This window comes from Lutra lutra, chromosome 2 (assembly GCF_902655055.1).
Source record: "Lutra lutra chromosome 2, mLutLut1.2, whole genome shotgun sequence".
NCBI lineage: Eukaryota > Metazoa > Chordata > Mammalia > Carnivora > Mustelidae > Lutra > Lutra lutra.
This window is the reverse complement of record NC_062279.1, coordinates 58,767,634-58,875,997: the sequence shown is the minus strand read 5'-3', so window position 1 is coordinate 58,875,997 and position 108,364 is coordinate 58,767,634. Positions and strand designations below refer to the sequence as shown.

The 108,364-nt window shown below is 48.5% G+C and overlaps 2 protein-coding genes across 2 annotated transcripts; both read left to right on the top strand.

Moving 5' to 3' along the window:
* Window positions 1-2,335: 2,335 nt before the first annotated feature.
* On the top strand, window positions 2,336-65,052 carry EPHX2 (epoxide hydrolase 2). The gene is given in 20 exon segments (XM_047717509.1): window positions 2,336-2,529; window positions 10,168-10,252; window positions 17,006-17,165; window positions 18,436-18,626; window positions 20,027-20,149; window positions 24,045-24,119; window positions 27,269-27,288; window positions 27,290-27,362; window positions 28,634-28,712; window positions 32,207-32,241; window positions 34,721-34,747; window positions 36,970-37,055; window positions 40,703-40,814; window positions 53,941-54,015; window positions 56,012-56,045; window positions 57,984-58,086; window positions 58,978-59,047; window positions 62,671-62,751; window positions 64,356-64,414; window positions 64,581-65,052. Coding segments are annotated over 20 exon segments (1,665 nt in total). The 5' UTR covers window positions 2,336-2,431; the 3' UTR covers window positions 64,660-65,052.
* A 5,620-nt stretch (window positions 65,053-70,672) lies between these two features.
* LOC125092970 (L-gulonolactone oxidase) lies at window positions 70,673-102,223 on the top strand. Its single transcript, XM_047717508.1, has 12 exons — window positions 70,673-70,825; window positions 71,748-71,849; window positions 74,042-74,167; window positions 76,138-76,232; window positions 79,938-80,028; window positions 82,363-82,548; window positions 91,969-92,076; window positions 93,011-93,087; window positions 97,514-97,663; window positions 98,549-98,713; window positions 100,648-100,738; window positions 101,454-102,223. The coding sequence occupies exons 1-12, from the start codon at window positions 70,823-70,825 to the stop codon at window positions 101,580-101,582; spliced, it is 1,323 nt and encodes a 440-aa protein (XP_047573464.1). The 5' UTR covers window positions 70,673-70,822; the 3' UTR covers window positions 101,583-102,223.
* Window positions 102,224-108,364: the final 6,141 nt, after the last annotated feature.

Here is a 108,364-nt window from a genome sequence, read left to right as displayed (position 1 = left end):
GTAACCAGGGAGACAGTATGCATCCCCCCACTGATCGGATGTCTCTGCCTGGCCTGACCCACCTTTGTATCTGGGCTTTGTTACCTGAAGCTGGTTTCGGGACTTGTCTCCAAGTAAATCCCCTGGGGGGAGGGGAGCAGGGACAGTTTCTAAATAGGTCCTTACAGTTCCCAGTGTAACTGCCATGAATAAACAAAGGGCCACATGAGAGCTTCATAGTTTCCTCTCACAAGCAATGATCTCGATCTTAAGACGGAGTCTCATGTTCTGTGTTTCTTACTTTTCTTCCCGAAAGGGGGATTTCTCCCATCCAGCTCTGTCAATGTGTCCTTTCTCTTTGCTTTGCTACGTTTACAAACACATACATATATGTATTCCTAAGTAGTCCCATATCCGTCAGCCAGCAGAAATCCCTTTAGTTATTAAATAGAAAGAGATTTAATACAGGGTATTAAGAACCTACAAAACCTTTGAAAGCAGTGGAGGAGGGAGCTCCTGGGTGGGCCTTTAAGAAAGATCACCACTGGGCGCCTGGGTGGCTCAGTGGGTTAAGCCGCTGCCTTCGGCTCAGGTCATGATCTCAGGGTCCTGGGATCGAGTCCCGCGTCGGGCTCTCTGCTCAGCAGGGAGCCTGCTTCCCTCCCTCTCTCTCTCTCTCTGCCTGCCTCTCCGTCTACTTGTGATCTCTCTCTGTCAAATAAATAAATAAAATCTTTAAAAAAAAAAAAAAAAAAAAAAAAAGAAAGATCACCACTGAACCAGAAGCTATTACTGCTGCCCTAATCCACCAGACATCCCTGGGATTGAGTTCAAGAACACACAGTTCTTGAACACACAATGGGGAATCCAGGAGTGACTCCAAGTTCTTTGGGCTAAGTTACCGAGTGAATGAGTGCCACTGAGTAAGACTGGGAATGTACTGGAGAGAACGGGCTTGAGAGGTGGGAAACGCAGCAAGAGACCCCTGTCAGACAATCAAGAGGAGATGTGGAGTAGGAGGTTGGATATGCAACTCTGGAGACCAAAGGAAAGTCTAAGTTGGAGATTTAATTTATTTTTTATTTTATTTTTTTAAAAGCTTATTTATTTGACAGAGAGAGACACAATGAGAGAAGGAACACAAGCAGGAGGAGTGGGAGAGGGAGAAACAACCTTCCCACCAAGCAGGGAGCCCGACTTGGGGCTTGATCCCAGGACTCTAACACTGAAAGTGTTCCGAAGGAGGTCGCCCAGTGTCATCCAAGTCCAAAATCGAACTGCTTTTTCCAGTTCCTCTGCTAAATTTGGCTCCATTGACTACATACTTCATGCTTCCCACTTTGTAGGAGTGGATTTCAGAAAGCACCAGTAACAACAGCCTCAGAGAGATCCCAGAAGAGGTTGTGAGGCAAGAGACATAACCATGGTCATAGTTCACCAGAGCAAAACACCCAAAGTAGACTCATTTTCTTCTTCACCAGACTGATGATTGGTAGCGACAAAGAGTTGTAGATGAATACCTCTTGATTTCAGTAAGGTATCTCATGATCTTTCACAACATTCTTCTAGCTAAAGGGGGCAGAATATCCTGCATAAATTCACAGAGGACACATTCAACAGAGAGGTCTCTGGGGTCTGTGTCTCGCGACATGGTCCTGGCAAACTGGGACACTGAGCCCAGATCATGTTTTAATTCACAGAACTACACTGCAGGCATGAGAAGCCTGACAACCCTTTGGCAAATACAGCACAGACACTCCTAAGCAAAGTCCAGAAACAAAGGAGCCAACAGTCTGGAATCCGTGATTTAAAACAAAGCTGGAACATTTTTAGGCAGCATTAATACAAGAAGGTACAAAGGGGTAGTAAGTACTCCAAATTTCCTTCTAAGCCTCATTCCAACAAGAGATTGGAATAGATGTATTCTGAGTAGGCATACGGTATCTGGAACATATTTTACTCTTGAAACACATTTTGCCTTGACAGGTAAGTGTGTGATGAAGGGAGCGTGGACAGGATAGCGTCAGATCTGTAAATATACGCACCAAAAGGAGGGGCAACAAAGCTATTAGTTTAGTGGATATGCCAACCGAAACAAACATGGAAGTATCCAAACACTGAATGAAGCTTTTGGCCACACACACTTTAAAGGGTCAGTGGCCCCTGGTTCTTCCTCAGACCCCTTCTCTGAGGCCCGCCCCCGTACCGGTGACAGTCTGGCAAGTTCTCGGGAAGCGGTCAGGACACTAGCAGGGGGACTGGAAGCCTGGAGGCGGTGGAGACAGGTGGGTCGCCGCCCCCGCGGGACGAGCACAGGGCGCGGGGCGGGACGGGGGCGGGACGGGGGCGGGGCCCGCCTGCACCAGCCCGAGGGAGGCCCCGCGGCCCGCCGCTCCCATCCCGCTCCCGGCCTCGGTGCACTGCCAGGAGCTTTGGGCCTCGGTGGGCCGCCATGGCGTTGCGCGCGGCGGTGCTCGACCTGGACGGGGTCCTGGCGCTGCCCTCGGTGGCCGGCGCGCTGGACCGCACGGAGGAGATGGCGCTGCCCAGGTAAGGGGGTCAGCGCCGGGCCGGAGCAGGGGTGGGGAAGAGGGAGCCGGCGCGCCAGGGGCGGGCCCCCCGCTGAGAAGCGGCCTCTGGGCACCCCCCAGCCCTGGTTTCACGGTGCTGTAGGTCGAGAGCTCTGCAGAGGTTAAGACAATTACCCGGCCCTAAAAATACCCGTGTACGCGACTAGACCCATTGTCTTTGTAAATGCTAAGTGATTAAATCTCTCTAAAGACTCCCAAATTGCCCTCTGTGTTGGGATTCTCGCCGGGCTCACTGCTGCCCTCTAATTCTGTGTGGTGGAATGGGTCCGCAGGCCGCCCTGAAGTTGATAAGGGAACAAAGTCCTGTGCTTTGCGGGCGCACTTGCTCTAGTCGCAAACTAGAGAAACAGCCCCAAAGCCTCGTCGTTGGGAAATGAACTAGGAAGCGTCACCAGGAAACCAAGAAATAGGATGTTCAGAACGAGATTTCAGATCAGAAAAGACCGGTTAATGAGAATTGAAAAAAAGAAGCAAACCCACCAGAAAGTAAAAAATTTTTGCAACATGGTTTCAATTATAGTTGGCTAGCGGGGGAAGCTACCTGCAGAAAAATGTGTGGAGGAAATATCCCAGAATATGTTCGGGATTATTAATCCCAGAGAAGATTATGAATGATTTTCTCATTTTTCTACTTTCTGGCATTTTCAGTTTATCTCTTTATGAACATACGCTTCCCCTATAGTCAAAAGGGAAAGCATATTTGTTTAAAAGTTAAGAAAGAGGGTCGCCCCCATGGCCCAGTTATTCAAGTGTCCACCTTGGGCTCAGGTCATGATCTCGGGGTCCTGGGATGCGATCCTGCACTGGGCTCCCTGCTCAGCGGGGAGTCTGCTTCACCCTCTGCGCCTCCCCCCACTTGCGTACCGGCCCACGCTCTCTTTCTCAAATTAAAATAATTTTTTTTTTTAAAATTAAGAAAGAAAATAAAAGATTTTTGCCGCTTCCAGCCAGCGACGGGAGAAGAATTAGGCACAAACAAGTCAGCTGCAAGAGATTGGGATCAGGGGACAACAGTCGAAAAGGACTGCTGCCAGGAGCAACTCCACAGTCTCACTTTTATTGGATAGAAACAGTAGCCAACAGAAGGACCGATAAAGGTCAAACGTTAGTCATGTCCTGCGGACTAGCAAGGAGAAGGATAAAGTTTATAGTTAACCAAGCACATTCAAAGGACTCATCTAACTAACAAGGGGCGCTTCTGGGAAGAGAAAGGAGCGATAACAGAAAAGGGAAGCAGGCGGTTTTCGTTCCACCCGGAGCTGACCGGGCGTTCCCGGCTGCCTGGGTTCTCTGAAGGGGCGGCCTCCCGCCCTGAGCGAGCCCGACATCCCCAGCTGCCCAGCTTCACGGTGGTATATCGTCCTTCTCCCCAAAGACCTGTTGCCAGTATATGTATTTCTTTTTTTTTTTTTTTAAATTATTCATTTATTTATTTCACAGAGAGAGATTACAAGCAGGCAGAGAGGCAGGCAGAGAGAGGGGGGGGGGAGGCAGGCCTCCCGCTGAGCAGAGAGCCCGAAGTGGGACTCGATCCCAGAACCCTGAGATCATGACCTGAGCTGAAGGCAGAGGCTTAACCCACTGAGCCACCCAGGCGCCCCAGTATATGTATTTCTTTTTTTTTTTTTTTTAAGATTTTATTTATTTATTTGACAGAGAAAGATCACAAGTAGGCAGAGAGGCAGGCAGAGAGAGAGAGCAGAGAGCCCGGTGCGGACTCGATCCCAGGACCTGAGATCATGACCTGAGCCCAAGGCAGCGGCTTAGCCCACTGAGCCACCCAGGTGCCCCCAGTATATGTATTTCTTAAGGCCATATCTAAATGTGCTTGGCAACTAGTAAAATCCTCCAGGGGTTACAGCTTAAGTAACAAATTGTTCCATGTTCCGAGGGGCAGCAGCAAAGATCACCCTGGCAACACCCAAAGAAGACAATTCTAAATTCCTGGCAAGGATAAGGAGCCTGATGGAAGCTTTGAGAGTTCTGTCCGTTTTGTTTCACGGCAAATTAATGCTCAGAGACTTTCTTTTAGCAGCAGCGTCTGTGACCTAGGTTCACTGGGTGTTTCCCAAGCCAGTAGCACACAGACTAACGCTCTTCATAAACCAGTACACTACATACTCCCAAACAATGATAGATGGGTCCATTATTGTTCTAGTCAAGGGGGAATCTGAAATAAGTAAAGCCCAAATTTAGTTGAAGTGTATTTGCCCTTATTTTTTAAAAGATTTTGTTCATTTATTTGAGAGGGACTAAGAGAGAGAGCCTGAGCTAGACTTCGGAGTAGGGAGCGGTGAAGGGCAGTGGGAGAGGGAGAAGCAGACCCCCTGCTTAGCAGGGAACCTGATTGGGGCTCCATTCCCAGACCCTGGGATCATGACCTCAGTTGAAGGCAGATGCTTAACTGACTGAGCCATCCAGGCGCCCCTCTTTGTATGTTCTTGATACAAGTCCTTTGTCATAGGTAGGTATTGCAAGTATATCCATGTATATGGCTTATTCATTCACTTTCTCAGTGGTATCTTTGATAAACACTAGGTACTGATTTTAATGACAACTGATTTATCATTTTTTACTGTTTTATGGTAGCGCTTTTTTGTGTCCTTTTTTTTAAAAAATGGCCATGAACCCACGATCCCAAGATCAAGACCTGAGCTAAGATCAAGAGTTGGACGCTTAAATAAAAATAAAATCTTAAAAAAAAAAAAAATGGGTGGCTCAGTTGTTAAGCGGCTGCCTTCAGCTCAGGTCATGATCCCAGGGTCCTGGGATTGAGCTCTGCATTGGGCTCTCTACTCCGTGGGAAGCCTGCTTCTCCCTTTCCCACTCCCCCAGCTTGTGTTCCTTCTGTCACTGTGTCTCTCTCTGTAAAATAAATAAATAAAAATAAAATCTTTTAAAAAAAAAGTCAGACACTTGGGGCACCTGGGTGGCTCAGTTGGTTAAGTGTCTGCCTTGGTCATGATCCTGGTGTCCTGGGGTCAAGCCATGTGTCAAGCTGCCCGTTCAGCAGGGAGTATGCTGCTCCCTCTGCCCCTCACCCCGCTCTCATGCTCTCTCTCATACTCTCATACACTCTTGAATAATTTAAAAAAAAAAAAAAAGAGAGTCAGATGCTTAACTGACTGAGCTGCCCAGGTACTGCTGCCATTGGTGTCCTTCTAAGAAATTTTTGCATTCTTTTTTTTTTTTTTTAAAGATTTTATTCATTTATTTGACAGAGAGATCACAAGTAGGCAGAGAGGCAGGCAGAGAGAGAGGAGGAAGCAGGCTCCCTGCCGAGCAGAGAGCCCGATGCGGGGCTCGATCCCAGGACTCTGAGATCATGACCTGAGCCGAAGGCAGCGGCTTAACCCACTGAGCCACCCAGGCGCCCCAATTTTTGCATTCTTAAAGATAGTGAAGATATCCCACTTTCTTGGAGAACCTAGATTGTTTTAACTTTCACATTTAAATACATGATCCACCTCAAAACAAATTTTGTATATGGTGTGGAGTCTCCCTGCCCCCTATGGATATCTAGTTGCTCTAATGTCATTTATTAAAAAAAAAACTTTCCCACATTAAATTTCAGTGGTGCCTTGTTGAGAAAATCAAATGGACCATGTATGTAGATGTCTATTTCTGTACTCCCTATTATGCTAAGTTGATCTATAACTCCGTGCAATAATATCACATTGTCTTAATTTATAATAAATTTTAATATCTTGTAATATAAATCCTTCATATTTAATCTTAAAGATTTGTTTGGCTATTCTGTGTCCTTTAGTTTCCAGATAAATTTTGTAATCAGTGTGTCGATTTTCACACACACAAAATCTGCTGGGATTATGATTGGAGCGAATTAAGTCTTTATATCTGTTTGGTGAGAATTTTTGCCCTAACCATATTGTCTCCCAATCCATGAACTTGATATAGAGATCTTTCTTAGTTTTGTAGTTTTCCAGGCAGAAGTCTTAGACCTCTTTCATTAGCTTTATTTCTGTTTTTCCTAATGCTACGGAAGTGGTATTTTAAAAAATTTATTTCCAATTTCTTTTAAACCACATTTGACCTGTTCTCAACTTTTTATTTTCATCTATCTTTAAGTTGACTGGAAATCTTCCTTGAATTTTTTTTCTTTTCCAGGAAAGGCATGTGATGGTAAACATTGGTTTTATATGCTGAGACTTTCTGTTGCCTTCAAAAATGTATAATAAGTTATCTGAGGATACAGTTTTGGGGCCATTGTTTATTTTTTTCTCAATGTCTAGTCCATATTGTTCCACAACCTTTGACATCTAAAGTTGCAGATAGAAGACTAATGTCACTCTGAATTGCTTTTTGTTTGTGTATAACCTGTTTTTCTACTCAAAAGGTTGTTACCCTTTGTTATCCTTGGAATTGGCACAGTTCCCCCACATATGCCTGTTGTGGAGGTTTGTTTGTTTTTTTGTTAATTTTGCTTTGGTAATTGGTGTACTTTTGATCTAAGGTGTCGAATCTTTCTTCAGTACCGAGAAGTATTCTGTTATTCCTACTGCTTCTCTGATCAATCCTGGATGGATTCTTTTTTTTTTTTTAAGATTTATTTATTTAATTTGGAATTACTAATAAATTATTTATTTAAATTAAATTTTAAAACATTTAAACATTTTTTTAAAGATTTATGTATTTAATTTGAGAGAGGCACAGAGCACATGAGTGCACACACATGTGCCTGCACACATGAGTTGGGGGTGGGTAGGGGCAGAGGAAGAGAGAGAATCCTTCAAGCAGATTCCTTGCTGGGCAAGGAACACAATGCAGGGCTCAATCCCATGACCCATGAGATCATGACCTGGGTAGAAGCCAAGAGTCGGACACTCAACCGACTGAGCCACCTGGGTGCCCCAACCCTTTTGGAATTCTTACTGCTTGTTTATTGAAGGAATTTGGCCTCCCTAGGTCTTAATCATTTTGCTCATTACTTTAATTGCTTCCTTGTTCTACTCTTTGTTCTTGAAAACTGTATCGTGTCTTTTGATTCACTAATTTCATTTGTGATAGCCGTTTCACTGCTCACTGCTTTTATTAGCCACCCTTAAAATTTGGAATTCGTGTTTTCCAATCCAACAGTGTTCATATTTCAAATCGCTTCTTTTGTTATTATCATTACTGCCTGATTTGCTTTACAGATACATTGGTATCTCCTTTCTCTGTAGTTCTAGTCTTCCCTCAGTTCCCATTCTGCTAGCAGCCCCCATTCTCCAGGCAGAAAAAATCACTTCCCTTTGCTTTCTCCATACTACTCCTCCAGTGTGTTATAATTACTTATGTGTTGACTCCCTTGTTCCCCTGTGCGCTCCCGGAGAATACAGTCTCATTTTCCTGCTTTTGTATCACAGCACCCAGCGCAATGTCTTGCACACCTCTGGTGCTCAATACAAGACAGTTGAGGTGAGTTGTGTATTGATTCTTAAAGCTGGAGACCAGCTGGGGCACCTGGGTGGCTCAGTGGGTTAAGCCGCTGCCTTCGGCTCAGGTCATGATCTCAGGGTCCTGGGATCGAGTTCTGCATCGGGCTCTCTGTTCGGCGGGGAGCCTGCTTCCCTCTCTCTCTCTCTGCCTGCCTCTGCCTACTTGTGATCTGTCCCTGTCAGATAAATAAATAAAATCTTAAAAAAAAAAAAAGAAAAAAGAAAGCTGGAGACCGAAGGGCATGAGGAACCTTTGGAGGTGATGGAAATGTTCTAAAACGGGAATGTGCTGATGTTTGCATTGATGTCATAGAGTTACACAGTCTGTAAATTTACTACAAATCCTTGAATCATACTCTTAAAATGTGAATTTGATGGTATATAATTACAACATAGTAACCCTGTTTAAAAAAAAGAAGACAACTGGCAGGTCAGTGCCTGCCTGTGATTTGATCTCAGGGTTGCAAGTTTGAGCCCTATGTTGGATGTAGAGATTACTTAAAGATAAAATCTTCCAAGTAAATAAATAAAAGACAATTGATGGCAAAGGTATGGCAAAACCATTGCTTTTACTGGAATGTTGAGCAAGGCTACAATATTCGATATGTATCTTTTTGCATGTTGTGTGAAGTTGATAATCGTTAACCTGCAAGAGCGTTAGTTGGATAGAAGAGAGTTGCCATTTTCAGAAATGGAACTCCCAGAGTAGAGAGATTTGTTGTCTTACTTGGGAATGGTAAATCATTTTAACTGGCCTGCTGATTCCCATCCATTATAAATATTTGCCTGGGGCACTGTATTAAGAAGGATTGCACATCAGTGCCTGGGCTGAGTGGACTCCGTTGTGGGGATGGGTTGTTGGGGTGCGGGGGAGCAGAGGTGTGTGTGTGTGTCACATATATATCATCCTTTATCCGTCTGATGTCTCCTAGCCAGCCATGTGAAGGTAGCTGATCGACCATGGGGGTTGGGAAATTATCAAGAAAGCGGAATGGAAACTTTAATTTTGTAATGTAAGGAAGTGAGAGGGTGATGAGCTGGTCTCTCTCCCTATGTGTGTGCTATTCCTTGGGACGAGTATGAGCTGAGGTCTGTTAGCTGGCTAGGGCTGCCATAACCAAGTACCACAGACTGGATGGCTTCCAAAGTAGTTCTAGAGGCTAGAAGTCCAAGATCAAGATGGCGGCAGGATTGGTTTCTCTGAGGCCTCTCTCCTAGGCTTATAGATGGCTATCTTCTCCCTGTGTCCTCACATGGCCTTCTCCCAGTTCAGGTGTGTGTCCTGATTTCCTCCTCAGTACTCTGCTCATTAGATAGGGCCCACCTTTATGACCTCATTTTAATGTAATCACCTCTTTAAAGGCCCTATCTCCAAATACATACTCTGAAGTACTGGGGATAAGGACTTCAAGATATGAATTGGAGGTGGGGCAGGGGGTTACAATTTAGCTCATAACCTGAGAAAACTTTTTAAAAATTAAATATGGTTAAAATGAAGTAGAAACTATATGTTCAGAATCAAAACCAGGAAAAAATATTTTCTTCCCTCTGGAGAATATGTACTAATAAAGCAGTCCTTTGGAGCAGTGCCTTGTACAAAGGAGCTGAAGATGGGAATGAATGTGTATCCAGTCTTGAGTTTGTCCCTTAAGTGGCAAAGCCAGAAGTACTGGCAGTTGAAGAGGCTCTGCTGGGTGGTCCCCGTGAGCTGCTTCACCTGCTGGCTTATCCATCATTTAATTTGTGGTCTCGGGACGCCTGGGTGGCTCAGTTGGTTAAGCAGCTGCCTTCGGCTCAGGTCATGATCCCAGAGTCCTGGGATCGAGTCCCACATCGGGCTCCTTGCTCGGCAGGGAGCCTGCTTCTCCCTCTGCCTCTGCCTGCCACTCTGTATGCCTGTGCTCGCTCTCTCTTCCTCTCTCTCTCTCTGATAAATAAATAAAATCTTAAAAAAAAAATAAAGTTTAATTTGTGGTCTCAATCCCAGTTCGATTGCTCTTTTAGGCTAAGATCCTGGCTTGAACATTGCCTTTCCCTGTCCATGGCAGAATGCCCTTAGAACAGCAGTTTGTCTGGGGATAGGAATAGTGTCTGTCCCCTACATGCTGCTGTGATGAAGTCCTCCGAACATCCATGCTGTTTTTCTTTGTGTCTTCCAGAGGCTTTCTGAGAGAAGCTTTCCAGAGAGGAGGCCAAGATGGCTCCAGTGCCCGCCTCATGAGGGGAGAGATCACATTTTCCCAGGTAAGGGGACACTTCATAAACCCCCTTAAGAAGGCATTCTATGCCCACATGCCCATCTCCTGCACTGACTAGAAGCTCTGTGAGGGCAGACCCACCATGTTTGCCTCACCTAATACTAGTACTTTCCTCCCAGGACTGGGATGGAGGCTTTGAGACACACAGAGAGATATTTAAGACTGGTTCATTATCTCTTAGGGCCAACCTGCAGGATTCACCTCATGAGTGGGAAATTACCAATTTCTTGCCAGTCTGTGCCAGGCAGAATAGCCTGTTTTTCCTCTTAAATTGTGGTAAAATACACATAATACAAAATTTGTCATTTAGATCACTTTTAAGAATATAATTTTGTAATGTAAAGTATATTCGCATTGTGAAGCCATCACCACCGTCAATCTCCAGAACTCTTTTCATCTTGCTAAAGTCCTATACCCCTTCAACAAAAACTCCCCATCCTTCTTTTCCCCCAGCCGCTGGCAACCATGACACTACTGAATTCCTGTCTCTGTGTATGAGGCTACTATAGCCACAAGAGATAAGTAGGATCCTGCAATATTTGTCCTTTTGTGCCTGGCTTATTTCATGCATGGTGTCTCCAAAGTTCATCCGTGCTGTGGCCTGTGAAAGGAATTTCCGTTTTAAGGATGAATCATTTTCTAGTGTATGGATAGACCACATTCTGTTTATCTGTTCATCTGTCGATGGACCCTGGGTTGCTTCTATCTTTTGCTCATTGTGAATAATGCCACTGTGAACTTGGGTGTACAAATATCTGTGGGACACCTTGCCCTCAGTTCTTCTGGGTATAGACCCAGAGGTGGGATTGCTGGGTCATAGAGTAGTTCTTAATTTTTTTAAGGAGCCTGCATCCTGTTTTCCAGAGCGGCTACCCCAGTTTGCATTCCCCTGGGCAGTGCACAAGATTTCCACTCGATCCATATCCTCGCCATTCCTTGTTAGTCTTTGTTTTGTTGTTTGTTTTGTTGCTTTGATAGTGGTCATCCTTACTAAAGCTGTTTTCAGACAGGACCAGTTGTGGGGAGAGGTTGTTAACTAATAACTGGATAACGGATGGGCTTTGGAGGCAGAGAGCAGGATTTAAAGATTTTTTTTTTTTTTTAAAGATTTTTTTTTTAAATTTATTTATTTTGACAGAGAGAGATCACAAGTAGACGGAGAGGAAGGCAGAGAGAGAGAGAGAGAGGGAAGCAGGCTTCTTGCCGAGCAGAGAGCCCGATGCGGGACTCGATCCCAGGACCCTGAGATCATGACCTGAGCCGAAGGCAGCGGCTTAACCCACTGAGCCACCCAGGCGCCCAGAGAGCAGGATTTAAATCACAGCTCCCACTTACAGACACAGGTTGCTTAACCTCTTAAAGGCTCAGTCTTGCCATCTGTAAAATGAACGTGATCTACGGTCTACTTCATGGGTTGTTAGGAAGCTAGGAAACTGTCTCGCATGGTGCCTGGCACATAGCAAGTGCTCAGTAAATAGCAGTTAACCATTGTGACTACAACCTCCACTGGTTTTTAACAAAGCAGTGATCTGAAACCATTTGGATTCTTAGTCAGTGTCTCCAAGAAGAAAGGCTACTAAGAATCTATTCTACAAGCACACAGAAATCCGCAATTAATATTGTCAGAAGAGAAGGAAAGAAGGGAGTACAATGTACTTTCAATGAACATAGGAATTACAGAGTGAATTTCTAGTAATTGCTGTGAAAACCCTGTACCCATTCTGACTTTCTTCATCTGTGTACCTTCTTGGTAACTTGAATAGTTAGCAGATGGGGTCTGAAAAAGCACATTATAGTTGATCCTTCAACAACATGTGTTTGAACTTATGGGTCGATTTTTTTTTTTTTTCAATAAATACACATACAGTGCTGTAAATGCATTTTCTCTTCCATAAGATTTTCTTTTTTTTTTTTTTAAAGATTTTATTTATTTATTTGACAGAGAGAAATCACAAGTAAGCAGAGAGGCAGGCAGAGAGAGAAGAGGAAGCAGGCTCCCTGCTGAGCAGAAAGCCCGATGTGGGGCTCGAACCCAGGACCTGGGATCATGACCTGAGCCGAAGGCAGCGGCTTAACCCACTGAGCCACCCAGGCGCCCCTCCATAAGATTTTCTTAAGAACATTTTCTTTTCTCTGGCCTACTGTATTGTGAGAATACAGTATATAATACATATAATAATACATGTGATATATAAAATATGTGTTAATTCTATGTGATTGTTAAGGCTTCTGGTCAATAGTAGGTTATTAGTAGTTAAGCTTTGGGGAGTCAAAACTTACATGTGGGTTTCCAACTAACTACATGGGTGGTTAGGGCTCTCAACCCCCACATTATTCAAGGGTCACCTATATATTATGACAAAGGCTACTTAGGTTTAATTTGTCTTTAAAAATTATATCCTGGAAGTGGATGTCGTCTTTTAATTTTTATTTGTGTATTCAAGGCACCTGGATGGCTCAGTTGGTTAAGTCTGACTCTAAAAATTTTTTTTTCTTTTCTGTATACAGTACAAACAGAAAAGTGCACAAAGTATACAGTTTAATGAATTTTTGCACAAACTGAATGCACTCAGGTCACCAGCACCCAGATTAAGAAATAAAACATAATTAGCACTGTAGGTACCCCACCTAACACCCCTTCTGACACTACCCCTCCAAGAGTAACTAACCATCCTGATGTCCAGCCTTAGAGATCACTTTTACATATTTTGTATTTTGAATGGAACTGCATAGATGAATCTTTTCTATCTGGGCATCTTTTCCTCAACACTGTATTTGTGAGAATCATAGATACCCTTGTGTGCAGTCCCAAGTTTTGTTCTCATTGCTGCATGATATTCCATTGTATGAAGATACTCTGATCTCTTTATCCTTTTTTTTTTTTCCCACCCTGAGAAGGAAAGGCATTGGGAGATTTGGAGCAGTGAAGTGACATTAGGTATATATATTTGCAGCAAGGGAAAGGTTTAGAGAGAGAGCAAGCACAAGCAGGGGGACTGTCAGGTAGTGGGGGAAGCAGGCTTCCTGCTGAGCAAGGAGCCTGATGTGAGACTCAATCCCAGGACACTGGGATCATGATGACCTGAGCCGAAGGCAGGGAGGCTTAACCCACTGAGCCACCCAGGCGCCCCAAAGAAAAGTCTTACTCAGAAGGCAGCCAGCCAGATAAGGAGATGGGAAGACAAGCCTCAAATCCAGCGCCTAACTGATACTTTTAAAATCTCCCTCTTGCTGCTGCATAAATAGATGAAAAGGGCAAAGATCTTTATAGACTAATTAAGGAAGCTGTTGGAAGATCAGGTGAGAGATGGTGGTAGCTTGGACTAAGGTAATACTGGGAGAAGTGGTAAAAAGTGATCCAAACCTGGAATATATTGACTGTAGTTTCCGCAGGCTTTCCTGATAGATTGAGTGTGAGTATGAGAGAGGAGTGAAGGGTAACAAATGTTTCTGACCAGAACCAACTGACAGTATCAGTTGCTGTTTGCTGCTGTGGGGCTGGAAAATCATGTGTCCAATTTGGGGTATTTTAATTTGAAATGCTTATTTGTTTTATTAAAGATTTTATTTATTTATTTGAGAGAGAATGAGTGAGAGAGAGCATGAGGGAGGAGAAGGTCAGAGGGAGAAGCAGACTCCCCAAGGAGCTGGAAGCCTGATGCAGGACTTGATCCTGGAAGTCCGGGATCATGACCTGAGCCGAAGGCAGCTGCTCAACCAACTGAGCCACCCAGGCGCCCTTGAAATGCTTATTGATCTCCAAATGGAGTGTGCAGTAGGCAGCCTCATATACAAACCCAGAGTTGACGCAAGATGTCCAGGCCGAACACACACACAGCATATAGATGGCATTTTTAGTGTCACCGGACTCAGTGTGATCACTGGGAAAGGGAGTATAAATGGAGAATCCAGAGTCCTGGGTACTCTAATATTAAAGATGGGGTTGATGAAAGGGACCCAGATTGAGAGATGGAGAATGAATTTCGACTGGTCTGAGAAGAATCAGGACAGTGTGTGGACCCTGGCAGCCAAGGATTTATCAAGTTTCAGATGAAGAGAATGGCCCTCTGTGTTGGTGCCGCGGATGGGTCAGGCAAAACGAGAGTCAGCGAGTGCCCATTAGATGCAGTAACACAGCATGGAGGTCATCGGATAACCTTGACAAGAGAAAGTGCAATGTGGAGATAAAAGCCTGACCAGACTATGTTCACGAAAAAAGGAGAGAAAAGGTTTGAACACTACATGAAGTTTTGATACAAAGTGGGGCAGAAAAATGGGGCAGTAGAAGGAGGAGGGGGATAAGGTCAAGAAAGAGGTTTACTTTCTGGTAACAATGTGCTTGCATCCTGATGGCAATGATCCAGTAGGGAGGGAGACTGCTGATAAAGGAATAAGGAAGGGAGACCCCCTGGAGCTATGTCCTTGAAGCAGAGAGGGATAGAATCTAGATGGAGGGGTTGAGCTTTGGTAAAAGCAATGGACCATTATCTATGGCAACAGAAGGGAAGATGGAGTTCTTGGCCACCAATGCTGGTAGGTGGATAGTGAAGGTGGAACTTGTGAAAATTCTCTTCTAATTATTCTCCCTTCCTCCAATCCTTCTCACTGTTTCTAGGATGACCTCCCTAAAATGCAAATTTACTTATGTAACTCTCCCACTAAACTATATTTATATATTTTTTACTTGTGTAACAGTCTAAGGCTAGAAATGTTTTAATATTTTTATAGAAAGGTAAATACTTCCATTATTTTTCCAATTTCATTAATGGTTTTAGTCTACTCACGTTTTATATTTTATCTTGCATCAATTTTGGCATTTGTATCTTTTGTTTTCTTTTATCTTTTGACCCCCTCTTCACTCATTTCTCTCACCCCATCCCCTACCACCTGCCTCTGGCAACCACTTTCTCCGTATCTATGAGTTTGGGCTTTTTTGTATTTTTTGGTTTTGTTTCTGTTTTGAATTTAATTTCCACATATAAGAGAGATCATACAGTATTTGTCTTTCTCTGTCAGACTTTCGCTTAGCATAATGCCCTCGATGTTCATCTAGATTGTCACAAATGGCAAGATTTTGTTCTTCTTTATGGTCAAATAATATTCCATTAAATTTATATACCATATTTTCTTTATCCGTTCATTCATCCATTGATGGGCACCTTGGTCGTTTCCATATCTTGGCTATTATAAATAATGCTGCAGTGAACATGGGGGGGTGCAGATATCGTTTTGAGTTAGTGTTTTTGTTTGCTTTGGATAAATACTGAAATGGAGTTGCTGGATCATATGGTAGCCCTATTTTTAATTTTTTGAGGAATTTGCATACTGTTTTCCATAGTGGCTGCACCAATTTACATTCCACCAACAATGCACAAGTGTTCTACATCCTCACCAACATTTGTTATTTCTTGTCTTTTTGATAATAGCCAATCTAGTAGCTGCTATGTGGTATCTCACTGTGGTTTTGATTTGTGTTTCCGCTGATGATTAGTCATGTTGAGCATCTTTTCATGTGTCTCTTGGCCACCTGTCTTGTCTTTTCTTTTCTTTCTTTTTTTTTTTTTTTTTGCCATTGGGTTGTATGAGTTCTTTATATATTTTGGAGATCAGCTCCTTATCAGATATCATTTGCAAATATCTTCTCCCATTCAGTAGGTGCCTTTTTGTTTTGTGGATAGTTTCTGTCGCTGTCCAGAAGCTTTTTTGTTTTGATGTAGTCCTAATAGTTTATTTGTGCTTTTGTTGTCAGATTCAAAAAATCATCACCAAAACCTCTGTTGAGGAACTTAACCACCTACATCTTCTTCTAGGGGTTTTACGGTGTTAGGTCTTGTATTGAAGTCTTCCACGCATTTTCAGTTGATTTTTGTGTATGGCGAAGATAGTGGTTAAGTTTCATTGTTTTCCATGTGGCTGTCCAGTTTTCCCAACACCGTTTATCAAAGGGATTGTCCTTTCCCCATTGTATATTCTTGGTTCCTGTGTTGTAAATTTACTGACCATACATGTATGCGTGGGTTTATTTGTGAGCTCTCTATCAGTCTGCTATTGGGGTTGGGTACTTTTCAGTTGGAACTACTCCAAATAGTGCTGCTATGGTAGTATGTAAACATATCACAATCCATTTTGCTGCTATCAGCTAGGGCTGCCATAACAAAATACCACAGACTGTGTGGTTTAAACAATAGAAATTTGTTTCCTCATAGCTCTGGAGCCTAGAAACCCAAGATCAAGGTGTTGACAGGATTGGTTTTTTTTTTTTTGAGGCCTCTCTTCTTGTCTTGCAGTGGCCATTTTCTGTGTCTTCACCGTCTTCCCTCTGTGTGTGTGTGTGTCCTAATCTCCTGCTTTTACAAGGACACCAGTCAGATTAGATTCGGCCCCCCTCATGACCTCATTTTACCTTAATCACCTCTTTAAAGACCCTACCTCCAAGGACAGTTACTTTCTGAGATGCAAGGGCTTAAGACTTTAACGTGAATTTTGGGGGAACAACATTCAGGCCATAAACGGGCATTTGTGTAGCTTGTAGTTTGGGGCTTTTGGAAATAGTGCTGCTGCAAGTGCATAGACGAACATGTCTTTTTGGTGAACATATGTGGACATTTCCGTTGGGTGCAGGTCTAGGAGTGGAATTGCTGGCCCACAGAGAATGCATGTGGTCAGATTTAGCAAATGCTGCCAGAAGCTATTCTGAAGGATTATACCAATTGATATCCTCATCAATTCCCTTTCACAGTGGGTGCCACTTATGGAAGAAGACTGCAGGAAATGTTCTGAGGACTCAGGAATCCGCCTCCCTGAGAATTTCTCTGTAAGTCAGCTCTTTGGCAAGGCGGTTGCAGCAAGAAAGATCAACTATCCCATGCTTCAGGCTGCTCTTGCGCTCAGAAAGAAGGGTAAGGAGCCAGTACTGTCTGTTCTCTCAATCAGCCGCACTAGAACCCTTGGGAGGGTTAGGTCAGAATACATCCAAATGTGTTCTGAGAGCACAGATCTTCTGGACTTTGATGGAAAGCCATTCTTAAAAACAGCCCCAAAGTAAGTTTTATCAAATGGCCAAAAACAGCACTATCAGAATAGTTGGGGAAAAAAATGAAAGTATTTTACTTAATAGAGCAGTTTGTGCCAGAGACTGCCTTGTGAGCAAAATTCTCTCCCTCCAGTGACACTTAGTAATGACCATAAGGACCCAACCTCTTGTCACAGTGATTGAAAATCAAGGCCTTTAAAGCAACTGTGATCGTTTCAACCTCTAAATGTCAAAGCGACTGAGCTGTGAGCTGGCTGACATGTACTCAGAGGGTGTCAAATGGTCTGGGACGTGGGATCAAGTTAATCCAGTAGACATTTACATAGTGTCAGAGCCCAGCTCTTTGTCACAGGCATATTTGAAATCATTCTACCCACTTAACAGTAGACTTACAGGGTCATGGCTGAGCCGTCCCATGTCCGTGTTTCTCACTCACGTTTCATGCAAAGGGTCTCACCATTGACCCATCAGTGCCTTATTTCCAGCATCCCCTGCTTCTTCCCCTTCTTGGGTAGGGAGAGAAAGCCCGGGGGGGCGGGGGGGGGGATAATGCTATCTTTGTCGACATTCCTCTAGTTTTGAAATGGGAATGCAGTCTCCAGAAGCCAAGGCAGGAATTTTGAAAGAGAATGGAGTAGAGTGTTCAGTAACACCGACTTGGCAGGAGCCCTGGAGGGCCAGTCCAAAGGCAGGATTCTGAGCCTGGTCCGGTTCTGCCTTCACTGTGTAGCTCTGGGAAGCTCATGATTGGTCCGAGCTTCTGTTTGCTCATATGTAAAAGTGGATGGTGAGGTCTGTCCTGCTTATTCCCAAGGTGGCCAAGGGCATATGAGCTGATGAAAATCACAATCTCTTGCTCTACAGTTGTAAGGAATATTTAGCAATAGTGTTTCTGTCAGTGTTTCTGGAAGCCCTTCACGTACCCGGTTTGCTTACTCTCCTGTCTCAGTGTCAGGAGGTGCTTATGGGTAAAAATGGTTCTTGTCCCGCATGTCAGTTTAGAAGCTGGGCATCAAGAAGTTGATGCAAAGAAGAACTCTGTGTGGCCCCTTCTTTGGGGTTGCCTGTGGGGGTAACTTGAGCTTCTAGGAGCAAAGTTCTGTATCTGGTCCAGTCACTGGTGACTTCTCATTCAGGCTACACCACCTGCGTCCTCACCAACGACTGGCTGGACGACAGTGCTCAGAGGGGCAGCCTGGCCCAGCTGCTGTGTCAGCTGAGGCCGCACTTTGACTTCCTGATAGAGTCGTGCAGGATCGGAATGACCAAGCCTGATCCTCAGATCTACAAGTTTGTGCTGGAAACCATGAAGGCCAGCCCCAGTGAGGTATGTGGACACTTCTTTTGAGTGAAAGAGAATGTTCTAGAGATAGTGCACATAAGAAAAAGGGAGGAGGGAGCAGGTGGAGGACTTCTGGGGCCTAGTGGTTTGATGCTGGGTCCAGCGGCAGGTTCCCATTCTCCCAGGCCAGGACTTCCATGGGCATGGGCCACTCTCTGTGACTTTTATAGGTCAAAATAGACCAGCTGCCTCAGTTTGCCTATAAAGAAGCATAGACCCTGGGAGATTTTCCCAAGACCACAAGGCTGGTCAGGGTCACCCTACCAAAGGGTGAGTTCCAGTATTAGAGCTGCCTCCTCTAGGCACTCCAAAGTTCTGTCTTCGTACTGTCTCTAATTATCTATTCAAAACTCTGCTTTCCTTGTATGCCCCATCTCCAGTTTTCAAAAAGGCAATTAGACCATCCTTAAATACCTTTCCCCGATGTTTCTAACCCTCTCTTGTTGGCCCTACCCCCTCCACAAGCTGGTGGATGGAACCCTGAACTCCCTCATGGGAATCCTTACAGGAATCCTTACCGGGCTTAATCCTAGAACCCGTCCTCTCTCCTTTTAAACTTTGTTCCTGCTCTTCTCAACCCCTGGATTAAGCCTTGTAACAGTGCTCTGAATTTTAATATGCCTATTAACAAAGATCTTCTCACTTCTGGCTTTTGGGTTGGATGAGCTTCTTAGAAGTCTGGGCCTGCCCTAATCCAAGATGATAATGCACTTATGCTTTTTTCTGTGACTTTAAGGATTTTTTTTAAATTCTAAAATTTAAATATTTGATCAATTCAGAATTTATTTTGGGGGAAGATGATGCGAAGGAAGCGTCTACTGTTTTCCCCCAAGCAGTTAAGATAATTATATAATCTTTTAAGTACCATTTTTCCTTGCTGGGCGGACAACACAAATTGTCATTTATAATTGGGTTCATTCCTCAGCTCTCTTCTATTTCATTGTATGTCTATTTCTTTTCTAGCACCCCACTTTTTAGTTTTACCTTTCGTAGCTTCATAACTTGTTTTAGTATCTGCCCTTATTACAATGCTTTTCCATATTTGGGGGCGGGGGTCTTTTCATACATGTTGATTCCCTAGGTGAATTTTAATGTCACCCTGATAAGTTTATATCCTTCCTTAATTTTTTTACAGTTTCAGAATTTAGGCTGAAACCCACACATGTCTCTGGGAATCTGTACATCTCTCTGTGTTTATGGATATTTTGATGTAATTCAGTATTTGTAAGAGTTAACAAATATATGAAGGAAAAAGTAATTCTTCACCTTGTCATCACAAAAACCCTCTATTCCCATTTTAATGTGTGTCTTTCCGGTGCTGTCCCTCCCGGGTGAGTTTTGCTTTGGATGAGAGTGATGCTAGTGTCCCTGCTATTTGGATTCAGGTTGTGTTCTTGGATGACATCGGGGCTAATCTGAAGCCGGCCCGTGACTTGGGGATGGTCACCATCCTCGTCCGTGACACAGATACAGCCCTGGCAGAACTGGAGAGAGTAACTGGGGTGCAGGTAACTCCTGGGGTTGCGCTGGGTTGGGTTTCCTGCCCCTCCTCTGTGTTGAGGGGTGCAGGAGACACAGCGAGTGAGATGGGGACCGTTTCCAGGAGTTCGATGCTCCTGGTGCAGGATTCCAGCTGCTCACCTCCTGGGTGGGTGGCCGCTCCCCACTGGGCCATCAGCACTGCTGTCCTTGAAGAACTTCTTTCTCTGCAGCCATGAGCAGAAAAGCAATGCTCTGAGAACAACAATCTATACTAGTCAGAGTCAGAGGAACCAAGACCCAAGGGAGGAGCGGAGCCTTTGAAAGCCACCAGACTTCACTGTATTTATTTATTTACTCTTAATTTTTGAATTAAAAAAAAATTTTTTTTTTTAGACTTGACCTCTTAGAGTAAATATTGGGAATTTAGCTATTAGGTCTGCCCCAGCGGGGATAGGGAGCCCAGTCCCCTCCTGGTCTGGCTGGTCATACTGCTGGTACACGCGAGTGGTTGAAACCATCTGTCACAGAGAGGATGGGGCGCCCTTCATGATGCTGCAGGAGGGCTGCCTGGGGATTAGCCCCTTCTGTTATTTTGAGTTTGCCTAAGATCTCCATTCCGCTGGATTGCACTGAGCCCCAGAGTGCTGGTGGCGGTTATACAAGGCTTTGGCAGGAATGCAGTGCTTGGGAGAAGGGGGCATATACCTGGCTGAGCCAGCTGGATGGCCCAGCCTTCCCAACGTGCTCTCAGAGGGCACTGTGTCCACTTTCCTGAGCTGCCATAAAGTACACAGACTGCATGGTGGAGACAGCAGTCTCACCAGGAGGCCAGAAGTCCAAGATCAAGATGTTGGCAAGGGCAGTTCCTTCTGAGACCTCTCTCCTTGGCTTGTGGATGGCCGCATTTTCCCTGCATCTTCACAAGGTCTTCCCCGGTGTGTGTCCAAATGTCTTCTTCTTTTACGAGGACACCAGCCAGGTTGTATTCAGACTCCAATAGGCTTGCTCCAGTGACCTCTTTTTTTTTAACTTTAATGACCTCTTTTAAAACCTTATCTCCAAACATAGTCACATTCTGAGGCCCTGGAAATTTAGACTTCAACAGATGAATTTGGAGGGGACACAGTTGAGCCCCCCCATGGTAGGGACAATTGACTTTTCATCTTCTTTTTTTTTTTTTTTAAGATTTTATTTATTTATTTGACAGAGATCACAAGTAGGCAGAGAGACAGGCAGAGAGAGAGGAGGAAGCAGGTTCCCCGCTGAGCAGAGAGCCCTATGCGGGGCTCCATCCCAGGACCCTGGGATCATGACCTGAGCCGAAGGCAGAGGCTTTAACCCACGGAGCCACCCAGGCACCCCTTCTTTTTTTTTCTAAGATTTTATTTATTTATTTGAGAGGGCAAGCTTGAGTGGGGGAGGGGCAGAAGGAGAGGGAGAAGCAGGCTTCCCACTGAGCAGGGAGCCCAGTGCAGGGCTGGATCCCAGGACCCTGAGATCATGACTTGAGCTGAAGGCAGACACTTAACCAACTAAGTCACCCAGGTGCCCCTGACTTTTCATCTTTAATGAATAAATAAAAATGTCTGTCTAATGACTTCACAGCCGTAAAGTTGTAAATTGTAAAGCCGTAAATTGTCCAAGCTCTATCTGTCCTACAAGCCCAGTGCAGGGCTGGATCCCAGGACCCTGAGATCATGAGCAGGGAGCCCAGTGCAGGGCTGGATCCCAGGACCCTGAGATCATGACTTGAGCTGAAGGCAGACACTTAACTGACTGAGTCACCCAGGTGCCCCTGACTTTTCATCTTTAATGAATAAATAAAAATGTCTGTCTAATGACTTCACAGCCGTAAAGTTGTAAATTGTAAAGCCGTAAATTGTCCAAGCTCGATCTGTCCTACAAGCCTAGAAGTCTCATGCAGCAGAGGAGAAAACGTCCCAGACTTAGAATCCCAGCGTCCACCTGCTTGTCCCACTTACTAGTTGTCCCCTCGTCATACGAGTCACAGATAACTGTCCTGTAATTGGGAAAGTAAGCCATGCCTCACCTGTCCTCTCCAAAGTAGGGAGAAGCTATAAGGAAGGATGAAAATTATTCCTTCTTATTTTTTTAATTAACATATAATGTATTATTTGTTTCAGGGGTACAGTTCTGTGAATCAAAAGTCTTACACAATTCACAGTGCTCACCATAGCACATACCCTCCCCAGTGTCCATCACCTATCCACTCCATCCCTCCCTGCCCCCCAGCAACCCTCAGTTTGTTTCCAGAGATTAAGAGTCTCTTACGGTTCATCTCCCTCTCTGGTTTCATCTTGTTTCATTTTTCCCTCCTTTCCCCTGTGATCCTCTGTCTTGTTTCTCAAATTCCTCACATCAGAGAGTAAGACATCCACTAGGAAGCCAGGGATACCTCAGCAGAAGGGCCCCAAGGACTCTAGCCCTTGGTCCATGTCTTGGCTCCCTCAGGCCAGACAAGGCTCCTTGCCATCAAAGGACACCCAGCTGCCCATCCCTCCTGCCACACCCTGAATCCTCTCCAGGTGCCACGGTCGTAGGGGGCTTGCCTTCTGATTCCCCTACTGAGGACGTCTATGCAAGCTCTTCCATGTTTAAAAAAAGAGGTACATTTCATAGTTTATTTTTCACACCTAAGAAGTTGGAGCTGCTTCCTTAGATCACACCTTTGGGACTAAAGATGAGCCATCTAGCAGTAGGAGTCGCTAATATGTCACTTCCTGTAAATAAGTTCACTTACTGTCCTTTGTCATTTCTATCTGAAGACAGCTCACAGGAATAACGTAAAGAAGCCCCTTAAGGACCTTTTGTTCAGGGATTTTGTTCTTTACCTAGATATCATATAAGATGTTACCTATCCTCCTGGGACTCCAGACAACCCCAGCTGGGGCCTGTGGGCAGAAGGCTCTTACTGGCTGACCTCTGCCTCTTCCCACCCCAAATTTATTTGTGTTAAAGCCTCAGAACCTCAGAATGTATTTGGAGACACAACCTCTAAAAGAGGTGATGAAGATAAAATGAGGTCATTGTAGGTGGGCCCTAATCTAGTACAACTGTCCTCATAAGAAGAGGAGATCAGGACACAGAACAGAAGAAAGACCACGTGAGGACCCAGGTTGGAGGTGCAAAGCCAAACAGAGAGGACTCAGGAGGAACCAAGCCTGAACCAACCAAGGTGTTGGACTCCTGGCTTCCAGAACTAGGAGACGTAAACGTCTGTTGTTTCAGTCACCCAGCCTGTGGCACGTGATTATGGCTGCTGGAGCAGACTAATACAAAGGCCCAGAGCCAGATTTTGGCCAGCGTGAGGGAGGGACGCTTCAGTGGAGCCATTCAGTGATGCTCTGTGAACTTCGCATTACTGATGGTGTCCAGCATGATCCTGGCTGACCACTTGAGGAACTGCCATAGGGAAGAATTATAGTCCTGAAGTACGAAATCTCAGCGTTTTAGAGCAGATGGTGTTTATTTCTTGCTGGTGTAAAAAAGTTTCGGGTGGTGGTGGCCAGGGCCTTTGCTTAAGGCAGCTATTCAAGGACACAGGTTTGATAGAGGACCCACTGTTCTCCCCTTGTGTTTTCCTGAGTCACACCAGGCTCTCAGCCGGAAGCGGGGGGCAGTAGAGTATGTAGAGAATTGCGTGGGGATTTTAACGGGTGAGGCTGACAGGCCACGCTCTTCTGTCCGAAGGACTCGATCATGGGCTGCACTGAACTGAAAGGGAGGTGGAGATGAATACAACTGTGTGCTCGCAGGAGAGGGAGGGGGCTGGGCAGGGAGGACTCAGGAGCCCATGGCACAGGTGCCTGTGCCAGCACTCTGGACTTCTGGAAACCGTCTCTGAGAACGTCTCCCAGAAGGAGGCTGCCGCTTCTCTCACTGTCCCTGTTTTCCTTCCAGCTTCCCCGCGCCACAGCCCCTCTTCTAATCCCATGCAGTCTGAGTGATGTGAGCCATGGGTATGTGCCAATAAAGGTATGTGAGCGCTCCCTCCCAGTCAGCTGAGGCCTCCCTCCATCTACAATGACCTGCAGGGACATTTGTTAAATATCAAGGGTACCTGAATACCCACTGTTCACAGGAAAATAATATTTCTCCATCTACTCATTCCTTAAAAGTCAGAAGACAAGGGTCATGCCTTAGGATATGCAAAGCAGTGTACAGATGTGGTCAGACTCCCGTGGGAAGACAGGTCATGTGAGGCCTTGAGTAGCCCAGAGTGCTAAAGTGCGTGTGTCTGGCCTGTGTTCTCGGGAGAGCTTGTTTTCGTCTAGCAGATACTCATCAAGCACTGCCTTGGTGTCAGGCTTGGGCCAGATACAAGGGATGCAGTGAGGAACAAGACAGACCCATCCTCAAAGAACCCATAGCGAGAATAAAGAGACAGAAGTGGTCATTAAAACATCCAGTGGTCAGGGTTACAGCAAGGCCACGGCCATGTGCAGAGGGGCCCCGACTCCTGATGTAGCCAAGATACAGAGTAGGGTGTTAAAATGTCTTCATGGATTCACCCTGGAATCTTTTCTTCATTCGTCATTGGTCCCATTTAAATGGGAAGCGACCTAGAGCTACAGGTCAGCTCATACACAAAACAAGATGGGATGGTAGCTTGGGGCCAGATAGAACCAGTGTGAATCCTGGCTTTGGCACTAAGTTTACAGATTTAGATACATTTTCGTCACTCTGAATGTTTGCATACAGAGCTTCATAACGAGGTGATGCTGATATGTCCCTTCTGTGTTCTTGTATGGATTACACTTGACCCTTGAACAACATGGGTTTGGATGGCGTGGGTCCACTTATCTGAGGATTTAGTAGAGTGCAGTGCTGTAGATGTGTTTTCTCTTCCTTGTGATTTTCTTTTTTTTTTTTTCCCCTTGTGATTCTCTTAAGAACATTTTCTTTTCTCTAGCTCACTTTACAAGATTATAGTATATAATATACATAACACAAAATAGACGTTCATCACCTGCTATCAGTAACACTGCCAATCAGCAGGAAGCTAGTAGGAATTGAGTTTTTTGGGGGGTCAGAAGTTATGTGCAATTTTCGACTATGCAGATTGGAGGTCAGTGCCCCTTATCCCCACATTGTGCAAGGGTCCACGGTCATGGAAATATTGCATGCGGACCACGGGGCATTGTACCTAGTGACTCCGTGCTCCATCAACTGTAGCTGATGAGGAGAGCTAGTGGCGTGAGCGGGCAGGTCTGCAGACCCAGGGGAAGCCCTGCTGCCTGGAGGACAGCCCCTCAAGGATTTATTGAGTATTTGTTGTTTGTGGGGCACAGAGAGAAATACTGAGATGAGTGGAGGATCTGAGACCTCAGGAATCTTGTAGTCTACATGAGATACACATTCCCAGCTCCTGCAGTTCCAACCCAGGACAGGGTCCTTGTCTGGTAGCAGTGCTCCGGCGCTCTTGGGATGGCCTCCATGAAGGTGGAGGCCGCACCGGGGAATGTTCAGTGGTAATGGTGAAGTGGGCGTGAAAGGATGAGTGGGAACTGGATAGTAAGAAAAGGCTGAAGCTACTGCAAGCATCAGCCCAGCCCCTCCTGTAACCCTGGGTGCTGCTGAAGGGGTGAACGCTTCCTGAGCTCCCTTAAGACCTCGTTTCCAGTATCAATGAGGATCGGGGGCTCTCAGCCTGTGGCCTGGGGTCTGGCCTGTGGCCTTGTGTCTTCAACCCCGTGGACATAATCCTCTTAAGGCTTGTAGGTCTGGTCAGTTTCAATACATTTCTCATTTGACCTTGAAGGAGGGTGGTCAGAACCGCTTTATCACCCCCTCTGTCCTCACCCCAAATTAAAGGCCTGGGGCAGTGACCTCAGGGGAGCCCCAGCCAAGCCCCACTCTCCAGGGTGCTATTCCATCGGTCTCCACTGAATACTAATGCCACCCAAGCTGGGTTAGGTCTTTTCTCGTTTTCTGGCTTTATGGCAATTTTATTAACATATCATTTAAAGGATGGGAAAGTACATGCATTTGCTGAGCTACTCAATGCTGAGCAGCAAAAAGGAGTCTCTTAGTTTAGGATCCATTTAGAGCAGGGGCAGGTTAGGATCATGTCACCAGACATCAGTACTACAACACTTTGCAATATAAGAAATAGAATTAGATCCTTCCTTTGCCAAGTACTAATAGACAATGAAACAGATTCTGATAAGACTGTAGACCACGATAGAGTTTGTGAAATGTCAGCCTCATGTTTTCTCAAGCAGAATAACTCGCTGGGAATCATGAATGAAACTTCCTATTTGGAACACGAGCTTGGAGTAATCTGAGATGCAGCTTTGTAGAATTCTTCCAACTGAATTTCCATATGCAAATCTTATTTCTCCCAGTTATTTCCATTAGAAAGTTGGAAATACATACTTTCAAGGGAAAATAGGGCACTCTGATTGGATACTGCTTTAGTTCGTGTGCTTAGACCACATGGTAATAATTGGAGGAGATTAAGTACTAAACTAAAACAAACCATCCCAAGCTTCCATTGGCTCAACATCAGTTTCATTCCCTGCTTGCCAGACACCCCATTGTAGGGTAGGAGTGGGCTCTCTCCATGCAGTCAACAAGGATCCCGTTTCCTTTCTGTTGGCTCTTCCTTGCCCAAGGCCCAAACTCTTCAGGTACAGATGGGAAAATGCGTGGGAGGTTTATGTGGGCCCAGGTGTAGCACACATTCTTCATTCTCATAGGCCATTGGCCAGAACTCAGTCATATGGCCACACCCATTGCAAGGAAGTGGACGGAGGCCTGGAAAATGTCATGGGCCAGGGAGAGAACACAGACATTGAGCTCTAGTAGGCTAAGACCCACAGCCCAGAGCACTAGAAATGTAGCAAAGCTTGGAAAAGATTTTGCATTCAAGTGAGAAACATTTTTTTAACAAAATAATTCCACATGTTAACATGAATATTGGCCTTCTGTGTTCTTATAAAGGCTTTATTGCAGTTTGGCCAGTGTGTCTTCTTAAACATCTTCTGGCATCGGGGCCTTGAGCTGAGAAATTATGAGGTCCAGCAGTACCCGGAGGTGGCCTAGAGCAGTCTGCGGAAGACGAACTGGTTCTGTCCAGCCTGGCACTGTGGTCACTTACTGTTCACCTCTCTTTGCTGCAGCCTGGGGTACGTCTGCATTTGTGGAGCTAGGTCTGGACCTGCTGTGTGTCTCTGCCATGGATTTCCTGAGAGCTGGTTCTCTTGGCGGTACCAGGTAAAGGAAACTGGGGGAAGGTCTGCTCCAGTCAAGGTGAAGGGAGAGGAAGGTGTAGATGGTGTGGCCCAGTGTAGAATGCCATTAAGAAGCTTAAACCTCAAAAAAAAAAAAAAAAAAAGAAGCTGAAACCTCTGAGGGTTTTGAAGGGACGGGGGGTGGGAGGTTGGGGGAACCAGGTGGTGGGTATTGGGGAGGGCACGTATTGCATGGAGCACTGGGTGTAGTGCAAAAACAATGAATACTGTTACGCTGAAAAGAAATTTGAAAAAAAAATGTTAAAAAAAAAAAAGAAGCTAAAACCTGGGGCACCTGAGAGGCTCAGCGGGTTAAACCCTCTGTCTTTGGCTGTCAAATAAATAAATAAAATCTTTAAAAAAAACCCACAAAACTGAAACCTTGGGGTACCTGGGTGGCTCAGTCGGTTAAACATCTGTCTTTAGGGGTGCCTGGGTGGCTCAGTGGGTTAAAGCCTCTGCCTTCAGCTCAGGTCATGATCCCAGGATTCTGGGATCGAGCCCCGCATCGGGTTCTCTGCTCAGTGGGGAGCCTGCTTCCCTTCCTCTCTCTCTGCCTGCCTCTCTGCCTACTTGTGATCTCTGTCTGTCAAATAAATAAATCTTTAAAAAAAAAAAAATCTGTCTTCAGCTTAGGTCATAATCCCAGGGTCCTGGGATCAAGCCCGGCATCGGACTCCTTGCTCAGTGGCAAAGCTGCTTCTCCTTCACCCTCTGCCCTTTCCCCAGCTCATGCTCACTGTCTCCCATGCTCTCTGTTTCTCTCTCTCAAATAAATAAATAAATAAAGTATTTTTTTTAAAAAAAGAAGAAGCCGAAACCTTACAGTGGAGCGTCATCTCCAACGATGACTGTGATACCTCAGAAATGTTGGAGCCAGAGATGGGTCCAGACCTCAGAGATGTGCTAGACAACATGCCATCTTTGCAGATGAGAAGAAGGCAGATTCTTCAGTACTCTTTATGCCACCTGCTGGGAAGTCTTTGTAATGAATATAGAAATCTCCAAGGTCTTTGCTAGGAAAAGTGCTCTCTTAGATGTAGTATAGATGCAGTACACATACCCTACCACTGTCTATGTCAGCCCTATCCAGGTGGGCTCATTCCAGCCTCATGGCAAGGATCCCAGATAGTGCTACGGGGCACTTTGAGTTGAGCCATTTACAAGACCATGGATAGAAGGAAGCAAAGAAGGAGTGTCTGTAAAAGACTGAGGAGACCACTCTTGGGTGTCCCTGAACTCTTTGTTTTCCAGATGCCTGCTCTGGCTCAGGCGGGTTTCCGGGTACTAGCTCTGGACATGAAAGGCTATGGAGAGTCTTCAGCTCCTCCTGGTAGGTAACTGTCTCACAGCTGCCCCTATGTTGATTATCCCTCTGACTGTCTAAGCTCTCCAGCTGTACTGTCTCCCTCTGGTCCCAGGTCAGAGCAGACAGCTCTTAGAGGGAGTCCGACTTTGCCCTTCCCCTCTCCTGTAGTGACCCTTGTCTGTGCCCTTTGGGCTCAGATGTCTCTGCTCCCGTACTCTGAATGAATACAAGAGACCCAGTTGCCTGTGCTGAGAGAAAATCTCGTGCTGGATGTGGGGTATAGGATGTACCATCCAGCCATAGAACTTTCTATCCAGCAGAACTCTGTACCATTAAGCACTAATTCCCCATTCCCCTTTCCCTAGCCCCCTTGGCAACTACCTTCTGCTCTCTAGGAATTGGACTACTCCAGCCATCTTTAAGTGGATGATAGAAAATTTATCCTTTTGTGACTGGCTGATTTCACTTAGCATAATGTCTTCAAGATTCATCCATCTTGTAGCATATATCACAATTTCCTTCCTTTTTAAGGCCAAATATTTCATAGTATGTGCAGACCACATTTTGTTTATCCACCCATCCACTGATGGACATTTGGGTTTCCTCCACCTTCTGGCTGAAGTGAATTATGCTGCTATGAACATGGATGTGCAAATATCTGCTTGAGTTCCTCCTTTACAATTCTTTGGGCTGTATACCCAGAAGTGGAGTTGCTGGATCTTATGGCAATTGGTAGGCCAGATTCTTAACCCAGTGTTTATGGATCCCTGATGGCGTCTATCCAACAATGGACACTGGGGGCATGTGAACCCGAGTCCATGTGTGGGTTTACAAGCACTTTCCTGGGGCGAGGGAGTCTACTGCTTTTATCGGTTTCAGAGAGAGTCTCAGTCCCAAAATTGTTAAGCTCCCCAGGTGAAGAGAGGAATATGATGCAATCAGACATGCAACAGAATCCTAGTGTCAGCCATGCTGCTGGCAGCGGTGCCCAGTGAGCCAGACCAGCTGCTCACTACCCCTTCTCTGAGCTGCTTCCCCCATGTTTAGGGCAAGCTTGTTGAGTTTGAAGCCAGCTGATGGAAACTGGCACTCGGGTAACCACCAGCCAGACCATTCAGCCTGTCATGACTGGGGAGTGCCGCCATGATTGTTCCCTAATTGTCATGGTTCCTACTCCACGGTTGCTTACTACCTCTTCCATGGTGCATAGGCACTTCAGACAAAAAGAAAGCTTCTCATCCAGATTAGTCGAGAAAGACAATGAAGGTTTTTTTTTTTCCCAATTTAATTACTAAATTGTCTGTTTTCATTCAGCTAGACCATGATTTTCCCTGAATCCCCTAGGGATAACTTATTAATTAATTTATCATTCAAACCAGAACACCATTAAAAGTAAAAGAAACACTATGAGTATAAATACACATAAACAGAACTGTTCTGGATGAAGTTAGATTTATAGTTATCCATACTCTAATTATAACTACTTTTTAAGAAAACAACAATTTACAGGGTACCTGGGTGGCTTAGTCGGTTGAGCAACAGACTCTTGGTTTTAGCTAAGGTGGTGATCTCAGGGTCATGAGATCAAGCCCCATGTCAGGTTCCATGCTCACTGCAGAGTCTGCTTGAGATTCTCGCTCTCCCTCTCCCTCTGACTCTCCCCCCATCCCATGCTTGAGTTCTCTCTCTCTTCCTCTCTAAAATAAATAAAATCTTGGGGCGCCTGGGTGGCTCAGTGGGTTAAAGCCTCTGCCTGCGGCTCAGGTCATGATCCCAGGGTCCTGGATCGAGCCCCGTGTCGGGCTCTCTGCTCAGAGGGAAGCCTGCTTCCTCCCTCTCTCTCTGCCTGTCTCTCTGCCTACTTGTGATCTCTGTCTGTTAAATAAAATCTTTTTTTTTTTTAAAGATTTTATTTATTTGACAGACAGAGATCACAAGTAGGCAAAGAGGCAGGCAGAGAGAGAGAGGAGGAAGCAGGCTCCCTGTGGAGCAGAGAGCCCGATGTGGGGCTCGATCCCCCCAGCACGCTGGGATCATGACCTGAGCCGAAGGCAGAGGCTTTAACCCACTGAGCCACCCAGGCGCCCCAAAATCTTAAAAAATAAAATAAATAAAATCTTGGGATGCTTGGGTAGCTCAGTTGGTTGAGCCGCTGCCTTCGGCTCAGGTCATGATCCCAGGGTCCTGGGATCGAGTCCTGCATTGGGCTCCTTGCTCAGTGGGGAGCCTGCTTCTCTCTCTGCCTCTGCCTGCCGCTCTGCCTGCTTGTGTTCTCTCTCTCACTCTCTGACAAATAAATAAATAAATAAATAAATAAATAAAATCTTTAAAAAAGGAAACAGCAATTTACATGTTAACTATTGCTGAAGGTAACATATAACATGAGTTCTAAAGCCAAGTGTGATGATTTGGAATGCATACATACACACTGCAGATCATTTGTATATAAATTTTTAATCATTTGGCAATACATTTTAAGTAACAAATTGTTTCCCTTTAAAACTGTGAAGCTGTTGTCCCACTATTTTCTATCTTCCCTTGTTGCTATTCAAAGATCCCATGCCATTCAGATCCGTGAGACTTTGTATGTGACTGTTTTTTTTTTCCCCCGTACCCTCAGTACCTTTAGGATCTTTATCTTCTTGTGTTATAAAAGTTTATGATATTGTGCCATGACATGGGTCTCTTTTCATCCACTTCTCTGGGTACATTTATCTTTCAGTTCTTGAAAGTTTTCTTGAATTATTTCTTTGATAATTTTTTTCTTCTGTTTTTTTTGGTTTTTTGGGTTTTTTTTTTTCTCCCTGGAATTGCTGCTGTTGTTAAAATATTCATACTACCGAAAATGATCTACAGATTCTGGGCAATCCCTATCAAAATTCAATAGCATTTTTTACAGAAATAGAAAAAAGCAATTCTACAATTCGTATGGATCCACAAAAGACCCCATATAGTCAAATCAATCTCTAGAAAGAACAAAGCTGGATGGCTCACATTTCCTGATTTCAAAATATATTACAAAGCTACAGTAGTCAAAACAATGTGTTAATTGGTGTAAAGACAGACATATAGCCAATAGAACAGAGTAGAGCCCAGAAATAAATCCACACATGTACAGCCAGCTGATCCTTGACATAGGTGTCTAGGACATACACTATGGAAAGGACAATCTCTTCAATAAATGATGCTAGGAAATTGGATATCCACATGCACAAGGATAAAATCGGACCCTTACCTTACACCATACCCCAAAATCAACTTAAAATGGATTGAAACTTAAATGTAAGACCTGAAACTAAAACTTTTAGAAGAAAACACAGGTGAAAATCTCATGACATTGATTTTGGTGATGATTTCATGGGCATGATACCAAAGCACAGGCAACAGAAACAAAATAAGGAGACATCATCAATCTAATGATTTAATAAGATACCTATTTTTGGACAAAGGGGCCCTTTTAGTTTGTTGATAATTTTCAATCATGTGAATTAACTGTATTTCTTTTATTTTTAATGCAGAAATAGAAGAATATTCCATGGAAGTGTTATGCCAGGTAAGATAGATCTTTGGGTAACATTTGTGACATTTTGTCCGTCCTGGTGTTTTTACCAATGTAAGATAGAAGTGTGGGTATTCATTTACCATCCTAAGAAAGGATTTCACAGCATTTGGGTATAAAAAAGTCTTACTATAAGTTAAGATGGCATTTCAAAATGATAGTCAACATCTACTATCTATCAGTTACTGTTGTAAGCCATTGGATGGAAGAGGAAACTGAGTCATGAGGAGGTAAAGTAATTGCCTGAGGTCAACAGCTAGTAGAGCCAGGTCTGAATCCTGAAAGAGCTCCCGCATCCCTCCTCGTGGCCACTCCACCATCTTGCCTTTCCATCCTGAGACTTGCAAAAATCACCTTATTTTGTTAGAGATGTTGTTGGTCAGAGTTGGGGAGTGTGTGGCTTGGTGGCTGTAATGGCGCTTCCATTCTAAGTGAAGCATGAGCACCATCGGGGAGGGGCCTTCATCTCAGAGCTTATCAAGCCTGAGGTGAGGAGACTGGTAGCCAAGCCTCCATCAGCCAGAGGATAAAAGCCAAGACTGGAGGGGCCAAGGGGAAGGCACAGTGTCTTGGTTGGCCATAAAACTGGCGATGCTGAGGATGCCTGGGTGGCTAAGTCGGTTGGGCACCTTCAGCTCCAGTCATGATCCCAGGAGTTCTGGGATCGAGCCCCACATCGGACTCCCTGCTCCACGGGGAGCCTGCTTCTCCCTTTCCCTCTGCCCCCTCCTACCACCCCCTTGTACTTACTCTCGTTCTCTCTGTGAAATAAATAATCTTTTAAAAAAATCTAAAACCCTAGCGATGCTGCTAATTATGCTAAATTTACAAAAAGTCTCCGTGTAGGAGTTATAGATCTGTTCGGACTGTCCCCCAACCAGGCCCACACGCAGGCTTTGGTGCCTTATAAAAGGAGCCTTGATAAAACCTGACTTTCCAGTTACGGTTGTCCTTCCTTCCTCAGTTTCCAAGTCCTTACCTCTTCTGCTCTGCCACTTCTGATCTTGCTCCTATCTCCCCTGAAATCCTGCCAAGATCTCACCAGCAACCCTGTGGGGGGGTCTCTCCCATCCCCCTAACATTCCTTCACTGGACCCCTGCTTGTTTCTGTCGAAATTGGTTCTGAAGACGGATAAATCAGGTTGCTTCAGGTCACTTGACATAACTTCCCTCCTGAAGAAGGTCCTTATACTAAGACAAGCAAGATAAAACTGTGATGCTCCCGTCCTCTGGCTCCACCCTTGAAAGTGATTGCTATGTCCACTACTAGGTAGGTATTCACCCAAAAGAATTAAAAAAATATGTCCACCAAAAACTTGGACATGAATGTTCATTAAAAAGTGTAAACTGCCTCAATGTTCCATCAGCGGATGAATGGATACAAGTGTGTGGCATATCCATGCAGTGGAACATTATTCACCATAAACAGGTGTGAAATCATGATGCATGCTTCAACACAAATGAACCTCACAAACTTTATGCTAGGATAAGCCAGTCACAAAAGGCCACGTGTTGTATAATTGCATTGTTATGAAGTTTCCAGAAGAGGTCAATCCATGGAGACAGAAATGAAATTAGTGGTTGCCCAGGGCTTGGGGAAATGAGGAACAGGAGTCCCTGTTAATGGGTATAGGGTTTCCTTTTGGCGTGATGAAATGTTCTCTAACTACATAGCAGTGATGACCTCACAGCTCTGACCACAGTAAAATCCGGTGAATTACACATTTTAAAAGGGTGAATTTTATGGTATGTGAATCATATCTCAGTAGCGCTGTCATTTGAAAAATTAGCACAGTATTTCCATGTAAACTTTTATTTAAAATACCCTACATAGGGTACCTGGGTGGCTCAGTTGGTTAAGTGACTGCTTTCGGCTCAGATCATGATCCTAGGGTCCTAGGATCAAGTCCCACATCGGGCTCTGTTTCTCCCTCTGACCCTCCCCCTTCTCATGCTCTCTCTCTCTCTCCCTCTCTCTCATTCTTTTTCTCTCAAATAAATAAATAAAATCTTCTAAAAAATTTTCTAAAAAAATAAATAAAATACCCCGTATAATCTTTTTTTTAATAACCCATGTAATCTTGAAATGGAGGGTTATAGGAAATTGAATGAAGAACCATAATACTGCTTATCCTCAAGCATGCACAAAAACCCTTTTCTCAACTGTTCCCCCAAAGATACTGAACCCTCTTTTTTCTCAACCATAATTCCCTAATGTTGTGTGCCAGTCTATCATACAACTGTTACTTATTTTAGAATAGGCACCTTTAAGGAATCAACCTATTCTCTGTATGTCTCTAGTCTTAGGATTCCAACTTAGGGGTATTGGAATGCAGGGCAGAGGTTAGGGCTTTCACATGTGAGCTTGGGGAAGACACAGTGCAGCCCCTAACAAAGAAGACACAGGAATTCGCCTCGGGAAGCAGCTGAGATGGGTGCGTACAATTTCTGATTGGTCTGTTTTCTTTCTTAGGAAATGGTAACCTTCCTGGATAAGTTGGTGAGTAATTATTTTGAACTGGTCTCTGGAGACTTCTGTTTGGGTGGGCAGTTGAGGATGCAGCCTTTGAAGGTGTCTGCAGGAGAACCCCTGAGGAGAGTGGCGAGGGCAGGAACAAGGACACTCTGGGGCAGTGGGAGGCAGGGTCGTTGGTCAAGAGGAATTACAAGCACAGAGGTGGCAAAGTGTGTGGAGAAGAGTGTATTGCCAAGTTTTTTGCGTTCGTTTGTTTCATGGAAAGCATTTTCCAGGGAACAGGATACCTCTTGTCGGCTTTGAGTCAGGGTAAAGAGCTTTGCTTGTGCCCAGAAGAAACTACCCTATATCCTATAGACTAACATGTCCCAACTTTTTATGATTGATACCCCTTTAGAAATACCTCAGATCAAATGCCTTCAGGTAACCTTGTTTGGAATGACAGTGGTAGACACAAAGCAGGTCAGCTATGGTGATGGGAGACTGTACTTTTGCTTTTTTACTTACAGGAGATGGAGATTGCAATGAGGTAGTCCACTTCTCCCACCCTCAGTTAGGTCACGGTGGTGGGGTGAGGACACAGCAACCTGGAGTGAGGGGGAGAAGGGTTAAGCCAGGATGGTGACAGTGGAGGGACAGCTGAGAGAGAACCTGAAAACAGCAATATGGCACCTGTTCATTGAATGTGAGGGTCAGGAGGAGAATTCCAGGTGACTAAGGGCTTCCATTCAGCAGCTGGGCATGGGGGTAGACACTGTAGGAAATGAGGCAAAGATGTCACGGTCCCTGCCCTCTCCAGATTCTTAGTCCCACAGAATTGGCTTTGGACCCTTTGAGAATGCCAGGGACATCTAGGAGGGCATGGCCTGGTGTGACCACCCCAGTTCTGACTCTAGAGTGACCTCCCATCTAGATTTCCAGCTGGCTGAGACAGTCTCTGACTCTCTTGGAAGAGAGCCATTGGGGTTGCTGGCAGGCTGGGGTAGGTTTTGCTCCATGGCCCAGGCACTCCTGGGATGCAGAGGGAGGAAGCCGGGCCCATGACGGGTGAGGTGGTGGTCCTCCGCCTGGAGGTGGTGGCTGAAGCCATGGGAGTAGATGACAGGACTGAGGGCTGCTGAGCCGTGAAGTGCTCCCATGTGACAGGAGAGGAAGGAGTGGACTCACTGAAGGGAGAAAAGAGTCTAGAAAAAAAAATACTGTCAACAGAAGCCCAGGGAAGAACATTTCAAAGGAAATGTCTGATGCCACAGGATGGTCAGAAAAGTGAGAGCTGAGGCGGGGGGTCTATTCTAAGTGATGAATAGCCTTTATGAGGAAGTTTCAGTGGACTCAGGTCACAGGGAAAAAACCAGGCTGCAAGGACTTAGGAAGATTGCCAGAGAGGCCACTAGAGTAGATCATTGTGAGAAGCTGGGCACGGAGAAGGCAGAAGCATGGCAGGGAGCTGAGCCAGGGAGCCACTTTTCAAGGTTGTGTGGCGAGACTGGCGAGGCCCTGAAAGGCTCTGATGTGGCTGAATGTGGTCAGCAGGGTGGGGTGGTGGTCAGCAGAGCCTGATTTTAAGTTAGAGAGGCCTGGGTCTGGATGACCATCCACGTGGCCTCGGGTAAGTCGCCTAACCACTGCGAGCCTCTTTCCCTACTGGTAAAGTGTGTGTGAGAAGGTTATGGAAGAATTCCAATCAAGAGGTGTAGTCACTAAGCCCAGTGCCTTGGACATAGTAGGGCCTCTGCAAAAGGGAGCTGTGGTTATTCATTGTTGGCAGCAGCATTAGAAAGGAGGCTGCAGGTAGAGAGGGAGGGGTTAAAGATGCCTTGGAGGTGTCAGTGGTTAGTTAAGGGAGGGGAAGATCCCAAAAGAGTGGGGAGTAGAATCATAATCACTCAATGAAAGACGGACATGGAACACAAGGAGGTGAGTCATACCAACTTTAATACAAAAAGTAGAAAAAGAGGTGAAATGAATTTTGATTTGAGGGAAGGTAGAGAAGAGGAGGGAATTTGGAGTCTGTGGCCTTAGGCTTCTGAGAAAATAGAAAAGATGAATCATCTGTAGAGTCTCTGTGGGGCTGGTATGTGTGGGAAGGGAGGCTTGAAGAGGGTGGATGTTGTAGTGTAGGTTGATGGAGGAGGAGGAGTCCTAGGAAGTGAACAAAAGGTTTGCCGACTGAGGGTTTGGGCCTACAGGGAGCACAAGGCTGTGGAGCCTGCCCACATTCATCTCCCGTCTCTTTCCTTCTCTAGGGCATCCCTCAAGCGGTGTTCATTGGCCATGACTGGGGAGGCATGCTGGTGTGGAACATGGCTCTCTTCTACCCTGAGAGAGTGAGGTAATTAGGCCTCAGGCACCAAGAATTTGGATTTGAATTCCTATTAGTATTCTTCCTCAGGTCTTGAACTCCAGTAAACTTCTTGAAAACATACAGGTTATCTGGGAAGGCAACAAACACCTAGCTTCTCACTGCCTGGTGACCCGTTAATAAGGAGGGCTTAAGGAGCTAATGTCTTAGGAAGCAAGGCCTGTCCCAGGTACTTGTATTGGGACAGCTACTCAGGGCCTGGGTCGCCAGTGGGAATGCAGGAGCATGGTGGTAGACTTCGGGGGGAGTGTATGAGGCAGCAGGGGTGGTGGGGTCATAGAGTGGAGTGCCAGAAGAAACTTCGGTCTTGGGCTGGGAGTCAGGAGACATGGCTTTCAATTTTGCCCTGAACTGGCTTTGTGATGCATCACTTCATTCATTAGGCCTTAGTTTCCTCAACCACAGAGCGGTAATGGTAACTCCTTTCAACTGTATGGCCTGCAAAATGCTATGTCATGTTAGGATGGTATTTCATGACCGCCGTGACATCATTCCTAATCATTCTTAGCATGGCATCAGGGCTCTGGCAGTAGCTTTCAGACCCAGAGAGGCAGGTGGTCTTCGTGGCTGGCAACTGTGGTGGAAGCCTGCATCACCTCCCATTTCAGCCTGGGATCTTAGCAAATTAAATAAACACCATGCTTCCCAGCCACCAAACTATTCCAGTCACTTTTTACTTGGTGGCATTTAAAAGAGCAGAAACACTGGGGATCTTGGTCCAGCCCAGCATCAGCTCAAATAGCAGGATGATATCAGAGCCCAAAAAGACTCAAATACCTCCCAAATATTTAAAAGTTTTTAAAACTTTTTTAAAAAGTTGTGGCACTCTTGTGTGTCTGATCTCTTTAGCTTCTCTGTCCTCTCATTCAGAGTTGACATAAGAGCTCAGCTCTTAGGAATCAGGTCACTAGAAAGTTACTGTACAGACTGTATTAGATGCTTCTTTTTTTTTTTAAGATTTTATTTATTTATTTGACAGAGAGAGATCACAAGCAGGCAGAGAGGCAGGCAGAGAGAGAGGAGGAAGCAGGCTCCCTGCTGAGCAGAGAGCCCGACGCGGGGCTCGATCCCAGGACCCTGAGATCATGACCTGAGCCGAAGGCAGTGGCTTAACCCACTGAGCCACCCAGGCGCCCCTAGATGCTTCTTGAAGGAGCAAAGAGAAGTAGAGCAACACGCATATGATCTCTACTTTGAAGGAAGTGAAACACGATCTTGGTGTTTTATGAAACCTAGTCTCTGTCTCTCCCATGAGAATTTGAGAATATTTAACATGAGTCCAGTGAAGTTGTACCCAGAGTCACGTTAGGTCTGAGACAGGCAAGTGTGGTGTGCATTCCTGTTCCTCTTCTCATTGTTCTGTTTCCGTCCCTTCTGCCATTGGGTTGGTAGTAGTTGCTCCTTCTCCATCTGCGCGCATCAAAACGACCCTGTTACTGCCTTCCGGTGGGGGGGGGGGGGGGCAGGAAGAAGCCAGGACTCTATTCCGGGGCTGTCTGTGGTGGGACACAGCATCTCTCTCCTGGGAAAAGCTGATTCTAAGAATATTGTTGACATTGATCTTCACCTTTCTGGCCAGAAAATGAATGAAAGGGGGAAAAAGCCCACCTTTAACGTGGACTATTTCTTTAAATCCTTGGTTTGGCATTCTACTGGAGATTAACTGCAGGGACCTCTTTAATGTAAGGGTCTACTCACGTGTTTGGCCAAGAATACCTTTTTTATATCCTTCTTTGACAGTCATCTGGAGATTCTGTTTCCAAAAAGAGGTTGTGGTTTAGCACTTTTCCAATCTTAATGCTGTTGGCAGCAGCATTATATGCTAACATCTCTGTATGCTAACATGTCGTGATGATATTTTCTTATACATGGAATAAACTGTATGTCAAGCAATCAAAAAGAAAACTTTAGTCTGCTCAGAATATTTAGAAAAAGCTAGAATTTCTTGAGTTGTGATTTAAGTAATGCTTAAATAGGTTCACTCTGGTAACATGAGAAACCTTTAGGTGTTGGTATAACTTACTTATAGCCTAATTTGCACTGTCTAAATGGTGGCTATTGAACATTTGACTGTGGTTGGTTCAAACTGAGATGACTATAAGTGGGAAATACCTTCCAGATTTCCAAGAGTTAATACCAAAAAAAAGTGAAATATCTTATTATACTTGTGAATCGATTACTTGTTCAAATTATTAATATTTTAGAAGTATCCTGTCAAATATTAAATTACTCAAGTAACATTAGACTTTAATATTAACATATAATTGATATTAAATACTCTTTTAGATTTCATCTCACATGTTTCTTTTTACGTGTTTTAATTGGCTAATGGAAAATTTAAGTGATATGTGTGGCTCACATTATGCTTCTGTTGGTTGGCACTGGTTAAATCTCAGCACTTCTTTCCCTGATGATTTCATTTGTCCTTTGTTATCCCATTCCTTCTAGTTTATGTCTCCCCTGGATATTCTCTTCTCTCCATAATTATCTCTTGGGAAGGAGTTTCGCTAGGATCAGAGTGGGCATGGGATCCCTTACTGATGAGCAAGGCTAACCATGGTCCTGGCTGACTTCTGTCAGCCCTGCCCCCTCTCAGATATACCCTTCTCTCGTTTTCCTCTCACTGCCATCCTGTTGCCCTTGGGTGACTAATGCAGTGGTGTGCTGGTCCTCTCCCTGCTTCTGGTGTCCCTCTCTGCCTCCATATCATGTATCACTGCTTGATACATCACTTCCTGACTGCAACTTCAGTCTGCTTCTCCCTTCTTCTCAGAAGCCCTCATGGTTTTCTTGGTTGTTGGTAGCATCTAATCCAGACTCGGGGCCCTTCATGTCTAGGCTCCCACTTGCTTCACTGGCTTTATTTCACAAGATGCCCCATTAAACACTTGACCTCTGGCCACATAGATTCTTTGTGCAAACTTAGCTGCAAGCTTTGCCCCCTTCTAGAATTTGCTTGTACTACTCCATGATGTTTCCCTTATAGTATCATTTCCCCTTCGCTCTACTCTTCCACCCCAAAAGCCAAGTTCAGATGGCCAAGTTCCACCCCTAAAAGCCAAGTTCTCTCTTTTCCATGAGATCTTTCATGATATCCAAATCTAGAAAGTCTTGGTCTCCTTGAACTCCCATGGTGCTTAGGCTATTCTGAATGGCTCATATCACAGTGTGTCTTGTAATATAGTCACAGGCATATTTGTCTAGCTTCTTAAAATTACAATAAGCTCTTCAAGTATTGATTTTATATCTTCTCTCCCCTAGAATATAGCATAGAATTAACTCAACACAGAGTTAAGTGAGGGAGGGAGGGAAGGAAGGAAGGAAGGAAGGAGTGAATACATTTTTAGAAACTATAATCTAATGAAGGTTGATATACTGCACATAATGTATATGTTTGTGTCTGTGTGTCTTTGTCTCAGACAAGAAGGTGAGAAATGCTGCAGTTTATTGTGAAAAAACCACTGGGCTAGGAGTCAAGAAATCAGAGTGTTGACCCCCTTCTCACACACGGCTGGTGTGAGACCTTGTGCACATCTCCTTCCTGCTCTGAGCTTCCTTTATGATTCTTACAGACTGTCTTCTTACAGGGTCTGTGTCTTGGTGTCTTTTTTCCACAGGGCAGTGGCCAGTTTGAATACTCCCTTCATACCGGCAAATCCCAATGTATCCCCAATGGAGAGAATCAAAGCCAATCCTGTTTTTGATTACCAGCTCTACTTCCAAGAACCAGTAAGTTTGGGACTGAGCACAACGATCCCAGCAAGGTTTTTGTTCTTCTTTCCACTTTGTCTTTCTTTCTCCCTATTGGCTTGATTTTCTCCATGCCGTTTAATTTTCCATGGCATTAGTCAGAGATCTTACACATGGGCTCAGGTGAAAGGCACTTCATAGCTCAGCCTGTCCTTCCCAGGTGATGAAACGTTTCTGTGTGTGCATATTTGGGGTGGTGAGGGGAAGGGAGTCGGGGTGACAGTGCGGTGCATTCTCCTGTTTCTCTGAAATTATGGAGTGGGAGGCTGAGTGGGACAGCTGGTTTGAAGCTGTCCTCCCTCAATTCTGTGGCTGAGAGGCTGGTGAAGCCCACCTCTGGTTGGGGACAGCTCCTGGACTCTTGCTGGAGGCCTGGTCCCTCACTTGCTGAGGAGTGTGGTTTGTGATTACAGGAGCACCAGAGCCTAAACGCCCTACTCCAGGCCCCATGTGTGCTTTGAGATATGTGGGAGGTTTCTGGGTATCACCTCATGTGACACAAAGCCCAAGGTGCCCTTAAAAGATTCCCCCTGGACCTTAGGTTGACACCGTGATGGGTTGTCACTGTCACCATCAGGGGGGTTTGCTGAGAGCAGTACTGGGGTCAGCATCATCTGTCCTCATCTGGCGGGGACACCTGCCCCTCATCCACTTGTGAACTCTGGACCCTAATGGCCAGCTACATCTGCATAATTCCAGAAAGGATAAGAGATGCTTCCTTCACACACCCAAGAGAGAAGGATGGATTGAGTTAATAAAAAAACACAAGAGCATCCCCCCACTTCTCTCACCCAGACCATACCCTTGCTGCTCACAGGAGGTACCATCCCCAGCAAGAGCCATCCCAGTTACAATTTAGGAAGTAACTGTTCTCTAAGAATGATTTCATGGGCTCCTGGGTGGCTCAGTCGGTTGTCTGACTCATGATTTTGGCTCAGGTCACAATCTTAGGGTTGTGAGATTGAGCACCAGGTCAGGATCCATGCTCAGAGCGGAGTCTCCTTGAAATTCTGCCTCTTCTTCTGCTCCTCCCCCATTCAAATAAATAAATCTCTGGTGCCTGGGTGGCTCAGTCAGTTAAGTGTCTGCCTTCAGCTCAGGTCATGATCCCAGGGTCCCTCTCAGCAGGGAGTCTGCTTCTCCCTCTGCCCACCACCACCCCCCACCCCCAGCTCATGCTCTCTCTCCCCATCTCTGTCTCTCAAAAATAAATAAATAAATAAAAATAAAAATTTAAAGAAGTAAATCTTAAAAAAGCACACACATACACACAAAGAACAATCTTAATTGATAAGACGGTGCCTTTGAAGAGAAACATTTTTTTAAAAGATTTTATTTATTTACTTATTTAAGAGAGAGAGAGATTGCCAGGGGAGGGGTAGAGGGAGAGGGACAAGCAGACTCCATGCTGAGCACAGAGCCCAACACAGGGCTGAATTCCACAACCCTGAGATCATGACCTGAGCCATAACCAAGAGTTGGAGGTGTAACTGACTGAGTCATGCAGGCGCCCCTGGAAGAGGAACTTTTTGATGAAGCAAGACTCATTCAGTAAGACACCAGAAGCCCCCAGCAACGTCATGCACTGTGTAACACATCCTTCACTGAGGCCAGCCCCTACTGTTCCCGGAGTGTGGGCAGTGGTGAGCTCTCTCCAGCTTGAATTGAATCACATGTCTTTAATTAGTTCAAAGTCGTCTTGAGCTTGAAGGATGGATTTGATGGTGTGTTAGTCACCTGGGGCTGCTGTAACAAAGTATCATAGACTGGTGGGCATAAACAATAGAATTTATTCTCATAGTTCTGGAAGCCAGAAGTCCAAGGTCCCAAGTGGCTGCATGGTTGGTTTCTTCTAAAGTCTCTCTCCTTGGTTTGTAGATGGCCCCCCTCTTAGTGTGTCATCCCAAGGCATTTCCTCTGTGTCTGTGTGTTCCTGTGCTCAAATTTCCTCTTCTTATAAGGACACCGGTCCTAATGGACGAGGGCCTGTCCAAAGACCTCATATTAATTACCTCTTTAAAGACCTCATCTCCAAATATCTTTCCATTCTGAGGTCCTCGGGCTTAGGACTTCTTAGGAATTGGGAGGATACACGGTTCAGCCTATAACAGATGGGTAAGGGGAAAAGGAACATTGCCCCTGGTGAGAGAAATGGGAGGACAGGGACAGGACAGTGAAGGGAAAGGGTGGGGACTATGAGAAGTGCCCTCTTTGGAAGGCTAGGACAAGCAAGAAAGGAAGGAGGTAAGTGTCCCTGTGGCTTGGACACTAAGCTCTGGGCCTGTAGTTGATGTCAAAAGTAGTAGAGTAGAATCCTTGTAGAATCCTTTGCCTGGTCAAAAATGGCCCTGTGAAAATTCTTCCAGCTGGACTGGAAGTCAGAATCCCAATGTCAGGTGTGACGTACTGTCTGCCGCCCTTTCCCAGGTGCTTGCTTCACCCCTGTGAGTCTCACACTGGAGAAGCCTCTGGTGGTGGGGAGAGAAACAAAGTCTTGGTGCCACCTGTCTTGGTGATAGCTGCCTTGGCCTTTGGGGACTGGGAAGGGAATAGGGTCCCACCCAAAACTGGGAAGCTGGTGTCTGGATTCCTTTTACCTCTTATCTGGCCCTTTCTCAATCTCTGGCTCTGCTTGGCCCCCACCCACCAAAAGCCCAAACCCCACTACCACCCTCTATGTGTCCAGAGTACACCCTTCCAGAGGAATCCCCCCATAGACACTTCCATCACCAGCACCCCATGCTTCATAGTGACTTGTCACCCTCTTCCCTCTGCGCTCACGCAGCCACCATGCCCCAGGTATGGGCAACAGGCCCTCCATGCTCAGGCCCCAGCTGCCAGGCTGCACCGTGTGGGAGATGCGGAGAGCAAGGGAGGGCTCACGCTTTCACACCCACTCCTTTCTCTTCCACCTTTTTCCTTTTTTCTTCTCATCCCTTTGGAGTCAACATTCATAAGAAGACTTCTGTCTACTGCAGAACAGAAGTGCCCCCTGATGGGGCTGAGGGGTTGATCCTGACAGTGTCAGAAATATCAAGAAAAGACTCAGTATCCGTGAATTCATCCAGCAGATGCTTCTGCTCTTGCGGTGTTTGCCAGTGTCAGAGCTGAGGAGCGATGTCTGAGGGTTGGAACAGTTCTCGGAGAAGCAGGCAGGTAACAACGTCCCTGGAGAGTCAGGCAGCCACACAGGACCGTCATGAAGGCCCAGCTTACTCTGGAGCTCATAAGAAAAAACAGTTCATTCTTACCAGAAGAGAGACATTTGAACTAGCCCTCGAAAGACGGATAGAATCTGTGTGGGTTGCTCGGGGAGGGAAGGGCATTCCAGCCTGAGGGGACAAAGGGCTGAAAAAGCAGACAGAACTTGCTTTAATGCAGGCAAGTTATTTATCTTCCAGAAATACCATGGGACATAAGAGAGCGCCTAACAAAATACTCAGTGATCTGTACAGTGGGTTTCAGAAGGTCTGGAACATCATGAAATTGCCTGCACGATGCACTGTGTGCACGTATTTTCCCAGGGCAGGAATTCCTTCTTCATTTCCTTCAGAACCATTAAGTGTTCAGTACAAGCTAGGAGCAGCTGGAGCCGAAGGGCAGGACCTCAAAGAGCTTTAGTTAATGTGGGTTGTGTCTCTTGGTCTCTACCATACTAGATACTGAAATTTTAAAATATTATTTCACTTAAAAAAAATAATAATGTGCCCAAGTTGATGTAAATAAGACATTTTTAAAAAATAATATCTTCCTTTAAAATTTAGTGAAGGGGGAGTGCCTGGGTGGCTCAGTCGGTTAAGTGTCCGGCTCAGGTCGTGATCTCAGGGTCGTGAGATCGAGCCCCATGTCGGGCTCTGCACTGAGTGTGGACCATACTTGAGATTTTCTTTCTCCCTCTCCCCCTCTCCCAGGCATAGTCTCTCTCTCTCTCCCCCCCCACATAAGTAAGTAAATAAATATGAAATGAAATGAAATAGGAAAATAAAATAAAAGCCACGGGTTCAAAATGGCATCACTCAGGTAAAGGCCCCAAGTCAGTAAACCAACACTTAGTGCCCAACCTGAGTGCAGTTTCAGCCCCCCACAAACGTAACCTGTAAGCAGTCAACATGGGGATTTCCTGGTCAGCACGAGGAGATCACTGAGGGGCCCCCTCTGTTCCCTCCTAAGGGCCACCTTGCCTAGAACAAGGGCTTCTCTGCCAATCATTCCCTGCTTAGCACTCTCTCTGCCAAAACCTTGCCTTTTCTGTAGCCCTCTGAGCGCCCTCTACTGGCCAGATGGGGTGCTGTCCAACTCATGAACCGATTAATAAAATGAAATAGATGTTCAAAACATACTTGGTTGAACTTTTGTTATTTAACAACACACATAAAATTTACCATCTGAACCGTTTCTAAGAGTACGGCTCAGCAGCATTAAGTGCATTCACTTTACTGTACAGCCGTCACCCCCATCCATCCCCAGAACTTTTTCATCATGCGGATCCCCAGCTATGCCCAGTGAACACGGACTCCCCCTTTCTTCTTCCCTCGAGCCCCCGGCACCCAGCGTGCCACTTGCCATCTCTGGGCCTGACCACACCAGGTACGTCCTCGAAGTGGAGTCACCCAGGATTTGTCTTTTTGGGTCTGGATTATTTCACTTTATACAACATTCTTACGGCTGTTCCATGTTGTAGCATGTGTCTGACCTTCCTTTAGGACTCAGTGATGTTCCTTCCATTGTACGTGTGGACCACATTTCTTTTATCCATTCATCCTTCCGTGGACACTTGGGTTGTAGCTACTACTGTTTTGTTTTGCTTTTTAAGATTATTTATTTATTTATTTGGCAAAGAGAGAGTGAGCACAAGTTGGGGCAGCAGGTAGAGGGAGGAGGAGAAGCAGACTTCCCACTGAGCAGGGAGCCCCGTGCAGGACTCTATCCCAGGACCCCGGGATCATGACCTGAGCCGAAGACAGATGCTTAATGAGTGAGCCACCCAGGCACCCTGCACCTATTACTTTTTGTGAGCATGGTAAGCCAAGTTCTGTTTACAAGTGCACTTTGGTGTCCTCCTGTCTTTCAGAAGAGCAGACAGGGTCTCTGGGGGTTCACTCACTGGCCCAAGACCAGGTACTGATTGGGTTTGACCTAGCCTTTTTTTTTTTTTTTAAAGATTCTATTTATTTATTTGACAGAGAGAGAGGGGGGGGGAAGCAGGCTCCCCGCCGAGCAGAGAGCCCGATGTGGGGCTCGATCCCAGGACCCTGAGATCATGACCTGAGCTGAAGGCAGAGGCTTTAACCCACTGAGCCACCCAGGCGCCCCAAGGGTTTGATCTAGCTTTGACTTCAAAGCCTACGTGCCTCCCCCTAAGCCAGCCACACTGTGGGGAGGAGGGGGGAAGCTTGGACTTTGTGGTGTGTGCCCTGCTCATCCAAACAGCATGAGAAGGAGCAAACCCAGATAAGCTCAAAGGCCAGATAGACAAAAGTGACCTCAGGGGAAAACTGCTTATTAGCTGCCCCCCTTGCAGGACGACTTTTTTGTTTGTTTGTTTCAGAGGTTATTATAGTCATTGCAGAAAAATCAGTACCCTATTGTTATGTTGTAGCTGCTGGGTTTAAAACCTGCAGGAAGGGTTGGGAGAATGGTTTTGTTCTTAAGAACAAAGCCTCTTGGTAGAGAAATGTTAAATATTCAAATGAGCGAAGGCTTGGTGGGGGATGTGGATTTGGGGCCAAGTCCACTGCTGAGGCTGGTCTGGACAGGCACAGAGCTGGGTCTCAAGGGGAAACCATGCATAGGTGTCCTGCCAGCACGTCTGCTTCCCACTCAGCAACAGTGCAAGTCCCTTCTGACCTCGGGCACTCAGAAGGGTGGTCTAGTTGGATGGTTTTCAAATAGTAACAGCTTCAAACTGAAGCTGAAATCCAGGCCAAGAAACACAGCATAAGTTGGAGAGCACCGAGGTTTCATTCAGGCTGGGTGCTGGAACCCCCTCCCTCCTCCTGCCTCCTGCCACTCCGAACTCATCCCCACCCACTCCCCAACCAGGAGGAGGCACCGTGAGCACACAAGGTCAGGGTGGATAGTGGCCTGTGGCTGTCCCTCCCACCTCTCCTTCACATTTGCTGAGCTGGACAGGGTGTGGCTTAAGTAAACCCCAAGTTTAGATTCCATTCTTCTAGCTTTTTGAACTTTGAGCCAATGTGTTCACTGTCTCGTCCTGCAAATTTGCCAAGTCTGGTGGAAACTAAAATTAAAAGGGTGTGTGTGTGTGTGTGTGTGCATGCTAGGCAAAGAGATGACAGGCTTTGCCTTTGTATAGTAGGAAAGTGGAGGGGGCCGCTCTGGGCTACAAAGACAAGTAGAATTGGCTGGGAAATTTGATCGCGACAAGTTCCCTGTTTTAATTCTTAAGATTCTTCACGTCCTTGCTTAGCTTCAGGAGATTTCATAGTCCCTCTGCCCCAGAAATCAGAACATGGTTAGTGCACACCCTCCTCCAGCGCCCCACACCAGTCCCTTTTCACTCCTCCTCAGTAGTATGTGTGTATTGTTATTTCTTGGGAGAAGGGTGTGCGGCGTGCACCTGTGTGTGTGGCATGGGTGTCTGGAACTGTACAGCCAGCTATAGGCTATATATACCAGGGCAAGCCAGAGCCCATTTGTAAGTATTTAACCAGCTGAGAAAGGAGGTAACAGAGAAAATGTGGCCAAAGGAAATTACAGGTAGCAGTCAAGAAGAGACGGTTTCACCGGTGGAAGGGCCCCCCAACCCAGCCTGCACAAACGATTTTCTTCCTTCTCCCTCACGGTGTTCCTTAATCCCCAGAACACCCTAGTAATGCATTCCCCCACCCCCCACCAGGCACCAGACTACGGGGACAGCTGGTGACTTGTTACTGCCTGTATTTTGTAGATGATTTATACTTAGTGCTTTTAAAAAAAAAGTACTCAGTTGTATGAGATAGAATGTTGGCTCCCCCTTCACTCATCTAGAAGTAGGTACTATGAATAGTTCTGTGAGTATTTCCCAGACGGTTTTTTATAAGATGCTTTTAAGTGTGGCAGGGGCGGGCGTGCGTATGTGCATATGGGCAGACAAGTAATTTTTATAGAACTGGAGTCATGCTGCCTTTCCATTTACTAGAGCTTGGACAGATTGTCTCGCAGTACGTACAGATTTACCTCACCCATTGTAGTGGCTGCCTCGGTGCCCAGAATACAGGTGGCCCATCAGTTATGGAGCCAGCCCTCTCCCGAGAACATTATTCTGGTGGTTTGTCCCAGCAGAACAGTACCTTTAAAAGAAAAGCCCTGCTGTGTGCTTCCTTCTCAGCCAGCCTTCTCTCCCGTGGTCTGTCTGAGCCTGTAGAGGCAGGAACCCTTCTCATTTTATTTGTGTTTTCTTAACATGCGTAATGTTACGTTCTAGTAAAAAGAACCAAATACTGAGGGGTTTGAAGTCTGGAGTTCTCGTCTCCAGCTTGGGTATTTATAAAATGTCCGACTTTGAAGGAGGTTACACTCCCACCCCCAGAGTCTCCATCTGTAAGGTGGCCTCCCCAGCTCAGCGCTGTGGAAGAGCAGAGGACCCCACCCCCACCCCAGGGGGGAGGTGGCTTCAGAGAGCCTCAGGTCTCCTTAGGGACCTCCTGTGGGACCTAACTCACCTCTCTCTCTCGTTCTCTCTCTCTCTTTCTCCCCCTCCCTCCCTCCTCCCTTGTGTGTGCATGCCTGGCTGAACACTGGAAAGTAATCAACCATTTTCTCTTTTTGCCCACATTTTGGATAACATTTTCCACATCAGGGACAACCCCCCCCCTCCACTCCCCAGCCATGGTTTCTGGCCTATTTTGAGAAAACTCTGCCCCAGAGTTTCAGATGAATCTGAGTATTTATGATCAAGAGAGACAGAACATGAAGCAGCATTGCTATCCCCAAGCCCCTGATGGGAAGGATACTTCCTTCTTCTCTTCTAGACGCATCTTCTGGTGTTTGCCAGAGGGGGACAGAGGTGGCCCGAGCGCCTGCTTTGATGGACCTGCTGTTTGGTTAGGTGGCTGTCTTCACAGTCTTAGAAATGAAACCATAGACCCAGTTAAGTGCCTCTTCTGAGGCAGACCTGTTGTACATCTTGGAAGGAGCAAACTGGGAGACGAGAGAGGAGAAATCCCATTGCATAGGGATGTGGCGGGAGGATGCCTCTAGGAAGAGGTCTGAGTTCTAGAAGGTGGCTGCTGTGCCCTCCCAGCTGGGGAACCTCCCTGGCAGGTGAAGTGACTACTTCACCCTGTCCACACACTAGGTGAAAAGTGTACACAAAACTTGGTCTTCTGAATGGTCTTGGATGGTCTTAGTCTTGGTCTTGGATGCCACATTCCTGGGTTTCCTCAAACAGTGAGTGAAATGCGTGCCTGGGGAGGAAGCTGGAATGGGGGGACATGTGCCGAGATCTCAGGAGCCAGATCCCACACCCTGTGCGCAGCACACCCGACAGCCTCCTGGTGGTGGGGAGGGAGGCAGATGCACAGCCCGCCCTGAACCCGGAGGTTATGTAGGCCCTAGTCCCTTTCCCTCCTCACCCACCCTCCAAATCAAGAGACTTCCTGAAGTGGTGTATTATTTTTCTAGGGCTGCTGCAACAAATTACCACATACTTTGTGGCTTGAAACAACAGAAATTTAGGCCCTCAAGTTCTGGAGGCTAAAGTCCAAAATCACGGTGTTAGCAGATTTTGTTTCTCCTGGGGGTTCTGAGGGGGAATCCATTCCATGCCCCTCTCCTAGCTTCTGGTGGCGCCGGAAACCCTTGGCACTCGATGTGTAACTCGTCACTCATCCGAGATCCTAATGGTTCCATCCACAAAGACTCCATTGCCATACAGGGTCACATTCACAGCTGCTGGGCCTTAGATCCTTGGATGTGCCTTTTGGGGGACCACTCCTCAACCCACTACATTGCAGTGTGGTAACACTGGGGTAGGAATGAAAATATATCTCACCAGAAGCTACATTTCCTTCATTGGTTCCTCTTCAGGTCAGTTTTAAGGATCAGATTGAGGGGTGTGACAAGATAGCCACACAGACATGTTTAGCCAGCAGTTGGAAATCGGTCTGAGGAATAAGGGTAAAGTGCAGGATACTAATCTGGAAAGCACAGAAAGCAAGGAGAAGAGAATTAGAAGTTTCCTCACAGCTATGAGCTTCTGCGGTTTCAAGTTTAAAACAAAGGGAGGGAGGAGGCAGAGGTGGTTGATGGAAAGGCCAAGAAATTCTGGTGAATTCTCCCAGGTGGGTTTCCTTATACTTCTAGTCATTCACTCTATAAGTCCTCCTTACACAGCCTCCAAGTACCCTGGAGACAAAGCTCCAGGATTCATGGAATTCCAAAGGCTTTGTTCTAGGGGCCTTCTTTCTGAACCCAGAACTGTCTTCAGTTTGCCTGCCCCAGTGAGAGCTTTGGGTCCTAAGACAGCAGATTCTATCATTTGTCTCTGTTCCATAGGTTACTGCCCACCTCCAACTTGATCAAGCTGGGGCTGACTTACCTTGTCTGGTGACTATGAGCTCATGGTGGGGGGGGGGGGCAGAAAAATAAAAGCCACAATCATTTAGAAGACACTCCCACCAAAGTCTTCCTCTCCTCTTCCAGTCTCCCTTTTTCCCCTCTTCCCTTTCTCCTTCCCACCCACCTGGGTGTCCCCTATTACCATGCTGTGGCCATGAGAACAAAAACAGGAATAAGATAAACTGTGTGTCCATAAGAAACTCACAGGCTGGTGAGGGTACCAAAGTCCCAGAATAGACATTTCAGTTGCAGTCCAGTGACTTGAACAGTAGGGATCCTAATAAACCAGTAGTTACCACTTACTGGCTTTTCTCCTGCATGTCAGGTATTGTAAGAAACAGGCATTATCATTCTTGAGGAATCCTTGCAAAACTCATTATTTCATAAATGAGAAAATTGAGGCTTGCCCAGTTGAGTATCGGGACAGGGGCTTATAGCCTTGTTGGCTGGATTCCAGAGCCCATCTCCTAAGGGCTCCACTCGGGAGCACAGAGGGAGGAGCCCCTTCCCGCTGGAGCAAGTGGGAATCTTGTCATTGGTCTGCGGGACTTAAAAATATGGTATCACCTTTGAAAACAGAGTCGGGTGATAATCAGCAGGGCGCGGGTGATAATCAGCAGGGCGCGGGACCAGAGTACAGATGTTATCATCCTCTCGGCTTTCTGGCCCTCACCTTTGTCCTCGATCCCATGTCCTTTCATGTGGGTGGACAGACTTATTTACCTTTTTGATCCCTCTGATTTTTTATTGACCCACCTGGCATCCATCTGCTCTTCTAAGGACCATTTGCGGGTCAGAGCCCTGTCCAGACCTCTGGGCCTGTGGAGACTCTTCCAGGCCCTGGGCTCGGGACCGACGGCAGCTCTTTCTGGGATGAGGACGCTCCCAGTAAATAAAAGCCCTGCCCCCTGTGATTGGCGGGGCCGACCAGGGGCCGACCACGGCTTTTATCGATCAGATAAAAGGCACTTCCTCCTGTGGCTTTTTTCTTGCCCGGGTTCATCACAGGGCAGAGGGTCACGACCGAATCTCCATCATAATTGAATTTGACCGACAGGAGGAGGGTTGTAACAAACTCATCGACCTCATCGACCTCATCGACCTTGCTCGCTACAGAAAATCTCAACCTGCCGACCCAGCATTGCTGTTGATAAATGTTTCCTTCCATGCCTGCTGCCGTCTCATAGATCAGAGCCCTCACCATGTTGATGTGCAGAACACACAGAGTGGGCTCTCCTGGGGCCTCGTAACTGAGAGTAGGATGGAGAGGACCGCGGGTCCCTGGAGAGACCTGGCCTATGGCACCCTCCTCTCTTGAGAACATGAAGAGGAGGAAAGGAACCAACATCTATGTTCAGCCCTTGCTCTGTCCTAGGACCAGTCACAGAGGCTCCCAAGTGGATGCCCCCCTGTCCTCAGGGTGGCCCCGGGGTGGGGCACGCTAAAGTGCTATGGAATCCAACAAGAATACAGTTAATGGGATGTGCAAAGGGGGACTTCGTTGACAAGGCAGTTTTGGGGACAGATGTTAAAAGTTTTTTGAAGGCCATACTAAGGGAGCTAGATGTCCTTTTTTTTTTTTTTAAGATTTACTTATTTTAGAGAGCTTGGGGGGAAGGGTAGAGGGAGAGAATCTCAAGCAGACCCCCTCCCCACCCCCCCACTGAGTGTAGAGCCCCACTGGGGCTCAGTCTCGGGATCCTGAGATCATGACCTGAGCAGAAACCAACAATCCCCCCAGGTGCCCTGGGAGCTAGGTGTTCTTGATGGAAGTTTCTGGTCTGTTAAACCAGGGAGTTGAGAAGGTCAGGACGCCTACTCAGAAAACTTCCTGTAATCCATTTCAGCCGGTGCCTGGGTACGTTCAGGTGAGCTGCTGGAAAGGAAAAAAAAGTAAATTGCCACTGTGCTGTAGACCGAATGATGAAATCCCGATCCTCGCTGTGGGGATGTCAGGAGATAGGACCTTTGGGGGGGCAATTAGGTTAGGAGGGTGGCGCCCTCGTGAGCGGGAGGAGTGTCCTCTTCAGAGAAAGCTTTGTTGCCCCTTCTGCCATGTGAGGGCCGGAGTCTGAAGACAGGGAGTCTGCAGACGCCTTGATCGCAGACTTCCTAGCCTCCGGACTGAGGAATGTCTGTTCACAAGCTCTCCGATGTATGGGATTCCGTTCCAGCAGCAGGAATGGACTAAGACACCACCACACTCTTTCTCCGAGTCCTGCTATAGCACTAGTCTCTTCGGTGCTGTGTTGGGGAAGGATCTTGATTTCTTCCCAGCAGTTGCCCTTGGGGGATTCCCTGCCCCGGGGATGGCTATCTTTCTTTACACAGGTTTTATAACAGCTTTCAGGTCCAAGGGCTTTCAATTTCCAGAAAGGAAAGACTGGATTAAAATGTTCCTTTCAGTTTCACTTATTTGTGGAGCATAACAAATAGCATGGAGAACAAGGGGAGATGGAGAGGAGAAGGGAGTTGAGGGAAATTGGAAGGGGAGGTGAACCATGAGAGACTATGGACTCTGAAAAACGATCTGAGAATTTTGAAGGGATGGGGGGGGGGAGGGTTGGGGGCACCAGGTGGTGGGTATTGTAGAGGGCACGGATTGCATGGAGCACTGGGTGTGGTGCAAAAATAATGAATACTGTTATGCTGAAAAAATAAAAAAATTAAAAAAAAATACAGAAAAAAAAAATGTTCCTTTCATGCCCTAAAAAATAACGTCCCAGGAGACTAGCCAGCAAATTAGCATCCACTGATGGATCTCGAAGCCCCCTGCCAGCCTGTCCTAATGTCTGGACGTGCTCCTGTATGGGGGATTTGGTAAGAGGAAGGGCAGGTGGGGAGCTGAGGTATCCAGACCCTGAGTTTCCAGGATGAGAAGGGGCCCAGTATCTATGGAACTGATGAGGCAAGTCCAAGTCGGAGACCTGGAAACGACCCAAGAACCGTGTGTAGATGAGTCATCACATGGAACAACACTGCCATGAGCAGGGAGACCCGGTAATTCGTCACCACAAAGGATTTGGTTCTCAGCTCTTCACAAAGCAACCTCGCTGCCCTGTCCTTTGGGAGATAATCCGTGGACATGGAATAATGATCAGTCTATAATCATTTAGGCCCAACTCAAAGAGATTGGGTTTGAAGTTACCATAGCAAAATGAGATGCGTATATGGAACACCTTTTGGCTTTTCCACTTGGCTTCTAAGAATCCTGGGAACCATTCCCTTCTCGCCAGCAACTACTCCTGTCCAGCCCTTCCCCATTCCCTTAGAGGGCTTGTTACAAGTAAGACATTCTCACTGTAGGAATTTTGAAAAACAGAGAAGAAAGCAACATCCGTAAACCCACCTCCCAGGGAGGGACCACTGTTAGCATCTTGTGTTTTATTTGAAGCTTTTTTTTAAAACGTGTGTTTTCAGTCAGAAAATCCAGACTGATGCACTTCTAACAAAACGTGGGCTGAATGAGACAGACGTTGGGGGCTTTCAGCTTTTGGTCAGATTTCTGCAGAGTCCTTCCTTTTGCTTTCTTGATTTGTTTCAGGGAGTGGCTGAGGCTGAACTGGAACAGAACCTGAGTCGGACTTTCAAAAGCTTCTTCAGAGCAAGTGATGACATGGTGAGTGTTGCAGAGGGCAGGGTGGTGGGGGGCACAGGAGGGAAGGAATGGGGAGCTGTGGAGGCTGGAGTGTCTCTGGAAGGTTTCCCTGGGAGGGGAGGCTTCTGGGGTGTGGCCAGGTCTGGAAATGAGCACGGGGCCTTCTTTTCTTTGACTTCTGTAGTCAGGGTGCTTGCTGGAGGGCCTCACTCGGCCGATCCCCTGGTCGTGGGGAAAGCTTACATCCTCCCTGACCCACACCAGTAAGGCTTTGAGATGAAGATCAAAGAAGGATTATAAAGGATTTTAATAGCAACAGTTGAGAAGTTGTGCTGTGACTGCTGCTACCATTGTCATACGCAGAGTTGTCCAAGTCTCAAACCAATTGAGATCACTAACACTTGTGTTGGAAAGGAGCCTAGAATGCTTTAACTCCGTAATCGCAGCCTGCTGTCTTTTTTTTTTTTAAGATTGTATTTATTTATTTGAGAGAGAGGGAGAGGGAGAAGCAGACTCCCTGCTGAGCAGGGAGCCCTATTCGAGACTCGCTCCCAGGATCCCAGGATCATGACTAGCTAAAGCAGATGCTTAACCAACTGAGTAACCTAGGTGCCCCGCCCCACCCCAGCCCGCTGCCTTATGTGTGGGTCGTCCTGTCACTGCCGTTGTTCATACAGTCAGTGCTGCTGAGAGGTCCCCGTGTTTGCTAGCACCCTTGCTGGTCACACCTGGCTTCTTGCTTCTTTCTGTTTCATGCCATTTTTTCCTTCCTGAAGTACCTTCTTTGGTAGTTCTCTCCATAAGAGTCTATTAATAATAAACTTAACAGTTTTTTGGCCTGAGAATATTTTCATTTTGATCTTCAGTCCTGTAGACTAGTTTATCCAAGTATGAAATTCTAGGTAGAAGTTTCCGTCTTTGCTTATGAAAAACCAGCCCAAGATCTGCCTTCCTCCTTGTATATAGTGGTGTCTGGTCTGCAATTCTATACATCTTTGACATTTTCTTTTTTAATTTCCATGAATAAGGTTTTTGTTTATGTATGGACGTTGTAGTTGGTTCTTTTCCAAACTATTCTAATCTTTTGTATTCTTGTGTTCTAGTTCCATCTTTTATGTCTTTAATCGTGTTAAGCATACTTATTGTTATCATTCTTTCTCTCTCACTCTGAAAGTCCTATTATTTGATATTCTTGGGAGACTGGGATTTTTCTGTTTGCTGTGTTTGCTGTCTCACAGTGGGGCCTGTGTGTGTGCGTGAAGGGGGTGGAGGTGTGGGGGAGTGTTCTGTAGTTTTGCTTTGTGAGCTTATCTTCAGCAGCACTGAAACTGCACCAATCTGCTTCCAACGGACTTGAGAAAAGACCCTCCTGTGCTTTAGCATTTGCTGCTTCTGCCTGGCATCTGTGGGCGTGACCAGCCCAGGCCTGCTCTTTTTTTTGTTTACCTCGCAGCTTGGGGGTTTCCGGACCCCGAAGATAGAGTAGGCTTAAACCCGAGCGCCTGTGAAGGCAGGCTTATGGCTGCCAATTCCTAGGGGAGTTTTCTGTGGTTTCCTCTTCGTACCAAACTGAAATGAAACAACTCCTTTGACATTGCTCTGCCATGACATCATCCACCATGATAGGTGGATTTTTTTCTAATCCACCCTTCCACTGAGGACTGCAGATTTTCTGGGTTTCTGGTAGAGGCACAGGGAGTATCTCCTGTTTAACTGCCCCCCGCCCCGCCATAGGTCTAAGGTCTCATCTGTTCCCCGTGGGTTGTATCCACCCAAGTTCTTATGTGACTAAGGCCTGCAAGCACCCAGGAGCAGCCTTGGTGCCGAGCTTTGGTTCTTAACTGCCTTCTGCTTGACCCCCGACAGACGTCTCTAGCTCTCTTGGGAGTTGTGCGTGTTTGTGTAACCTGATGCCACTCGTAGGCCTTTGGTTATGACAGGGTTTGCACCTGACCTGTTTCAACATTTTTCCTTTACTTCACCCAAGACAACATTTCTAACCTTCCTTTCCCCACAGGCTTTTCTCAGCATGAGCAAAGTCCGTGAAATGGGTAAGAGAGGTTCTTAGGAGGGAAGGGGGATGGGAGGATCATGGCAGAAATCGGCTAAGGGTTAAACGAGTGTCCATCTGACTGCTCTGAGCAGAAGCAGCATGCCCCCACAACCACTAGCTCTGAACTGGGATTTAACAAAACACCCCCACCCCTGCCCCCACTGGTGAATAACCAGCCCTCACCCTGGCCCTGGGATGACCTGACGACCTTGGTTCCTGCCCCTACCCCCAGGGAACTCTGGGTCCAAGATCTTAAGCCGTCAGAGCTTAGAGGATCTTAGAGCTTGTCAGGGCAATCCCACCCTCTGCTGATAAGGCCCAAGGCCCAAGATACGGACTGACCTTTGCAGTGTCACCTGGTATTCGCAGAGCCCAAGTCAGCTAGACCTCGAGTCAGAACTCCTCTGTCATAATCCACTGGCCTTTCCTCCCCCCCAAACACTGCATTCCCGTTTTTTCCAGTCCCCCCTCATGAAGACCATCCTTGTTCTCCCTCCTGGGTTGGTTATAAGTGCAGAGTCGAAGCCCTGCACATCCCCACGGCGCACAGATCCAGCACAGCTCCCACAGAACCTTCCTTTTGCCCCCGCTCACCCCCCCCCCCCCACGGAGGCCCTGCCAGTATGCACGTGTATTGATAACGATTGCTGCCTCTCCTTTGAGCACCTGCTGTGTGCATCAGACACGGGCCTCACCCTCTTGAGATCTACTGTTTATCATCCTCCTGACATCCTTTAAAAATCCCATTGTTTCCACTCATCTACGGAGGAAGAAAATGGATCTCAGAAGAGTTAAGGAGCTCGTTCAGTGGGACAAGGCTGGACTTAAACTCCTCCTACCCTAAAGGCCATACTCCTCTCTCTGGTCAAGAAAGCCTCTTCCCTCCCTCTTTCCCTTCCTCCTTCCTTCTCTCCCTCCCTTCCTGTCTTTCCTCTTCCATGCAGTCACTTGTTTGTTCCTTCATTCCCGGAGCATGTGGTGCTCACACTTGATGTGATGCAGGGACAGCCAGCCAGATACACGAAGCATGCCACTGCCCTCGGGGAGCCTACAGTCTTTTAGGGTGGCGTATCGCAGTAGTCACAGGAGGAAAGCAGGTGGGGACTCTTACAGAGAAAGCCAGGAGTCCCAGGTCAAGGGGTCGTGGGGAGGCACCCTGATCACATACCCCTTTGATAACATCTCACAAAAGTCAGCCTCACCCAGTTACTGTGCCTCTGAGGCTTCAGGAGCCTGAAAATGGTGAGTCAGCCCTGTTCAGGCACTGGCGTTACTAGCCCTTCTGGCTGTCCCCTGTGAAATAGCAGCGGTCTGCAGGCTGCCCATTGTCATCGCAAGGTGGCTGCCAAGGGGACTGGGGACTGCCAGGACACAAGGTACACCTCTGAGGACAAGCTAGGATTCCACACTGTGCAGAGGATCACGAGATCATGTTGTAGAAGGCAACAGAACGCGTGCTCCCTGTCCTGGATTTTCCTCCAGGCTAAGAGAAAAATCAGAGCACACTCTTAGGAAAATTATGAGGCTCAGAGGAGGTATCTAAAGAGGGATGTTATTAGTTAAGCTAATGGGAGTGGGGAGGTGAGGGGGTAGCCGGAGGGCCACTGGGGCCTGGTAAACAGTAAATAGTGTCCTGGAATTAAGTAGTGAGGTTTTGAGGAAAGGGATATTTTTGTCCCCAAGTTTGTCCTGGAAGGGGAGGTCCATGTGCGTGATATCACTGGGTTCCAGAATGACAGCAAGGGCACAGATTCGCAGCTTGAGAGGAGATGAGCTCGTTGTGCAGAGAGAGAGAATGAAGGAGCACGAGACCCTTTCCCGAGAGTTCAGATGGACGGGAGAGGCAGTTTGGTGTCCAGCCTCAGCTGGGAACATCCCAGAGTCAGAACTCGGGCGCCTGGCCCTGGGCTAGACGCGAACAGATGGCTGTTTGCAGGAGGACTGTTGGTGAGGGCCCCGGAAGAGCCCAGCCCCAGCAGCATCGTCACCGAGGAGGACGTCGGGGTCTATGTGCAGCAGTTCCAGAAGTCCGGTTTCAGGTAAAGACGACAGTGCCCCAAACACAGAAGAGAGACGATTGGCCAAGAGGGGCTCTTCTGCTGTGAGGGTATGGGGTGAGGCCTGCTGTGCCTCCTGGGAACACATAACCAGCTTCTGCTTGAACTCCTCTGCTGTCAGGAGGCTCACTCCTGAAGATTCTTGGCCTGTTCTAGTGTGGGATAACCCAGCTTGCTTCCCCCTTGTGCTGATGGGCCCCCTCAGAACAGAGGATTAAAAACATTCTTTGAGTCATAACCCCTGAGAGGATCAGAGGACAGCTCTGGGTTCTTTCTCAGAAAAATACAAAAGCCTAGAGACACTCAGAAGTTGCATGTGTCTTCCGGGGAGGGTATCAGTGTCTCCCGTTCTTGGTGTTTGTTGGTTGGTGGGGTTTGTACTGAGGACTTGGGAGAGTGTTCAGGTCCAGCCCCTGGCCATCCTTACGTGTTCTGAGAGGCCTCTTAGAGCCACCCGCCTATGTCCCACTGGAAGGAGGTCACCTCCACACCACAGCCACTCCCGGAGTCCCTTTCCAAGAGGTCCCGGGCAGAGGAGTGTCTTCTGGCTGGTGAGGGAAAGAAACAAAGCTCCCCGCCCTCCAAGAACACGGAGTTCTGTAGGGCCAGCATCTGTGTGTTTCGGGAAGCCCCCTTCAGTGGCTCTCTCGTCCAAGCCCTGAATGCCCGTACTAGGCCTTGCTCGTTAACACATGGCCGGTGTGTCAGGCAGCCAGCTGGGACCCCTGGGCTCTGTTCTGCTCCTCCCTGCAGACACCTTTGCTCCCACTGGGAAGAGCGGCTCTGAGCAGAGCTGGCTCCTTGTGAGGTCTGCCGCATGGTCCTCTCCTGAGAGCTTTCCTGTTCTTACTCCCTGATCTCCCCTGCCCCCAGAGGTCCCCTGAACTGGTATCGAAACATGGAGCTGAACTGGCAGTGGGGCTGCAAAGCTGTGGGATGGAAGGTGAGTGCTGGTTCAGTGTGGTTGCCCTCCCCGTGAGCCCCTCTGGGGGCTCCTCATTGGTCCAGTGAGTCTGGCCTGGGGTCAGAGCTGGGGTGAGGGGGATGGGCAGGCCAGTCTGACTTGCCCTCTTCTTCCTTTCTGTCCTTTCCCTCCACTCAAGGGGGTCCTTGGAGGACTTTTCCTGATGCTTTCCTTAGAACGGTCGAGGGCGGCTTTGGGGCAGGGCAGCGGTCTGGCAAGGTGACCCAGTGCTACCGGGGAAGGCCCCAGGTCTCCTGACTGTGCCCCAGGCCAGGGCAGCAGAAAGTCCCAGAAGACTCCCAAAAGGGAGAAGGATCATGGAGCCCCCCATGTCACAGAGGAGCATGAGGTCCTCTCAGACAGGCTTTAGCCACTGGTTGTGTCACATCACCCTAGTCCGTTTGGACCTCCATGTCCTTGTTTGACAAGCAGAAGATGCATTTCCAATCTCTGGGTCTGCAAAGTGAGTAGAGATAGACCCCGCTTTTTTGAAAGTTCACTTTTACAAAAGACCTACATTACTAACAGGTTTTTGGTAACTGAAAGAAATTGAAAGAGGATTTTCGCTTTTAGGGGAAAAAAAGACAAAAAGGCAGAAAGAGCATTCAGCATTTCTTCCGCAGTGAATCATTAGAGAGGTGGTTCACAAGCCAGAGGACCCTGCCGCACCCCTTCCCCAGGAGCTCCCCTCTGTGTCTCGCCGGCAAGCCGCCGTAGCTTTGAACCCCGTCTCTGAGCACTTGGGCTTGACGTTGCTCTCTTCTGTGCATCCATTAGCAAGATGTTTCCTAAGGTACAGAGAAGCGGAAAAGAGGTTATTTTGGGAGTCTGGGAAAGTTCAAAAATGTTTTCATATAAATTAATGGTGACTGCTTCTTCACCTTTCACCGTTTTGGCTTACAGCAGTTTTCACAGGAATGCTGTTCTTTTGGGTAGCAGGGGAAACCTGTGACAGGTCCCCAGGGTGCATTCAGAATGTGAAGAAAACCTACGGGAAATTTCATTTTCACGATCCTCAGCTCCGTCAATCGCCGTGGTTATCTTGTTGATTCACTAAAACGTGAATGCCCTCTGTGTGCCAAGCACTGTTGTAGACCTCAGGCATCCTGTGGCGGTTATAACAGATGAGGTCCTGACCTTGTGGGGTCAGGCAATAGAACATGGAGTGCATAGTTAAGAGCAGGCTGGGCAGCAGCTCGGCCTGGGATCTAATCCCTGTGTGACTTTGGGTCAGGCACCTGGCCACTCTGTTCTCTGTTGCTGCTTCTGTAATATGGGAATGACAAGAACAGTGCTTACCTCATAGGTGTGTATAAGGATAAAATGGATTGATGCCCGCCAAATGCTTAAACCAGCGGCTGGCACATACCAGTAGTTCCATTAAGGCTCATTATCTTTGTCTCTCTCATCTGTGATTGACTGAAGTGATAAAACCATGGTTTGATGGGCAGACATCTCTCCCAGCATGGAGGGGCCTGATGACAGTCTTTGGGAAGGTGATGACAGTCTTTGGGAAGGTGACGCCAGGGGTGCTAACGTTGGAAACCCCGTTCTTCTACAGCTGCCTCTCAGATCTCCCTCCTCTACCACCTTCTCTTGTTTCCCCATAACCAGTTTACATTGTGACTTGGAATAGTCTAGAGTGTACAGCAGCCCCACGACGGGTTCCCACAACAAAATCACATCCGAGCACCCCCTGGTTCTTCATCGTTTGGTGACAGGGCTGCAGTGAGAAGCCCCTGGTTCTGCACATAGGGGAGGAACAGGGCAAGTCCCTTAAGTGGGGACAGACCGAAGCTCTTTGAAAATTATAATGGCGGAGGAAGAACAAGATGCTAGAGGAGGCTTTCTCCAGCCCGCGGTAGTATCTGCCAGCAGGTGAAAGCAGAGCTGATGTCACGTTGGTGGCAGTTGTGGCTGATCCATTCACTCTGGAGTCCTGGCTGACCTTTTTAGGCATTCATTGAATTCAAAGAAAAGGAATATTGATCTCCACTCAAGGGCATCTTTCCCCCTTCCTGGTGTCATCTCTTCCGTTCTGTTAAAACCCAAAATTCAGCTGAGTATATTTGAAGACCTAATTGGCTTTATTCAGTGATTCCTGAATCAGGCAGCATCCTGTCTCGCATGGAGAGGGGCGCTCTGAGGAGCTGTACCAAGGGGAAGGTTTTAATAGGAAGGAGGGGGTGGCTAGAAAGTTCTAAGTGAAAGAAAAGGGAGGATTGTTTCTGGCAAGGTCACCTTCCCTTAGGGGGAGGGTCAGGGGTCTTAAGCACATTACATCACCTTCCTGTGGGGGGACAGAAAGGGCCCTTGCGACAGATGACCTCATCAGTGCCAATCAAAAAAATTCCTGCCTGGTGAATGAGGCATTTCTGGGAGAGGTCGGGATGCAGTTAGGTTAGATATTAAGCTCCGGTTTAGTGACTTGACCTGGCCCAAGTGACACCATTTGGGGCCTATGGTTTTCTTTTCACTGTTCCGTGAAATATCAGTCACATAAACTGGGTCAGCATGCATGTTCTTACGTATACACACACACACACACACAACACCACCCCTCTGACACTTCTGGTCACCAAATATCTGGGGGTTCCCCTCCCCCACACCAAACAATTCAAATCCATTTTGACACCGTCTCCCCGGAGATGGCATTGGGTCCCACAGGCAAGGGTCCCCCCAAGACTTTCCCCACCTCAGATGCCGGTCACCAGTGCAGCTTGTCACTTGTGCTTCTGGTGGACCAGTGGTCCTTCGGAGGTTCCCGCAACTCCCTGCTCAGGTTTGATTAACTTGCTGGGGTGGCTCACAGAGCTCAGGAAGGCGCATTTGCCGGCTTATCAAAGGAGAGGGCAGAGGGCTTCACTGCCTGCAGAGTTGGAGGGTATCGCCCACCCAGGGTGGATTGTGTTCACCAATGTGGACACCCCCCATACTCCAACCTGCAGGGATTTGGGGGGTTTTATGCGGGCTTACTCATGTAGCCACAATCAATTATTAACTCCATTTCCAGCCCCTCTGCCCTCTCTAGAGAATGGGGGGTGGGGCTGGAAATTCCAAGCTTCTCATCATGGCTTGGTCCTTCTGGTGACCAGCCCCCATCCAGGAGCCCACCCAGAGATGCCTCAACAGAAAAAAGATGGCCCCAGTGCTCTATCCCTTTGGAATTTACAAGGGTTTTAGGAGCCCTGTGTCAGGCAGGGATGGGGTCCAAAGACCAAATGTTAGAACAAGATGGCTCACGATGTCCTTATCACTTAGGAAATTACAAAAGGGTTTTAGGAGCTCTGTGCCAGGAATCAGTGCCAACACAAATACACATATTTTCTACCCTCTCACACCACCATTTTAGATCTGCAGTAATAGCGATGCCTTCTTCCTTCAAAGCCTGGGGAAACAAAGCCAGGACCAACAAAAGTACCATAGTGGGTCCTTGTGGTGGTGAGGGGGGCAATGTTAATAGTGGAGGAAGGCACAAAGCATGAACATGAAGGTACTGTGTCCTTGCCCTGGGAGAGGGGACCCTGAGTGGTGGAGGGGCACAAGTAGGGTCCATTTCCTTCCTCCTGTGGTTGCTCCCACTTCCTGTGACCCTTCTGCAGATCCAGATTCCAGCCCTGATGGTAACCGCGGAGAAGGACCCCGTGCTCGTTCCTGAGATGTCCAAGCATATGGAAGACTGGGTAAGGGATCGGTCCTGCTCTGGGGTCATTGGTGTTTCCCAGCAGAGGGCACAGGCATCATGGAGAAAAGATGGCAGCTGAGGACACAGCAGGAGATCTCCTTGAATCGGGCTTGACCAGGTTCTCGGTCAGCATCACTGTCACCTCTCGGGGGCAGCAGTCATGACTGGTGCTTCCTTTCTCCTGCACCAATGTAGCCTGTCACTCACTCCTGCATGCATGTATTTAATCATTCATTCATTCATTTCATGGGCTTTTACCGTGCACGTGAGTGTGTTGGCACAGTGCCAGATTCTGGGACGGGAAGGATGGGTAAGATACAGAGCCCATCCTTGGGGAGCTCACTGTCAGCAGTTCATCCTGAACCCAGGAGAGAATGAAGAAGAGTGCACAGTTAGGAATGAGGTCTTTGCTGACCTTGGTGAAAAGTAAGGCTTGCCTGGCAGAGAGAACAGGAGACAGGGTGAGAGGCAGGGAACATGCAAGGCATGCTGGGAGAATGGCAGGAATTCTGTAAGCCTGGAAGATTCTATGGAGCCCACTGGTCCAGGCTGAGCTTCGTATGTCCATGGGCATAAGCCACTAAAGGGAATTGACAGGTGACAACCTTGTGGATTGGAAACTCATTCTGCTACAAACGTGGAGGCTGGTAGGAGCTGGGGAGGCTTCCAGGTAGGGTGACTGTGGGCTGGCTCATTTATCCTGCCTAACTGCTGGGAGCAGTCCGTCCACACTTGGCCTGTGGCTTTGTGAGCGTCAACAGACACAGCAGATAGTGTGTTAAGTGGGATCCTGCCAAGGCTGTGGGCCCTAGAGCCAGCTGACCGAGAGCTGCAGAAAGCCGTGAGCCCGTCGGGAGGTGGGAGGAGGGATTCATTCTCTCTGTCCCTACCCTTAGAAGGTTTCTGTAGAATTTCCAGTTCTTCAGCCGGCCCTTTCCAGCCCTGGCAACTGACTGCTAGCCTCGTTGAGGTTTATGCTTGGAAGGGGTTGTGCTTGGCCCTGGGAGGAAAACCACATTTTCCCCCCGAGCATTTTCTGCATTGTGTTGCACAGTTCAAGACTTATGTCAGGAGGGAGCAGAGGACAAAGCTGCCACTTCCTCTCTGTCCCTGGGGCTTGTTGCTGTGACCCACTGTGGGGTTCAGAGTCCAAAAAGGGAGGCTGAATAGCCCTGCATGCAGACCACTGGGGAGAAGGGAGGCAGCCTGCAAAGGTGGGCGGGGGCGGGGGCGGGACTCAGTCACGTCTGTGTGGCATTTTCCAGACTGTGAACAAGATGCTTCCTAATAATTCTGAAGAGAAGCAATTTGTGGTATCAGTGCAAGTCAGCCCTGAATTAGAATCTTAGCTCCACCACTGTCTGTGTGACCTTGGGCAGGTTACCCAACTTGCCTGTGCCTTCATAGTACCCCACAGGACTACAGTCAAGGTTAGAGAAAGCAGTGCACGAAGACTACCTGGCACATACGAGGAGATCCATAAAAGCCCATTCCTTTCCTAAACGATGCATGGTCTTCAGGGGGTGGTCTTTGGGAAGCACTAACCAAAGACCAGACCCATTTGCATTCTACCATTGACTTCTGGGTGGGGTTTTCTTGCAGATCCCCAACCTGAAAAGGGGACACATTAAGGAGTGTGGACACTGGACACAGATGGAGAAGTAAGGAGATGTTGGGGGGTGACCCCTGGGTGGAGGAGATCAGGACTTCCTGTTCACCTCCATTAGTCAGGCCTTTCCCGGCTTGGCTGTCCCCTTCTTCACCTCTGCTTTTATGTAAGCGGAGTAGGTCCGGACAGGTGTGACTTGCCCTTTCTTCCCTTTCCAGGCCCACCGAGTTGAATCAGATCCTCACTGAGTGGCTGGACACTGATGCCAGGGACCCACCGGTGGTCTCGAAGCTTTAGGCTGTGGCTCATGCCGGCCCCCAGCAGGTCTTCAGGCCCTTCTTCTGTTGGGTGCTGCCCTTGGAACCCAGGCAAGGCCTTGCCCAGAGCTCTTACAACCAGCAGCATCGTCCCAAAGGGCTTTACTCCAGAGTGGTTTTCTTTAAGTGAAGGGAGTCAAATCTCACATAACTACAGATACAGGAAAAGTCCCATATGATTCATTCTCTAGGTATAAAGGTGTTACTTTATCTCTGAGAGTGGTTTATGTTCTCTAGGGGACAGCATAAGACAGCCAGGGGCTGATTTCTCTTTGACTAACCCAGTTCGCAGTTTGGCAGCAAAATCGGTTAATTTTGAGGCACATCTGCTGACGTTGGAGCTCGTTGGTTTAATAAAGGTACAGCCACAGTGGTGCTTGTGTCTGTGTTCTGGGAGGAAGGCAGGGTCAAGGGCTGTCGCCTTTGAATGCATGTGTTTCCCTCTGCTCTTCAGTCTCCAAGGCACAGCGTGATCTGGACCAGCACTGTCCAGTGAAACTTTCCGTCCTGTGCTATCCGATGGAGAAGCCAGCAGCCCCGTGGAACCGCACACCCTTTCTCCCTGCCGCCCCAGAACCCTATGCCCACATACACGCATATGCCCTGAGCACCCGAATGGGGAAAATGGGCATGAGGATGTGAATTTCTCATTTAATTTTAATTTATATGAATCTGAATTGTCCTGTGTGGCAGTAGCTGCCAGGGCAGACCAGGGCAGACTCAGGACAGACCCAGACCTGCCCTCTAGCCATACCTTCCCCAGCCATGTCCAGAAGCTACGTCTCTCCCTGGATTGGTCTCCCCTGGGTGTAGCACACACACCCCTCCCCGCCCCGGGCTTCAAGCCCTCATTGTCTTCTGCCTAGAGCTGCGAAGCACTTGGGTGGGAAATGTCAAGCCTCGCTGTTCAGAGGAATCCATCTAGCCACAAATGGTAGAATATTTTCTTAGCGGCTGTAGAAGTGTCTCCTGAGTATTGGCTACCACACTCAGTTAACTGTCTGCCCCTCGAGACAGGAGGGCCCGTGAGATTGGCAGCTGCCTGTCTAGGTGATTCATCCTGGATCCTAACTCAGAAGATGCCTGCTATTTTGTAGAGGCTCATTAGATGTTTGCTGAATATATCAGAGATGGAAGCATGGATGCATGGATTCATGGGTTCATTTCAGATTCTTGATTTGGATGTCTTACCGCATGAGGCACATGGCCAGTTGCATGACTGTGTCCATCATACCAAGCCTTGATGGAACAAGACTCTTGGGGCGCCTGGCTGGCTCCGTCGGTAGATCCTGCAACTCTTGATCTCAGGGTTGTGAGTTCAAGCCCCACGTTGGGCATGGAGCCTACTTAAAAATAAAAGTTTTGGGACGCCTGGGTGGCTCAGTTGGTTGGACGACTGCCTTTGGCTCAGGTCATGATCCTGGAGCCCCGGGATCAAGTCCCGCATCGGGCTCCCAGCTCCACGGGGAGTCTGATTCTCTCTCTGACCTTCTCCTCACTCATGCTCTCTCTCACTGTCTCTCTCTCAAATAAATAAATAAAATCTTTAAAAATAAAATAAAATAAAATAAAAGTGTTAAAAAAAAAAAAGACTCTTACTGAGACTCCTGGCTTATCTGTTATTAGAACTAAATTAAGAAGGAGAAGACCTGGGGCGCCTGGGTGGCTCAGTGGGTTAAGCCTCTGCCTTCAGCTCAGGTCATGATCTCAGGGTCCTGGGATCGAGCCCCGCATCGGGCTCTCTGCTGAGTGGGGAGTCTGCTTCCTCCTCTCTCTCTCTCTGCCTACTTGTGATCTTCCCCCCTCTCTCTCTGTCAAATAAAACCTTTAAAAAAAAAAAAAGAAGACCTCCAGAAGTTAGTTCTCTACGAATCTTAGCATTAACTGGATAAATTGCAAAAGTACATCTGGGTTTCTGCTGTACAGGCTAGAAGTACAATCATCTTTGAAAAACACAGCTGAAGTATTTACAGTTAACTATAGATGCTTATAGTTTTAGTATGTATGAGTGGAATCACTTCATCAGTTTACCTCAATACATTTTGTCATCTTTGTACAAGGGCTCTGAGGCTGGTACCTACTTGCAAAAGAATATCAATGATGTCTGTACTCCTGTAAGAGCTCTTTTTTTCACTGTGGCAAAATATACCTAACATGAAATTTACCGTTTTAACTGTTTACAAGTGTCCAAGTTCAGTGGCACAAAGTACACTCGCTTTATTGTGCGACCATCACACCATTTGCCTCCAGAACATTTTCATCGTCCCGGACATAGACCATACGCATTGAACACTAACTCCACGTTCTCCCTCTCCCTAACGCACAGCAACCCCCATGCTACTTTCAGTCTCTATGAATTTGACTATTCTAGCTAATTCACATAAGTGGAATCATACGGTATTTGTCTTTTTTGTGAATGGTATATTTCACTTAGTATAAGATCCTCAAGGCTCATTATGTTGTAGCCTATGTTAGATATTCCTTCCCTTTGAAGGCTCAATAATATTCCATTGTCTGGCCAGGCTACATTTTGTTTATCCATTCATCTGTTGGTTGACACTTGAGTGGCTCTACATTTTGGCTATTATGAATAAGGCTGCTATGAACATGGTGTACACATACCTCTTTGAATCCCTGCTTTCAGTTCTCCTGAGTTATATACCCAGTGGTAGAATTGCTGGATCATAGGGTAATTCTATGTTTAATTTTTTGAGAACCTACCATACTGTTTTTCCAGAGTGGCTGCACCTGCACCATTTTTTGTTCCCATCAGCGATGCAAAGAGTTTCATTTTCTTTACATCATCACCAGCACTTGTCATTTTCTGAGTTTTTGATCATAGCCCTCTTCATGGTGAAGTGGTGTCTCACTGTAGTTTTGATTTGCATTTCCCTCATACTTAGTGATGTTGAGTCTTTTTCTGTGCTTGTTGGCCAGTTGTATGTCTCCTTTGGAGAAATGCTAGTCAAGTCCTTTGCCCATTTTAATTCATGTCTGTTTTCATGTTGAGTTGTAGGAGTTCTTTATATATTGTGAATATTAATCCCTTATAAGATAATACAATTTACAAATATTTTCTCCCATTCCATGTGCCGCAAACCCACTTTTAAAGATTTTATTTATTTATTTATTTATTTATTTGACAGAGAGATCACAAGCAGGCAGAGAGGCAGGCAGAGAGAGAGGAGGAAGCAGGCTCCCTGCTGAGCAGAGAGCCCGATGCGGGGCTCGATCCCAGGACTCTGAGATCATGACCTGAGCCGAAGGCAGTGGCTTAACCCACTGAGCCACCCAGGCGCCCCCGCAAACCCACTTTTAATCAATTAAAAAATAACTCCCACATCTAGAAGGTCTTGGTTAAGACCTAACTTGTGTTTCTTATGCACTTATTGTTTTCCATGTTTGTGCCAAACCCCTCAGAATGGGACGAGATGTATCAGCATTGGAGAGTAGGTGTGACAACTTGGCTTATGTCAGAATTTCAAAGACAGAAACAATTTTTGCTTTATGCAACTCAGAGTAAGAAAATTCCAGAGAAAGCCCCCCAAGCAGTAGTCTTTTTTGCCCTTTGAATAGATGAGGAAGATGGATTATTTGGTCTTTCTCTCCATTAATTTTCCTGGATTCAGGTGGAAAAAGGACTCCGAAGCAGGGGACATTTTAGACCATGCCATCCCTCTTTGTCTTATGTATTGAGTGAACTTTATGCCTCACATCACATTTTAAAGAGAATGAGTAGTACAAGGAAGTAATATCTGCAGGTCAGAAATCATTAAACACGCTTCCAAATGTTCACACTATTTCAGAGAAGTGGTCAGTTACCACGTACCAATTGTGTATTAAGGAAATCATTCTGATTGATGAACAAGTAGAGGGGAGAAAAGGTCAAAAAACAAGCTTCGGTGACCATTGAAACAGTCGCATTAATTTCCCTTGCCAACCAATGTTTGAAAAAATTAAGACTCAGCGATTATCAAACTAGCTGAGCCCCTCAGGCAAGAGGAAATAAGCAATAAACCATCACCCTCAACCACAGATTGGTGGCAATGCAGATTGAATTAATTGATAAACACACTGTTTTTGCTGATTTTTATATTCCATTCCTATGCCATTTTATGTTTCTCAGTAAAGGCAATTTATAAGATTGATGTGACTGGCTTGTGGAGTGGGGAGAAAAGCCTTCCCTCCAAGGGCAGTTAGCAAAAGATGAAGAAAGAAAACTGAGCATGACTCCAGGCTCTGGGAAATCTCAGTGGGGGGTGGGGGGGGGAAGGGAGCCCCTCGGGCAGTTCGAGGCACACTTCAGGCCCATCCTGCACTCCATAGCACCTGGGTTCCAGAATGTCTCAGAGCAGAATGCATTCACCAAAAGGAGAAAGCATGAGTCTGACTGAGATTGAATGGGGGCATTTGTGGTGGGAACAGGACACACTCAGCCTGAAGTTGTGGAGACACGGCTGAAGGGTGAGTTAGTTATTTAGGGTGATACCTGGCTGACTCTCAGTGCTCCCTTTCTTCCCTGCCATGGGCCTCTCTGTTCCCCCCCCCCCCCAGGCTTGATACTCACCCCATCTGTGGGCCAAGGTTCTCAGGCCTCCTTCCAGGGCTTTGGGACAGTAGCCAAGCCAACCAGGAGCTTTCTCCACCCCTCAGTGCCAAGGCCTCCAACCACGGTGCCCCTCACCAAGCCCTGACGCTCCCAGGCAGGCAGTCTGAGATTCTGTGGGAAACCCTCCAGGACCAAGTTTGCTTCTCTCAGACAATGGAGCCACAGCCGTGCAGGGCACAGGCCCTACCTCTTCCCTCAGGAACCACCCAAGTGAACCAGGCTCACACGTGGGAGCCAGGAGCCGGGCCTTGCTCTTCTGTCTCGTGAAGACTGAGTGACTTCAGCAGCAGAGATTGATGCTCTCACAGTCCTGGAGGCCAGGAGTCTGCCATCGAGCAGTCGGCAGGGTTGGGGTCTCCTGGTGGGAATCCTGGTTTGGGAGATGCTGGTGTGACTCCGACACTCCCCCTCTCCAGGACTTTTCTCCAGCATCTTTGACCCCATTTCCACTCCTTCAGCCCCGCCTTTCCCCCTCCACAACCCCAGAGCTGTTGCTCCGGCTTCCCGCTAGACCCCAGCCCTTGGTTTGGAGATACCTGATCAGCCAAGACGCTCCGTGGCCAGACTGTTTGTTCATTGCACAAAATGTGCCTTGGGCGCTGGATCTGTGCCAGATACCAGCTAAGGGTTGGCAAGAAGACAGTAGTGTCCCCGCCACCAACAAGCTCACCGCTGGGGCAGGTACAAGAGCTTGTGGCCCTTTCAAGCTCCCGCGGCATCCTGATGCTCCTTATCTGCCTGCTCTATCCTTTATATGAACCTAGAGAATTAGGCCAAAGTGCCACAACTTTCTTGAGGAAATCAAGATGCGCAGAGATGAACAGGCAAAGCGTGGATGAGGAACCCGGGTCTGTCTGCCCTAAAGCCTGGGGAAGGGAAGGCCCCTGCTAGAAGACTCTGCCTGGGCTGAGCGGCTCTTGTCTCCCCTCCGCCAGCCTGTACTAAGCCACCAGCCTCCTGTCCTGTCGTCTCCCTACAGTAATGGGCCGCTTACTGTATTCATGCCCTAACCCTGACAAATGAGCTAAGTAACACAGACACAGAGCCCATCCGTCCCAGGATGCCACATGGACCTTCCTCCAAGTACAGACCAAGGGAGCCCCTATTTAAGACCCCCACGGGCCCCCCACATCACAGCCTCCCCTGACCTATGGAATTAGGGACCCAGTTTTGAAGCAGTAGGGTCCTCTGGTTCCAGAATGCCTAGAGCTTAGTTCAGAGCTCAAGCAGCCTCCAGCGACAGAACAGCAGCCTCTCAACTCAGCTCTTTGCCTCCCCGGCTGGGAAGGGCCCCCCAGGCAGGGGGCAGGCCTGAGCTGCTGTTTGTCTGGGTGGAGCCTGTCGCAACACTGTTTACCCACCTTTGCCAGAGGTCCCGAGCCCCTTGCTATGCAGTAGATACAGAGCCTACGGTGAGCACTGAGGTTGCTGGTGCTGTCTGCCCCAGACCCTCGCTCCACCTCGCCTCTGCACACCGCTACTGGGCGCTCTGCCCCCTGAGGAAGCCTGAGGCCACTGACCCACTCCTGGAGCCATGGTATGGTCAGCCCAGCAGGGTGGCGCTCAGGCTGGGCCAGGGAACCAGGCACGGGAGGACAAAATTAGGTCACGTCTGGGTCTGAGGGGAGGCCACGGGGACCCTCTTGAAATGGACTTGAGGCTCTAGGGGTGGCACTGGGGTGTTGGGGAAAGCGTGCAAGGGGAAGACCTGGATTGAACTCCGGTGTCTTCACTTGATTGCTGTGTGCTTGGGGAAGTTACTAAACGTCTCTGAACTTCCATTTCGGCTCCTGAAAATGGGAGTACTGTTACCTATTTCGTGCATTATTAGAAGGTCTAAGTAAGATACGATGTATAGAGGATCTCAATACAGTGCTGGATACACAGGCCGCGTGCAGCAAATGGGAGGCTTATCCTCAGTGCTCCCTGCTTTGGTACAGACGCCAGGAAGGCTGCTGTGGAGTCTCCCAGACTTGGCTCTTCCCGGCAGGAGAAGTCTGGTGAGAGAGGTGACCAGCAGCTCTGAGTCCTTCTCGGGCTACCAGACGAGCTCGGGCTGCTCCTTCCCCAGTCTCCCTGCTCAGCAGAGTCCACCTTCTGCTGGGTCCCTCTGAGAGGTGCCCCAGCCAGAGAGGGGACAGGAGAGCCAAAACCTGCTTTCCCTGGCTCCACCCCTGACCCCGTCACTTCCACTGAGAATGGACGTTTCCTGCATGATCTGCCCTGTGGCCACGAGGGGTCAAGGGAGATCACAGGGAGCCCCATGTGGAGCTGCTTGGGTTCAGAGCATCCCACGTGTGTGGCACCTTCCCAGCGGCCCTGAGGGGTGACCCCGGCAGAGGAGCCCGGCTTGGCACCCAGACCCCAGCCTCCCACGCTACGATGGCGGGAGCATGGTAGGGCTTCCGGGCAGCTCGCGGCCACGAGTCTGTGGCTACCCAGCTCTTTTCCTCTCACAGGTCCATGGGTACAAAGGAGTCAAGTTCCAGAACTGGGCTAGGACCTATGGCTGTTGCCCAGAGATGTACTATCAGCCCACGTCCGTGGAGGAGGTCAGAGAGGTAAGCGCGCATTCAGGGCTGGAGACCAGGCCCTGCTCCAGAGAGGAGGCAGGGACTGGGGACGTGCCTGGCTAGGACCACTGCCCCACGCACCTCCCACCCAGAACCGCTGGCCAGGCAGTCCAGGCTCCCTGTTACAACTGACCGGGCCACCACTGGCTGCCAGCATTGCATGCACTTCCAGCTCAGACCTCTCCTCTGGGTGTTCTCCTTGTGTGTCTCAAGGTCATCTCAGACTTCCACGCCCCCAGACTACACTTCCAGTGTTGAGACTCCTTTGTTTTTGATTTCAACCTCTTTTATGCCTGTCTTTGCGTGAGGCACCTGCTTGCTCAAACTGGAAGCCGAGAAATGGGGCACTGTCTTTTCTTTCCCTTATCTGGCAACAGCAAGTCTTTCTCCAGAAGTTTCTGGAACCCATCCCCTTCTCTTCAGCACCACTGCTGCTCTCCATGCCCAGTCCACCCAGTCCCTTCCTCACCCACCATGACATGACCTGGGTGGCCTTGTTCCTGGTCTCCCTGCTTCGATTCTTTCTTCCTTGGAATGTAATTTCCACATCAGTAGAAGCGTTTTTTTGTTTTTGTTTTTGTTTTTTAATGTAAATTGATGCGGCTACTCCCCTGCTTAAAGCCCTTGAGAGGCTCCCTATTGTTTGTGGACTAAAACTGTAACTTGACTCCCAAGGACATGTATCACCTGGCCTTGGTTCACCCTTTGTTCCTAAAACAAACCAAACCTTTTCCTACCTCAGGGCCATTGTATTTGCTGTTCCCACAGCCAGGAATGCTTGTCCCTTCACTCTTCACATGACCACTCCTTTTCATCCTTTAGGTCTCAGGGTAACCTTCAGCTCCTCAGTGGGTTCCCACACCACCTTATCTACAGCACGGCCCAGGGTTCTCTGTCTCTGCCCCTTGCTTGTTTCCTTCATGGCATATTTATAATTGCTTGCAATTATTCTGTTTCACAGATGGGTAAACTGAGGCTAATAGAGGCTTTGTTATTTTCCCATATTAATAAGTATCAGAGCCAGGGTTCACGCAGGGATTGTTTGATTCAAAGCCTCTACTTTCTCCTGCAGGAAAAGCTACTCACAGGAAAAGTGATTGAGCTGGGCCCAGGAGAATGGATAAAAGCTCCACAGGGGGCTGGGGAAGGGCATTGTGAGCAAAGGAAAGTGAGGAGCATGGCTTAGGGAGGCACTGGACAGGTCAGGGGTGGGGACAGATGTGCCTGGAGGGGAGGAGTGGGCAGAGGGCAGAAGAGGAAGGCTGGGAAAGTGGGAGCAGAGGGCCTTGAATGCCAAGGCAACTGTCTTCCTCCTGAGCTGAGGGAAAAGCTGGACGTATGCTGAGATGGCCATATGCCAAGGCCTCCTTCAGCTGTACTAGCCTACACAATTGTGAATTCCTAGCAGGCTGAGGCCACTGTGGGCTGATGTCTCCCCAGAGGGCTAATAGGGTCCTAAAACTAGGTTGTTGGTCAGGAGGCTTACAGAAGATGATGTTAAACAGATTTCTTTGTTGGAGAGCCTGTAGTCTTAAACGTGTTGCAGGCATCCCAGGTGGAGGAAGGAGCCCATGAAGACAGAGCACTTCCCAGTCTCACTTGCTCACGGAACCCCTGTGGTACCCGTTGTCAAACCAGTGTTCCATGGACCAGATGTGAGTGTTTTGAGCTGGGACCCAAGGGTGAAAGGGAATGCATTCTTTGAGCAATACCATGCATTGATATATTTATTCATTCAGTGATCACCGGAGACTAGTGGGGCTGGATGTGGCACGGACACAGGCAGGTACCAAGTCAAATCAAGCCACTGTCTGCCCCAGGGGCCTTCATTCCAGCTCAGGAGGCCGCCGAACCCAAGTAGGCCAAGATGAGGAGCCTGTGGCATTCAGGTGCCCTTGAAAGGTTTTGTGCTGGGGAAGAATGACATCAGGTGTACCCGGAAGAGCCCCCAGCCTCTGCGGGGAGAGTGCACGAGGACCCCACCCTAGGCTGATTCCTCAGTTTTCCATCCAGCCTACTTCCTGGTCCTGAACTCTGGCTCCCTTTCCCTGAGAGGAGTGCACAGCGGCCTTCAGCCAGGCAGGGGCCTTGGAAGCCCACCCCACTGCGGCCCCGCCAGGTCTCAGCTGCCTGAGGGAGAAGGGCAGGAGCTGGGGCTGACTCGGGCATCCTCTTGGCAGGTGCTGGCCCTCGCCAGGCAGCAGAACAAGCGGGTGAAGGTTGTGGGCGGTGGCCACTCGCCGTCAGACATCGCCTGCACTGATGGCTTCATGATCCACATGGGCAAGATGAACCGGCTTCTCCAGGTACTCAGAGACCTCGGCTCCCCACCTCTGCTGGCCCGCAGCCTCAGTCTGCACCCCAGCCCAGGAAACGCCTCAGCTTTTGCCATCAGGCCTGATCCCCTCCCTGCCCCGAATCCAAAGAGACACCCCACTTCCTAACTGCCGGTGATCACCCCTCCGCAGAGCCCTCCGTGGGCCGCCTCAGGCCTCTTGTCAGGTGTGCGCGCGCCTCCTTGTGGCCACAGGGAGGATGTTCACCCCGTTCCGCCAGGGCCCCCTCTCTGCTTTTCCGTAACAGCAAGTCAGACCCTACCTAGATGCACTCGAAGTGACAAATCCGGAAGGATTGATGCTTAACTCGTTTTACATATGGGGAAACAAGATCTGAGAGGGTGAGCGACTTGCCTAGGGTTGCACAGCCAATCAGTAACAGAGCTGGGTACAAACTCAGGAGTCGGACACCAGCACTGTGCTGAGATACCATCTGTGCAGTTCAGCCAGCACTTGGGGAGCGCCCCACCCAGGCCTCCTGGACACCTGCCAGGGCGAAGAGGCCAGACAAGTGCCTGAGAATAGGAGAGCTCCTATTCTCCCCTGCCAGGGCCCGCTGCCCTGAGCTGTAGTTTTTGCCAAGTAACCTCCTCTCCACCCAGCCCTGCTAGCAGAGGTTCTGAATTCCTATTATTTCCTTCTTTGTTCAGGCTGACAGTCTCCACGCTGGTCAAGATGTCAGTCATGGCAGTAATTAACTCTGATTGCTAATTAGTGAGGACTGGACTCCAACAATTGATTTTGCCCGGCTCTGTGCTCAGGGTCTGTGCAATGAGCTTGTGCTCTGGAGTCACACAGATGTGAATTCTGCTCTCCTTTCCACCGCCCCCCACCATGCTCGCGTGACCTTCGGGGAGTGACTTCAAGTCCCTGAACTTGGGGCTCCTCCCTGTGAAAGAAATGACTCTGCTCTAACCTCCCAGGGTTGCCAGGAATCTTCTAGTGCCCTCCTCGCCCATGGCAGGAACCTCCTGTCCCCTGCCAGTTCCCAGTCTTTGCCTCAGACCTTCCCCGGGTGAGAGTAAGTGGAGAATTTGGACTCCATCTAGCAACTCAAGCCCCCTGCAGGGTTAGACCCTCCCTAGTTGGCGACTCTGCACGGCTCTATGGGAATCCCACCGTCCTGGTCTGGGGGGTGCCGTGAGATCGGGAGAAAGCACAGTGGCAATTAGGAGACCTGAACTCTAACCCAGTTCTGCCAGTGACCTTGAGCGAACCCCTTCTCTTCCTTGCTCCTCAATTCCTTCCCCTGCAAGAAGAAGGGGTTCCACGGAATATAGCAGCCCCCGCTTACCTACAGTTTTGCTCTCTGTGGTTTCAGTAACCCACTGTAAACTGCCATTGGAAAGCAGATGATTGGAAGGGCATAGAAGGACAGAAGGACGTATCATCAGAAGGTCAACAGTAGCCTAATCCTATGTCAGAGTTCCTACGTCCTTCACCGCACTTCTTCCCATCAATGGGCATTTTACCTTCTCACATCCTTACAGGACCAGAAAGGCTGCACACAGTATGATAAGATGCCTTAAGAAAGACTGCAGTCCCGTAACCTCATTACAGTATATTGTTACAATTGTCCTATTTTATTTTGAGTTACGGTTGTTATTCTCTGACTGTGCATAATTTACAAATTAAACTTTATCATAAGTGTGTGTATGTAGGGAAAAACATGGTCTATGTAAAGGTCAGTGTTATCTGCATTTTTAGGCATCCACTGGGGGTCTTGGAAAGCATCCCCTGCAGATAAGGGGGATGATGGTATTCCCAGAACTCCAGCAAATCCAGAGCTCTGCCCATCTTCCCTTTGGTTGCCTACAGCAAGCGGTGGCTTGAGCTGACCGCAGGCTGGGACAGATACGTTCTTATTCATGGGGCAGTGGCTGCCGGGTGGGGGCTGGGTGAGAGCCTAGCTGACCCCAGCCCATGTTGGTCTCTTGCAGGTGGACACAGAGAAGAAGCAGGTGACTGTGGAGGCTGGCATCCTCCTGGCTGACCTGCACCCACAGCTGGGCAAGCATGGCCTGGCCTTGTCCAAGTAAGAGCTACTTCTCTCATTCCTGGTGGGCCAACGCTGCCCTCCACCCCTTGCCTGCGGTCTCGGCCGGACACTCAAGGATCTGGCAGGAGAGAGAGAAACACTTCCCTTTCGCTGGATCCCTTTTCTTTCCTTTGTGGGGTACCTGTCTCCCATCCCCCATGAGTTCAGGGACTGTCGTGTGAGAATACAAAGAAACAGGTCAGAGACGGGCCGAGCATTAAGGAAGAGCCTTGTAAAGGGGCTGGAAAACTATGGATTAATTTTTCTTAAAACTTGCAATAGACAATTGTAGGGACCCAGACAGAAGGGTACACCAAGTAAGTGCAGAGGAACCGAAGGACCTGCTGCCTGACCCACAGGACTTTGGGGCATCCTTACCTATGGGTGTACTCATCTCCCTAGCCAAACGTGTCAGTCATCGCCTGGATTTAATATTGGGGGATTTCCACTGAAACAGGTGTCAGATATAGCCAAAGGATTGAATGTCTAACTGTGGAATTTCAACCATTGGATAAAGATGACAGGTGTTTTGGATAGTGGGGTAGCAGTCCCTTTGCAGCTGGAAACTGCACTCACAGAAGCCTGTTGTTTGTTTTTAAGCATGGGTGGTCCATTTGCCTGAGCTCTCTTACCACAGGCCTGGAGGCACTGCTACATCTTTTTACTCTGGAAATCGTCTATTCTGTTCCTGCTTCTCCAAACATCATGGCAACTCAAACATTTATGAGGTGTCTACTATGTGTAGGTCTGTTCAGGCCCTTAAGAGGCAAAGATGAGTAACACCCAAGGAACTCCTGTCAAGGGACAGACCAACACCCAAAATGATAAGCATAATGCAAGACAGTGGGTTCAAGTCAGAGAAGTGTCTGGGGGCACTGTGGGGCTCTCAGCCTTGGCAGGCAGAGGAACGTGTGAGGGGATAGGAATCAGGGGGCCTGCAGAAGGGGCCCCTGGACTGAGTCCTAAAAGGTAACCAGGTATACATCAGAAAAAAAGAGGAAAGAGGGGATTTAGGCAGAGAAAACAGCACAAGCAAAAGTCCTGGATGGGGAGGGGGGGTGCACACAGGCGCCCTGAGCAGATAGTGGGACAGAATCTGTGACCAGTGATGACAGGAGGAGACATGTTCTAGTCATGATGGGCATTAGCTCCTGGACTCTGAGGCTTGTTCATGGCCTGTCTCTCTTCCCCTCCGGGGACCCAATCCTCCTCAAGTGGATGCCTGCCTGGGGCCCTTCTGCCACTCAGAAAGAGTCCGGAGTCTTACCCTGTGTATCGCACAGGAGCCTGGGTAGACAGCTCTAAGGATGCTGTGGGGACTCCAGGAGTATCTGGCTGGGGGGCTGAAGAGAAGAACAGAGCTGAGTCAGACCCTACGCTGGGTGCTTGGCAGGTGAGAAACAGAAACCTAGTTCCAGAGGAAGAAACCGGGGTCTGAGGCTAAGTGGCTTACCAAAGTCACATATCTGGAAAATTCTGGAATATTCCCCCATGTGGTGGACTGGAGGAGGCATGACTGCAGCTTGGTGTAGACCCCAGCTTCAGAAGCAGAGGGCCTGGGTACAACTGTTGCTGTTCCCTGTCAGTCAAGCTCCTTGACCCGTCTGGGCCTCAGGCGTAGAAAATGGGTCTGAAAACAGGGCGCTCAGAGACCTGGATGAGTTAAAGATGGCCCACGTAACGGCTCAGTAAAATCTATGCTCACTGACCTTCTGGCTCTGCCAGTGCCTCGCTCCGCAGGTTCTGAGATAATCTTTCCTCTGGCCGTGTGCTCTCCAGCCTCTCGGAGGCTAGTCTGACCCTTCCTTCCTTGACCCCTCTCCCTCAGGGCCTCACTGTAATCCAGTTTACTTCTTTGAACACAGTGGCCACAGGCCCATTTCCATATTGCTTTTTAGTCTGGTAGGCTACGTGGAGAAGAGGAGACACATTGAATTCCATGAACCACCCCTTTGTGGGCACTGAGGTCCTTCTCAGGTGGTCACGATTCTACGTAAGGCTGCGATGAACATCTTTGTGCTATGCCTTTCCTCACGTTGGAGGATTTCCTGAGAGCAGGATTCCATGATCTCTTTCAGCATTCTGGTATTTTCCGGATGCCTAGGTGGCTCAGTCTGTTAAGAGTCTACCTTTGGCTCAGGTCACGATCTCAGGGTCCTGGGATTTACTCCCGTATCAAGCTCTCGGCTCAGCGAGGAGTCTGCTTCTCTCTCGGCCTCTGACCCTCCCCCACTGCCCCCTGTTCCTTGTCTCTCTCTCTCTCTCTCAGATAAGTAAATAGAATCTTTATTTTATTTTTTTTTAAAGTTTTATTTATTTATTTATTTGAGAGAGAGAGAGAGAGAGAGACAGTGAGAGAGAGCATGAGTGAGGAGAAGCAGACTCCCCATGGAGCTGGGAGCCTGATGCGGGACTCGATCCCAGGACTCCAGGATCATGACCTGAGCCGAAGGCAGTCGCTTAACCAACTGAGCCACCCAGGCGCCCTAGAATCTTTATTTAAAAAAAAAAATCCGTTCTGGTATTTTCAGAAGTAAACCAACTCATGTGGACAGAGAGACAAGACTAGAGACAAACGTGGTAATGGGGATGAGTACGGGGAGGCTGGAGAGGCTTGGGTTTCTTCGTCCTCTCCCTGTTCTGCCAGGACAGCCCCCCAGGTCTCACCGCCTCTACAGGAAGGTCTGAGGCTGGCCTTCCTAATCACTGCCTTCACTGAAGGTGTCCTGCAGTGCCTCTGGGAGTCAGGGCCCACCTGCCCACCTGCCTCAGAGACCCTTGGTGTGTGCGGGGAGCCCGGGTGCATGAGGTGGTGGGCACATGGCTTCAGCCGCTGAGCCCATTTCTCACGTGGGCTGCGCTGTCGTGAAGATGCTGGGTAGCACACACTGCTCCCCGATGCAGCGGCACCCAGGGGCCTTTAGTAAAATAAACACTGGTTTCCTTCTCCTTTAAGCTGCAGCTGGGATGTCTCAGAGGACGCTCCTAAGAAGTAGGATTTTTGAGCACACTTTCCCTGAGTTCTGGGCACATCTTTCTAATTCCTGCTCCCAGAGAGTGCCTCTAGAGGGCTTCTGCTCCCCCTCAGGACTCCGTTCCCCGGGTTCACACGCAGTGCTGTCAGTGTTCCCTCCAGGGCCCGGGACTCTGGGCTGAGACCTGGGCTCATCCTGGGGGCCGCAAAGGGTGACCAGCTCCTCCTCCTCCTCTCCTGTGGGTTCAGGGAAGCTCCTGCCTCCTCATACCTTCCTGGGACACCTGTGTGAGCCGTTCGAACCAGGTCACTCCCTCAGGGACTCCGCAGGCCTTGACAGGCTGGGGCTAGAGCCGTTCGCAGGAGCGTTTGGGCCTTCACTTTGTGGAGAAGATACTGTTGGCAGATGGGGCCCGTGGAAAGGGATGGTCCCACACTGCAGAAACCCCAGAGCTGGGCAGCCAGGCCACCTTAGAGCTGGACCATGCCCCCACCAGCTTAACTGATAGGCCTCTGAGACAAGGAGGCAGAGGCTCAGAGAAGGGAAGGGCCACCAAGTCAGACAAACTAAGTCACGGTACATATGGAGCCAGAGCCTAGACAAGAGATGAATTTATTATTCTCTGAGGGGCCTCGTCCTGCAGCCCAGGGGAGGGAGAGGGTATGGTCCCAGGGAAGCCTAACCACCAGTCCCTTGTGTCCCTTTCACTCCCTCCTGTTGAGCTCAGCCTGGGAGCTGTGTCAGATGTGACCGCAGGGGGCGTCATTGGGTCTGGAACGCACAACACTGGGATCAAACACGGCATCCTGGCCACCCAGGTGAGTCCCCCCACTTGGCTGCTCCACTGACTGCCACTGATGGCCATGGGGTGGGGGATGGGATGAACACCTCTTCCAGGCAGCCCCAGGAAATCAGGGGCTCTGTGGGCAGTGTCGGCTCAGCTCCACGTGGGTCTCAGCCAGCCCAGCTCCCTCCCTCTGGCAGGTGCCCTCCACCCACTCTCTTTCCTTTAAGCCTCGTTTGCCTGCAGTAGACACGAGTGATGAGACACCCCTGCCTCTCAGGAGTGTCCGGGCCACCCTGTGGAAAAGGGCAAGTAGGGCGAGAGCTTCCATCCCCTCTGAGCCAGACAGAGCAAGAGGTCTTCCGAGGTTAGCAAGGGAGGGGAGGGACCAGGACCGGAGCGGGGGGCCACCTGGAGTGGAGTCCAGCAGGTGTGGTCCCAGATCTGCCCCTGATCACCATTGAAAAGCATTTCTTAAACTTCAGGAAAGACCGGTTTGGGGAACTGGTTACCAACCAGACTCGGGACTTAGATCTGGGTTCAAAAGCTGCCTCCCACATACAGGAGGCATGCGCCTCTAGGCAACTTCTTTAAATTCTCCGGACCGCAGTGTTTTCTTCTGTAATTCAGAAAGAAACCAGGAGGACCAAAGAGGTAGCTTATGTTACCTACGTGGCTGAGCCGAGGGCAATGTGTGATTTCTGTGTTGGGAGCTGCCTGTTACAGGGGCTTCCTGACAGGCCTGGCTGTGCACCCGGGGAGGCCGGCTGCTCACTGTCGGGGCCAGGGGAGATCGCTGTCTCTACCTCTGGCCTCCTTGGTTTGCTCACCTGGAAAATGGGGGTGGTCACAACTGCAGTGCATCTGGGGTACTTAAAAGAGCGTACACAGTTAGTGCTAATAAACTTTCATGATGGGTTTTGCTTGTAAGACAGGGGCCTTTCTGAAGCTCCCACTCTGTGCTGTAAAAGCAATTTCAGGATGGCTGGGGATTGGACCACAGGGGTCACTTAAGTGACCCCTAGTCAACTACCCAGGTGTGTGGCTCTCTCCTGAGGTAAGCAGATGCCCCAGCAAGCATTGTCTCCGTGTGACTTCTGGGGACTGGATCCCATTTGCTCTGGTCTCAGAGCAGCTCTGAGATCAAAGGAAAACAGCCCAAAAGCAATTTCTAAGAGATTCTTTTTTTCTTTTTAAATATATATTTGTTTTCTTGTATACCACATGGGAAACCTAGTTCACACTTGGCCTTAAAACTTTGCTTTCTCATCAGCATCGTGCACAGACTCTGGTTGCTCCTGTCCTTCTCCCTTCCCTCTTTCTACCACAAAGCCCCACAGAATCCCCAGGCAGGTAAAGGGTGTCCTGGCGTGAGCCAAAAAAGGGGAAACCAACCAAGGGCACCTGTGTTCATTGCGCTCGGCCTCTCCCACAGGCAAGGGCTGTCGCAGCAAAGCATGCTGGTCTCTGTGGGACCTGATCCTCTGACACTCGGAGCCCTCTGTGGACATTCCACGACCCTCTCCAAGCTCGGGGGGGGATGTTCAGCAGAGTATGAAATAATTCTGGGTGACCACAAATCAAAATGCACAGATTTCCTACCCCCTTTTCTCAGGGAGCTCAGCTGGAAAGGAGTGGGAGAGGCCTGCTGTTTTATATTATGCCAAGGGCCAGGAACGGGAGGAGGGGATTGACATTTCAGCGTCCACTGTACAGCGGACACTCAGCTGGATGCGGCACACACTGTCTCTGAGACAGTTACTGTCCTCATTTTGCGGGTGAGGAAACAGAGAGGTTGGATAACATGCCCAAGGTCACACAGCTAGTAAAGAAGTGCCTACCTTTATCTGTGGCTGGACCCTGCCGACGGGTTTCACTGGCCAGTTCTTACTCACAGCTCTGGATCACGGACAAAATCTGGTTTCTGCAAAAATGATTCTGATGCCCTCACTCCTACAGATGGCCATCATGCCCCATTTCTGCCAATTGCTCCCCTCTGGAATTGGTCGCTGTTAATGGGAATTAGTTCGGCTTTGTCCGTTCTCTCACCCCGAGCTCCCAGCCACCAACTACACGTGTCAAAAGCAATTTCCATCCTAATTAGCAGGTGGCAGGGTGTGGAGAAGTACTTAAACTGGTGAGAAAAGAGGATTCCTCTGGAAATGGGCACCGGGGGTAAGAGCGCGGGGGGCTGATGCTGCTGGACAGAGCCTCCGGTTCCCCATTGCGCTGTGGCCAGGTGGCATTGATCTTCCGGGGATAGACATCTCCCCTCCTGGCTTCCCAGGACATACAGGGCAGGGAAGGCCTCAGCTGGGGTCTAAGGGAAATGCCACCGGGGTTCTGAAGCACCGCTCTCCACGACTAGGTGGTAGCGCTGACCCTGCTGACGGCCGACGGGACCATTCTGGAGTGCTCCGAGTCCAGCAACGCAGAGGTGTTCCAGGCGGCGCGGGTGCACCTGGGCTGCCTGGGAGTGATCCTCACCGTCACCCTGCAGTGTGTGCCCCAGTTCCACTTGCAGGAGGTCTCCTTCCCCTCCACCCTGGAAGAGGTACTGGCGTCTTCCTCGCCCCTGCTCAACCTCAGAAAATAAAAGGAGGATGTTGACGGGTAGGTCATGCTCCACTGACGGCCCCGGGGGGCTCTGCAGGCCCCCTGAATAAGGGAGTGGGCTGACCTTTCTAGCTCTTCCTTGCCCCAAGGATACTGTGGCCATGTCCCTTTCTGAGCAGGTCAGTGAAGCTCAGAGGAACTGCCTGGGGTTGGCAGACATCTGGGTGAGAAGGGAGGTTGGGTGCTCTGGGAAGGCATTAACTCTCGACTGCACTGAGCTATAGCAGGTGCCCAGGATTTCCTTTACAATGGCTTCTTCACAGCCAAGTGGGTGGGCTAACTTTGCATTGGGCTGGCTGCCCAAGGTAACACACAAGGAATGTGGATCTAGATGATGGAGGGTGGAAAGGATGACTTCTGACTAATAGTGATGTTTTGGGAATGAATGAAAAGCATGTTGCCTGGCTGGCTGACTGGAGAGATGGATCGATGCATGGATGGATGGATGAATGGATGGATGGATGGATGGATGGATGGATGGATAATTGGTTTCATGAATACACAGATGCACGGATGGACTCATGGATGGATGGGTAGCAGGCAGCACCCCTGAAATGCCTGGTAATCACTAAGTCTATGGGAGTCAAATCTATGGTTCCAAGGTCCTTGGTCTTTGAGCGCCTCCGTGGTCACCTCGTCATTCAATATGAGTAGACCCTCTGCACAGTTGAAATGAAATAGTGAATGATGTAAGCATTACTGACCCAACATGGGTAAGGTGGGATTGGCTATCCAGTTGACCTGGCCTTGAATGCTGGCTCTGCCACTTCTAAGCTGTGACCTTGAGCCTGTCATTTAAACTTATTAAGCCCTAGTTTCCTCATCCAAAAAAAGTTGATAATATCTACCTTAAAGTATTGAATCTGAGGATTATATCAGGTAACACACATAAATTATCTAATTCAGTATTAAAATATGTCCTAGTCAGTGATAAAAGAAGAATACAGTTATTTAGAACCAGGTCTAAAATCCTTACCTCAGAATTTTTAATGCATGAAGCCACAGGGCGAAGCTCTACATTCAGAAGGCCCCCTTACTCCGAGGTATGGTGTTTGGTGGAAATAGATCCCCAGATCTCCCAGTTGGTGGTAAGAAAGGGATTGCACAGCTATGATGGGAGGCGGCATTGATCCCTGGAGTACCAGTACTGAGTCTGATGGGAAAATAATTGGCAAATGAACTGCCTGAGCCTTGGCCCAAGAAAGTAGGACTATTTTATGGAACTATTTGGCAAGGACAAGGTGTGGCTAAGCCAGGGAGGCCCACAAGGGTGTGGCTGGAACCAGCCCAGACTCAGAGTCCTTTGGGGCCACCTAGGCCTGGCTCAGCCAGCTACAATCTTCCCCACCAGTGCTAGAGGGCGAGTCTAGACCCCTGTTCACCCCAAGTGGGGTTCAGAAAGCATCTTACATTCTGTTCAGTGCCAGGTGTGTTGACTGAGGCCTCCTGTGGGGTCAGCATTTGAAACTCTAGGGTAATTCCTGAGAACACAGAATAACCTTCCAACCACCTGCTGCAAGGATCGATTTTCCCTTTAGCCCTCGTGCCTCTAGAATTCTCAGGCTTTCCCTTCTCTACTTCTTACGGGGGTGACCCCTCCATCCTGGTCATGGGGCAAGATGTGGCAGGGACCCCCACTGAGATACAACCCATGCCTTCCTCTCAGGCTTTAGCTGGGAAACCTGGGTATCCCCTTCTTCTCCTCAACAAACCAACAGACTAAGCAACCGGCTTTGGGACTTGACACTGGAGACCGTAACCAGTGCAGATGGCCCAGCCAGGAGCCAAAGAAATAGTTCATAACAACCGCCAAGTCCCAAGGGAGCCTGGCAGAGAGAGCTCTGACCAGAGTCAGAGCTGGGAGGGAGATGTGGGAGAGAATGAGGTACAGTGGGCATAGACTGGAGAGGTACTCAAGGGGCTGAAATACAGAGCCAAGCCCACTTTTTTTAGGGCACAAGTTCAAGAGATACTTGAGATGAGGAACCAGTAGGACTTGGCAGCTGAGTATGGAGTCGAGGGAGTCAGAAGCGGGAGGCAGGAAGAGCGCTCCCATGGAGGTGGAGAATCCAGGAGGCACAGCAGGTATGGGGAGTGAGATGATGAGTTTAGCCTGGGAACTCGGGTTTGAGGTGCCTCACGTGGAGGTATTGGAAGGCAGCTGGTACTGGAACTCGGGCAGGAGGCAGAGGCTGGGGGTAGAGATTGAGGGGTTTTGTTAGTCTGCTGGGGCTGTGGTAACAAATAGCATGGACGGGACCAAGATGTCTACAGGGTTGGTTCCTCGTGAGCACTCTCCCCTTGGCTTCTAGACGGCTGTCTTCTTGCATGTCCTCACATGGTATCCTGTCTGTGTGTATCTGTGTCGTACTCTCTTCTTACAAGGGCATTAGTCATGTTGGACTGGGGCCCACCCAATGACCTCTTTTAACCTTAATTGCTTCTTAAAGTCCCTGTCTCCAAATACAGTCCTATTACGAGGCCCTGGGGGTTAGGATTTTGATATATGAATGTGGAATGGATACAGTTCAGGCCAAAGTAGGGGTCGTCCACCACCTAGGTGGTCACAGGATAGGCAAGATCACCCAGAGAGGGTGGGTTTGGGTGTGAAGGGAGTAGATAAGAAGATGAGAAGGGTGTCAAGAAGGAGGCCAAGGAGAATGGGTTATAGAGGAATGAAGCCAATGAGGAGAGGTTGGCCACAAGGGCAAGGGATGCCAGGAGTCTGGGACGGAGCTGGCAACGGGGTGCAGTTCCATGGGGAATTGGAGTGTTAACCGGTGTGGTCATGAGGAGGTTGTAGCTGACCTTGGAGATGGTTTCAGTGGAGCACAGGGCAGGTTAAGGGATGGAAGTGCAGCACAGACCACTTTCAGGCAAGAAGGGGTTGTCATGTGCTTGATAGTTGAATCTATTTTCCTGCCTCTCACATAGGTCACCACTTGTTACTTTAAGCTGAAGGTTTTGACCTGGAGATTTTTTAAAAAATGGCTGCTTTTTGCCAGTAGGACCAGCCCCCCGGTTCCTGCTAGGATATTACAGCTGAGTGGATGGACAGTCTCCTGGTACCTCGTCTGTTCTCTTTCTGCTCCTCCCCTGACCCAGCTGAGATTGACTAATAGTAATTATAGCCAAGTCCTGATTCTAGGGGAGCCTGAGCTCAGGCCTCTACTGTACCCCAGCACACTCACACATGTATGTGCACGTGCGCGCACACACACACACACACACACACACACAGGCTGGCCTCTGTGTCTATCCAGAGCTCAAGGATTTTTTTGCCTCCAACTTACCTCAATGTGGAGACTTCTTAGACATAACATCCTCGAAAATTCTAAGTGACTCTAGGCAATGGGCTATGTTCTCATAGCTTCCAACTTCTTTAGTTTTCTTTAAAAAGATTTTATTTATTTATTTGACAGAGAGAGAGAGCACAAACAGGGAGAGTGGCAAGCAGAGGGGGAGGGAGAAGTAGGCTCCCTGCTGAGCACAGAGCCTGATGTGGAGCTCGAACCCATGACCCGAGCCGAAGGCAGACGCTTAGAACTGACTGAGCCACCCAGGCGCCCCCTGACTTCTTTGATTTTGAAAGGTTGTGATGACACATGAGAAATAGCAGTGGAGATCTCCTCTCCTAAAAAACAAAGTAGCCCCCCCGCCACACAATCACACGCCAATAAACACTCAACAGGATATAATGAAAGGTCTCCAGGGAGGGAGGCAGAGCCCCCCGAGTCTGGCCCTCATTGAGCAAATCCCTCACATTTGGGCTCCCCAGTTTCTTTACCTTTTAAAAGCAGGGTCAGAGCAGATGGCCCTTAAGAGCTTTCTCAGCTCCGACATTCTGTCAGAGCAGCACTGGGATTCGAAGCTGTCCCCTCACCTGCTTGCCACACCCTGGAGGCAAGAGTCACCTCTGGCATTACTGTTTCTCTCCTTTGGAGCATCCGGTGAAGTGCCTGGACCCGGCCCCTGAGGAGAGGCATAAGCCCTATAAGGAACATTCCCCCACAGCTCCCACATAGACCCCAGCTCACCTCAAGGGGGCTCATGGAGTAGGAGTCTGTGAGACAGCAAGCACTCTGTGGATCTCCCCCTTTCTGTGAGCCAGTGACTGCTGCTCTCCCCCACCACTGATGCAGAGCTGGCCTTCCTCCCTGAGAGGCCCTCATCAGCTTCTGTGGAACCCTCCCACAGCCCTCCCCACACTCGCACAGGCAGAAACAAGGACTGCCGCAGAAGGTCAGCAGCATCTGCAGCCCTGTGATTTATTCCAAGGGGGCTGTGCAATAGATGGCCCCATATTTAATTTGCTTTTGCTGTCTCCACTCAAATCAACCTTTAAGGGCATCTTCGAGAAGCTTTGAATGTTTAGGAAAAGGAGCTAAGTGGATATGGAAAGCCACACAATACAGACATTTCTCCCCTCAAGGGAAACAAACCCATGGAAGCAGAGGGAAGGATCAGAAAATGGTCATTAGAACAACTTCTCCCCCTTGCTCAGCCTGGGATGTTTTCCTTCTCATCTTAAAGGAAAACTAACCTCGTGAACTTAACCTTCACGAGGCCTGCGTTTTTGAGAACCAACAGGAAGACAGAGCACCCTCTGTTTTTGGCCATTTAGGTTGCCAGGAAACTCCCACCTCCATGGGGGTGGCAAGCTGCTGCTCTGTGTTGGCGGCTCCAAGATGTGCGCATCTCAGCAGCGCATGTCCTCTCTGACCACGGGCTTGTCCCTGATGGCCAAGCCCTCCAGGTTGACTCGTCCTGGGCTACAGGAGGAGCATTTGAGCAGTAGGAGGACAGGAAACCAGGACGAAGGAGAATGACAGTCGCTTCTTGCACATAAAGTTAAGTTTGAACACTAGCTGCTCCGCCATTTTTCCTTCCCTTATCACGTCTTTCCTTCCCTTCTCTCCTCTTTCCTGCCTTCCACCCAGCACGTGTCTATAAAATACCTACCGTGGGTCTTCTAGCCTTGAACTTTGGAAGAGCCCAAATAGACCCATCATGAGGGGTGTGGTGAAGAGCTTGGAAATATCTCTCCAAGTCAGACTACCAGGTTTGAAGCCCCATGTCTTTGCTGACACTGTGTGAGTCCAGAGGAGTCTCTAGAGTTCCACTATCCCTGTGAGATGTTGTCAGGACTCAAGGAAACACAACAGGTGAACCCTCTGCCCTTTTCTTTAGAGCCTCAGAGAGAGGAACCCCCAGTGCCTCCTCTCTCTGACTTGACTCACAGAGAATATTGCTAGAAACATCTGCTGTGCGTGGATCCCAAAATCCAAGTCAAAAGCTGTACTTTCCAGGCTAGGGGTGCTGGTCACCCGTTTTGCTCCTGGACATTGTCACCACTTCTTGAAATGTTCCCCCTTCCCTTTGGCTGCTTGGTGACTTGTTTCTGGAGGCAGGGTTTTTATCTGAGGCTTCTTACTCCCCAGCACCCACAAAATACAAGGCAATGCTCAATGCAAGGTAATTCAAGGTCAATTGATCAGCAGTTTATTAAAAATCCATCCTTCCTGGGATTTTCCTCATCTGCTCCCATCTTCAGAAGGCATGAAGATCTTAGAAATTGTTGTCAACCTTTTTGCCCTTTATGCCACCCAAAGCATAATGAGATGTGATGATGACAGCTGGCTGCCTCGTCATAGCTCCTGTAGGGCCCCAGGAAGCAGAATTGGTTTTAGTGTGTCACCAACCTTTCCAGATGCCAGCCACTTTGCTGAGGCTGAGTAACCCACCACCCCAACACACACCCGTCAACTTGGAACCCTCTGCTCCCAAGCCTGATAGCCAGTTCTCAAAAGCCAGCTCAGCAGTGCCACAACATCAAAATCTGGGGGGGACAGAATCTGCTAGAACGCTTCATGCCTGTAATATGCCAAGGGAGAGATTCCTCTGGGACCCAGATTGTTGTGGTAGTGCTCCCAGGAGACCCAAGTCAGATCAAGGAAGTCCATGATCCTAGGGACCATCTTCCTCCAGATAGGATGGTTTGTGGGTCCTGAAGGAGAGACTTTAATTTACAGTGTGTGTGTGTTTGGCAGGGGCGGGGGTGTCACTGTTCCACCACCGTTCAGCAGCCTCTTGGTGCTCAGTTGGGGGCCATGGAGAGTCCAGAGCTTCATTATGCATGGTTCCTGCCTCTAGAAGCTTATAAATGTGTGTTGGGCTGGGGAATATATGCCTTGTTTCTCTCATGCAAGGAGGAAAACAAATGGCTGGTGTCAGGAGAGAGGCACAAAATGGAATGAGGGGCCTGAGTCTCATCACTCCATTCTGTGTAGGAAGCTGGATTCCGGCACCAGAGCTGAGAAGGGCGTCATTATTACATACACAGTTGGGATTCTGGGCAATAAAGGGGGATGGCCTGGGATGCCAACAAGGAGGAGATGAGGTGGTTTTCTCCTGCCCAGTGTCCCAGCCCCATCCTCCAGGCCAAGCCAACAGGCTGTGTTCCTGGCTCTCCGAGGGGAAAAATTAGCTCTGCACAGAGGCTCCCCACATGAATCCTGTGGACCATGGGTTCATCACCCTATCAGGATGGAAGTGATAGAGACAGGGGCCCTGGGATTTCATCCTGAACTTCTCCTGGGCCTTCAGCACAGCAGGAAAGTCCTTCCTCTTCCAATAAGGAGTGATAGGGTACTCCAGCATTTTCTGTGCAAGGCATTGTGCCAGCAGCTCTAAGGAAGGGGTTGAGAAGGCACAGCCTGCAGGCAAAATCTGTCTCACTGCCTGCTTTTGTAAATAAACTTTTATTGGCACACAACCACGCCCATTGTCAATGTATTGTCTGTAATGGCTTTCACACTACCACAGCAGAGTTCAGTAGTTGCAACAGAGACCATATGGCCCCCAAAGCCTGAAATATGTCCTATCTGGTTCTTTACAAAAATTGTACTTATCTGTGCTCTAGCAGGGGGAGTCAAAGCTGCGTGAAACAGTCCCTGACCTGGAAGAGAATGCTGCCCAGTTTCAGAGAGAGAGGGATGCTTCAGTAACGACAATCTAGTTCTGAGATGAATGCAGTGTATGTAGAAGCCACTTAGCATGGGAGGAGATGGCTTTATGAGGAGCATTTGAATCATATACATCTCATTCAGATATGTCACTTTTCAGGGCTCAATGGCCACGTTGGGCCAGTGGCCATTGTATCAGACAGTGTTTGTGGACGGAGATCATGGCTGCTGAACAAAGTTTTGTGGGCTTTTTCTGTAGGAAATAGAGAGCTGCTGGGGATTTCTGAGCTGTGCTTTGTATGTTCTCTGTAGATGTTGTCTGGAGAGATGAGAAAGGGGGGCTAGTATGAGGCCGAGCAAGAGGATGGGTGACAGGGGCGCCTGGGTGGCTCAGTGGGTTAAGCCTCTGCCTTCGGCTCAGGTCATGATCTCAGGGTCCTGGGATCGAGCCCCGCATCAGGCTCTCTGCTTAGCAGGGAGCCTGCTTCCCCCTCTCTATCTGCCTGCCTCTCTGCCTACTTGTGATCTCTCTTTCTGTCAAATAAATAAAATCTTAAAAAAAGAAAAAAGAGTATGGGTGATAGCTAAGAAGGGTGTGGACTACATCACAGCAGCAGCAGTGGGTCACAGGAGAAGGCTAGGGAGACATTTGCAGAAATATAACAAGAGACCAACAGATTGGAGCCAGGGTGGGGTGGGGGTGGGGATGACAGCCACATCACTTGAATGCAGCAATCATCCAACCCATCCTTGTCTCTCTGGCTGTACCACACATTGGCTAGCAAATCGGGGGGTCTCCTTGACAATCATGACAAAGAGCCAGAATTCTAAAGCTCCACTGCTCTCAGACACTCCAAACTCAAGTTCTAGATGGGTTCATCTCAGTGCTTCATCTTGACTTCACCTTCCTTCCTGATCAGATGTGGCCATCCTTCCTCAAGCTCACCAACCTCTTTAGACACTGGATTGACCCATGATTGGATCCAGTCATTTGTCTATGTTGGGTACCAAATTCCCCACAATGTGTTGGGCAGTAAGCTTTTTTTTTTTTTCCCTGTTTTTCCTGACAATCTGTCCTCCCTCTCTCACGTGTTGAGTTTACAGCTTATAGAGTATTTTTATTTTTTAAAAGATTTTATGTATTTATTTGTCAGAGAGAGAGAGGGAACAACAGAGCAAGCGCAAACAGGGAGAACAGCAGGAAGAAGAAGAAGCAGGCTCCCTGCAGAGCAGGGAGCCTGATGGAGAACTCCATCTCAGGACCCTGGAATTATGACCTGAGCCGAAGGAAGACATTTCATGACTGAGCCACCCAGGCGTCCCTATAAAATACTTTTAAATCCATGATCTCCCCTGATCCTCACAACAGCCCTAGAAGGAAGGAAGGAAAGATATCACTGTCATCATTCTACAGATGGAGAGATGCTACCCAGAGCACTCAGAGGGCTTTCTGGAAGTCCTAGCTAGGGACTTTTGGGGGATTAGCACTGGTATATTGATGTGTGTGTGTGCTAGCATTGATCAGATCCAGAACCAGACTGTTCCTTGGGCACATCCTACAGGACAGTCACTGAACTTAGGAGATTTGATGTAGATTATGTCATTTCATTGCACAAGTGCTCACATGTTATGGATGGGAAAGCCAAAGCTCAGGGTACACGGCTCCTCCAAGGTCATACAGCCGGTAAGCTGCAGACCAGGGCTCCAATCAGATCTTTCCAAGACCAGTGGTGCTTTTCCTCAACCTCCCAGCTCCCTGTCAACCCCCAGTCTGTCTACCCCAGTCTCAGAAATTGTCCTATATCTGCTTTTTGGGTTTTAGGGAGACATGATTTGCTCTGTGATGTCATCTCCAAGAGTGCAATGATGAGTCATATTAGAGCAAGATTCTTCTGTTCAGGCATTATGGTGATAAGGATGATGATGACAAGGATGATGATGATGGCAGTGATGACAGTGTGAGGGTAGCAACAGCAGCAGCTTATATCTGTCTAGCGCTTACCATGTCTGTGACACCATGGTAAGCACTCTCTAGGCATTCATACCAGTCCTGACATGGGTATTGTGATTAGTCCCATTTTATAGATGAGGAGCCTGAGGCACAGGCATGTTACATGCCTTGCCCAAACTCACATAGCTAAGAACTGTTCCAGCCAAGACAAATCATTTCTTTCCTCTGAGCTATTTGAGGAAGTCAACATGCAAAAAGGACCATCTTCATGTCCAGCATATTACAAGGCATATTTCATGTCATTTGGCATTGTTAGGACAATTGTAAGTATTTTCCTTGGTGGGGAGAATCTGATGCACCCCCAGGCCCTGACTCCCAGTACTTCCCCTATCATCATCCTATAACCAACACAGTCTTCCCTTTCTCCTTCTGTGGGGGTCAGGTTCTTAACAACTTGGACAGCCACCTCAAGAAATCCGAATACTTTCGCTTCCTCTGGTTCCCGCACAGCGAGAATGTCAGCGTCATCTACCAGGACCACACCAACAAGGTAGCAACAGCATCATCCCCATCCTTACACACAGCCTGCAGTTCCCAGCGTGGCTGACATTTGTCTTTGTCCCGATGATCAGTGAGGTGTGAGAGGGAAAGCAAGAGTGAGCATCACTGAATGTGAGGACAGAAGCAGGGTGGAAGAAGGAAGGAGAGTTGGCCCAGTAAGGGTCCAAGGTGACCACAGGTAGGGATGTGTGGGAGTGAGGTCAAGACACAGCCTAGATGTGGGAAAGGGGAGCAGAAGTATTGGCAGGACAGGCTAGGATAACATAGGGTACAAGGCAGCTGGGCTATACCTGGACAAACCATCTAATACACCCCCACCTTCCCTCCAACACCCCCATCTTTGCCACCCCCAACTGGACGGGTGAAGGAATCAGTGGTTTTGTCTCTCCCCCATGTCCTTAGCAAATGGGCTGCTTCTCAGCAGAAAACGAAGCCATCCCTTAGGATGAATGTTCGCGGGGGGATCAAACAAAAGCAGTGACACTCATTGTGTGTTAGGGGCTGGCATGGGGCTCATAAAGGATGATCGCTGGATACCTGCCTCATGGGCTCGGAAGAGGAGGGACTGATGCACATCTTTGTCATGTGCAGAATAAATACATACAGAAATATATGAATACACCTGACCTGAAAGGGGCATGAGATTTGACTGCATCACCAAGAAGTGAACTGAAAGAAGGCTTTCAGTTGTACTGGTAGGTAGGTTGGTCACCCCCAAACACACACAGGCAGCTATTCCTGGGGCACATATCTCTCTAAGGGGACACTGTGATGCATAGGTCAGAAAGCAGCCACTGAATTCTACAGAAACATATTACACTGTATGTTAACTAACTAAAATTTAAGGATATGTATATGTATACGTTTATGTAGGAAAGCAGCTGAGATCTGCCCCTGTACTGATCACAGATTCTTCTTCCCAGCCCCCCTCCTCCTGCGCCAACTGGTTTTGGGACTACGCCATTGGATTCTATTTATTGGAGTTCCTGCTCTGGGTCAGGTAGGAATGCAGGGGTACCTTTTTCCGGCATATGCTGTATGCTGTTGAGGATGTGGTCCATCAGAACAACACACTGGCCTTTATGCATGTAAATTGGGTATGTGTCCTGGGTCTAGAGCAGTGATTTTCAACCGTGCGTGTACATTCAAATTACCTGGGGAGCTTTTTAAAAATACCAATGCCCAGATGATGTAAATCTTCTCTCGTCCTGTTTTCTACCTCCTTCCCAGCCTAAAATCTGTGCTCATGGGGTGCCTGGGTGGCTATGTCATTAGATGTCTGCCTTTGGCTTGGGTCATGATCCCAGGGTTCTGGGTTTGAGCCCCGCATTGGGCTCCCTGCTTGGTGGGAAGCCTGCTTCTCCCTCTCCCACTCCCCCTGCTTGAGTTCCCTCTCTCACTGTGTCTGTCTTTGTCAAATAAATAAATCTTTAAAAAAATAATAAAATAAAATAAAAGCTGTGCTCATGCTCAGGGCCCATGCTGTGCCTGTTCATGGCAGACATGGAACACTGAGTGATGGGGAAGGTTTTATGGGGACTTCAATGGTAACTCTGTATCCAGCCAAGACATGGGATGGCATCATATAATTTTTAAAAAATATTTTATACATGCAAAATAATACAGAAAACAAAAGTATAAAGAATCACATAATAAGCACCCATGGGCTTACCAGCAGCTTAAGAAATGAAACAAGATGTGTACAATTGGCGTGGTCTTCGTGAAGTCCCAAATCACAGCCTCCAACGGGTTACCAAGAAGTAACCACCACCCTGAACTTTATGCTTATCATTCCCTTGCTTTTGTTTATACTTTAGTTTTATGAATCCCAAAATAATACATTTGTAGTAATTCAGCTTCCGTAGTGAGAATGACCCATGTTGATATGGATAGCTGGAAACACTCATTTTTCACTGGAGGCATTTACCATGTTGTGTTTATCCATACTTGGATATTTGGGTTGTTTCTAGGATTTTTTTTTTTTCCCCGTTACAAACAACATTGCTGTGAGCATTCTCAACCGCTGCTCCTGGTGCTTTTTTATTTTTGTCTTGAGTAGAGTTTGTCATGAGTGGAACACTCACTGAGTGCAATTTCTGAGCCATTGAGCGCAAGTAGCTTCAGCCTTGTGCATCCAGTTGCCCTCCCCAAGTTTCCTCGCTGAGCCCTGTCCGATTCTCTGTGCTCCGCAAGCCGCTCAAAGTTGGACTTGTCAGGCGTTTACACTTTCAGGTGATGTGTATTAAATAGTAGCTTACTGTGGTTCTGAATTCTTATTTCCATGCTTACTAGGAAGAATGCCCAGTTTTCCATTTTATGGACCCTTTGGATTTCTTGCCTGTGAAGTACCTATTTATGTTTTTTGCCCTTTTTAAAAATTGAGTGGGCATTTTTTTTCTTACTGTTCCATAGGGTTTTATTGGTCCATCTTGAGCACTCAGCTTTTGCATTGCAACATCTCCCTGTTTGTGTCATCTTTCACTTTTATGGCTTTTTTTTTTTTTTTTACATGTAGATGTATTTAATGTTAATTGAGTAAAATTTGGCCATCTCTTCTTTCGCCTTGGGGACTTCTGTGTGTTGTTAAGAAATCTTTCCCTACCAAGAGGGCAGAGAAACCCAGCATGGGTGGCACCCATGACAGGACATGCAGAACTAGCTTGAGTTCTTGCCACATCCTGGACGGGGCTGAGACCTTTGGCTCTGTAGGTCTGCATCCAGGGATCTGGGGAAGGGTTGGCCTCCCCGGGGTGTAGGGAGCTGCAGGTGGCACCTGAGGGGACCCATGCCGGGGTGACTAACTGCCTGGAAAGTGTTAGGAGAGTGAAATGCAAGCAGGACTCACTGCATCTGCACAGGGAAGGGCAAGGGAGCTGTGAGGAAGCCCGCACGGGGGCCACCGCTCCCGCACAATATGGATGGGAATGAGTGGAAACGCCGACTCAGGCTTTCTCTCCACCTTCCATCACAGCCTCTCAGCAGCTTTATGTGTGTGTGTCTGGGGAGCCCAAGCCCAGTGACCACTCAAATAAATTGGGCTTTAAATCACTGCTACCACTTCCTGGCCCGAGTGGATGCTCTGTGAGAGCTCAGCAGACTCTGAGTTCAGCCCACATGGCTCTGGTTTAGCTGCTTCTGGAAACTGCGTCCATCCAGCTCACCCCGGCTGCTTTCTGGTGCTCGCTAAGCTGTGGCCTGAAGGTGTGGGAACAAGAAGGGAATAACAGCTGGTACTTGGTGGTTTAATGACTGCTTCACAGCCAAACTCACTGTGTCCTGGCAAGGGCAGGGACTCTTGTCTTTCCCATCACACTCAGACCCCAGTGCCCCCAAACAGTGCCTGGCACCTGGGGGGAGGCTCCTAGATATCTGTGTAAGAAATGCCAAATAAAGGGGCATCTGGGTGGCTCAGTTAGTTGGGCGACTGCCTTCAGCTCGGGTCATGATCTCAAGAGTCCTGGGATTGAGCCCTGTGTCAGGCTCCCGCTGCCTGCTGCTTCCCTGCTTGTGCTCTCTCTCTCTCTCTCTCTGTCAAATGGATAAATAAAGGCTTAAAAAAAAAAAAAAAAAAAAGAATTTCCACCTGAAAAGCTTGCTGCCTGTCTTGAAGAGTTCAGTGGGGTTCCGCTGTAGGAGTGAGGCTGGTGGCCAGAGGTGACCAGGACAGAAAGACAGGCTGTTAGGAAAAGATCCCTGGAGGGTGAGCCAGGGCCGAGGCCAAGCTCAGCAACTCTGGTTAGAATAGCCCCATGGCCAGGAGCCAGTGGGGAGCCCCACCATAGCCCCTGGCCTCAGAGACAATAGGGAGCATCTGCCTTGAAACTGATGACACCCTCCCCCAACCCTATGCCTACAACAGGTACCTGGGGACCCTTTGTGAATCCCAGGAAACTCGGCAGCTTGGGCCCATGAGAGGAGCATGAGCTGTGGATTCAAGTGGACTTGGACTCTCGTCCTCACTCCTTCATTTTCTTACTGTGTGACTCTGGGTAAATCGCTCAGCCTCTCTGAGCTGTGGTTTACCCATATATAAAGTAGAGCCACTAGCAACAGTTGGGTTGTTTGGAGGATTCAACATGGGGTCGGCATGAAAGGTGTTCAGTAGACCTTACTCCCTTCTCACAGTGGTTTCTGGTGCCCCACCTAAGTGAATCCACTGTTTATCTGTAATGGCCATGAGGTGGTCTGAGCAGCTGGGATGGATTTTTGACAGGAAATGAGACGGCAAGGATGCCACAAGGGACAGGAGTGTAGTAAGGGTGCTTCTAAGCAGAGGCTACCCGCAGGCAGGGAGAAGCTAGGCAAGCCTTGTTACCAGGAGGCTCAAGTGACTCCAGGAGAGGCACGAACTATGCCACTAACATGAGTAGAGCCAGTTCAGCTCACAGGAGCCGGAGCGGGGAAGGAAGCGGGTTCATGAACGGGATGACGGGACAGGCCCCTGCAGCCAGCCTCAGCCTGTGTCCTCTTTGGGTATGTATCTAAAAGAATTAAAAGCAGGGACTCCAAGAGATCTTTGCACACCCATGTTCATAGCAGCGTTATTCACATTAGCCAAAAGGTGGAGGCAGCCCACGTGTGCGATGGAGGAATGGACAAGCAAAATGTAGTCTCACTTAAAATGGCGTATTATTAATATGCTGTATATTATTAAAAAGGAAGGCAGTTCTGACGCACTGATGCAGGCAGCAACATGGATGAACCTTGAGGACAAGATGCTGAGGGAAGGAAGCCAATCCCAGAAGGCAAATACTGTACGATTGTACTTCTGGGAGACCCCAAGGGGGGTCAAGTTCATGGAGACAGAAAGAGGCTGGGGGAGGGGTAATGGGGAGATGTTCACTGGGGCCAGAGTTTCAGCTCTGCAGGATTCCAGAGACTCACTCCAGGACAACGTGAATATACTTAACATGGCTAAACTTTATACTTAAAAATGGCTAAGATGGTGGATTTCATGTTAGGTATTTTTTACCACAATTAAGAATGAAAAAACTTCAAACACTGAAAACAAAGCTAGTCCTCAGCGACAGAGTGGGGGCACGCATGTGGGCTGTTCCCATGGGGCTTCTGGCAGGGTTGGGAGGGTGATGTAGAAGTGACATCTGTATACCCCAGAAGGTGTCCAAGTTGCAGAGACCATGAAGCGGCAGTCTGTAGGGAATGAGGTTTGTAAGGAGCTTAGCCAGTGGTTTGTAAGCACATCGCCAGGACTCACTAAATGCTGGAGAATGATTTTTTTTTTTTTTTTTTTAAGATTTTATTTGTCAGAGCACAAGCAGAGCCGCAGGGAGAGGGAGAAGCAGACTTCTGTTGAGCAGGGAGCCTGGCGTAGGACTCAGTCCCAAGACCCTTGGTTCATAACCTGAGCCGATGGCAGACGCTTTACCCGCTGAACCATTCATTGCCCCTCTGCGCTGTCCCTCCAGCACCTTCCTGCCAGGCCTCGTGGGCTGGATCAATCGCTTCTTCTTCTGGCTCCTGTTCACCAGGAAGAAGGAGAGCAGTAACATCAGCCACAAGATCTTCACCTACGAGTGCCGCTTCAAGCAGCACGTCCAGGACTGGGCCATCCCCAGGTAGGGGCTGTGTGGGCCGGGCTGTGGGGGTCAGGGTCGAAGAGACCCCCTTGGGTCCTCGCTGCAGCCCTAGCACAGAAACCACATTCCCAGTCCTACCCATTGTTAGGAGGGGGAACGCCAGAGGCCAAGTCCCCTTTTGGCACCCTTGTACCCAGCCGTTCTACCTCTGAGGGGACATCAGCCACGGAATCCCCTCTGTTCTCCTGTCGGTCCCACCTCCAGCCCAGAGGTGGGTCACAGCATATGGGCTTGGAGTGTGGGGGTTCCTGCCCAGCTGCTTGTTTTTCTGAAAGACTGTCCCCTGCATTCTGTCCATTGGGGGGCAGAGCCCACCTAGCATGCCAGGGGCAGGCACTCTGCCTTGGGAGGAATGTCCAGTGAGGACCTAGGTTAGGTCCATAGCCCCAGAACTCATTACAACTTTCTCTCAGAATGGTCCCCTCTCTGTCTCTCTCCGGGGAAAGGGAATGATGGTGCCCACAGCTTAGGGGATGCCCCTGTCTCTGTTCAGGGGCTGGGGCACTGCTGTCCCAGGGGGGATATTAGAACAAGTGGATGTATTAGAAGCGTACTGACTTTACTCTGTCAGAAAAGAAAGAGGCTAGGGGTGTGGGACAGCTATTTCCAGAAACCTGAGGGGAGCCCGTGACTGGGCGGGGGTCCGGGGCTGAACCAGGAGCCAGAGAAGCTCCCCAGGAGGCACATTCTCAGGCCCCCCTTCTATGAGAAGGACTTGGAGAGCAGCCAGCAGCATGGAGCTCCTTCGGCGCTGGGAGCCCTCCTGTCCCTGGGTGCAGGCTGGGGGGCTGTGTGGGGCCCTGTGTGAGGGTTCCAGGAGACCCCCTCCCTGAGGTCTGTGCCCACTCCGCCGGCCGAGTGCAGAGAGAAGACCAAGGAGGCCCTGCTGGAACTCAAGGCCATGCTGGAGGCACACCCCAAGATGGTGGCCCACTACCCTGTGGAGGTCCGCTTCACCCGAGGGGATGACATCCTGCTGAGTCCCTGCTTCCAGAGGGACAGCTGCTACATGAACATCATCATGTACAGGTGACCGGCTCAGCGGGAGCAGTGGGCTGGGGTGGGCTGTGCAAGGCAGCCTCTCCCACCCCCTCCCCCTGCTTTGCAAGGACCCATCTCCTCACCCATCGTTGAAGGCCTGTTCAGATGCTCCTGTCTCTGGGGAGGCTTCTCTGATCCTGGCACCAGGAAGAAGTCTCTCTTTCTCTTTGGGCTTCCTACACCTATAGCAAGTGAATCATGTGAATTATGGTATTATGTTAATGGAATTATTAATATTAATTAGTAGGTCATGTGACTATGAATAGCTACCTCTTATGAGATAGACAGTACTCGGTGGTGAAGGCATGGGGTGCCGTGTGCCTACTCTGGTCGGTGGTTCTGAGAGCCTGGAGCGCTGTGTTGAGAAGGATTCTGAGGCTAGGTTTAGGTTAAGTGGAAGAGGGGGTCATGCTCAATTCAAGCTGCCTGCCCTGTTGCATTGGCCCATCCCAACCAGCCCCTCCAGGCTCTATGCAGACAACGTAGGCTCATGGCGGCATTTCCTCTTTCCTAGTTAGTTATATGTGGCAGTCTCCAGGATAAGGCTTACGGACATGCAGGGTTTAAGAAGTTAATCTCTTGGAAAATGTCCTGTGCAAAATGTGTCTTCCTTCTGCCTCTTGTTCCCGCCTCTCACTGATAATTCCCCTCCTCTGACTTTGCAAAGGAAAAACATCCCTCTTGCCCAGCTTGAATCTTACTATGGTGTATTTCCCCGGCCTGTAAAAACCTCAAACCTAGAGGATGCCCAAGGGACAATTAAAGAGTGCACTGTTCAGAAAGGTTTCCCGAAAAGCCGGAAAAGAGAGTTTATGAAAGATGCATTGAACGGGAGGAGGCAGCTGCTCTCACGAATGGACAGCCTTCTGGCAAGGCTCAGAGCTTATCTATCTGTCCCTCTATCTCTCCTCTCCCTACTTGTGAATGCAGATGAGAAGTGAGATAGTTGCCATGGGTATGCATCGTGTTTATTTGAATTTTAAAAAGTTTTGACTGAGACTCTGTCTGCCAGTAAGTCTGACTTGGCTGATGGACTGTGAGGACTGACCGACCAGTGATATGGCCATGCTTTCCACACATCAAATGAAGAGACTCGGAGATTCCAAAGCTTTGTCAAAAAGATGGCATATTTAGGGGCGCCTGGATGGTTTGGTCAGCTAAGTGTCTCAGTCTAGATACTGGCTAAGTGTCTCAGTCTAGATACTGGCTCAGGTTGTGATCTCAGGGTTGTGAGATTGAGCCCTGTACAGGGCTTCGTCTGTGCTCAGCGAGTGTGCTCGAGATCTCTCTCCTCTCTTTCTCCCTCTGCCTTTCCCACATTCTTCTCTCTTCATCTTAAATAAAGAAAGCTTTAAAAAAGAAAAGAAAGATGGGGCACCTGGGTGGTTCAGGGGGTTAAGCCTCTGCCTTCAGCTCAGGTCATGATCTCAGGGTCCTGGGATCGAGTCCCCGTATCGGGCTCTCTGCTCAGCAGGGAGCCTGCTTCCTCCTCTCTCTCTCTCTCTGCCTGCCTTTCTGCATACCTGTGATCTCTGTCAAGTAAATAAATAAAATCTTTTAAAAAAAGAAAAAAAAGAAAGAAAGAAAAACTGCATGGCATTAAAAAAAAATGGCATATTTATATGTTACCCCATAAAGATGTGGGCGTGTGTATGTATATTTGAATTTAGGATAATTTTCAGATGCCAACTATAAAACCTGTGAGAGGAGGCAACACTTTCTGAAATCCCTCAGGTGATGAGCAGTGAGGAAGACCCCTCAGGTTGCTTGATTACTGCTGTCCAAGTCCTGCAGGCAGAGCCACCGGCTTGATCTCCATACCACATGCTGCATGCTGGGCATGGCACGAAGACAGTGCCTTGTTGCCGTGGCGGGATGCTTAGGGCAGGGACAGGGCCTCACCACCTCCTCTTCCCCACCAGGCCCTACGGCAAGGACGTGCCCCGGCTGGATTACTGGCTGACCTATGAGACCATCATGAAGAAGGTCGGGGGCAGGCCTCACTGGGCCAAGGTAGGATTTGCCAGTGAGAGGCTCCGGGGCCCGTGGCAGGGCAGCTGTGATGAGCTGGGGGTTCCCCAGAGGGTGACTCTTTCCCTGGTCCTCGGTCTGCCCAAGGCTCAGAAGTTGGGGTCTGGGGTGCCGAGCAAGTCATGGGAAGGAAGGGTTCCGCTGTCTTACCCAGACCCGGCTCCCCCACCACTTCCACATTCCAGCAGCTCAGTGATTGTACTGGGTGACCACTCCCTTGGCATGTTCTGAGAAATTTGTCCTCTTTCACTGTATTTGATTCCCATAGAAACCCCATGAGCAGGGTAAGGCAGGAGGCCGTGAGCCCCTTTAACAGATGGGGAACTGAGAGGCTCTCAGAGGGATGGCACTTACTAATTAGCAGTACAGTTGGGGCCAGAGCCCTCTAGGCTCTCTCACTGTGGGGTGCCAAAGGGAAGGGGGCGTTTCCCATTAACACTGTAACACCTTCCTCTACCTTCCTAGAACATCCTGTCTCCTTGGGTCTTTACATTGTGTGTGTGTACGCATGCGTGCCCATGTGGCTAGGGGTGCATTTTTCAAGCACGCGTGCACGTGTAGGGAGTGCACACAGGCATGTGCCCAGCAGTAGGAGTGTTACATATGCAGACCTACAGATTCAGGGTTGCCGGGTTGCAGCCCTGCTGAGATGCCAGCTCCAGGGAGCAAGGCCTGTCATGTCTGGTTGCTTCCGCAGGCCCACAACTGCACCCGGAAGGACTTTGAGAAGATGTACCCAGCCTTTTCGAAGTTCTGTGCCATCCGAGAAAAGCTGGACCCCACCGGGATGTTCCTGAATGCATATCTGGAGAAGGTGTTCTACTGAAACAGAAAGAAAATGAATAGAGCCCACCCCATCTCATCCCTCCAGCGAAAATGAAGGCTCAACATCCCACAGGCCTGGAGGGGAGTGGGCCTCTCTCTGCAGGCCCTCGGCTGCTGCCCCCACAGCTGCTCCAGTCCCCAGCGATGAGCCTGGGTCTTTGCAGGGCTCCCTGTTCTACTTCCTGTGTCCTCACAATACCCACCCCCGCCCCCCACCCCACCCCCCACAAAGAAGAGCTCCCAAGTCTCCGTGGACATCATTTACATGCAGCAGTCCATTTTCCTGAACCTAAAATCACCACGTTGTTTTCCCAGGAAATAGAGAAATCCCAAAATGTTCTGTTTAAGAGGTCAGGGATTCGGTCATTCACAGGTTCCACCTGCCAGCTAGGGGTCCGTAACTCCCAGGCCTCCAGGAACACGTGTTTGGGCACAGTTGTCACGGGTCTGTGCTCTGCCTCCTTACACCCTGAGGGGTTCTCAAATGCCCAGGTCAGCACCAATTTGCCCCAAGGCTGCCCTCTCCCAGTTTCTGTCTATCCACCTGACCTCCCATAGGCTGACATTCAAGCGTGTCTGTTGCAGGGGATGTGTGGGAAGTGGGTCTGCTGCTCCTTTCAAATAAAGACCAAGAATTGTTCACTCTCTGCCCTCCCACCTCTTCATCTCCAGGTAATCCTTGGGGAACAGGAGGCTCATTCATTTCCTGGCTTCTCCCCAGAGGTAACGGGTCTTGGGCAGGCCTAGAAAATGTTCTTCATATTTGTTTTTTGCAAGATTAGTTTCAACTGGTCTCTGGCCTATCACCTTTTGTGGACATTCTTTTGTGAGTATTCACTGAGTATCTACTAGGGTGTCAAGTGCTTTGGAAATCAAAAGAACATTAAGACTGGTTCCTGGCCTCAAGAAATTTCTAATCTCATCTCTCATAAGAGGTTAATATCCACGATATATAAAGAACTCTTAGAATTCAACAACAAACAAAAATGTTTAAATGGGCAAAGGACCTGAGCAAACATGTCTCCAAAGAAGATACCCAAATGGCCAATGAGCCCAAGAAAAGATGCTCCACGTCCTTAATCATTTACAAAGTGCAAATAAAACCACAGTGAGATTATCACTTCATACCCATTAGGCTCATTATTACTTAAAAAATTAAAACAAACACAAGTGCTGTGAAGGATGTGGAGAGGAAATGTTAGGCATCAACTGGGAACGTAATCTGGCACAGCCATTCTGGAAAACAATATGGTGGGTCCTCAGAAAATTAAACTTAGAATTACCACGTGATCCAGCCATTCAACTTTTGGGTATATGCCCAGAAATCCTGAAAGGAGGGACTTGAAGAGAGATTTGTGCAGCATGTTCAGAGCAGAATTTATTCACCATCTTCAAAAGATGGAAGCCGCCCAACTTAGCAGAGAGGAATGGAGGAGCACAATGTATAGTAGACTCAGCCTTGAAAAGGAAGGACATGTTGACCCAGGCTGCAAGATGGATGAACCTTGTGGACATCATGGTAAATAAGCCGGTCAGAAAAAGACAAACACTGTATGATCCCGCTTAGATGAGGCAATTAGTGTAGTCAGATTCATAGAGACAGCGGAATGGGGGCTGCAGGGGGTTGGGGGTGGGGGAATGGGGAGCTGGTAGTCACTGGGGACTTGGTCTTGGACAATGAAAAAGTTCTGGAGGAGGCTGGAGGTGGTTTCATGACTGTGGATAAATAAAAATGTCACTGAATGGTATACTTGACAATGGTTAAAATGATAAATTTTGTGTTAGAGATTTCTTACTCCAATAAACATGAAGGAATTTATATTCAAGTTCAGGGAAGCAAAATTAATGTGCAGAGGACATTCAGTAGCAATATCAGGGAGGAGTCAGATGAAGTGTCAGGGAAATGGCATAGTCGTGAAGACCCGGCAGGCCCGGTGGGACAAAGGTTCCTCAGGGATCCTCCCGCAGCCAGAAGATCCAAGTCCATGGCCAGGAGAGCCAGACCCAGCCCTTCAGCAGGGCTGATTATGTAATTCACAGGGTCCAGAGCAAAACAAGTGTGTCAAGAGAGTGATAACAGAGCATTAAATGAAGCTTAAGGTCCTTCTGAGCAGCTCAGGTCCTGCCTCGACCCTCCTCAGGAGAGCACATCACAGGCGTGACGGCTAGTTTTATGTCATCAACTTGCTGGACTCTAGTACTGAGTTATTTAATCCAGGTACTGGTCTGAAGGTGTTTTGTACATGTGGTTAATATCTACAGTCAAGTGACCTAACGTAAAGGCAATTATTCTCGAAAACGGGTGGGCCTTGTGCAATCATTTGAAAGACTTAAAAGCAAAAATTGAGGTTTCTAGAAGAAGGATGAGTTCTGCCTTGAGAGTTTCTGTCTAGAGTGTTTGAGTTTCCAGACTATGGGGCTGCCCCCACGGATATCAGGTTTCGGAAAGTCACAATAGCCAATTTCTTGAATGGATATGAGCTGTGCACTGGTGCCATTTCTCCAGAGGATGCTGACCGATACATAAGGGGCGGGTAAAGTTAATAAAAAGAAAAGCATAGCAGGCAAAACCCTGAGGCTTTGGAAATCCAGTCCCTCTCAGGTTCTACAGATGAGGAAACCAAGGCTCAGAGAGGTGAAGAAGCTTGTCCAACATCACAGCAAGTTAGGAAAAGCAATGTCTTCAAACCTTCCGAGGTCTGTCTTGCAGCCCTAAGTTTTCAAGAGTTTGAATTTCATTTCTAAAATCTATGGATGTTGCATTCTATTTCATTATGTAACTGCGTTTTAAACTTTGGAGTAAAATTTTACTTTCCAAATCTTTAAATGACATTTCTTCTCTAGGAAAGAGTGGCACCTTTGTTCTGGGGTCTTCCGGAAGCTCACATTGACCCCAGCAGGAGAAGTACAGATCCTGAGGGACACACAGTGAAATGTCTTAAGTCTGAAACCTTGAGATTCAGTAAAACTTCAAGTTCTGGAATGCTAGGGCAAAAGAAAGTTCTGGAAATAGACTTTCCAATTATTGGAGAACCCAGATGTCTTTTCTGGCTCAGGTTTTTCATGAGTATAATTTATTCTTCCTTTGATTTGGAATCTTTTGAGGCCTGAAGGTCATCCTCCCCCAAAAATTATCATTGTAGGGATGCCTGGGTGGCTCATTTGGTTAAGCATCTGCCCTCAGCTCAGGTTATGATCCCAGGATCCTGAGATCGAGCCCCACATTGAGCTCCCTGCTCAGTGGGGAGTCTGCTTCTCCCTCTCCCTCTGCTGCTCCCCCTCCTTGTGCTGGCTCTCTCTCTATGTTAAATAAATAAATAAAATCTTTTTAAAAACATTAACATTGCAGAATCCTTTTGATTTGAATGTTGTGTCCCAGAGGTCATAAACTGGACTCCTGAAAGTATTGCTGGTACAGATGCACTTTATCTCTCCTTCCTGGATTCCCCCTTGCTACTTCTGTCCAAGGTCCCCACCGGCTGGCTTGTCTTCTCTCCCAGCGTCAGCCTTAGGTAGCAGGAGCCGGCTCTGCTCCATGTGGCAAACACTCTCATCTCAGGAGATTTGGTAAATCATGGGTGCTGAGGCCCAGAACATGTGCTCTGACCCTGGAGGGTGACCACCAGCATCATCTGCAGAGACAGACAGAAGGTTGAGGAATGGCATCTCCCCAGGGCCCAAGGGAAGCTATCAGGGCCATTAGGTTAAATCTGGGGTGCGAGCTCACCAGCCAAAAGAAAAGGGGCACATTACACCAGGTGGCGTAACTGAACTGTGGGTGGCTTTCCCCCTCGGGGTGGTCACCTGGCCCCTCTCTCCACAGGGGCAGAGCTGAGAATGGGAGGGCTCCACGCCAGCTCTGACGGTCTCAGAAGGATGCACCTCTGCCCAGAAAGTGTCCTAAAATTCGAGGATTTGAGCCCTTTAAAGGCCCAAGACAGATGCCCACTCGCTTCACTCTCATTAGTCTTTGGGAAGGGATGACCCCAAATCGGCTGAGTCACCTTGACTCCCTGCACGGACAGGACCAAGAGGCTAGACAAGGAGATGGGTAGGGGGGACTGACTCCAGGGAGGGGGCAGCAAAGCCCAGCAGCAGCAACACAACTTTGGTCCTTCTTTCAAGGTCAGCCTGGAACAGGGACTCATGGCGCCCCCTGGTGGCAGCTGTCCCTAACCAGCCAAGGCACCCAGGCAACAACAAAGGAGCCCGTCCCTGACATACATCCTGTGGCCAGCTAGTCCCCAACTAAAAAGTGGCCAGGAACACCACAGAGAAAGGAGCAGACCCAGGGAAGGGAGCCACTGGGGGGATGCCGAGAGGGAAGGGTTCTCTATGCAACCCCAGGTTTCAAATTTAGAAGAGGTGCCTGGGCACCCTACAAGGAAGAGCTCACCTGTACGTCTCCAGATACTAAAATGAGGCCAAAGGCAGGAGCTATCCAAGGAAGGGAGAGTGGAAGCTAGAAAAAGAGCTATGAGCACCCTAATTCCGGGGGTCCTTGAGGAATCCCCTAGACTAAAAGGGAAGCAATGCAATAAGGCAGGGTCTAAGCAAAGCTGAGCTAAAGCCGGTCTTATCTTGGTTTTGACCCTAGTTCTCTCTCCAGGTGGCAGGGCCTTTCGGAAGATCAAGTGACACCCAGACAGTTCCAGAAAATTATCCAAATGTGGTGGCTTTTTTTTTTTTTTTGCTTTTGATATCCACAAATGAATGTCTTCACACACGCAGAGCGAGCTAAAGCTGTCCCAAGTTCAAGATCTTTGCAGGCTATTATTTTATTTTATTTTATTTTATTGTATTTTATTTTATTTTTTTAAAGATTTTATTTATTTGACAGACAGAGATCACAAGTAGGCAGAGAGGCAGGCAGAGAGAGAGAGAGAGGAGGAAGCAGGCTCCCCGCAGAGCAGAGAGTCCGATGTGGGGCTCAATCCCAGGATCCTGGGATCATGACCTGAGCTGAAGGCAGAGGCTTTAACCCACTGAGCCACCCAGGCACCCCCAGGCTATTATTTTAAAGGCCAAACTCTTGCACACACCAGGCAGGTGGGCTGGCGATTGGATGCAGGCTTGAGCTTGAAGAATGAATGCGGTCCTTTGACACTGGATCTCTGTGATTTTATATACCTGAAGTCATATGTGAAGAATTCCAGTCTTCTTGTGGGTGTAAGGCTGAATGAAGTAGGTGGTCCTCCCATCACCCCACCCTTGCGATGTGCCTTCTCTGAGGTCAGACTGAGTCAGGTGTTTGTTTTCACTGGATTGGGCACCAGAGAGAGACTGAGATCAAGAAGAGGTTGTGGGCAAATGTTTGGTGCTAGTTCAAGGTCCGTGTCTTTGCTCCCCAGGGTGATGAACGGAAGAGGGCAGGCAGGTGATAGGGTTATCCTCTCCGTCCCCTTCCTAGCCTGAGTTAGCGTCTTCCCAACTCTGGAGGGTCCAGATGGGTTGAAGGCAAATGTTGACTGTGAGGGAATGGGACCTCTGGGCGGTGGGCGTGGGTGGACGGGTGGAACTGGCCCAGTGGCTGTTGCCCACGCTGCTCTGAGCCACATTCTAGACCTGGAGGATTATGACCAAGGGGTTGAGCATATCCCGGAGGCATACTGAGAGTCCATTACTCACTGGTCCATTTGTCCCATGCGGTCTGGCTTTTACTGATTTTACTGATTTGCCTGTCATTGGTTACCATGGGTTCTATAGGTAAAGCTCTGCAGACCTGAGAACTTCCCACGTTGTCTTTAGAACTATTTAATAGTTCCTGGGTTTGCCAAGCTGCTCTCTTACAGCTAGCAAATGCCGGCAATGCTGGGTCTGGATAGGAGATTGAGGTGGGAGGCCCGAGCTGCTCAAAGGAGGTTTCCTGGGAGCCCCAGAATTAGACCCGAGTTCGATCCCAACTCTGCCACTTTCCAGCCGCACAACTGTGAATACACGGTCCCTATACTCTCTGCAACTCCCTGCTGGTGCCCTCTCCCCAGCACACTCCACGTCTGATCTCTAGTCTCTCCCCCGGTGTTCTGAAAGTCCAGAGCACAGTAGGAAGAGGCAAGGTGTGGCTCTGGGACCCTCCACCCTGCCACTCTCCCTGCTCAAGCTGTCTGAGATTATCTGAGGTGGGGTGCTGTCTTGCTTGGTCTGGTCACCAAGATTGCTACTGCCAGATGGCCTCCTCTCCTTATAGACAGAATGATGGTTTCCAGGTGCTGGCTTTGAATTTCACTTGGGCACCCTTAGAGAGTGGCCCCTGTGCCCTCCTTAAGCTTCCACCAGCAGTCAAGGCCTCCAGCCCATTGCCGGAGGTGGGCGAGACAAGGGTACTGTTACATGGTGAGCGTTTTCCTTCAATCTTATCACTGGAACTTGGTGACCAAGGTGTAACCCCACTGGAGATGATGTCAAAAGCCTATCTGGAAGCCCTTCAGGAAAGTGAAGTGGGAGCCAAATGGCCTTTCATTGACCCCCAACCCCACCACTTAGTGTTGAGCTCTGCTCTGCACACATGGGCAGCTTCCTGGCTCCCACCCCTCCCCTATTCTCTGCTACTTCACAATGAAGGGTGGGTAACCTGGGGTCCCCTTCAATAGCCTCTGGGAGCCACAATGAACAAGGGTCAGATGTTCTTGCATCTAGGCTTTCTGGGTCACATGCTTTTCTAATGAAGGCTACTCCTAGAAGCCTTTGTAATGTGGGGATAAAACCCCTGCCTAGAGAAAAACTATGGGACATAATGAGATGACATGAAGCAGTTGGCCAAGTGGTAGAGGGCTTCAGCTGGCC

Excerpts from the sequence above, each read along its gene's own strand:
- LOC125092970 (XM_047717508.1), top strand. Across the intron at positions 76,233-79,937 it reads CATGGCCTGGCCTTGTCCAA|CCTGGGAGCTGTGTCAGATG; the intron begins GTAAGAGCTACT and ends TGTTGAGCTCAG. Across the intron at positions 93,088-97,513 it reads GAGTTCCTGCTCTGGGTCAG|CACCTTCCTGCCAGGCCTCG; the intron begins GTAGGAATGCAG and ends CTGTCCCTCCAG.